A 144,179-nucleotide genomic window follows, 5' to 3' on the forward strand; every position below is an offset into this window, starting at 1 on the left:
CCAGGTGAGCCAGTCAAGAGACTGACACTTCTGCTGTGCCCGTACTCCCCCCAGATCACATTAGGGTGACTTCAGGAGCAGTGATTGGCACCTTCAGGCCCTGGAAAATTATCCATACATTCTGAATTCTTAGAAATTCACTCTCGCAATCTGAAGGCACAGTAGACCACACTTGTTCACATGAGCAAACCCGTACTTGCACAGCTTGCCCCAAAGGAGTAAAGGGAGCTGCATGACAGGAGAAGGCAGGTCTGAAACTTAGATCATGCACAGCCCCAGCTGAGACAGCTTTTAATTTCTCAGTTGTCGCAAGGGTGAAAAGAAACATCCCTTTCATACAGGCAGGAAGGAGAAGGTTATAAACTGTTCTGTTATACAACTACAGTCAACACACACCAGGTGTGTGAAGCAGAGTGGGTCCTCTCATAACAATTAGCCCAGTGGTGATTGCAAGTACTGAGATTGCCAGAAACAGGAACAATACTGAGTCAGAGCTGCTGCTGGGTATTGACAGCTGGTGCTCCCAGTGCAAACCAGCAGACATAATGATGCACTCTCAAACTTTAGGGGTGTGTGGCAGCCACTCTTACCTCCTTTATGGCTTTCAGCTGCCCAGGGCTGTGGAGTTGCTGCTTGTCAGACACATGTACTACCCAGCTCTGCTGAGAGACAGGAAGGATATCCAGGTACGTGACACCACCTGGATCTCCCACAGTGCAAGTCTGAATCCCACCAGAGTGAACATAATAGGACAAGAACTGTTTATAAGTGGGATACGGCTGCCACAGGACAGACAAAAGAAACACATTAGGAATCAAATCCTGCCACTGTTCCCAGTGCCAGCACTAAATATGTGATCCACTGGGGATAAGACTAACCTTCAGGCCTCTTTTAATCTCTCTCCCAGGCTTCTGCCTGCTGAAGAGGACAATTCTCTCCTGCTGGGAGATTATACTAGGAGGAAGATTTCCTCCAGTCTCTTCCTTTGCCCCCTGAACACCAGTGGGACAGGGAGGAAGACTGAGGCACAGATCAGGAAACCTTTTATCCGTTATTTCATTCCATTTAGTAAGTTCCTCTTGTTGTAGAGTTGGGTTTCAGTTCTCTAAACTGATGAGTATTCCTATACTAAAGCCTGGATTTGCAGAAGCACTGAGCAACCACAACTTGGTTCAGACATTTGGAAATAATAGTTTTGACAGCTTTGTCAAAACATTGCAGCCCATTACTAAATTTCATTAATGAACTAGGGCTGCAGGTGGTTGTGCCTTGCATTCTGCTTCAAACAAAATTCCTCTTCTTCCTCCTACCCTCTCTCTGAGGAAGATTCTTTTCTGAAAGGAGCTTTGAATATCAAAACCTGACACAAAGTCCTGAACTTGAATCTGCAGGTGAACCCAGAAATATTTGGCCCCAGACACTGTGCAGAATTATATATATATATATATATATATTATATATATTATATTCACCCAGACATAGGTGATGTTACCAAGAGTGCTGATCCATTTGCTACTTTTCATTCTTTCTATCCTTCAGCCTCAACATGAAATTTTTTCATTTCTTTCCTCTCCTTCCACCTCCCCACATTAGCAGAGCCCTGGAGGACTGGCTGAGGCCACCAGCACGTACAGAGTGTCAGACCAAGGTCGGCATTTCAAAACCAGGTGGGCATTTAGTGCAACCACTGGTTTCAAAGAAGCCAGTGTGATTTGCTAGTTGATACAACATGTTTTACACCCTTTCTTTAAGCATCTGGCACACCAGGGAGTGTTCAATGCTGGGAATCTGATTCACTAAGACACTGCTTCTGATTTGAGAGAAAGGAACAATGACAACCTTGTGAGTAGATTTTGTTTCTTTGTCTTCTGTTTATGTGCTTTCCACAAAGGGAAGAGCCTTGCATTCTCAGACAGTACAAGGCTAATGACTGCTACTGCCTTGCATTATTCAACAGGAAGTACACAATTAGATTCTTATGTTCAATTTGGTGTTCACATTAGCATCAGGTTATCATAAAATATAATTATGTGAAGTTGTAAATATGGGCTCGTCTTTTCTTTGCTGAAAACCAAGGGCAACACTAGCATTTCTGAAGAAGGGTCACAGCTCTCTAAGCAAGCACAGCAAAACTTCAGTTTAGGCAAATTCCCAGGGTATAATCCCATGTGGGGGGAGCTGAAAAATTATCAATAGCACCTGAAACAAAAGGACTGCAAAAGTCTTCCTTTGAGCATTGAGGAAGAGCAGGGTAACACACAATACAACAACGTTGTAACAAAACAGGGATTTTCTAGCAAATGAGTGTGAGGACAGGACGAGGAAAGAACCTTTGCCCTTTACAGACCATCCTGGGCCAGTGACAGGCATCCACTGCCTTGTCACCCTGCTCCTCTCAGTAAGCCCTGCCAGCTCACATCATAGTTTTGGAACTCAGGTTGTTCACCTGTGAAATGGGTGACACAGTGACATTGCCCCTGTTTGAACACACCGTGAGTCTGACTACTGATGAGTGAGGTCTCAGCAGCTCATCACAGGTCTGAGTGTGATGGCTCTGGCCAGAGAGCCCCCTGCCCTCACATATCGCTCAGACTGCATCTCCTTGCTGTGTGTGATCCTCTGGGTTGATAAAGCAGCATCTACCTCCCCCTCGTGGCCCACTGCAAAGAGCATCTCGGCACCAGGGATTACTGGACCACCTGGTCCTCTTGAGTCTCATTCCCTACCAAAGGCCACATAATCATACCAGCATTGCCAGAAACTGCACAGGCTCCAAAAACCTGTGCTGGCATGAGTACAACTGCCTTTGTCTCACTGTCTATGCTGCACTGACCTGGTGAAGTGCTGTGAAGGGGCAGATGAAGCTGTGCCATGCAATGTGATGGCTTTAGCACAGCATAGGCCTGTGTTCTTGGTCTAATTCATTAAAATAAATTGGCACATGAGGTCTTTATTATAAGGCTCTTATCTCAGAATGAATAAAGGGAACGTAAGATTAAAGGAGTAGAGGTTCAGGGAGTGAGCCTCTCCACAGGGAAATCACTCCTGAGGTCCAGCAAGAGACCCTACAGATTTTCTGAGTGCACTCCAGCAGTGACCACGGACCCAGCCATCAGCCCGAACTGCTCATCATTCCAGCCTCCACACCAGGACACCCTGCAAGGCCTGCAGGAAGCTGCTCAACTGCTATGAATCCATTGGCACTTGTTACTTTGCAGCTTTCCAGTTATCAAGTGCAGAACCAAGAGAGGGAAAGAGAAGACTGGAGATGTGTGATGTCCTTCAATGCCATGGCCAGGAAATAACTCTGTTCAGGAATTGTTAGGGGGACTACTACAGGATGGAGATGGTTCATTAACCAAAGGTCCATGGGTTTGAGTCTCTTTTTGGCTCAAGGTATTCCTTTCCAAGTTATTCTATTTGTCCACTTGCTGAAAAGCAGCACAGCTCTCTCTTTGTCCCTTGCTAGCGGCACTGTCCACGTTCCTCTAAGAGACTGCAGTCACTCAGAAAGAAAAGGAACAGGAAAAAGCTTCAGGAATGCTTCTACACATCTGTATTCTAGTGATGGCCTTATTGAATGAAAACTGAAGGGGTTTTCCCCCTCCAAATCCCAAAGAGCCTTTTAAAAGCAGTCCCACAAAGGCAAATGGATCACGTGGAAGCATGTTTTGTCAGCTTAGACAACATGTTCTTTATTGCAGCAATTTTATCATATGACCAAGACAACATTTTTAAATTACCTCCATGCTTTCCCATACCAAGGCAGCCATTTATCAAGAGATCCAGAAATTAAATCAGTCTAAGAATCACCCAAATTTAAGGCTTCAAAAAAGAAAGTTGCAGAAATACATTTTCTCTTTTCAACGTTACAGCTAAAGCCTCATCCCACCCCCAGAAGAACCACACTGCGCCTGTCCTTGCTTTCTTTCATTTAAAGACACAGACATTCTTGTAACAGGAAGGCACAGATGTTCCCAGAGGTTTGTGATTTTCAAGCAGATGATGTCTCTCAAAAAAACCAGAGAAGCCTTCTCCAAAAGACACCCGAAATATAATCTGAGAGGAACTTATACTATATTGTAAATACTCTTTTTTTTTGTTTAGCTACGCGATAGCTAAAGGCCTCCCAGAAGAGAACTGCATTTCATGTACTCTAACAGCCAACCTTTTACATACAAGAACAGGATTCCATATCTAGGAACAAACCATTTCCATTTTTTATTTGATAACTTCCTTCTGCCTTTAACCAGGGTGAAAATTAAGCACAGGAGTTACTACAGCCACACATGATTATTCTCATAATTACTAACATGTAGACAGAGGAACCAATCCATGCTTTATTAAAATCAAAGCAAAGCAGTCAGTGTTTCTTTCAATGGAATTGGAAAAAGCTCAGGTATCATATTTGGAAAGCAAGTCTCGAAATTTTGGGAGAAAAAAAACCTACTACTTATTTTTTTGTCACTTCTCAAATCATCTCCAACGTTGGTCTGTGGGCAACAAATCAAAATGGACACTATGCAAAGGTTCCATTTTAAGAGCTTTTACAGAAGAGGCCAGAATCTTCTCTCTAATACCTTCACCACAGACAGAAGAGTCACTGGTGTTCAGGGGTGCATGGAAACATGCCATCAGCTCTGAGACCCAGCAAAGCTTAGCTCTGATCTGATAAATCCTAGGGAGGGTCTAGAGGTTTATAAGCAATTTGTCCAACATGCTATCCCGTACCAAGAACAGAAAGGAACAAAATATGAAATAGTAACACTGCTCCTTGGGATTCAGAACACATCTGCCCCCCTCCATGATTTTGAGATGCAGGGGAATGAGCACAGCCAGTAAGAGGATATAAGCAAGGATCCTTCCTATCCATATCCATCATTTACACAGCATGTTCTCACCAGTGTGTCACTTTGCAGATTCTATACAGTCAGAGCTTGTAAACACCTCCTCATGAAAGGTTCCATCTCCTAATAATGACCAATAAAGCTCCTGAAGGCCACCTCCCATCACCAACCAGGGAGCTAAAGCCAGACCTGACTGTGGCATTTAGGTTCCTTCCACCTAAATAGCAATAGCAGGGGCCCAGTGAGATACATGTCCTGCTTTTCTTTATTTTGAGGATAAAAACTTTGTGGGAACGAAGTCTTAGCAAAACCTCTTATAAGATCCTGTCCTTAGTGAGGCAATGGGAGTTTTGCCATCAGCTTGCACTGGAGAACTGCCAGGATCTCATTTTCACTGCCTGACTCCAAGCACACTGAAATCAGTGGGAGCCCTCCTGCTTATTCCAGTGTGTACAACCTGAAGGCCCTGACAATTTGCTCTGTATTAAATGCCCGGTAGAGGCATGTTTGAGTTCACTTCTGAACAGCACACAATAAAATGCAGAAGTCCTATTCTTCTAACAAATTTCTCCAGGGCTACTTAAAGAATGTTCTCTGATTTTCTTTACTGTTGCAAATTCCAGAAAAGAAGAGACCCTAATAAACCCTGTATTTAAAATTCATATTTGATCTTCAGTATAAGAAACACTGACAAACAACAATAGTTCTTCAACACCTTTGCTTAACAAAAATGAGACCATTTTTTTTTTTCTTTTCATCCTGGTCATTAAAGTACATTAAACTGATTTTATTTGTTGAGCCAAATTCCTGAGAGGGATTATTATTTAGAGTCTTTTAAAAAAATTCTCAGGATTTGAATATTAATATAGTCCAAATATTGATCTTTGTGACCCATTAGTTTCTTCTTACTACTGCCTTCAGTGTAAGTTTACTAATCATTTAAAAACTAAGATATTGGACATTTGTAGATTCTGCAAGCTTAGTGCACCAAAGCCCTGATTTGGAAAATCTTTAAGGAAAAAGCTACAAGCAAACCCTTATGTTAAAGTGCACATTTAAGGGGTTCTCACAGATAAGAAAATTACTTTCTTACTTAGCTCTTTATGAGGTGAAGTCTTGCTGCAGATATCAAGAAAACTGAGAAAACTGCAGTAAGTGCCCATTTTTCACCTCGCAGCGTCTGTTTCTGAGCAAAAACTGAAAAAATTGAGATAATATTTAGGCAAAAGCCTATTGACCACCTATAATGCTGCCTAGAGAACCACTAACACGAAGAAACCCCAGTGGTATTTTAGCAGTTATGTGATTAAATATGCAAAGCAGACATTCTCATCAATTCAGTAATGAACGGCAAAATGGATGATAAGAGAGCATAGACACCAGCCTATTTTTCTATTACTCCAGCTTTTCTTTTTAAAACAGATAGGACAGACCAACTGATTAAAATCCCTTTAATTTCCTCTTCTTTTAATGTCAATTAAACTTCTCTAACATGAAGGGAACATAGGGAAAGGCACAAAGCAACAATGCAATACTAATTACCTAGCAAGGGAACAAGATGATAATGATTAACCATGAAATTTTTTATCTAGAATAAAAGGATTTTGAACTAAGGAGAATTTTGATTGGCCTCTCTGTGTGTAGCTTACTGATACACACTGAAGGAGCCCTTCCCCAGCCACCTCGAGTGCAGAGATGCTGTCGTGGTACTGTTGCACAATTCTAGCTTTTCACGAAACAGAATTCCTATTTTCTGGTTGGTTGTGCATTTGATCTGCATAATCACCCCACAGCTATGCAAAGCTTCATGCTCTGAGCAGCTGACAACAACATTTAATCCAAGGTCAGTGATTTCCTTTAATTATTGTAATTTTTATTTTTTTTTCTCATTTAGCCATACATGGTTCTCTGCTCTACCTGCTGGAATTGATAGATTTCCCCAGCTTACTTTAAGACAAAATCTAAATACCCCATGCCAGCCCTGGGGAAATACTCCTCAGTAAGTGACCCTAGTTGTCCAAAAGGTGCCCAGAAGCAGATGTGCATAGAAAGGAGGAAGAAATTACCAAACAGTTTTCCCATGGTTATCCTTCCAGCCCTGTCTACCAGCATTCCCCATTTACAGGTGACTCAGGACTGAGGACCAGGCTGATTGATGCTGTGGAAGTTACCTAAAAAGTAAGAGGAACCACCTAAATGGTCCTGAATACAGAGCAGCAGTGGAGTGGTTGCTTTTCTAGAAGCTCTGCCTCTCAAATTCACAGATTCTCCCTTGAGAGCCATTCTCCTCCCAGAGCAGCCACGAGCCTTCCCGCAGCAAATGGATAACATCTCACTGTGCTTTCCCCATGGCTGTGCTATTGTACCCATTGGCAGGGTTACCTCCCGAGAGGTGGCAGCAGATGGGGCCTGGAGGGAGGCAAATGCATTTCCCAGCTCTATTACCTCCCATGTGGGTTCCCATTTGGAGACCTGAGCACAGCCAGGGGTGGGTGCTGTGAGAAGCAACTTCTCCCTTGTGCTCCATGTGGAAATCATCAGGGTCCCTGCAGAGGGGCACCGTGCTGGGACAGGCAGAAGGAGAGAGTTTTCTCTCTTGGAGTTCATTCAAACCAGGACACACTTATTTCCTCAACAGGAAGCCCTTTCCAGTTATCATTACAATAATGAATGTCTCCAGGGATACATAGCTTCCTTTATAATAATTCACCCATGAAAAGGCAAGGAAAACACACAGTAGAGAAAGCACCGAGCTCTCTTTTATTTTTGTTTCGGTCACAGTGACTAGGAACTCACTTCATGTTTTAGGAGTCATTAGGAGCCTAAAGACTGTAGCAGCTTTTAAAAAATTGGCCACTTAAAATTGAGTTGCAGTGACGTTACCAGTGAGACCGAGTAAAGATGGCCCTGCATAAGAATGAGCAAGTCCCTTCACAGAGCCAACCATGCAACAAGCATGAGACAAACCAAAAAGGCACCCCTTGAAACATGAGCTCGTGGGGCAGGGCACTCCCTCTATCCCAGTATCCCCACTATCCCAGTATCCCCACACCTCTCCAGCTGGCAGGATCCCAGCACTGGGAGCAGATGGTGTTTCAGCACTCCACAGCATGTTCAGCTAAGACAGGTAGCTGAGGTGGCCTGACACCACCTTCCTCTGTTGCTCAAAACCAAAGCCAGAGACAAAACAGCAATGTATATCATAAAACAACTCAGTCTACTTAAATTTTCACTGCTGCTACAGAGTCAGGGGTTTGACCAACCAATAAACCTGCTGGGGAAAGAAAGCCAATAGTCCAGGAGAGTCCATGCCTTCAGATGATGGGTTTTTGAAATGCCTCCAGAACCATTCCCCCACTCTGTTCCTGCAATAAACTCTAGATTTCTTGACTTGAGCAAAAAAGACCCAATCCTTTTTTTGAAACTCTAATTAACTGAGCCTGCCTTCAACACATAACAAATCTTCTCTCACTGCAGCTCTTCTGACCAGGTATTACAGCAGAGGCACTTTGAAGTAGGAACCCTGTAAAGAACTAAAGGAGCAGGATATAAAACAGCATTACTTTATGTGAGGCAATAGTTTCACACACAGCTTAAGCTGGGACAAGCACCAGAAGAGGCAGTCCTGCCCTCCCCTCAGGTTCCAGTTGTTTGTTCCCAGCTCCACTCCTTCATCCACGCTGACAAGTATCTGTGTGGCCATGTGGGGAAGTGGATCAGGGAACTTATCTGAATGAAAACAATGTAGTTCACCAAAGAGAGCAATTCTGGAATGGGAAGAAGTAGCCAGGGGCATAGGGAGGGTTGAACTGCTGGTCTTGGCAGTAATATCTGCTTATGCTGGCTCAAAGTGCACTGAAACTGCACTACTATCATTCAGACAATTAATGGCATCGTTCCAGAAATGCCTGCTCTGAGGCAAAACCCCTCACCCTGACTGTTCCCCCGGTGACTCAGTGCAGCACAGTTACTCCCTGAAAGTTACTCTCAAATATGCAGGTTCCTGAACGGTGCAAAACATAGGATGAATTCAGGGCTGGAAAACAATGACAAGAAGGAAGGCACTGTATCATAAGGATAATTTTTAATTAGGCTCAGTGAAAAACTTGAAGCTGGAGGAGACAGATGAGCTTTGTTTCTGTGTGTGTGGAGGGCTGGGTGCAGCACATGCAGCTGGGTGGGCAGCAAAGCTCCTCCTGTGTCACAAGAGCAGGAATTACTGTGGTGGTCACAGCCTCTCTGCAAGTCAGTGAGCTCTGGTGTCACACTTCCAGGGGTCTGTGCAAATGAAAGATCAGCTTCCAACCAAGGCCTGAGCAGAGCTAATGAGGCTTTGATACTGCAATTGGATCCATGCAAACATGTTCCATCCACGCCCCCAGGTCTGTTATGCACAAAACCAGTTGGACTTTCACCACAGGCAACCACTACAAGAGCCTGGGCTTTGTCCAAATGGCCATCAGGAATCTCCGTGGGTGTATGTGAGGGAAAGAACGTTTCTCATCTTAATTGATATATTAAGGCTAATTTCTCCAACTGTGCAAACCAGACAGGAAGCAAAATACCAAGTTTTCCAATCCCAGTAGAGAAGGGAATGCACACTGTGGGAAACAACCTGCACAGAACTGGACCGAGGACACAGGGCAAGTTTTCTGCTGATTTCTCACAATTTTCTGTTATTTAGCAAAAGCAATATTAAGTGCTGTACAGTTGCTATCCATTCCCTTCAAATTCCAAATTCAAATATTTCCAGAGGTCATGGTGCAGATTTCAGAGGATCCCATTTGGACACGAACCCGCCAAATTGAAACAATTTAGAAAATAGCTTTATCTGAACTCGTGCATCTTTGATGATTTTAAAAGAAATGAAACCACCGGCCAGAGCTTTTTGGGGCTTTATGCAGCTGCAGCAAACACAAGGCAACAATGGAAAGAATATAGATGAGGCAAGGAAAATTACTTAAGCACCATGTTTAAATTCCAGGAGCATCAATGGAATAATGCCTATAAATAATATAATAATATAAGGGTTTCTTTAATGCTAATTCCAACCTGTCTACAGTGTCTCCAGAATTGACATGATATAACCCAAGCAAAATACTCCAGTTTGTTACCCAGTTACTTTAGAAAACTCAGAACATAATATATTTATCAGCTAAATGGGCAGAGTGAACAGCTTAGTTAGCTAAGCTTCCTTTATCTTTTAAAGTAAAAAGTAATCGATTGCTGGTTTTCATTTTAGTTATTTAGATTTTATTGTAAAGTATATAAGTTATATGAAGTATATAAAAAAATCTCTGAAACATATGTAAATATCCTGGACATTTAGCTAGTATGTTGTATATTGTTATAATATTCAAATTAATTATAAATATTATAAGGAAAGATAATTTAGCACCTAGAAAACTTCATGTTTTGTTTTTGACAGAGTTAAAGTAGTGATAACAATTCATATTGTTTTCAATTTGCCTGACCATTTTGTATATTATCAAAGACCTAAAAATAAGCCTGAGGAAAGGGAAGCAAAAATATGACCTGAATGCACCCTGTATTTAGAAATATAAACAACTGGAAATTTAAAGGTATTTTTCTGAAGTAACAGAAAAAAACAAAACCCATTTGTGCAAAGCACAATGCTGTTTATATTTAAAAAAAAAAAACAACCCCCCAAAAAACCCTAGAAAAATCAGCCCTTTTTTTGAGGAAACTGGCTACAGCTTACAGTTGGATGCCCAACATTTTATTTCACCATTATTTCTTAGATTTAGAGATGAAAGTACCTATTTTGATGATCAAGACAACATGAAGGCTAGCAAAGACACGGAGATTTTCTCTGACCCAAATCCCAGGCAGTAACAATGACAAATGGACACTCTGGAATGTCTCTGAGCCAGCAGTTTTATTCATGTTCCTCATTTAGAAGTCTCCACATCATCAAATCCATTCACTGTTCCTGGCATTAATTGGCACCTGTCTCAACAGAGAAGATGAGGATTGAAGAGGTCCAAGACTGAACAGTTCTCACTGCCCTTTTGAGCTGATTTTACTGTTTCAGAGCCAAGGCACATTGACAGCATCACCAGCAGCATTACCTGCTGTACCACATGCTGTGATTAAACAGAGCAGAATATAATTTTTCAGCTTGGCCCTCCTCACACAGAGAAGAGAAGGGAGAGGAAAAGCAAGTGAGAACAAGCTGTTTTAAATCATGTGACTCCTGAAATCTTGGTAATTAAACTTATTGCCGCAAGTCGAGTCTGTTTTGCCTGTCACAGTAATTTGTTGAGTGATTTCTCCCTGTCCTTATCCTGACCCACAAACTGCTCATTTTGTTTTCTGTCCACTGTCCAGCTAAGGAGGGGAGTGATAGAGCAGCTTTGTTGGGCACCTGGAATCCAGTCAGGGTCAAACCACCAGAGGCTAAACTTTGGAATTCAGCAAGATATCTACTGAGCTGCTGGCTCCTTGGGTGAACAGAACACCAATGGAGGGAAGAAAGAACAAAAAGTCAGGAACCTGAGAGAAACCAGGACAGATCAGGAGTGAAAAGCCAAAAAAAAATTCATATGGAACTGTAAAATCATCTTTCCCTCACAAAAAGAACTATTTCTTATGGACACCTTGTTACAGCCTTAATACAGTTGGAGCTTATTGGCACCACAGTAATAACACTCCACCTCCAGCTGCTATCCTTCATTCCCAATGACCTAAAGTACCTTCATTTATTACAGAATTTTCACAGAAATAATAATAGATCCAAGCCTGCTGCAATCAATGGAAATACTTCCAAGAGCACAAGAGGGCTGTGAATCAGGCTCATATTTCACAGCAAGCACAGGCCTTTGCTTTATCAGATTCATGAACACAGTTTCTGACTGACTTATAAAACATACCTCTAGAGCAAACTGAAACTCTCCTAAATTAAAAGACAATGAAAACTCAGGCAATAAAAGGAAGCTGTTCTGCTCCAGTGTGCCATTTAAAAGGGAAATCAGCACGGCAGGATCTGTGTCTGGCTCTGTGCTGATACCCACAGGGAGTCACTGCCCAGGGCACTCACCAGCTGATGCCCAAGGGCTGTCCAGGAGCCACAGGGACACTGGGACAGGTGGGACACAACCACCAGGTCCCTCCCAGCTCAGCACATCCAAAAGGCTGCAGCTGCCTCTCTGACAGCTGTGCCTGCAGCCTCATGGAATCACTTAGGTTGGAAAACAGCTCCAAGACCATCGAGTTCGACCATTACCCCAGCACCACCGTGGTCACTACAAACCCACCTCCCCCAGTGTCACATCCACGTGCCTTTTGGACACTTGCAGGGATGGTGAATCCACCACTTCCCTGGGCAGCCTAGTCCAATGCCTGACCACCCTTTTAGTGAAGAAACTTTTCCTAATATTGATCTGGAGTGTAAAGGCTCGGTGTTGGGGCTTTCCTGAGCTGTGTGGACACAGCCACTGAGTTAAGAATTCATATTAAACAGCTAAACTGTGTATAAGAGTGGAAAGAATCACCAGCCTCTGGAATATGGATTGAATGTTTTCAGGTGTAAAAGGATTTCCCCCAGAATTTATTCTTACAGGATAATCACAACTTGATTTCTTCCATATCCCATTGCCACTACAAATATTGCTCACTACAAACCTCCTGCTTTGCTTACGGTTCAAGAAGGAAAAAAAAAAAACATCAAAGAAACAAAAGTACCCCAACAAAATCAACAGATCCCTTTTGGTACACTGTAGATAAAAATCTGTGCTTGGGAAACACCAATTCTCATCCTTCTGAGGTTTGCACAAGCTATATTTATTTTTACTGGTTTTCTCTATCATATGGATTTATTTATTCTTTTTTGCAACATTAAAACTTACTAGTCTCCCAACCCAACAAAGCCAAGAATGAACATAACTCTTGTCATTTTGGGTGCTACCTTTTCTATTTCATAATTACACAGTAAACAAGCTTCTCCTGGACTTAAATGACTGTTTTTCAGCCTCTCCAATATGTAGAACTGAAGAACATAATCTCCCATTAGTATGCAGACGTGTCCAATGCTTTTAAGAGAAAGATCCCTCTCATAAATTGAATTACGGCGAAATGTTTACCCAAAGCAAACTCATGGTACAGTTTAGCTATCGATATCCTTGTACTTACTTAAGGAAAACAATCCTCTACAACATCAGTAATCAGCTCAATACCTCACTGTGCTTTCCTGCTAGTCAATACAGTCAACAAAATTCTGTGCACAAGAATAACACAAGATGGGCAAGCATTTGAGCTCCAAAGTTCTGTGTACAACTCTGTTTTCCTTCTCATTATTCACAAACCACCATGGCACTTTCTTATGCGCTCTGTACACACAGATATACAACGTGGGAAGAGGGATTGCCTTTGCCAAAGCACAGATAAAGCTACAGGAAAGAAAAAAAATGCTGTGATCTGCAGAAAGTCTTTTCACAGCCCCAGTGCCAAACCTGGCTGGTAACTGTTATCCCCAGACTCTTCCTGAGGAGTGTACTTTTCCCTTTTCCTCTTAAGTTGCATTAGAAATTTTTCATTGCTTACGTCAGTGATAAGGAAATCTCAACTTGATGCTACACACTGGGTGAGAAGAGCGGGCCAGCTTTTGTGGGGGTGACACAATATTGCCAAATGCTTTTGAGCCACTTTGAAGAAAAACCAGTTGGGGCAAACTTAAATGTATGTGGAAAATGAAACAAAGCCTCTCAGTTGAAGGCTGATGGCATCTGTAGATCACCAAGGACTTTTAGATCTCTTTGATGTATGCACACCAGTATTTTTGTAAAATAATCTTTAATATTTCCAAGAGCAAATGAGCTTTTTACAACAGACTGAAATGCCTTGTTGGCTTCTGGAAGGTGAATGCATGGTGGAGAGCAAGGAGCTACATGGAAGCAGCAAGGAGGTGGGGAAACTAAGAGACCTCACCCTTTTTGCACTCTAGAAACAAGTTCTATCACACACAACTCTTCCTCATTCCCTGCTGCTCTGTGTTGTCTTTCTCCAAGAATGACAATCTTAGACCACACGAGTAGCAGACAGATGGCTTGTCCAGAGAAGTTCTCATTTCCACTCAAAAGCACTCCCCCAGGAGAGTCAAAGGGTCATGTTCAACATCCATTCCTGTCAGTGAAACTCCACTGATTTCAGGAGATTGGAGAAATTTGTTCATATGACACCTTTACACCCAAGATCAAGGCAACTATAAATAGACTGCTTGGGTGTCCTGATTAATGGTAGGCACCATCTGATTTTAATTAAGAGTCAATCTGCTAAATCTATGTATTGAGAGGCTTACCTCCTCTTCTCTGGGTTTGACATATGCACCATATGGTTCATTTTCCAACTGGGAAACCTGCTCTATAACCGATAGCAGTTCTCCCAGGTGAAATACTGTGTTCACAAATCTGTGACACAACACAGCTGAATTACTCACATGATCAAACACTGAATATGGAGAGAGCTTTCCATCTAGTTGAATATGAGTCAGCAGTGCCCTGGCAGCCAGAAGGGCCAACCTTATCCTGGGGGGCACCAGGCAAAGCCTCACCAGCCGCTCATTTCTGCAGCCAATTCTACTCACTGGAAGGAGAAATGGAAATGTTGCACCCTCCCCTTCACATACAGTGAAGTGTTAAACCTTGAGGTGAATTTGTCAAACAGGCTGGAAGGGTTTAGAATTGGCATTCTTGCCTGCCATATAGATATTTAGTATATTTAAGGACCTCCTATCTCAGGTGACAGAGACAAATTATCAGCAGACCCCCCTCCCCTGTCTGGCACGGAAGCAGAGCAACTGTAGCCAGCATTTGCCAGATGAACCGTGTTATTTTGCATTACTGAGGGGTTTTGTGTTCAAATGATAAACTGTGCTCAGTGACATTTTCTGTCATGGTCTTCTGCACTAAACTCAGCTCTGAAGAAATCAGCTCAGCAGTACCATTTGGAAGAGGCAAGTGGCACAGAGAGCGAAGACACAAATTACAGCTGAAAAGCTTTTATCTGTAAGTACTTGTCTGTATCTGCAAAGCTGGGGAAAAGTTGACCAAGAGATGCAAGAACTCTCTCACCAGCTGCCTCAGAAGAGGAGGCACCAGGATGCCTTACCTATAAACCAGTATTCTGTGGGTGTGCAAATGAGGGAGTGCTAAGAGGGAAAAGAAAATATTTCTGAAATTCTGCCTTTTGTAGTAGCTTCCTGCACTACCTGTAGTGTCATCACCTTGCAATGATATTCCTTAATTACACTGCACAGTGATGAAATACGCTCCAAATCAGTCAGAAATCTGCAAAGCAAACAGACTGTGTACAGCACATGGGGAGAAAGGAATCAGCTCAACTCACACCATTCAAACACAAAACCATGCAATTCCAAGAGCTCTACCACTGCCAGGCTGCAGCACAGCAAGGTTTTCAAGTTAAATCATTGCATAATATGATGGTAATGAGTTTCTCAGCAATCATTATGTCTCTGTCAGATGGTAATAAAATGGAGTATTTGTCTCTGTTCTTGGTGCTTGGAGAATATGCAGATATGCCAGTCCTCATTATATCTTGATAGAAACAAAACCCATTAGCCCAGGTGCTCTATGCTTTAATGAGGGAGACATGGAGAAACTAATCCAGGTCAATTAGAATGAAATGGTTACACATAGGTGAAAGTGATAAAAATCTAAATAGATCCATATCAATGGACTGCTTCAGAGATGCATGGTGCTGATCTACTCATGGGAGGAGTGTATAATGGGCCTTCAGCTCAATGACTCTACATAATCAGTAGATAAGGAATCATGCTTGCATGATAGGTGCTGGGTTTCAAGTGTGTATCAGTATATAATGAAAAATTAATCCTTTAGGAAGAACTATTTTCAAACTCTTTTGCCTCTTACAGCCAAAAAGGAGGAGTTTACAAGAAAAAAATCTTGTTCTGTTGATAAGTCATAATGGAAACGGGTTGCAGCTTTATGCACAGCATTGACCCTGAAAGTAAGAGTGGTAACTGAAATCACAGTTGCAGTTTTCAGGACTAGGGCACAGATACCCAGACACCAATGTATTCACTCCTTCCAACTGTACTATAAGTAATTTAGCAAGTGACCATACTTGGCCCATTGTTTCAAACTACCTCACCCTACCAGGCTTACCCAGGGCTTGTCCTTCCCAGGCCAGATTGGGGAAAGAGTGGAGGGTGGTTAGTTTTAAACATAGGACTCTGAAGTGTCTCACCACAGGCAGGGAGGATACAGGACAATAAGTTTCTAAACCCCATTCATGACACTCACCACGGGTCAGGAAGCCCAAATTTAAACTGTCAAGAAGAGATTCAGCCTGCCCTCAGCAGATACCACTGTCATTAGCATGAGGCTTGCCTGGCCATAATCCATAGCTCTGTCTTAGCAAGGCCTCTAATTAGCTGAAGACTTACAGAGCTGGGAGGGTAAGTCCCTCCAGGGTAAGCAGTGATGTGCCTGAGGTTTGTCTCCATGAGCAGGAACCAGAAGGGGTTTTGTCTTGAATGGGCCATGTGAAGGGGTGAAGTGATGCCTGTGAAGGGGTGAAGTGATGCCTGCTTTTTGCTTTTTTCTATGACCTACATCCTGAAAGGAAACACAAGCTCTGCTACGAGACTGCTCCAAATGAGCTCCAGATGAAATCTCCAACTGGCCCAAATTCCCACTGACTTCAGTGGGTACTTTGAACAGGCACGAAGAGTGAGACTCTGATAGCTCTGAGCTGGAAAACATATTCACATATGGCTGCCCCATTTGCTCCTAACTCACTGAAAGCAATGGAATTGCTTCCATGTTATACATGTGTGTGAGCAATTTTCCAGATCACAGAAATAAAGCAGAAGATAAAAATAGTTGTAGAGCCTCATATCTTTGAAAGTTGTCTGTACTACATGATTCACAGAATTACTTTCCTCCAGATATCCATTTATATACTTCCTTTACCTGCTTTAATCCTTCTTTGCCTCTTTTTGCCCAAAGAGAAGTTGCTTTAAATTTATATTTTCAGCTCTTTTACTTTTTATGCTTCAGAGAGTCACAATGTTAAAAAAAATTTACTCTTTCCACTTAGCCTGATACAAAATGACATCAGATTTATTTCTGCCTTTAGTATGGCATCTAAATATACCCCCTTTCCTTCTGAGACATGACTTCCAGTTTACTAAGAGGGCCTTCAGGTTTCTTCAGGCACACTATGTAATATTCCCTTAAAGGATAATGATGGGGAAAATAATTGTAATCAAGTTTATATATTTCATTGGAAATGGGTTATTTAAAATTCAAATGCACATTAAATAATAATAATTATATAAGCAATAAAAATTCTCCTTTGCATAAGGGGATTTGCTAAACAAGTATTAAAAACTCATTTTTCAAAGTGCCTGCAGATAAGAGTTTCAAGGAAGCATGTTTATTTTCCTCACATACAAGGTTTCTCACAGGTGTGCTTTTTTGAAAACCCGTCTTCATCTCAGAAGACCTGCGTGCTCACAACTCATTGTGGGACCAATTTACAGAAACCCAAAGCTGCTCCAGGCCAGCTGTGCAGCCAAACAGAGCAGTGGACTCAGGAATCCTGGCCAGAATGGGAAAGAGCCTGGGCACAGTGTTTAGCCCTTTCCATCATTACAGGTTCAGTCTCCCCCTGGGTGGCTGTGCTGCTCTGAAGCCTTGTTCCTGCAGCATCAGCACATCCTCCTGTGCGTGCTCTACTTCGTGGTCAAGGAGGCACCAAGTTATCAGGGAGGGAATGGAGGCTTTGCCACACTCATTTCACAGTCCCCTGACACATTCCCAGCAATCTGTACGTTCCCAGCCAGCTGAGTTGGTGCATCAAATGTGAAAACTGCAGAGAAGCTGAGCTTCTGCAGTGGGAAATCCAAGATAAGCCTTTTCACTTGATCCAACAAGAGACCAAGAAGAGGGAGTAGAAAGGCTGAGGGGAAGAACCACAAAGATGAAGATAAGTCCCACACTACTGAGTGATTCCAGACAGAGCCAGAATTGCTCTGTTTGCACCAAAGACAAAGATCAGGTGCCCCCCAGACTGTGGGAAGGTCTAACAGAAACCAACTGTTTCACAAAGACTTGTCATGTAATAACTGACCAAAATTCTTCTTGCTTTCAGGTGTGATACAGGGGTGACAGGGCAATTAAATCTTAATTGTGCTGAACATGAACATGTTGCCATTTGGATGCCCATCAAAAAAATCACCATGTGTCAACAGAAAACCATGAAAATCACAGCATACATTAAACAAAGTCCTCTCTCTCCTCTGAAATATTAACCTTTATTTTCTCAGTAGCAATTACAGTAGTAACACTTTCTGTGTCTCTGTCTTTCAACCTCCTAAAATTGCCAGAAAAAGACAAAAGCGGCCTTTTTGCATCTGTTGAACAGGCAGTCAAATTCCTGGCATAATATGAACATGAAAAATATTATCGTGGAAGACTTGATGTTGTCTAGAGTAGAGAGAGCTGGAGGTGAGAAAAAAGTGAAGCCACGTTTGCTGCTCATATATTCTGTCAAATTAACAAGAGATAATCTGTGGATGGTCTACTGCCTATTAATATTGGTTTGCAATTTAAAATGAGATCTGGGGCTTTGAATGTCACTGACTGAGCCTAGATCATGTCATTACATAAAACCTGACAGCCTTTGTGGAGCTGGGTCTGTAGGGGCAGCCTTAGTGCAGCACTGATAAATGGTTTTTAGATTTCAACACTCAGTAAATAGCCTTCCAGACCTACTCAATGCCTTATTTTCTCAAGTCCAGTCAACCCATATATAAATTACAAGAGGCTCTTGTCTTTTTCGCTGTTATTATTTACTTTAAAAGAGCTTATTTAGAAGTTCTCAAGAATCCATACACACTTATTCACCAGCGTAATTGCCTGGAAACTTTTCAGCCTTTCTGGTGTGACATTTCTCACCTTGAAAGGGACATTTGCATTGAGAGTTGAAAACAATTTTAAAACTCAAGGCTGAGAACACCTAGGATTGCTATTACTCATCTTTACCAAGCACTGACAGTTTTAAACCTCCTGAGCACTGAGATAGCTCTGCAATTTCCTGGGAGAGTCAAGTATTGTGAGACACCATTGTTTTCGTGTGATAGCACTTTCAAATCATTAGTCCACAGAATTCTATACATATCTGTAAACAGGTATGATTTATAGCTTGTAGGGTGGAAAATCAGATTTAAAATATTACATTTAAAAAAAAAAATTGTACTAAAAAGCCCCTCTGGATTTCTGAGGAAAATGCCTCATCACTTTACATTGGGACAGCTCAGATGAATAAATACCCCGCTGTGGTGGGCAGCATGTAAACATAGAAAATGACAGTTCCTTCACAAAAATTTTAAGCCCTACATTTAAAAATATCTATTTGAAACATCACAATGGGTGGATAATGCAAATATCAAAGTATAATTTATTATATTAAAAATTAAATTGGATCCACAACCTTTTCTTTTTTTTTTTTCTTTAAAGAAAAATAAATGGAAATAATGTGCTCTACCACATTTCAGGAGAAAGGATACTACAAACAACTCAGAATTTAAATAAACTCCCAAAGGCCACCAAAGCTGGATCCACGTGTGATTTGGGATGATGTTTTCAAACCTTTGGAAAAGGACAACAGGCTTGAGATGCAAAACCAAGACAGAAAGAAATCGGGCACGGACATCAGACAATAAAATGTGTTTTAAGGGGTCCAACAGCCCTTCTAATAAAATAGACTAAAGCAAATCAAGAGTGAACATGAGACTTCTGAACTGTACCACTGTAATTAATAAAGAGTAATAAACAAAAGTTCTCAAGGAGCCACACTGCAGACACAAAAGAGAGATGCCAAGAGGAAGTTCTGAAGGACAAACTAAACTCAGCCCTCCCTAACTCCTGCCAATATTTACTCAAGAGATGTTCAAAGGCCTGCCCCATTTAGATCTCAATTAATTTAACTAGATTATTATAATCCATCCTGCTTAAGTTCTCCTTCCCTTTTAAACCACCAGTCCCATCCCTGACCACAGCTCCAGCCCCGGATGGCACCCAGGGGGAGGCAGCTCTGGCACAGAACCCTGGACAGTGTCACCATCAGTAATTAACAGCCAGCACAGAGCAGCTTAGAATGAAAAATCCCAACTTCCCTCATTTCTAGCATTTTACCCCACAAATACCTCCACAAAGCATAGGAACACAACTAACTCAGTCAATACTAGTTGGTTACTCAAAGCTCAGTATGTGCAAGGCTTCATCACTTTTTTCAAATTCTTTGTTAAACACATCTCAGTGTAAAAATGCCCTTTATTTGTTACCCCATGCAAATTCATTCTCTCAAAATAACTCTTTACCTTTAATCACAGTGATCTGCTCCCCCAGCACTGTAGCAGGGTCACAATTGCATTAATTAATTGGGGAGCCCCAAGGCAAAGCAGCCCCAAAGCATAACGTAGGCCAGTGCCATGTAGTAAGAACTAGAGGTTCGTAAAATACCAGCTGCAGATCAGCAAATATAAGTCAACAGTAGCCCAGTAAGAAACAACAACTTTTCTCCTTTTTAACATTTAAAAAGGTAAATACAATGTGGGACATTAAACTGGCATGAAATAGAGTGTTTGTGAGGCTGAGAACATCCCAACTGCACCCCACCAAAAAAGCTGCAATTCACTATGTTTCTGGTTGAACTAATAGAAAAACAAATAAGTAAATGGATTCTGACTATTTTTAAACTTTGAAAATAAAATTTTCAATATAAAAAAACCTGTTTGAAATAAAAATATAATCACAATATTTTTTTAAACTGATTAGAAAAGAACAACCATTCTATTGAAATAATTTCATAAAATTTGAATGAACCAGTGAAATGCTTTGATGGTGCTGGCTCTGTATTTCTCATCACTTTCTGCTGACATTTTGACCTGTTTTTACCTTGTGTGCCAGAAATACATGGAAGGGGTGAACTCTGGCTTCCCACAGGATGTGGTGGTGGTGTGATACCACATCTGAAGCCTGACTGAGACAAGGCTGGAATGTGCAGGACCATGACCTAAAGTGATCACATGGATGTTCACAGAGCAGTTTAGAGAGTGGAGCTTCAGTTAAACACCAAATTATCTCACAGCAATAACAAAACTCTTCTGAAATAATACTGATCATACTGAGAGATCAATGGCAAGAAACTGAGCCCTGGCATATTCCACTAATAACAGTGCCCTTATCCAAAGATTAGTTTGGCTAAAGGACAGGAAGACAGTATATTTATAAGGCTTAATCTGTCAAACCCCCATCAGTCTTTTTCCTATTTAGCCTCCACAACGCAGCAGACTAAAAAATATTCCCCTCTGCTGCTGTAATCAAAGTGATTGTGTTTCAGATCAAAACCATTTATTTACTGAATGGATTAAAGGATTAAATTGTATAGGAGCACTCTGTCCAACATTTTGTGCTTGTGCTGGAATTCAGCTGCCCTTAATCTCCATATCATTGACACAGTACGTTGATAAAATGGTTTTCCCGTTATGGCCTGTTTGTTTGGGATGTACACAGAATTAAACCAACCAAACTAAGATGCCTGGGTCATTTTCTCCAGCGAGGTTCACTCCTCAGCCAGCTTTATTCCCATCCCATGTCCTGCACCCAGCAGCTGCATCCTCACAGCACAGAGAAGCCTTGGCTGTGCAAAGCCACCTTCATCCTGAAAGCACCGTGGCCAAACTGCCCCGTTGCTTTGCCTCACCTGATGAGCTCTACCCCCCCCCCCCCAGGTTGGGTAGATCATCTGTTTGAGAACTTTATGCTGTTTGTGAGTCTGGAGGTGGCTCAGGGATCTCACAGTCAGGGCAAATCAGATGTGCAGTAGTTTACAGACACCGAGGTGGTTCAGCCCAGGGAAAAATGGAAAAACAGGCAAAATCACTGCTGAAAGGGCAAAAAGCCAATGGGATACAAAGTCTGCCATTACAAAAGCCAAAATGTGTCCTTGCCTAGGCCAGTGTCTCTAGACTTATACTGCTTCTGATCTCAAAAAGATACATCTATGGACATAATAAAGTGCTAAACATCTGTTCTCCTCTCTGTACCTGGCTTCAAGGAAGACTAGTAATTGAAATGTACCTAAAAAGTAAAAATATTAGAGCTATCCTTTCACAGGCAAGAGGAATGAATTTCATTTTGATTATTAACTAACCAAAAAAGACATTCTATCTCTTTATGACAAGAATCCACTGCATGACTCTTGCTCTTCTTTCATAAACAGGGATGGAGTTCACAACGCTGACACCCAAAAAAATCCATGACTGACTCTAGTGTCAGCAACCAGCCACTAAAGATGAAGCACTTTTCCCCTCAGCTCTATTGTTTCAGGCTCTCTGCAAATCCAGGCAGACATCACTGCATCAGGTGATATCTATCACACAGTGATAGTTGCTGCAAGAAAATATAGATAAATACCCCTCCTTTTCTTCTCCTCTAATAGGAGGAGGTACCATCCACGTATCTCCCTTTCCCAGTAAGTTTCCAGTTCTCTGCAGCTTTTGCTACAAGAATTGTTGACTTAGTAAAGCAAACAAGGTACACCAATCTAGTGTTACTGCCTAATGATCACGAAAGAGGAAATAAATTAAAAAGTGTCCAGATCACTCTTTTACTCATGTTTTTTCTATTTTACAGGGCACACGTTGGTGTGTTGCTACTGTTGTTTAAGATTATGATGCCTTTAAGGTTTATTTTGTATCTTCAGGCCTCTGCTCTTTTGTGATTAAATGCATAAAAGTAAGCGGAATAATAATTATGTAATTTATGTTCATACACTTCCTCCCACTGGCACGCTGCTTCTTGACTGAAATTTTATTTGATTCATGAACAGCTACCTATTAAAGATGGTGGGAACTGATACTGCAAATCCCTAAGAGCAATCCTGAAAAAATATTTCAGCTACACCACCGATGTCAGGTCCATTTGCACATTTTTATCACTGATTGATGTTCTGTAATCTACCACCTCAACTGACAGCATTCATCCCTGCTGGTTCTGAATAACATTAAAAGCATATAGAGAGGTGAATCATAACTGAGGGTGCAGTTCCTACCATTGATTTGGGCAAAATATAATTGTTTACCAAATTTGCAAACACGGGGAGAAAAATGTTGCAACCAAGGCAATTAACTTGTGCGTTTGTGTTGTCTTTTGCTCCAAGACAAGCGTAATATCTCAGAAGTGCTAAAATAACACCAATAAATTACATGGGAAGAACTCTGCTAAAGGTAAAAGAGGCAGCTTTTCTTTTCTGTGTCTGCATCCAGTTCCTGGGTGATGAAACCAACCCCAGCTGAAGAGCAACACATTATTTATACAGGAAGGACATTTACTGTAAGTAAGAGAAACACTGGGAAGTTGAAGGCAATGTGTCTCGTTGCAAAGGAAATGCATCCGTCCTTTGTCTTACTGCAATCTGGAATGAGGGGTTATGCCACTAAGTTGTGAGTTGCTCCTTAACAAAGCCCTTGAAATCTGTGGTTCTCTTATTTTACAAAAACAGGACTAAAAATTGGTGAAAATCCTCTTCCCAAGCATTGCTTATCATGCTGCAATAAACACACAAGCACAGCCTAACCAAGTATCCAGTCTTATTCAGCAACAGCCTAAAAAGTTGCAAAAAGTTTTCTAAAATAAATCTTCTTTTTAAGAAGTGGGATTTTAGACACTAAATTAAGTTAGACATTAAATCAGCCCCACTAAAGAACTATTGCATCAACCTACAAACTTATTTCACAAAGAGGGCACGTTCAGGGTTAGAAACAATTACCAAAGCAGAGATCTCCTTCTGGGAGGGTTTTCAGGAGAGTGCTACAAACAAAGCTGAGCTATTGTGTGTAACTATTCCTACAGCAAAGCACCATTTTCAGAACTTCATTCAGGTTGCAGAAAAGAACTGATGAATCCCATGGTACACACAACTCCTAAGAAACACACCTGAATGAAAGCTAAACTTGTCTTACTAGATAACTCTTCTTGCCTGACTGACAGCCTGTTCTGAGAGCTGAGCACAGAATTTGTGTCTGTGCTGAACCATCCCACAGCTCTACAGCATCACATCTGTCACAAAAAGAAGGAAACAGGCATTTCTGCCTTTTCAATTGTTACCTCGTTCATAACACACCAGTTCAGTGAAACAGCCAAGGCAGAGACAAGCAAGTCATCATCTCACCCCAAACTAATGTTTATTTTCTTGAAAGGCTGTGAAAGGCTCAGAAGGTTTGAGTCCTTCCCAAATAACCAGATCAAAACCAGGCAGTAGAAGGTCAGAGAAAGGGTTCCTACTATTCCAGTCTGTTTAATGTCTTCAGTTTTAGATCCATTTCCAGAATACAAATGACCACAATGCATATTTTGACAGGCCTATTAAGATGTTTTGCTGAAAGAGGGGAACTGTCAGAGCTGTAGAAGACTGGACTAGTCTGCATGACAATTTTTGTGCCAGACTGTACTAAATTCACAGGTTTAGGATTAAATTATTGCCCCACCACAGTCATTTAAGGACCTCTCATGAGCAGGTTTTCTATTTAGTATCTATAGCTACACTCAGCAATTAAGAACCACATCTTTGCAACAGGGCTGGTTTAAGTTGCTTATTGTGAGATTGCTCCCCTGGGATTGGTCAAGTTCATCTGAATGCCACATAGTCCTGAAACAGGACTGTGGGATTCTGTGAGTGAAGCTCTGTGCCAGCTGACACCCCAGAAATAGCCAACCTGAACTGCAAGTGCCACCACAAGAGGAGGGTGCACTTCCTTAGAGGAGAACCTTGATTCTGGGCAACGTTCAAATTCAAGTTAAGAGGGTACTAAAAATGAGCTGTTTTCGTAGAGGTGCAGGTAAATCCTTTACCAAGGTATCATTCAGACACTTCTCCAAGCATTCTTTACTGCACAAAAAAACCACTGCAGTTACAAACCACATGAGCAAACTGCCTTTTAAAAAGCCAGAATCCCAACACTTCCACACCAAGAGCTTATATACCACACTAAAAAAAAAAAATACTATTTTCTCTTCAGAAATTCCCAAAGGCTAAAGCAAGAGCAACACATCTCACACAGGATGCATCTAGCTCCACATCTGGAAACCAGATACAGCCTGCAAGGCAAATTCTTCTGACATGCCTCACTTTTCTTATTGTCACTGTGCCACCTCATGGGTATCTGTGCATGTCCATACATTTACTCTCTGCTAGTTGTTCCCAACCATATGCAGTGAAAGGGAGAAGAGGCTAAAGGGGCTATGGGAGATCACAGAATTTTGGACACTGCCTCAGAAAAGTTTCTCCAGACTCATTTAATGCCAACAAAATTGAGTTTGGACCACCCAGACTGCAGCATCTAAACAAGAAAGGCAAGAGGATTATTTTAACTGAGAGCCACTTTTTTTTCTCCACTCCCACCCCCCTAAGTATCAAAAATAACAAAACCTTTTCCCCCGCTTCTTTCATAGTGGGGAGTTTGCATCACTCACAGAGTCAGACAAGGAACTCTGAAGCCCTGACCCCCAGCCCTCCACACAATCTCACAAAGACAGGGAGTAGTTCCTTCACATGCTCAAGGTAAAATATTAATGGATAGCATAGTTTACTGCATGAGATGTTAAAAACCAGCCTTTACAACAACACATGCAGATAATTCACAAAATCTTAATATGAGTCTTTCTCTACTTGATAATTGCTATTTTTTTTTTTATTATTACAGAAAGGACTAGGGGGAGCTACTACACAGAGAAAGAACATTTCAGTGACACCACCAGACCTCAATTAAAAGTTCTGTGCTGCTTAGTATTGCTTCAAGGGATGGTGAAGCAATACTGACCCACTCCAGAGTGGTTTATGAATTGCTACTGATGAGAATTCTTGCTGAATAAGCAGAATAGATTCTTTAATGCCAATTTCTTACAAACAGCAGCAAGGAGCAGAGAGACAGTAATTAATGTGCTAGTATCAAGAGAAACACTGAGCCTGCAAAGGTCTGCCCTTTCCAAGATATCAGACTGAGAAAGCTCCTTTAGTACAGCTGGTACTGTAACAGTTCAGGTGGGCTCACTGAGGGTGAGCAGTGACTGACTGATTAAGGTACAATCCCAACAGCATCTTAGAGCCTGGATAAGCATCCTTTCCCAAAAAAATAAAATCAGGCTGCAGGCAGCAAGTGAAGCCTGGTATCAGGGTGTGGAGCACATGAATTTTACAAACCAAAGCTAATATCACCTCCAAATACAGCACATCTATAACATGTTCAGAAGCACAAGAATCAGGTGGATTGGAAACAAGCTTCGTTATGACGGCTGATTTGTGGGATAGTCACAGTTTTCTTCCAAGAAATCCAATCAGCACAGATTAAATGTTAAGATAAGTGTTCATACAAAGCACCAACGAGGTTTGCATTGCTAAAAACGATGAGAAATAAACTGCTCCTGCCCTGGTCAGTCCAGCAGACCACACTGCCGAAAGAGGGGACAGGGGAGAGGCACCCACACTCCTTATTGCTTCTCCCTTGGAAGCACAGACACAGCAAACTTTGCCACTTCATTTCTTACAAGCAGCATGACAGGATCCTCCAAAGGACTAGACAAAGTCAGGACAAGTTTTATGGCTCACTCAAGAAAGATTTGCCCAGAGCACATTAACCACATGTAGTGCTCCAGCGGAGTAAGAGGGAAAAACATTGCCAAAGGAAAAAAGAAAACCAACAAACAAGCAAACAAAGCATTTTCTAACATCAAAATGTCCCTTAACAAGCTTCCATGTCCTCAGAGTCCTGGCCATGCAAGACCCAGCCATCAGAGTAAGTTACCACAGCTAAAAACATTTGCCAGGCTGCTCCCTGTGGTCAGCAGAACAGTCTGGGCTGCAGGGATTTCACTCAATATCTCAACAATTAAGATAAACCTCAGTTTTTGAGAGGAAACATAAAAAACAAACAATGAAACAAACCTTAGGAGCAGCTTCTTTCTTCCCATTTCACCAGGCTCAGCTTCGCCTCTGCCACCTCTCCTGCTTCCTTGCCTGAAGTTCCCTTGTTTTTGCAGTGGACTCCACTTGGTCACTCCCAGCCCCTTGGAGAAGGGCAGGGGCAGCACATAATGGTGCCTGTCAGCCACCCCTTGATCTTTTCTCCTCCACAGGGATCACCCAGCAGGATCCGTCCTGGCTGCTGCTTTCCCTGGGACACAGGTGGGCTGAGTTACCAAGAGCACCCTGATGAGTTGAGGGTCCCCACCTGTTTCCTCCCACAGCCCCTGTGGCCTAGGCCCAATTTACACCCCCTACACTCCTATGTCATGTGTTTTCTGAGGGGTAAGTGAAAGAAATAAAAGATTTTTCGGAGTAAAGCATGAGTTGATAACAGGAGAGGGAGAAGTTTGAAAGCAGAGAGGGAGTGTTACGTGCCTGACACAAATGGCACTCCCTCAGCACTGCTCTCAAAGCTCTCAGGGAAAGGCAACACTCAGAGAAAATGAAAAGGCCACAGTCGAGAGACGAAATTCTAAGTTAACAGTTTCACAGATTATTTTTTTTCTGCGTTTCCACACCTTGAGCCCTCCTTTAAGAGAGATCCCAGGTAGCACTGCCATTTGACCCACAGCCCAGAGAGAGCCGGGAGCAGCTGCACACGGGGCCACAGAGACCCCAACACATCCAAGCCATGACAAATCACATGCAAGACACCCATTGTTTCACATGTGCTCTCCTGAACCTCTTAAATGTGAAATGCACCCACACTGAGCTGATTAAAAGCTCCTGTGAGTGTGAATTCTTCTCTCTGAATAGGTTTCCACACCACAAAAGAACATTTCATACATCATATTTGAAACAGATTGGAGCCTTAAAAGCAACTTTATTCTACTGCCATTATGAAACAGAGCTTTCATTGTCTGCTGCTGAAATGCTTTGAGTCATCTTCTTCCAGTAATAACTAATCTCTCACTCGCTCTCTCTGTATCTGACAATTCATGGACAGCCCAATTACAGGAGAGGAAAGCAGCACACCAGTTTCAGAGGATGGACTCAAACACTCAACTAATGTTAAATGATTTTGTTTTGGAGCATAGTTCATTTAAGCAAATAAATTCTGATAATCTAATTTGAGAGCAGACTGTAATAATAAAAAGTTAAATTGCAGCAGCATTGTCTAATAAAGACAGAGCCAAATATGATTACAGAAATCAACAGACAAATAATACAGCATAATTTGAGAAACCTGACAACTATTTATTCTCCCTGTAATATCCACAGCTTACACTTTTGTCTATAGTTTTTTATGCCAAGTTTTCTTCTTAGTTACCAGTATTTCTGTGCCTTGAGTGACTTCCCATAAAACCCGCTGCACACCAACACATGTATGTGTGCCAAGGTCTACCAACATGTACATCTCTGCATTTTATACAGACTTAAAACAGGGCTGGCACAACTTTGGTGTCAAGGACTTGTCACTAGTTACCCTCATGAAGATCCAGCTAAATCTGTTCAGGGCTCTACAGCAGTTAAAAAACATAAACACAACAGGAGGGATTTTCAGAATGCTTGCATAATGCTTGTGCACACAACTTCAGAGACAATTTTAAATTTGACCTCTCTTAATTCTCAAGCATTTGATTTTGTGGAGTAATAACATGGGCTTTTTTGGTGTAATATCTAATCTGAGCGAAGATATCTTAAAGGGAATACTTAGAATGAATTGACAATTAGTGTAGTTCACTTTCAAGTACCTGCTCAGCAAGATGCATTCTGAGTGCAGATCTGAACTAATGTGACAGAGGGAACCCTTATCTACAATCATAAAAAATTAAATGCAGCAAAGATAGATGTCACATGTTCGTGAAGGTAATCAGGAACTTCATCTCCTGTACTATGTCAAACCTGCTAATGGGCAGCTGCTGATGAGATAAGATGTGTCAGAGATTTCCTCCAGGCTCTGAAGAATGCTCATGGATAACTAAAAGCTTTCAGATTCAAAGCTTTCAGATGGAGCTGGTGGTAAAACTCTGGGTTAAGATTGTGTAACCCTTCTCCCAAAATGAGGTAAAGCCATAGCATACACTCATGAAAGAAGAGAAACAGGTGTTAACATTTGCACATTAACACCATCAGGGACCTCATTAACTCTTTTTCTCTTATTGCCTCTGCTCCCTCCTACCCCATGTTTTCTTTTAGAAATACATTTGACTAAACAAGAGATGTCACAAATCTAAAACCAGCAAAGTTTGTCTCTTTTAACTTGTTCCCATTGTGATTTCTATCACGGAGAGAAAAGTGGCTGAATTATCTGCTCACTTCCTTTCGGGGAATGCTGCAATCTCTCAGAGTCACACATATCTAAGACGTGCAAATGATTAAGAAATGACACTGCAACTCCTCTGACGCAGCCTGTGCTGTACTTCACAGCTGCAAACGTTACAATCCTCAGTAAAGGGAAGCCAACAATTCCCTTCAAGTCATGAAGGCTCTGACTTGTGAATGACTGCAGATAGAGCATGTTGTGACACATGCAGGAAGCGCTATGTTTTATAAGAAGAAAGTTCAGATTATTTTTGCCAACATGATTTTGATCAGGAAGCAAATCTTTGCCCCCCCCCCTGAAAAGATATGTTTGTTTTCCAAATCCTGTTATAATCCTTAACACTCATTTATTTGAGCTTCCACTTGTACATACTGGCATTCAGCATGACTCCTTCTATCCTACTCACATAAGGAACACAGAAACCAAGCATGGGAGTGAAGGGGTCATTCTTGATTCATTATACAACAAAGAAGAACCATACTCTCAGTATGTTATTAATAATGTTCTAAATGAAATGAATACCATACAGAGTTTTACAAAATATTTATTTTGAAAAAATCACTCTGTACAAATTTAACATTCTCAACATCGAAGTTTTATAAAAATGCTAACACAACAGAAAGACAAGTGAAACATTAACTGCTCTTTTCTTAAATTACAAAGGACCAGATTCATTCTAAAGAAGCTACTGTAATTCTAAACAGTAAAGAGAATTTCATAGGATTTCATTTTTTATCTATTACAGCCAAATACATGTATGAAAGGATGGCTTTTTCCATCCTTTTATAAACTTCCCCCCCAAACACTGTCCACAGCTAACCCAAATACTCTAAATGGTTTACACTTTTACTGTACATAGCTTGTGCTCCAGGAAAAGTCAGCACAATTTGATCATCATTTTCTCAGTGCCTAACAAAAACTCACCTCTATAACATTTGGTACAAAATTGTCTGTACAAACTAACATTGCTCATGTAAATTTGAAGCAAACTTAAAGGAAGAGAATTTATTTGTGCCTTCAATTTGGCACAATGAAGAGAGAGTGATTAAGTAAAATTTCACAGAGTAAAATTCAGTAACAGGGAATACTGTATCTTTCTTTTTTAAAATTACTTACTACTGTATAAAAAATTTATATACTGCAGGTTATTAGGAATGGCAGACCCTAAATCTAACAATGCTAGTTTCATAGTCTTCATCATAAAATAAGATTTTTCTGTATATTATTTTTCTCTCCTCACTTTAATCTATTTGTGAAAGCTGCTGTTGCATATTAAAACAAACCTCTTAAACAGAAGGAAACATCTCATGAAATTAAAATACAGTAAAACCACCGTACTACTGTAAACACAACAATAAAAACTGACAGAAGGCAGCATGACAGGTAAGCCACGGGCTGGAAAGCGTTTTTTTTTTCACATTTTCTTAACACAATGTATGGCTCACACCACAAAAAAAAAAAATCAAAACCCAAAACAAACAACAACAAAACAAAAGAAACAAAAACGAAAACAAAAAAATACAGAAAAAAACCAAAACAAACAAACAAAAACTAAACTATTGAAACTTTCAAGTCACAGCCAGGGGTGCCAGGCTGGGTCCATCCGACACAGATTATCCAGGCTGTTTGCAGCTGCTACCAGAGTGTTGACTTTGCTTTCTCCTCCTTCAAACTGAGCCAGGTTGTGCAGTCGAGTCATGATGGCAGTGACAGCCTTTTGGACCAGTGACACCAGCTGCTGGCTGTCCATGTTCTCGGGTTGCCCAGCTGCTGAGAGTGGAGAGGATGTGTCCTCTTGGGTTTTTTTGTGCCATGCAATTATTTCGTCCCTCAGCACAGTTTTTAGGATGCCATCAACCTAAATGAAGAAGAAAAATCAGACTGTTACATTTAATCCAAAGAACCATCAGGTTCTCTCAGATTACAGAATTGTAACTAGATTTTAGTCAACAGCATTTTGACACTTTTGCCATTTCAGTCTTTGCAAGATGAGTGTGGCTTCCAAGTCTTTTATTATTTCTTCTCAAGGTGTTTCTTTACATAAAAAAGTCGTGTACATTCTATTTTTAAGTGACTCCACTAAATTCATGACTTTCCCCACACACACTCACAGAAGTCTTGGGCAAAGATCAGGAGTATTTTGCAAAGCTGGGTTTTTTTGCACAGTCATTACACTCTCAGGGAATACTGTTTTCTGCCAAACAGGGCAAGAGCATTGACTACATCATACATACATAAGTATCTATTATATATGCATGTATGTAGATTGGCCAGTTCTAGACTTGGATGAAAAAGAAATGCCTGCAACAAATAGTTTCCTGTTTTTTTCTCATCACTGAGTTGAGTTATTGATATTAATCTGTCAACTCCAACAGTCTCAAGCTTCTAAAACAAACTTTTAGGTGTCCAGTCTGACTCAAACGTTTTCCCGTAACAACTAAAACATTTCCAAAAAGGCACATTTCCAGCATTTCAGCTGGCCTTTGTGACAACCTCTGGGTAAGATTTCAGAACAAATACACGCCTTTCGCTTTCTGCCCTAACCAAAAATGTTTAGCTTATAAATTGCCAAATACCAGCCGGCGAATAATCTTGCAAAAGGTGCACAAACCTTGAAGTTTGGCTGTGCAAAGCAGCGAGCTACTGCAATCATTGATGCAGTCAGGGGCCCAGACACCCCGATGGTGGTGAGGAATTCCGAAATGTTCGGTGTGAGCCGGAAGGGAACGGGACGATTGGCGTCCAAATCTCCAGTGGCATCGTTAATGTCGAAGCGAAAGTAAGCCACATTTAGCTTGCCAGTGTCCTGGATTTAAAAGAAACATGCCCAAAAGTAATTAAAGGAACAATTTTCCATTCATAAAACCAAAAGAAGATGGATTTTTGTTTACTGTTAAAACTCAGAGTATCAATAGTATTTCAATAGCTTTTCACTCATTTAGCCAAACGGTTTTTGAGGAAAAAAGTTATAAAAGTATGCAAAAATCAAGTATGTATTTCTCTCAAAACATTGTGTCCAAACCCCTTACTAAATACAGGTTATTGTTATACCAAACTTGAGGAATAGTTTCTTCTGTAGCACAATCTGTAAGGAGTCACTGCCAACAGATCTCTGGGTCAGCGTTCAGTATCAGCAGCTGATTTTATCTGGAGGGATTAAAGAATCTTAATTGCTACACAGACTACAGCCCTCCATGCATTAAAATGACATTGAGACTTTTAAAAATACCACCTTAGGGTGGCAAGGCTCATTTTAAATGTTGGGTTAAAACAGAAAAAAATCTCTATTAATAGGAGTTGTAGCAATGCTGAAAAGAGAACAGTATTTGAAAAGGGATATGGCCCTTTAAGAAAATAAAGCCCCTAAATTTTATTTTTTTTAAATCTCTTTGACACAGAGGTATCTTCAAAGCAATATATTTGAAGGAGGACTAAAAAGAGAGACTTATCAGTCATTTACATGAAGAATTCCAATATCTAAGAAGGGTTTTACAGACAAAGTTCTAAATTCACAGAAGGCAGAGTTGATGCCCACAGGGACTGCAGTTTAAATTACTACCTACAAGATGTGCAATCACATATAAATGAAAATCTTACTGAAATGCACTGTTAATTATATATGTTGAATTTTGACTCATTTCAGAAGTACAGTCCAAATTTCCACCTGATGAAGGACAACAGCACACACCTAGAACAAAGTACAGCATACCTGGGCAATCTGCAGCATTTCAGGGTTGAGTCTATTTAAGTGAAAGATGAATTCTGCAAAGCCAATCAGGGCCAACTGGATAGTGAACATCTTCCTGAAAGTCCAGTAATCCGTGGCATTGGGGAACGTGTGCAGGGCCCATTCCTTCAACATGCTCCGTGGGACCATGTTACTCTGCACTTCCTTAAGGATGTCTCTGAGAACCTACACAGGAAAAGTTTTAGTTGAAAGAGGTCATTTTTAACACACTTCTTAGCAACAGACAAATAATAATGTAATAATGGCCAGTCTTCGCGAGCGAAGATTTGGGAAGGGTCATTAACCCTTCGAGCCTGCGCAGTGGATTTTTTAGGTGAGACACAGCGTGCGCTGAACTGAGCCCACCCTTTAATCCTGAGGTTCATCTGCCGGGGCCAAGCAAACTTGGACAGTGGCAGTGAAGGTCTCAGAACGTAGGTTTGTTTAGAGTGACCTTCTCTTAGATGGATTGCCTCACAGGGCTGACGAGCTCCATCTGCCCGGGGGGCCGGGAATCGAACCCGGGTCGCAGCGGTGAGAGTCCTGCACCCTAACCACTAGACCACCAGAGGCCCCAAGCAACAGACAAATAGACCAAAAGCAACTACCAAGCTTCTCTTAATCGCTGTATCTCATTTCAGGAAAAGCACCCTGAACTTGAACTCTGAGATGTTTGGTGCTGTTTCTGTCTCACACCTAACGAGAGGTGAAGAGTCGGGCTGGGGCACAGGGGGAAAGCCCTCGAATCAAATTCGTTCTACCTGATGACTGGCTTGAGTGCCCCGGGCCTGCACCGTGGCCAGCCGGTCGTAGTAGCGGGAAATGGGGTTGTCGTGCTCGATGCCCTTCTTGGCACAGCGCTGCTTGTAGATCTCCACCAGGGACAGCGACGACGGGTTGTCCTCGACCAGACGCATCTGCGGAGAAACCGCCACGACACGGGGCACTGGGAACGGGACAGAGAGAGCAGAACAGCTTCACAGCTCATCCAGAGCCCCAAGACGGAGACATCAGCCCTTACAACACTCCTGAAGTGTGTCAAGAGCAAATTTTTATTACTGCACTCATAACTCACTCACAAGCTCAGTTAAAGAGGTATTACAGCAGTGTGGTGGGTTTTTTTTATCTTAACAGAAAAATCAATAATGTTTTCAAAAAAAACTGAGCACTCATCATTCTTCCTACTTTTCTTTAGCTGTAGGACAAGGGTAATTCTTGATGCAAACAGGTTCATAATATCTGATTACATTATGTCAATAAAAATTATTCTGAAGGACAAAACTACTTAGCTTAATAGGGTACTTAGAGTGATTCAGAAAAACTGGAGGAAAAAAATCTGGCCATAGTTGAAGAATAGATGTTTAAATGACACTATCTGGAAGTAAAATACTGAAGACAGAGAAAAATATTCAATAATAAGAAAATTTAAGCCACTGAGCTCTTCTTTGATGGGCAGCAAACTTGCAAAAACCCTATTTGTGCTTTTATGGTGCTTAACTGATTTATTATTCTACCAAGTCTTCTGTGCATCCCCACCTACATAAAGACAGACAAGGCCTCTTCCATAGCTGGCTTTTCCAGTGACACTGTTGGCCCTGTTTGACAGCGACCTCCAGTTACCACCAAAACTGTTCTCTCATCATTAACCTCAGAAATATAAGGAAAAGTTGTTTAAATGCATTTAAATTGTTTGATGTAACTTCTTCAATCTCAAAGAAGAAAATGCTTGCTGCAGAAAGGGTGTTAATGAGCTGTTCCTCCTGCTCTGCTTCCATTAACCTCTGGCAGCAGAGAAATGAATGTTCTTTAGGTTCTTTCAAATAGTATCAAACCACAAAACACTATAGCTTAAAAACAGCTCTTTGAAGGAAAACATGCTATCTAATGAAGCTTGTTATATACAGGATTTATTTCTCTATCAGTGGCCACGTTTAGCATATTTTTCAAGGCTCTATCAATTGCATTTCTGTTATTCTTGCCTCAGACTGATGCAAAACCCTAACCCTCTGTCCTTCATTATCCATGTTTCTGATTCTTTTACACTTTACCATTGTTTACAGGTAATATGCTACACCTGTATGTTTGTTTGCTGGTTTACCTCAGTAAAAAGAAATTGGGGGATGGAGGCTGTCAGCAAGATTTCCTTTATTTAATGTAAAGCTTGCCAGCAAGTGTTCTCATTCATGAAGAAATCTGTTCAAAGGGAGTGACATTAGACAGTCAAGGCTGATGAAGCCAAAGCTGCCTGAGGATAGACACCCCCAAATTACAGGAAATTCCTCCCAACACACAAAACACCCCTCTTCAGAGAGGTGCTACAGTGCCAGCCAAGACTAATCACCTGGGCATATATGAATTTCCCTTCTGAATAATCAAAACCTTCACAATCAGTGATGAGCAGCGGTCAAAAAAACTTCGGCAAACATAACCTTCGAGTATAACACACATTTAAAAAAACAATGTAAGCCTCTCTCTTTTCAGTACCTGTAAAAAACAAGTGTCTTTTTGTGGTTTCCTTCCTCTTCTCCAGGCAGGGGTTGAGGAGGCGGAGGAGCTGCAGCACCCGCTCCTCCCTGCGCGACTCGGTCAGACACGCGTCGTTCATCACCAGGTACGGGTAGATCTTCCCGTTGTGGCCTCGGATGTACAACCTTCGGGCTGCAGTGTTGTGCTTCTGAACTATCTCCACCCTTGGCATAAACCTGGCAGGAAGAAAGGGACCGTAAAGGCACCTGGGATAATCTCCTCTGATATTACATCGTGATGGAAAAAAACCAAAAACAAACCCAAACCAAACAAAAATAGACAAAATAAATAAGGCAGTACAACTGTATTACAAAGTACAATTCTATTATCCAGCTGGCCTGTGGTTTCTATTTTGTAGTTTAAAAAGCTGTCCTGCTGCATTTTATTTGCTTTTAAGAAAACACAGTTCTTGAGCACAATTAATCATTAGATGAGACCTTTACCACTGTTTTGAAGAATAGTATCTCTATTGATTACAACAGAAGCACTGATCTCAACTTACATCACTATACAAGAAAACCAAATATACTCTTCCTCTAATTACACTCGTTTAGTGATGCAATGTAAAATTATTGAAGGATAAAATAAAAAGGGTGTTAAAGTATGACTCTCTATATGTAATTTATATATATAAAATGTACACAACATCTACTTTTGCAGAGTGAATGGATGGGAAGGCTTTAATTTCTCCTCTGTTTTCAGAATTACATCTACCAAAGGGTATTTTTAGGTTACCTTGCTATCTTGATGTAGTAATGTGTTGGCTTTGGCATAAGGAATTCTCCAGGTATCTCTACTTCTGCAGTCTGAGCTGAGAAGTTACTTAGAAAGCGGCACTTTTCCTCTATGAGGAAGAACTTTGGAAGCTGTTTAGTTTTTGCCTCCAGAATTTTGATCCATTTCTTTAGTTTAGAGATAAGGTTGTGAAGTTTCATTGACCCCGGCACACTGAAGTCAAAATCTGAAAAAAACCAAACAAAAACAAGTCACCCAATTCAATAGTGCAAATCAAACACACAATCCCCCCAGAGCTGCAGTGCCTTTAAAAGACAGATTCTTGAACGTTTCAGCTCTACAGAAAACCTTTCAGCAAAGTCCTAACATTATATATACCTTAAACCTGTCAGAATCTGCTACCTCTTTTCTGTATACAGCTCTAAAATATTCTGTTATTTGGTATATAATGAACCTCCCAACATTTTCCTGGTTTAGTCAAACATTAGAAAAATATATTGTGAAAAATTTAAATACTATTAATGTATTGAATTGTCTCCATACTGCAACCAGATGGCATAGAAAAAAACCAGTAAAAAACCCAAATTATTAGATCAGACCATTTGTGAAAGAGGAAAAGTAGGCTTATTTTACAGTGTAGCACTATAATTTTCTGCCTGTATCATTACTCATTATTTATTTATTTATTTATTTAAATCAATGGGGACTTTTTGCTTCTAAAAGGGATGAAAGAACCTCAGTTGAGGACACAACATGGAATCTGTGAGGGCAAGGAGTAAGACTCTTATTACTGTTATTCTCCTATTCTGAGCTGCAAGAAAATTCTTATTCTCTCCTGGCTTAGATTACAACTGAAAGTCACTACAGGAAAAACAGATACAAGAGTCTAAGCAAAAATGACAATATTATGTGAACACCCTGATGTTTCCATTGCAATATTAACAGTATTACAGTGTGAATTATCTCCTTTAGACCACATGTACATGAGGAAAGAACTTTCTCAGGGTCAGTACATGGTCTTCAGTACATTATGCAAGTAATTCTGTAACAGAGATCACTGCAATACTGATCATTTTCTGGGCCACACCAATACCATCCTCCCAACATTGCTCTCACTCCAGCTTCAGAACAAAGCAAACAAATAAACAAACAAATGTCTTCGCATTTCCCAAAAGAGGGGAAATGAATAAACATATAAATGAAAGGATGGTTGGGCACTTCAGTACCACTACAAAGAGATTAAACACACTTGGATAAGAAGACAAACTGCTCTCTGCAAACCTCATCAGTTATGGCATCCAAACTGTGCAAGTGAACTAACAGACTTGAATTTTTAAAACTCATTTCCACACCAGTCTGAAAGACGCCATTTTAAGTTCAACATCTCTCAAGTGAAAAGGCAACAGCAAGAAAAAGAGAATGTCAATTTGGTATTTTTGATATTTACAACTAAAGAAGAGGAGAATCTTCATTATGATGCAAATACAGCAGAAAACTAACACAGTCTCAAAAATGAGTTTAACTCTTATTGCAGAACCCTCATTTCAATGTTACATACACTCAATATTTTCCTAAGTTGACAAAAAGCCCCAAAACAAACATGAGTGCTGCTAAAAGAAGAAATTTTGACCACATAAATATGCTACAAACATCTATCTGCAAGTGTGCCAAGAGTGAATTATGTGCACACAGCAATTACTGCATATAAAAGTTTCTTACGACCACAATTAAACCACTCAAAAGTCTGACAAGCTCAGACCATTCATTGTTTTAGCCAGAAGAGCTCATATCATTCCATACATACACTCTTAGTTCTTTTCTTTACATGTAGAGATGCCAATAGCAAAAAAAAACAATGCAGCCCAGGATTCTTTCATTTTGCTATTCTGTTACTTAAACAAAATATCAAAGAACCATAACCCAAAATACTTCATTGTGTATCCACAACATACTGATATGCTGAAAGCTTTCAGTGAAAGTCCCAAGTCTACTAGTCTAAAACTGAGCAAAAACCCACCACATACAAAATCCTTTCCATTTCTGTAAGAAAAAAAGTCTATAATGAAAAATACAGTTTCATATTTATGGATGAGGGAAATTAGCATAACTCTGTGATATTCCCTTTTCTTTCTCTGCCTGGGCAGTGCATCTATTGCAATACCACTGTAAAACACTCTTATTATAATCCCAAGCCTACCCTCTAGTGAGCAGTGGGAGTAAATCATTTCATCAAAGTGACAAAATTATTGCATCATTTATCTCCTGAATCTCTGAAGTGCAGGAGAGTCTCCTCCAACTGCAACTAGTTTTTGTGCTAATGTGAATCCATCGAAGTGGTAAAAATACACATCAATATATATTCCTTACAAAAAAAAAGTCCTTCAGTTCAGCACAAGAGCAGCTCTAGTTTGTTGAATGCCTATTTTGGGATTTTTGTTGTTCTTTTTTTTCCCAGTGGCAGATGGGAAAAACAGAGTTCAATTAGTCTTTCTGCTCGTGTCACAGAGAGCCCATCTGAGAAGAAAAATCACTTCAGCTGGAAGAAGGGGAAATACAAGACCAAACATAATTTGTGTACAAAGTCTCTTTGCTTTGCAGGCATCTTAATCTATATAAACAGGTTTTTTGTTTCAAAAAAAAATCCATTTTTTCAGTACACAGTACTGAAGAAGAGCTTTCTCAAGCTAACACACGCTGGTCTAAAATACTTTACTACTTGCACCATCTTTTTCTAAACAGGATGGGAAGTTTCCCCCCCCCATCTTTAATGGAGATGTTCCCAGAGGCCCATGACACAGACTGCAGCAGAAGCAGTTTGCTCTCTCTTCTCAAAGCTGCTCAAGTTTCTTGCCACTCCCAATGCAAAGACAAACAGGGCCCAATCTTCCTCCCAGTGAGACAGACCTAAAAAAATCCTGGTGGCTCTTCACACAGCTAGATAAAGCTTAACACATTTTGATTGAGAGCTGTACCATCACTTGTCATGAAGCAACACCAAAAAATACACTTGAGGTAGCAAAATCAGAGTACCAAATCCTCTGTGTCACCCAAACCCTTGACCTACAGAACATTAACACAGCATCAGGAAAACAAAGAAAAGACCTCCAAACTAAGTCTCCAGAACTAAAAAATAAACCCCTTCTGCTATACTGTCAGAAAATAGTTCTGATCAATGAAAAGCAACAGCCTATTAATGCTTTTAGAGCAAGCACCAGTTGACTTGAAGATTTTAAAGATTATTCTGACCATAGGTAAAGCATGTTTACACTTTAAAGTTTCCAACCCAAGGATCTCCAACAAAAAAAACATGACATTCATCATGTAAGATATTACTCAGGACTGAAATACAAGCTTAGCTTTATAGAACAGGTCAAATTTTTTATGCACATGATACTGAAGAAGATCCAAGCATTCTCCAAGAGAGAAGCACTGTCTTGCTTTAGAAGTTACTATTCAAACATTTATATATTCTACAGTTTCCCAAAACTTCTTCCTAATCTCACAAGAACTTTTAGAAAGCACCAACAAAGATGAAAAATCTCAGTGACAGGAAAGCAGAATTATGAAGCAGAACTTCAGGTTTATCACTCAGCTCCAGAAAACCAAGCCTGCATAGACCAGACACCGAGGTCAAATATGATGCTAACTCCAATCTCTTGATCTGGATTTCCTGGATAACATCCTGTTATCTAAAAATTGGAAGGGAAGCAAAGAAAGAGCTACTAAAGGGATGCTATGCTCAAACTTGAGGGGGGGGAAAGAAGAAATCCTTAAAAAAGCTGAAAACTATTAACAGATCTTTCCCCTGCCCTCTCCCCACAGTTCAGCCACACTAGGAGCTTCCTTCTGCCTGCACTTTCCACTCACAGTGAAGAATTCATTGTGCTGGGTGACAAAACTCTTGAGGAAATTATCTTGCTCTTAAAGGGTATATTTTGGAATTTTCCATTCGTATTCAGCCTGAGTGGAGAGATGGCTGCAGAAGGAAGCTGATCCAAACTCTAAACTATCATCTGCCCACAAAAGGACAATTGAGGCAGCTTTTCTTCTGCTTTCTCTGCTGAGAGAGCTCTCAAAGGGAGCATTTTTCAGCATTTGCCTGTTCTTTGATGTCAAAGGTTTAGCAGAAAAGAAGGAACAAAGAACAGATGGTCAAAGAACTATGCATTTGAAGTTACAGGAAAAAAAATTCAAAGTAAAATTTGTTTTTATAATATAACATTAGGATGGATAAAGTGACCTATCACAGCTCCAACAGTCCAGACTGCTGCAAAGTATTTAGAATATAAGAAATGCTGTGAGAGTCCCCAGTGGCTCCAAACAGGAATCAAGATGCAACTCTGATATTGATGGAAATGATTAGGCAACCAAACCCAGTTGAATGTATGTATAGAACACAGCTGTCAGCATTAATCTGGAAATAATTGGAGAAAAGAGTTTACTCCAAGACAGCTCCTCAGTGTGGATACTTGTGAAATGGAAGGCAACCACTGTAATTATCTGTCCATCACCCAGATGCAACTGGTACTGAGATTCAGAAAAGCAAACGTGAAGGTTCTACTGTGCCAGAAGGACACATTAGGAATGGTCTACAAATGGTTTCTCATAGTGTTAAAACAGCCTTTCCTAACTTCAATACAATAATTACAACCCCCTTCATTTATTTATGTATATTTTACTGTTATTACAAAATCAATAAAAAACTTATTTTCATTTTCCGCATAATGAATTACATTACAAAAATTAGTATGTATGCTGATTGGTCTAATTTCTGCTGTTTTCACATTTAAATTGTGAATTAAAACACTGAATGTATTAGATTAGAATAAAATCAATTCCAGCACTAAGCAAAATAATTATTTGTATCCTGCAGACACTTGTATTTCATTATACTTCGAAAATAAAACATGAAACCTTCAAAAAAAAAACTAATTACCGTTATTAAACACAAGTTTACTGAGAAACACTTTGCATTTGATGACTTTACATGATTTTTATGTCCAGGCCTATGTTGTTGTTCTTCAAGTTTTATGTTGTTCCATATTATTCTTTATAAATGCTGTGATTAAGAGAGAAAAATCTGAAAACCTTAACTGCCATTTATATATTCCAGATATGCAAAAAAATCACACCAGCATAAAAAAACTGGAAATCCTTCCCATTTTCTATTTTAATTAAAACTTGTAACTGAATTGTAATTAAACTCTCTTAAATGTTTCTCTAGAAATGTTCTGAAATATTGCTTCAGATATTGCAGACTTGAGTCTGGTGTTGTATTTACATTTCTTTTACAGCTTTGAAATCCCAGACCTCTCTGATGCTGACAGGAGAGAAACCAGGAGATACTACGACAGACCAAAAATAACTCAAATATAAGAAAAATTGTTGTTGAGTATGTATGAGTGGTTATACTACTGTTGCAATGCAAAGACATATAAATGATTGCTAAAACTGAAAAATGAGTCCAAACTTGCATTTAATGTTGAGTATTTCAGCTGGAAAGGACCTACAGCACCCCCAGATCCCTGTCTGCAGGGCTGCTCTCCAGCCACTCCTCTCCCAAATTACACCTGTGCCTGGCATTATTACCCAGCTCTAGGTACAGAATCCAATATTTTGGATGGGTTAAATTTCATCCCATTAATCCTTGCCCAATAATTTTTTTTTCCTCCCTGTATGCTCCCACTGAAGACACACAAAATGTTTCTACTTCCATTTCCCTCCCTAGTACACTTCATCCAGTAAAAATTTCATCATATGGTTCAGGACTTTCATTATCTGCTGTCATGCAACTGTTGTGCTCAGAAAGGACATCGTGCAATCCATAGTGTGCACAAGATATGTAGGTCATGCCTGCAACTGAGTTACTTTCACAAGATTCCCATCAGATCACTTCTTTTCACAATATTATCAGTAAAATGCTTGAAAAAACATCACAAGTCTACCTGTCAAATGCTCTCAAACGCTTCTGTTTGAGGAGGAATTGATGCAAACCTCAAAATCCTGGCAATCCGAAGCGCTGACGCCAATCAGGGTCACCCTCTGCTATGTATGAGCTGTGGGGCCTTCACACCTTTCACCAAACAAATCAAACCCACGTGCTCCTGTACACAAGCTTTTCTCAGAATTTTAAATCAACAGCAGATACTCAAATATGTAACCACTGGTTAAGAGAAAACAAATGAAGCAAAGAAGCTACTTCCCTTAAGTATCTTTTTTTATTAGATCTGATTAAAGTTATTGATTCAATTTCCCAAATGATGTAAATTTGGGTAATAGGATTTTTATAATCTAGTTATCCAAAACACTAATCTTACTCATCAGATGTAGACTGTTTTGAAAGACCTCACATAATACTGTCAGTTTGGAGTTCTGCAGTGAAAATTGCATTAAATTCTGTCATGATTGTAAAGCAGAGATCATTATTGTCCCTCAGATCCAGCAGGCAGTTCTATGCAAATCGCAAAATATTATAGTGAAGTAATCTAACTTATCTTTAAACACATCTGTGATCAAACCACAGCTTTAGGTAATAAAAATACAACAATATACTCATTCTCTATGTTGATGTCTGTTTTTCACTTGAATTACCTTTATTACTCCACAGAAGATTGGAACAAACTATTTCAGGTTTGGTGCATGACAGAAAGGTGCTGTTTTCTAAATTTTCTCTCAGGAAAGATATTGGAATAAAAGAGCAGAATGCCTTCACAGCTGAACTGAGGGAGATTTCTCTGGAGATTAAAAGTAACATTTAAGAAAACATTTTAAACATTTACCTGTTGTAAATTGCCCTTTTAGTTTCTGGAACACAGGATCTTGAGCTGTTGCCTGTGCTCTCCTAGCTAATGACTCTGAGGCTGCACTAGAAAACATGGTGGACACATTAGAGACGTTCTCAAGACCTACTCCAAAAGTGCTGACTAACTTCTTGACGAAATTTAGTGTATGAGGAGTGATTTTGGCATCTGAAACGGCTCCACTTTTCTCAAAGGCAACTGAGTAGCACTTGGCCAGGCCCTGCTGCAGTTGTCTAAGAACCTAAGGATGAAAAATAAAAGAGGTAAAATAGTCAGGAAGATTTAAGCCTTCTGATTTGACACCAAATATTTATTCTTGCACTACGTTTTGTGCAGTAAAATTATCCTCTCAGAAACATCTACTTAAAACTCTGCTCTTAAATTGCATCAGAGGGTCAATCAGAATGACAGCACCGACTCTCACCAGCACTGCAAACAAGCTGAGCAGGGGACATGCTGCAACACAAAGGACACCTTGCTCTTTCAACAGCAGCTAACTTTCAGATTTCATATTTTGTGATATTTGAAAAGATTATGTGATATGAGGAAACCTTCTTCAAATAAACACTGTTCTAGCTAGGCAGAACAGAACAGCCCAACACTTTGAGAGGCAAATCAGAGTCAGAGTGGCAGGTCCATCTGCTCTCTGTTGTAATTCAAACTTCAGGTCATAATCACAACCTGTCACAGAGCACCAGATCCACAGGGAAACTGTATCTGTGAAACCCAGTGTAAGAATATACAGTTTCACTTAGCACGAGGAACAGCTTCAATCCTAGATGCATTCATCAAATTAATAGCTTTGGAAAATCTCTGTACTGCTTCCAGAAATAACCAAGACCCTTCAACTCCAATCAGAACAGTCAGTTCTACAGATATATCAGTTTACCAATCCAAACAAATAGTTATGTTTTAATGCTTAAAATTAACTATGGATAAATATTTTGCAGTTGACTTTTCCTGAGACCATACACAGATATGAAGGTGTATTAAAGCCAAATACCTCTTCATGCCAGTTCTCTCTGAACCAGACCATCTGATCCACAATGCCTTCCAGAGAAGACAAAAGTGTTGGATGCAATTCCCGCTGCATGTGCATAATTCTGCTGCATCTCCACATTGGTGCAGTGGCTCGGATTGGCCCAGGGTCTGAGGCAGAGTGGGACTGATTCCCAACTGAACTTGGCTGCTGTTGCCCAGAATCTGGGAAGTGAAAATTAAAAAAAAAATAAGAATTACCTTTCATGAACTTGATACGTTCCTGTATGAAATAAAATCAATTGTTCCAAGAATTGGCTTTAGATTTATGTTAGGTATTAATCACATTAATTAATCTGAATTTGAAAAAACTTCTGTAAAAATGCTATTTAATGGTACAGACCTTTCAATACTAAAGCAAAATAAACACTCCTCAAAGCCCCACAGGAGGTGTGTAGCCTTGGCTTTTAAATTACCAATCCATGCTCTTGAAGTAACAGACATTGTTTCATATAGGATCAAACTATTTGAATTATGGGCGTTTCCTTCCCCTCCCTTTTGGGGAGATCTTTCACACGTAACTGAAGAATAAATATGCTGATGCCAACAACAGACAAATTGTCATAGTGTGTATCTTTTAGTACAGAACAGTCTTGCATGACAACTTCGTCAGACAGTGATTTAGGACAGAGCTCTGCTTTATCAGATGACCCCCACTAGCTCACACAACCCACAGACAAAGCATTAGTTTGTGGCAGAGCCTACAGGAAAATATTTTACTGGTTATTATATATGTGCATGGGGCAATATCAAGAATTTTGCACAGAAACTTCTGTTGCTGGATGTGAATGAATTATTAGGGTATGTGGGCACCTCCTCCTTCTGCAAAGGAGAAGTCGAAGAAAAATAAAACATTATTTAATTAGTGTCCTGCAAAATCTCATGCAGAAATTTAGTGAACTAATTCTCAAGTGAAAAAGGCAATTAAATAAACAATGCACTTTGTAATAAAGAACACACAACTGAAGGCAGAGTTCTTCAAGCAGCTCTCCTGGGATTCCCAGGAAATTAGGAGACAAAAGAACAACTAAATTCTGTGGAATCATTTGACATAACTATTCTAAACTTGATTTGTTCTTGGGGAAAAAAGGTGTTGTGCAAGTTGCTGAATGTTCTCTCCACTTCCCAAACATTTCTCAAAGTCAATATTGATTTTATTTTGTGTAAACTTAGATGCTCATTTTACTTGATAATTCACCATAAGAAGTTAATATGGAGACATTCATTTTACAAGTGTGGCTCCTTTGAAAACAAATTGAATGTTGCAAGGTTCATGCTGCCAATGAAAATTAGACTAGAACATCTTAGAAGGCTGTGATGCTCTCCTGTATTTATAAACCAAGAATTTTCTACTTCTCCACAAATTTATAAATATCCATGAGAGGACATTTGATTCTCAATTAAGGTGACAGGAAAATGAAGGAGATGAAAGTCCTCTTGGTGAATATTTTTTACAAGAAAATTCAAGACAGCTTAAGCCATCTGTAGATTTAACTTCACAGAAACAAATCAATGCAAGCAAAGTTTATCAAGAATTTTCTTCCTTAGCCTTGCTGATTTGGTACATTTTCTAGAGAATCTGTTTTCTCAGTAAAATCAGGTGAAACTCAAACTAATAACTGAGTTACAAAGAGCACAAATAATTTCATCAAGATCAAGCTCACCACTTTTGTAGCGCTCTCGCTGTTCTATCTTCAAGGTCAAATAGAGGGTCCTGATAGGAAAGTAAACAGCTTGGGGATAGACTCTTCCCACCTATTTGGAGACACACATATACTCAGTCAAGGAATAATGACTACAGATCACACCAACATGTACAACATGTGTGGTAAATAAGTACAATTTGGTAATAATCAGCTCTTTGTATTAAATAACAGTTTATGGAAATTAAAGATTTTTTCAGTAACAGAAACATGAAGAGAATGAAATGATAACTCCCTACACACACTGTTCAGGCATTACCTAATTAGGGCTTCCAGATCATATTGCCTAATAAACCTGAAAACAGCATAATGTCAGAGCACCAGCTGGGCCAGCTCAAAGATCTTACTCATGTGCATAATGGAAGAAAAACAGACATAATGACAGTGGTTAGTCTTTAAATTAGGCCACAATTCCCAGCAAGCCTCACGATACTTGGTAAGAAAGCCCATTAGAGAGTAACCTTACTCCATCTAATTGTAGCACTTAATGCAAGGGGATACCAATGGCACCCAAAAATAAAAAGGATTTTATGGCTTCCATTAAAAAAAAAAAAAAAAGCTAAAGAGATGTTGACATCCAGCATCCCCTTTAAAATCTGTAAATCTCAGTATCTATTAAAGGAAAGAACCATGTCTACTATGGTTCACACTACCCATGATAGAGTACTTCTTGAGACATTATTTGAGGCTTCTCCAGCCACAATTCTATTAAAACATGGATCCCTTCTTCATCCAAATGGATAAGGTAAGAGGCAGAAATTTTGCAAAATGTTCAGTAATGTGATATTTATGGCAGATCACTATCCTGACACACAAATGCTTCATGCTGTAGTTCAAAAAGTTATTTGAAGAGTTTTAAAATAGTAACACAGAAAATTTGGTGTGTTTTAGTTTTATATCCCTTCAACAGACCTGAAGTCTAAAGGCAAGATAAATGGGAGTATCCATGACTTTTATGAGTCTAAGCTCCAACTACAGTACAACTTCCAAGCAAGCAGTCACATCTAAAGATTTTATACAGATCTCAACAAATAAAAAAGCAACTACAGCTTGTTGAAATTTGTTTTTTCTGTCAGAAGACAGCTGAGCACACTGGGGTTGCAAGACATCTCATTCTAAAAACAAAGATTACAGCCAATAGAGAATTAGAGATTATCTTCTGCACCTGACTGATGAGGTTCAGGAGGAGTTTGCCCTCTGAGCCAACCAGGCACGTCAACAGCTGTGGGATCCAGGCCAGCCACTGGATGGGTGGGACACCAATACAATATTTGTCCACTGCATCTGCCAAGGTGTTCTTATCGTCATCAAAACTCAGCAGCCAAAGAACCTAGAAGAGAATTTCAGTGCTTAAATTTAAGACACATCAATCATTACGATGCAGAAAAACACAGAGCTATTTTACTGATATGACCGTGGAGTCTTTGTAAGTGTTAAAGTTGCCTCAGACACAAGAACTTAACTTCATTATGCTTTGCCAATGTTATTTTTTTCCCTTAGAAATAATATTTAAGGGATGTAAAAATAAACATAAGTGCACTCCTTGCTATGAAACAAGACAGAAAGAAACAAATGAACATGACTGCATTCCAGGAATTCCTTGGGTTTTGTTTGCAGGTGCAGATAGAAAATAAGGGTGTGTTTCTAGAACCTAAAATATGCAATTCAGATAAATGAACCTTGATGCAAGAACTTGATTATTTCTTTGGGTGTTGTTAATTATTTTAACAGTTCACCCTTAATGATACTTTTTCTAGTTTAATTTAAATGTAAATATATTAAGCACTGACTAAAAATCATTAATTGTTATGCAGCCAAACAGGGAGACTAATAAACTTCAGGGTGCTATTGAGGTCACCTTTAATCTCAAAGAGTATTTTCTGTGTTTTTTCATGTTCAGAACAGATTGTCTTCCATGGCCTGCTATGATTTTTTTAATTTTCTTCATGAGAGAGATTAAATATCCCCAAACTGAGCAACATATACTACAAATAGCTTTTTTTGGGCAAAATTTTGTTGCATTTCAGAGTAAAAATGCACAGAAAAGGCTTATCTGGAATTAAATGCAATACTGAGGTAAAAGTTAATACCATTTATCCATAGTAACGATTAAAAGAGCTCAAATTATGTTACTTTTTAAAGGACCAAGGGATGCCTTTCTGCAGGTATTTCACTGCATTATGTAGCAAAAAGGCTGGATGTGATTTGTCCTCTTCCTTCTACAAAAAAGTTCCACAACTACAGGAAACCCCAGACTTCTCAGTGAAGTAAAAAAACCCCAGATGAGTTACATGCAACCAAGAGCAGCCCCATGAAGACTTTCCACCTAAATTAAAGCTTTCCCTCAGTAATTGTTTCTCTAATTGCACAAATCTGGGCACCGAACATTATCCCAGCCCTTCCTGAAGGCTCCAATTCTTTTTTAAACCTCTGGATCTCACCTTTGCTAAGTATTTCCTTGACTTGCTCTCGTTCTGGTGACGGCAGGCGTGCAGGTAGCAAGTGATGGCAGACACCCCCAGGTGGAGCTGCCTTTCCTTCACAAAGATGTTCTCCAGGTAATCCCCCCACATGGCCCAGGCTTTCACCAGCACGTCGTGCATTTGCACAGCTGCAGAAAAAGCTTTGTTTGCTTCTTCAGACCTGCACAGTGACAAGGAAGAATATGAGTTTTATGCTAAGAAATAGTTACTACATTATAGAAATCAGATTTCTGACAGGGCAGGCAATTACTTTCTTAATACTCAGTGTAAGTTCTCTAGTAAGGTCTCTTATGACTGTTTTGTCATTGCAGTCCTTGATGTTCAGCACCTACAGAAGTAAATGCTTTATAATGGAAACAATTATGTAAGTGTTTAAGATCTCCAGATACTCCCTTAAAAAAAAAAAAAAGAAGAAAAAAGCTTCCAGTGCACTGCAATGGGAACCCAAGCAGTGACACTGGGAGTAAGAAGAGCAAATGATAACACAAGAGGAGCAGAAGCAAATGCATTTAAAAATGCTGCTCTGCTGAACAAAAAAAGGGAGTAAAGCAACATTAGGAAGATGTTATAGTAGTTATCTTTTAGAGGACTGCATCTTATTTAACTCCTCTCCCAGCAAAGTCGTGAAAAATTTTACAATCATTTTCTGGAAACAGTCAGGTCCTCATCCCCACAGCTGTAAAAGTTTATTTTTTCAGTGGGAAAAGTGAAGGAATTTGAAGGTTAATCACACAGTTCTGGGTAACCAAAAGGTTATTTGTTTGATACTTCTGAAGTTTTCTCTATGTTTCCTCAAGTGTTCCTTGTCCAAATTGTGGCATGATTCATCCCAATATATATAGCCCTTGAATTTATGTTACTTTTTAGGCACAAAAAAAAAAAAGGATGAGAAAACTCCCGTAAGCATTACTGAAAAGAAGACATTTTTAAAACATTTCAGGCCTCCTTATTAACAGAAAGCTTCATTTCTCCCTTATAGAATAAGCATTGAAATCAACCATACAAAAATAATGCAATGCTTGTTCAACTCATTTTTGTAAAATTGCCTGTACTTTTATTACAAAAATATTAGCTTGGAGGATAGTACTTAATTAAAATGACCAGCTATTGAGGCAAAACTATGAAAAGAAAAACAGCTTTGTCTGTCATGTATTAGTTTCTAGGCTACATTAATGTTCCTTGCTTTCAGAGGCTTCCTGCACCCCAGATGGAGGTTTTGAAGCGAACTACCCCAGCAGCAGCTGATGGATGACTTTGTATCACTGCTTCCCCTCTATAGAAAGGGAACTTCTCTGTTTTCTTTTCTCCTTCTCTACAATCCATCATCCTTGACACCTCAGATGACTTTCTTAAAATGGTTTCTATCACCTTGCCCAGCCACTGGGCAGCACAGGGTGATGCAAGAGCAGAGGTGACCTTTCACTTCAGTTTAGTTGACAAACAAGTAATCACAGTCACAATTTCAGGTTCAACACTGCTCTTGGTCCCAGCTGAAACCTTCTTAAATTCCTCACCTCATGGTCATGCCTGCATATTTTTTGGTAAGGTTAAAAAACATCAGAACCATGTTTTAAACAGAAACCTTTATCCATTTTATCCCGAAGGAAGGAATAGAGACAATTTAGCTGCTTTTATCTGCAAGAATTTAAAAAAATTAAAAAGCATGGGGGAGGTACACTTCCTTCTCTTTACACCTCAACTAAAATTAAGCCTGTGACCATATAAAAGCCCACTGCACTCTCCATCAAAGTAATTGCATTCTGCCTATTTAAAATTCTCTCTTGTATCCACAGAAGATATTCATCATTTCCTGACTTAAATTGCTATGTGAGGTTGCAATGCACAGCTTAAAACCTGATGGATTTCATTCCTTAAGTGGCCACAATGTAGTGGTAAAGGAATTATTCCTTCCATATGTAACACGTAGCAATGTTGCCATTAAATCCCAGGCACATTAAAAGCTGTTGAAATTGGAAGGGGGTTTTTTGGCATCGCCAAACAAAATTTGACTGCTGAGATATATATTTGTTTACTGAATTACAGAGAGATCTTTCTCAAAACAGTAAAATGCCTGTCAGTATAAAGCAAAACCATCACAAAAGTTGTTGTGAAAGCAAGGCTTGAACTTAGGTGTTTAATTGCTGCAGTGCAAGATGTCTCCAACACATACCATATGAGGCTTTTCAATTCAATTATCTGAAATGAATGTTCCATTTCCACATTCCACACACCAGATTTACCTGAGAACTCTGAACTACATCACCACACATTTCCCCATGTCTTGACCAGCTGCAGCTATTAAAGGGACACAGTCAATGACAATGAAACAGAAATGAAACAAAGCAACCTCCATTTGCCAACTACACAAAAACATCAGTTAAACATCAGTTTTTCTGAGCACTCACAGAACAAGAGAAGAAAAAAAAAGTATCAATTGGGCAAACCTATTCTCCCTGCCTCTTCCATCTCATCCCATGAAATATAAAACTTGGAAAAAATCCAACTGGCACAATGTTTGCTTTAACTAGATATTTCCTCCAATACTTTGAAATACGACCAACTGTTACATCTTCAAACTGCAAAGAAACTCTCACAGATACTTTTACTTTCTTATACAGTTGTGACAAATTTTAGGCTGGTAGAAACATATGGACCAGCTTTTCTGCTCCCTGTGTTGAAATACTTCAGCTGCATTTTTCTCAGCTGTGTGCTGGTGCCTCTTCCAGCCAGATACTCACTTGTTAATCTGTGCCAAGAACATTCCCTTCAGTGCATAAAACTCAGCAGTCATCTCCTTGGTGAAGTACTTCAGATTGGTTGATTCAATAACTTCAAGACCCTGTTAAATAAGTCTTAGTGAGAAAAGCCTTTTAAAATGGAAAAGTTTATTAAGATGAAAGTGCCAAAATATTCTCTTGAAATTTAAATAGCCTGAGTTTCTAGCATTTAATTTTCATTTAAAAAAAAATAGGCTGAAAATTTTAAGTTTCCACTGGCCTATGCAAAACAAATACGCAGACAACATTCATCAGGTTATCTTTTTCACTTTAAGTTGTAATATTATTTATTTTATGTTATATTTATTACAAGGTCCATTTGCTGATCACGTGCCAGTGGGTTTTGCCTGAAATCACATTTTTCCCCTTTCAACACATACAATTTCACTTCAGTTTGACAGCATCCACCACTCACGAATCAGGCACTTAGCATTGATTTGGAGCTTCAGTTAGTCTTGCAGTGGTAGAGCTTCTTCCTATATAAGTAATTTAATTTTTCAAGTCCCTTCCATTTATCAATCTTGTAAGATTTCAAAAGATATCCTTCCATTTTACTTTTGGTTCAGCTATTTTTAATATATTCACAGTTTTCAGTTCAAAGAGGACATTAAATGCTTTGGACTATAACAGCAGTACTTAAAACACCACTCCCTGCAGGGCGTAACGTGGCCAAGGAAATTCAGCCCCTGTCCTGGATACAGGGAGCCTGTTTAAATCAATATATCTCATGGCCCCTGTAATCCCACGAGTTCCAAGGACACCTGCAGTGCTAAAGCTGCTGTACCTGCATGCATTCATTTTTGCCCATGACTCCAGCCAGCTGCAGATAACATTTCACTTGCTGCCGAATCTTCTGGAAGCAATCCACGATGGGCACGGTCGGAATGGTGTGGATGCGGCTCAGGATGTCCAGCGCCACGTTGACCAGCCCTTGTTTCCGAGCTATCTTTCCATACTGGATAATTGCTGATGCAGAGGCATGAACTCCCAACATGGCATTGTTGGAACTGGGATCGTGCTGAGAACTGTTTTCATAGGCAGTCACAATGGCTGGAAATACACCATGAAATGTTTGTCGTTATAAATAAAATTATACAGACAGTGGCACCTTACACAGCAACACATACGAAATGGATGACTTAAGGTAATGAAACACTTAAATGAAAACTGAGTCAAATCAAAAACTTGTCAAAATCAACACTCCTGTACATTGAAATAAAAATAAAAACCAACCAAGAACTTATTTCAGACAATGTCTGGAACATTCTATGATGAATGCACACCGGACCAGGCAGATTTACCCTGGTAATGATGTTGTCTCCACATGAAAATGCTGCTCCAGTGGGATAAATCATCTGACACAATAGGTAACCTGTTTCTCCAAGTCTTTACAACAGTCTTCATGTCATGTAAGCTGTTGTTCCTCCCCAGATTAGTTGGTTGCAATCCTGCATTTATTTGGGCTGCTTCTTGAAGTTCAATTATTTGCTGTGCTGCCTAGAAAACATTAAACAATATAAATATAAATTAAGTATCAATTCTCTGATACTTGATAGATACTGATAGATACTCTGACTTCTCGATAGAAGCCTGAATGTCCAGAGAAACAGTATCTATATGTTACTTAGATTCTGCAAAGACCTGAGCTTTGGGAAGTTACTGAAGTTTAGAACAGGTTTTCACTGACCTCTCCTATCCCCAAATTAAGGAGAGGAACAAACAGAAGATGGCAGTAGTCTCGAACCTCCTAAAGGCAGCAGACAGTTTGTTAAAACTTCAACCACCTGAAGAAAAGGCCCACGAACTTTAATGGAATTTAATTACCTGTAGTACAATAAAGCCAATGTAGTATTCTCTAAGCTACCACTTGGCAGATAACAGTTGTATTCATTGTTAATCAACTAAATGAGATAACTATTTGAGGAAAAAAAAAAAAGGCAGTCCGAATTTACAGAGTGAAATCTCTTGAAACAAAATAAATTAAAGTAATATTTTCCTACAGTCATCTCAGTATCAGCTCTCACAATAGCTTAACCTTCATCCTACACCCATTCATCACATAAATTTAATTTTCTCATGGGTATTTAATCACATACTATCTGATATTAAAAAAAAAGTAATTACTGCAGTGCAAATTCATGCCTGCATTTGTACCTCTGTCAGTCACTGACTAATTTATCATTTCTTCATGAGGGATATATACATATTAGATTGTTTTAAAAGCTTGTTTTAATTGATATCTGAAAGCAGTTTATTTAGCAATACTAATTCTTTCATGCTGCCATTCTTGGTGGGGGAAAAATACTTGAAGTACGTGTGAAAACTTAGTAGGAAGGAATTAAATTCACCAAGGAGCCTCCTTCTGAGCTCACAAACTGAACCTATTTACTTGACAACTTTCTCTGAATATGGAGAAAACTTCCATATTCAGTCACTTTATCTGATGCATCCACTTATAAAAATTCCAAGGTACGAGCTGCTGTGGGAGGTAGTTTTAGTAGAGGTAATTGTAGCAGAGGTACCTTCTTAGATAGTGTAGATTACTTACTAATGAATCACACCTAGCATGACACACAGGATGAAACTATTCATTTTAAACAGAATTATAGAAGCCACTATATCAAAGAGAACTCAGAAATCAAGGTCCTCTGCACTTCTACAGGTTCATTCATAGTTCTGAGCAATGGCCCTTCAAGAAATGCATCCCTGTTATGAAATTTCAGATCATGTTGCACTGAGATATTCTACAATTGCTCCCCTGGGGATGAAAGGTTTCCTCCACAGGAACAAGATCTAATCTTCATCGGGTATATGTTTATAGGACACTTAAACAGGGACAAAGTCAGCTTAAATGAGAAATGAACAGCATGTTTTGCCCAGATCCCACACAGCCAAGCACAATCCTGCCCCAGCCCCACTTCCACACTGGCTCCAGCTGTACCACACAAGTCAGAGGACACAAGGTTCATTTTCAAGAAGCTGCTGAAAGCAACTCAAGGCTAAATTCAATTTTTTAAAGATGGATTTAGGCATCTACTTCCATTAAGTTCAATTTGGCAATAACATCTACTCTCAAAAATTCTTCTCTTACAGTTGCAAAATGAATTATTTACATAATTAAATCTAAGACAAAACAACAGCATGTTGATATTTTACACATTTCAAAAGGAAAAACCAAAGTCCATTTTTGTTATGGCAACATATGTATGAAAGTTGCAATGGACACATCCCATACATTTTTCACCATGCAATGCACGTTATTTCATTTCGCATAATAATTAAACTGCATATTCCATATAACCAGAATCGTGCCAGCAGCTTCCCAAAAGTATTTCTGGAGGTCTTAAAAAAAAAAAATGGTCCCAATTTCTCACGAACTCTTAGAAACAAATACATTAAAAAAAAAAAAATCAAAACGCGCATTCTGCACCTTTTAATCAAAAAAATACCATTCTGAAAAAACTATCGACTAAAATATTTTACACTCATAGTTAATAAAAGTTCTCAAACCTGCTGCTGGAAAACAACTGGCCTTTTCACTCTTACCTGGAGAAGGGGAGTGTGAACGTGTGAGACCACGTGAGGAAGCCTCCGCCATTCCCGGATGGCCAAACTGCTCGCCATCTCCACCAGGCGCTCGATGAAGTTCAGCTGCTGCTCCTCGGGGTGGCAGATTGCCAGGTACCCTCTGTACATGTTCACTTTCCAGGCCATCTCTTTTGGGCAGCTCAACTCCACCTGGTAATAAGATGGTATCTGGTAAAGATCATTCATACTCAAACAGTTAAGTTACTTTTTTAAAAGCCTTCTTAAACGAACAGCTTTGATGTTTATCAATATTATCTCGTTTTCTAAAAATATCAGGTTAAAGCATCAATATTTATGTCACTAGAGGAGTTTCACCTCTCCTAATGTTACTGGCAAGGGCAGGCTAGCAAAGAAATTGCCAGTTTGGCCCAAGAGTAGAAGTGCCTGGGTCCAACCTGCTGTTGGGGTGTTTTTACACTGACAACTGTAATGCAGCTCAAGGCAGCTGAGCAGTGAGAGCAGCCCTGCCACAGGAGCAGGAAGCTCACAGCAAACCAATTCACCTTGTAAAAAGCAAAAAAAATGCTTCCCAGCAGATAAAACAACACACACTACCTCTGCAATGCTTCAGGGGCTCCAGAACAAGTAACATCAGCTTCTCACTTAAAAAGATCCTGTCCCTTCCTGTCAGCACATTATGCAGCATTATACTCCCTACTGTCTGCTCTAGGGCATTGTTTAGTTTATGAAAATAAACAGCTAGTGTTTTTTCAAGTAATCTACAACTAACCTTCCCATTTATGTTAATTGCTGAGCACAGGTGCAAAGTCAAGTCACAGTGCTAAAATAATTTAAAAAATAATTTTAAACCACTTTCTTAAATCCTGGAACAGTAGAAATATGGCAACTAAACTCAGCAAGGCACCTGAATTGTCCAGCACCTAAATTCTGTGAGCATTTAACAATAAACTTGCACTGAGCCAGTGCTCACCAACTGACACTGCAGGTTTTTAATCTACAACTTTTTCACTCCTTTTTCTTCTGCTTTACATCACGCCCTTTACAGTTTGATGTGCAACCCAGAAATCCCTCTGTGTTACCCTGTTGTTGATACACTGTATGGTAACCACTGCAATTGTTATTTCTGTAATCCTCAGCTGACTTTTACACCTGAGCCAGCAAAGAGAAACTGCCAGGTAGCAACCTTACACTTACACAGTGAAAACAATCTCTTTCTTTATTACATTATCTACTGCATCATTAAACACAATGGCAATGTGAGCAAATGGAAATGAGTCTTGGGTCCTATCAAAGGCTACTTGCTGTTTTAATAGCTCAACATTAATGGGTAGATTATTAAAAATCTTTCACAAAGATTTATGAAAACTGATAGATATTTGCCATCCTTTCTGGCCTTTCTTGTGAATCAACCATGGAACTTGATAAAAAACAGCCATCTTAAGGAATATCAATAGAATTGGAGTAGTGAGTACAGCAGCATAGAATCAATTACTCTTCCAGATCCTAATATTTATGCAAACGTGTCCTGACACTTTCACAAGAACCTGAGTAGAGCCACAAAAGCTCCATTTATGGCTTCAGCAGCACCTTCTCCTTAGTCATTTAGTTAATGTCTCATTACTGAAAATACCTCATTTAATATAACTGCAGCTAGAGCATATCAGCACTTACTCGAGGTTGGCACTTCCACTCAACTTGCAATTCTCCAAACCCAGAACCTGTCAGACATGATCTATTTTATTCTGTTTGAGCTCAAGGTTTATAACACACTGTACAATACAATTCTTATTTTAGCCTTTAAAAGCTTCTCAAATAAACTTATTTTTATAATTAGCCTCTGAAGCTGCACACTAAAATAACACACAAAATACCAAAAGTTATAAGAACAAAAGAAGTTCATCAAAATGTAAATAGTACCCTAAAGAAAATTTTTGTTGCATATGCAGCTTGGTACTTACAGATTTGGCTTCACATGGGCTGATAAATGATAAAATCCATATTTAGAGACACCTGTTTAATTTAAACCATCAGTACTACAAACATAGAAAAATACCATTTCAAATGCAGCAATGGTTGGAACCCCCTGAATTTAGGTTCCATCAAAAGACAACACTACCTTTAATCAATGTAATAACTTTTATGGTTTTCACAGTTTAGCCTTTAAAGCAAAACATACTGATTGCATCCACTTATTTTCCCCTCTGACAAAAGAGTCACAGCAGAATAAATATAACTACATTTTTAAAGAAATGCATAATTCAGCCTGATTTTGAAGGAAGTAAGAAAGACACACAACTCTCATATTTCTCATGCGAGACTAAGCTGTCACAATGAAGCAACTGGCTGGAATTTTTACATATAGAAACTTAACTCTGCAAGATACTGGAATTAAAGGATGCTCAGCATTTTTCATAATCATGTTGTATCTTTTGCAAATTTTATGACACCATACAGCCAACTGTCAATTTGATGTGTAACACTACTAACTGGTAAGTACTGGTTCAAAACTTAAACAGTACTGATGAAATAATAAACTCTATTTAACTGAAGGACTAATTGTTCTGGTTCACTCCCTGCAACATAAGAAAACACAGCCTAAGGCTTTGCTCAGAGCTCTGCCAGTAAAATTGTAAGTTAAATATGCAATTCACCCCCTTATTGCAAATTCTGGCATCTTTAGCAGAGTAACTCCAGTAATGTCACAGCAAGCTCCTTTCCACTTGTGATTTAATGCAGTATTCTCACCTTTCAGATTTCAGTTCTACATCTGGTTTATGTTTCTATATTAACGAAGCACAAATGAACAACTCTGCCTACCATGAAAAGAGGATGTATTTCCTTAAAACTAAATAAAAAAAAAAAAAACAAAGCCAAGAAAAAACAAAACAAAACAAAAAAAACCCAACATTATCCATCTTTCATAGAACAGCAACACCACATACAATGTTAAAAAGAATCCCAGACAATCCAGTGGTGACTCCAACACAGAAATCTGTCGTTTGCCACAGGAAGCCCAACATGGCTGTATGGCCTGGCTTTTTATAGCAGCTTCAAGAACAATAACCACCACTTTATTCACATGGAATGGCTCTTAAAAGAGTTGGGAAGATACCTAAGAGAGGATGAGGAGAAACTAAACATGAGCATAAAAAGCCCCCACTCACCTGCACCAGAGCCTCCTTCATAGCAATCCAGTTTGAGACCCTCCATGCACACTTCAACACGAGGTAAGGATTTATATGACCTTTTGACTGGCCATACTCTGTCAAAGGCTCCCACTGGTTCAGTTCTTTTGAGCAACTAAGAAAATCAAAATCAGTGTCAATTTGGTTACAAAAAAACCCCCAAAATTTCAGTAAAACTGACTACAAATGTTGCATATCAGAATGCTATCTGCATATTTGTTTGTCTACAAACAGCTTTGCAAGCACTGCAAAAGTTTTATCCAGATGGGAAGATTTTTTTTTTTAATTTAATTATTACCAGTTATAATATAGAAATCTGTGAACAGGGAAAAGCTGCATTTTGTGTGTCTCAGAACAACCATTTTAAATAGGAAAAACAAATTTTAACTCCAGTCTTTTTCCACCAATAACAAACTACATTTTTATAGCAATTCAGGCATATCACTTCTGAGGCTCTGTTAAGGGAATAAAAACCAGTTTATTTAATTCCCTTAAGTTTTCCCTGTATCTGAGCTAAGTCCTAAGTTTATTCTTTAAATCAGCAGCAGGGTATTTTCCTTCTATTGCAGGGTAAAATACTTGTTCTACATTCAGTCTTACCGAATCCAGTGGTCTTCCCAGAGCTGATACTCAGGAAAGATGGAAGGGGAAGCGTTGTTCCGTTCGTGCTCCTTTTTAGCCTTTTCCATTGCTTTCTCATAAGTTTCTTGTGCCTAAAGAAAATTCAGCCATTCTACTTTTCCATCTGCTGTATACACAATAATTCACTCTTTTCTTTTTAAAAACAAGTGATAAGAAAACTTTTACAAATGAAAAATTGGTGGATGTGCTCAAAAATCTCACCTTACCTAGGTATTACCTGGCCTTAAACTACTACCATAGACAGTAGAGAAGCTGTGGTACCTTTTATTTTAGAAGACTAAAGTTAATAATTAATGTTCAGAGTTTTTTCTTGCTGACCAGAATACTCATTCTCATAATTTCTAATATCAAGACTGTACCTGTTCAAAAAAGCCATGCTGTTCATAGGCAATGGCTGTTGCTGTCTCTGGGAATTTACAGCGTTTCTGCCACAGTCCAGCCCACATATCCTCTTCTTGTAACAAGGAGTAGAGCTCAGCAAGGGAGTCCAGTATTTCCTACAATGTTAAGAATATGTATTTCTCCACAGTCAAGCTGTCCTTATAAAGCACAGCAGATAGCAAACCTTCACATTCTACACTGAGGCAAGCTGAGAAAGACATGATATAGAGATGTCTCTATAATAAAAACTCTTTTAAAATTCTAGAAGGCAAGCACTTATTAACAACCACGCACTGAGAACACTGCATAACAAAAAAATCCTAAGGCTTGTACACCCATTCTTAACACAACAGATGAAATCATAGAAAACAGAACTGTTCAATGAGCCAGCAACTTGGTCTTTAATGTAAAAAACCATAAATCTGTAATATTTAGCTTCCTCAGCTGATCTGCATAGGCAGACCATACCTGCCAGACTATTAAACACAACAGCCCCTCAGCAAGGAACTCTATTTTGTTTAGCTAATAATTCTTTAAAGTCACACACCAACAGATCTGATGAGGGAAAGTACATTCTCTTTGAGGGAGATGGGCAGTATTGACTTCTACTTCAGATTTAAAATTGGGGGCAGAAATGGTTATATCTAGTTCTACAGTGCTGCAGGGAATTAGTGTCAAAAGCAGATGGATAAGAGGGATCAAGAGAAAAAATTGTGAAAATATCAATGACAGATCAAAGAAAAGCATGAGAAGTAGGTAAGACAAAGTACTAAATATTTCATCTATTCACAAACATGCAAGGACAGGAATTCCTTCACTGAAGGAAAAAAAAACAACACCACTTTAACAGGTTTCTAAATACAAAGATTTAGAAGCAATTGCTCCTTTGTACTCAGCACTGGTGAGGCCACATCTCCAATCCTGGGTTCAGTTTTGGGCCTCACACTACATGAAACATTTTGAAGTGCTACAGCATGTCCAGAGAAGGGCAACAGAGCTGGGGAAGGGTCAGGAGCACAAGTCTGATGAGGAGTAGCTGAGGGAGTTGGGGGTTCAGCCTGAAGAAAAGGAGGCTCAGGAAGGTCCTTATCATTCTCTAAAACTACCTGAAAGGAGATTGTACCAACGTGGGGATCAACCTCTCTTTCTAAGCAACAAGCAATAGGATAAAAGAGGAAACAGCCTCACGTTACACCAGGGGAGATTTAGATTCGATATTAGGAAAAATGTCTTCACCAAAAGGGTTGTCAAGCACCAGAACAGGTTGCCCAGAGCAATGGTTGAGTCACCACCCCTGGAGGTGTGTAAAAAACACGTAGATGTGGCATTTGGGGAGATGGGTTACTGGAGGACTTGTCAATATTACATTTTCCTCTTCATGTTTTATAAGGTATTTCAATTAATATAACACTACCTGTTGAGGAGGAGTTATGCTTTCCTGCTCATAAAATTCTGTTGTCTGTTTAGGCTTAATCTGTAGACTCAGTCCTTTTTCAAAGGCTTGGTGTTCCAGCATCAGTGTAGAACGAAACCAGAGGTTGTGAGTTTTACCCAAGTATTTCAGGACACAAGGTCTGATGGGAATGGGAGGAACACACTGTGACATTGCTTCCACAAAGCAGTTCAGGGCACTGGGCTGGCAGTCTCGCTGCACCTGATGGCTGCCACTGCACAAGAAAGGGCTTATTTCACCTGCTAGAGCCTAGAAGAAAAAACATAATAGTTATCTGATCATTCAGATTGTTCAGTAAGAGAATCTAGATTTTAAATCTCTTTAGTTCAGGGAACAACCCTCTGACAAGTATATTTCTCTTTGAAAATTGAAAGGCCCTATTTCTTTCAAAAGATGTGTTGATAGAGGTTACAGCATTCACTAGTCAAAGAATGGTAAACTTCTCCAGGTAAGTGAACAAAGTCATCACAAAAATACATTTTCCTGAAACAGCAGTCATTTACAAAGAGGAATCTGTAAGTGAGAGAGAGAGATTCTCACATGCTGTTGTCTGTCAGACAGGATTTTCCAAAGTCGTGAAAAAAGCTGTATCCAAGTCTTCTCTGCCAAAGGTGTAGAAATGTGACATAACTGAACAAAGGCACTCAGCAACGCTCCAGTCTGGGAACAAAGAGATTCACATAAATAGGAAAATACAATTAATACTGTGGAAAAACAGTTCAGTTATACTGTACTAATATAGAGTAAGCAGTAATGCAAATGCCTTTTCCAACAAAAATAAGTTTCCTTTAGCAATATACACTTGTAAGAATAAATTCATCCTATTTTCATGTTGATAAAGACTCTGATTCATTACTGTAACCATTCTGAAAAAAAGAAGGAAAAAGGAAAGAAGATGACTTGGGTAATAGGAATGATCAGGTTAATTGGATAGAGCTGTTACTACTGTGAGAGTTATTTCAACATAGCTTTCAGCTACAATTATTTTCTTAGAAATTATTTAATCATAAGATGCCAATACACATTTTTGATTCTATACCCTGTCTTTGCCATCATTATTTTCTGAACCAAACAGTCGAAACACACTTACAGGTGAAGGAGGATGAAATCCAATTTTGTAGGAAAGGGATACAGTAACAACTATTGACGAAGTGAAGGCTTAAGAATTTTTTACCATATGCAGATAAGAAATTACATCAGATTATAAGACATGTCTACACAAGAAAACTTAGCTTAAAAAAATCACAAATGTGAGATGAAGAAAGAAAAATCACCTCAGATCAGTTAGAAGATTTCAGTATTAAAGGGATTTGTCACCAACAAGCTGTACCAACCTTCACTTCTCGAAGAGAGTCAAGAAATTTGTCATGTCGGTTGGTCAACATGTGCAGCTGATTCCCAATGTCCTTCTCCGACAGTTCCTTGGTTTTTGGTGTACTGGTCTGATCTCCTGGAGCCAACTCAATGTCTATTTCAACATCCTATACCGAGGTAAATAACTTAGTAAGTAAACACAGTTATCTTCTATAACTTTTGCTACAGGTACTTTTGCTTTTTTTTCCCCCAATGTAAAATATTCTCCTTATCAACTTATTTCAGGTCTCACTATTTCTGCTACTTCTTCAGGTTCAGATATGCAAGTGCTGGAGTGCTCTAGTAAAAAAAGGCTCAATGAGTGAATGCAAGTTCTGAGAACCCACGCGGGCTTAAAACACAAGATACACCAGCAATCTGTACACATCATCTTCAAGACATGTTCTCCAAACTTATGTGATGAGAAACTAAGAAGATATTCCCTCAAAGACATTTTTTCCACACTATTTTCTGTCAGTTACCTCTTCTTTGGATTCACTGTTTTCCCTTTCACGAGGTTCTTGTTTGACGTGGGTCACCATAGCAAAGGCTGCCCTGTCGTGGCTGTCAGCAAGGTTGATGACATTGGTGATGGAGGGCAGCATGGCCCCCTGGCAGCTTGTCCCAATCGTGGTGTTCCTCTCACACACTGCCAACAGGAGCTGAGACATGGAAAAACAAGAGGAATTTTTAAATATACATTTTATTGTAGTATTTCAAAAGAAAACATCACTACGGTTTAATTTTTAAAAACGACACAAAAGTTGCAATACTGTGTTTAAGGCCTATTTATCACCTTTATTCAATAGAATCTTCTGCACCTAAAGCCTCCATTTTGTACTTTTTAACACATATAATTAGTGCCCTCAATCCACTAATGTATACAGACTCTCACTGCTACCCTAAAAAGGATGTTCCCAGTCCTTAAACTCATGTTTTAATACATACATTGTTAAAATTAAAAGGTTTGGTCCCACCTTGTTTTAAATAAGCAAAGATGCAATTTCATTTCAATGCAAGCCCTCCTAACACCTGTCATACCACCAGAGAAAACATTGTAGCTTTAACATTGTAGTTTTCTGGAAACCATCTACTATAACAATTCTTGTAGTTTTTATAATCATTATCAATTGTGAGAGAGGGCTTTTCTTAAGAAGTATTAACCTGGCCATTAAGCTTTTGGCAGAGAAAATATTTAAACATTTATATTAAAGACCCTTTCCAAGCATCAGCATCTCAATGGTTTAGACATTGTATTTATTTTTAAGCACCCCAATAAGTATCTGAGGCAGCAGACCTGGTAGTTTCAGCTTTGATATGGATAATACACACTACAAGCATAGGGAACCAAACATATTTCTAACTGTATTTCTGATAAAAATAACTTCCCTACCTCGATGCACTGCTTTATCCAGAAGTGATTTCCCATGGCTTCCCAGTTTTGGGAACAGGTCACATAGAGTAAACGCTCATAAACACGACGTTTCATGGAATTGTCGAAGACCTCAAAAAACTTGGCTCGGATGAGTGGCTGGGCACAGCGCAGACCCGACAGGAACGCTGGCTCCAGTTTAGCTGTAAGTTCACTACCAGAAAGATTCTCATCCCTAAAGTGAGTAAAGGTGAAATAACAGAGACATTAGAAAGAGAAGCCTCCTAAATTTTGTATATAAAATACTAAAAATCCAGAGGTGATACTCTCTGTAAAAGCCCCTGTGGTGTGGAACACGTCCAGGCGCGGTGTTTTGAGAGAAACAGCAAAGAAAATATTGCTGTTTGTTAGAAAGCTGCCCTAGAACAAAATCTTATCATACTTGTAAATGACTGAGCCATACTGTGTTCTGTTTGAAATGACAAATGCTATTCATTGATAAAAACTTCTGAGCACTGTGTCCACACAAAGGCTTTGCACAGGGAACCAGCAAACAGTCCAGCAGTAAATAGGGACTGCAAAATAACGGGAATCAGCAGCACAACATTAAATACCTGGCATTTGTTGATAAGGTGACTATTTAAATTATTTCATCATGATTCAGAACTTGTCAGTCTACCTAGCAAAGTAATTCTCCTGAAAGTCTAATTTATAATAAAGTTTCCAGGAAAAAAAAAAAATCTTTATATCCTACAGATGTGAAAACACAGATTTCAGCTGTCACCACAGTGCTGAGTATACAATCAGCTATGAGGATGCCCTGGGATCTTGTGAAAGGAAGCAATTGGGGTCATGGAGATATTTTATCAGCACCAAAAAGGAAAAATCCTTTCTAAGGAACTTCTATTTTCAAATTGCTTTCCATAAATATGTACTGTGGTCTCACTGAAGTGAATGGATTTTGCATTTTAGAATAAAAAACATGCATTTTAAAAAATTCCTTAATTCAGACCTAAAAAGATTGATGACATGTTATAAAGGTCATATATGGTACAAATTATGAACCAATAAGCTGCAATAAATGATTAATTGCTATAATTACCTATAGACATAGTTAACAAGGTCTAAGAACTGGGCATTTAATTCAAGGTCTTCTGGAAAACGCTTTTCAATGTAAGTCATCATTTTCACCAGTAAAATGGACTTCTCCCGGAGAGTAGGTGTCTGTGTTAAAAGAAGACATGATTAATTTTGTCAGTTCATCTTCAAACATGCAGAGGACTAGCACATTCAAAGTACAACTCAGTCATCCTTTATAGGACTCTTGCACTTTTGAAGTATTGAAAAATAGCTTATTAGGTCATAGTTCTTAAAAAGAAAAGTAACTCAAGCATTTATCCTTCTAATATATGTTGGAGAATTTTAACATTGTGACTTTACCAGGGTTAAGCTGTTCAATGATTACAAAAATCTAACACAGCACTAGATTATCAAGTACTCGGCTCTAACAGAAAACATGGAAATTGAGGAAGTCACAAAATGTTACAGAGTAGCATGACATATACCAGTATTAGTCATCTTCCTCCTGAAGAATCTCTCTATCCAGGTTAACGTGAAACATATTTTAGAACTTCCATTTTAAAACTTTCTCAACAGCACTTGAGATCACACACCGAAAATAAGCCCACAAAATGCCAAGCACCTATAACTCCAGCCATTTTCACAGGGAATGCAAAGTAGTCCAAACCTCACTGAGAGCATCTAAACATTTTTAACAGATCATTACAAACCCCATTGTCAAAACTGATGAATAAGAGTGGCTTATAGTTATTTAGTATTTGAGAGCAATAACGATTTTATCTACTCAATTTACCTGATTAGCTGCCATTGGGGAATTGTTTTTCACCCACTCTTCCACTATTTTTACCACTGCACGAAGAATTTTGGCATCAGTAGATTTTTCAATGAGAGATGTTAGAATGGCCTGTATAAAATTTTTCCTCATTTCCATGCTCATCACAGCCAGACGAGTTTTCACAAGATCCAGACTGAGTATTACCAGTTCACTTGTACCTGCTATGGATGCAAGGAAAGGATTAGAATTGTGTACACAAAACACCTCGGAAAAAAACCTTCAAGATAAGCTACTGTAATTTGAATAATAGCACCAACAATATCTTTTACTTGGAAATACAACCCTGGAATTAATGTTTTCAGAATCACTACTTTTCATTCCTAAACAACTAAGACAGACCCCAAGGCCAGACTAGGTGGGGCTTGGAGCAGCTGGTCTAGTGGGAGGTGTCCCTGCCCATGGCAGGGGGGTTGGAATTAAATGATCTTTAACATTCCCTCAAATCCAAACCATTTTATGATTCTATGATTCCTTCTAAAACCAAATCCATTCAAAAATTCTAAAGGCAAACCTGTGTGATTTCCTTTCAGTAAATCTTTAGTAAAAGGTATTATAGACCCCCAATACTGAAAAAACTGCCATTACCCCTGTGAAAGAAATTCTCTATGATGAAGCACATCTAATTCTGTTCAGCTAATTTCCTGACCTGCTTATCTGTCAATTTTAATAATTTTCCAATTGTTTCTCAGTTTTAATAAAACTTGCAAGGTTCTCATTTATCTAATCAAAATATGGGTTGGAAACCTAACAGCAGCAATTCTTTCAGAGTATTTTCTTCAGTAGCTTATTCATTAGTAAATTACAGAGCTCTTTACTAGCACTGAATTTTCTTCTACAACAACTGATTTTTTCAATGACTCATGACCTAATTCATTTGATGATAGAATTGTACAGACTGAAAAAGATGTTATTTTAAGAAAAAAACACCAGCTCCAACAAATTAATTCACACACAGTTGTTCCAATATTATAATACAGGAAGGAGTAAAAAAAAGTGAAAGCACAGAACAATCAAAAAAATTCAGCCCTTCTTCCCTCAACACCATAAAGTCTCAAAGAATTTCACTATCTCTATCTACGCTGCAGCTCAACAAATATTTCACTAACCATCCACTGGAAAGTTTGGGTTATACTGATATTCATATATTAAGCTGGAAAATGGAATTTGTAAGTGTATTTTTAGTCTTCAATACTTCAGTAATGCTTCTCACTAAGTATTTTCTAACTTGTAATAATGCACACAAACTCTGAAAAATCATTTAAATCTCTTTGAGGCGAAGATATTTTAATGTTTTACAACATTTCTAATCATTAACAGGTGACAGAATATTAATACCTGTATTTGCTTCTGCAGTTCCTGCTGTTGCCTGTGGGTTCAAGTGTTCCCTGACCATCTTCTGCAGGGATCTCATGAAAACCGAAATCAGCCTGTCAATGTAGCTGGGATTGTTGCTGCAGGCAGACTTCAGGATCATTAAAGTCCCTAGAGATAAAAATGTGACTTTAGGAATTAAAACCTCTCTTGGATGTGACCTGAGTAAAATACAGATGCCATGAAAGAAGCACAGGACTGCCCAAGTTACAAACATGAGAAATCTAAACAGATTTCAAGAAGCACACACATCCTGTGTGTGCCCATTAAAAAACATACTCACTAAAAAAAACCTTTCTTTTTGTGCTCAGATGGGCACAACATTTAGCCCACAAAGTTCAGCCTCTGGGCCACAGAATTACTACAATATGCACGACCTGACAGCTGGATTGTGGTGCTACTTTTAAGGGAGCTCTGGACAAAATGTAACAAACATCTTTCTTGGTTAGTTTGTTGTAAAGCTTGTCCTGACATCTGACAAATAGGCAATTCCCAAAGCGAAATTACAACCATCTACAAAGCTCACAGAATAGAATAGTGAAGGACATTTGCCATTTAAATCAGCAACTTTTCCAACATTGTACAATTTCAAGTCTGTATTACCAACACAACCAGTCCTGGACCACACTCTATTATTCCAATACATCTTTGTCATTCTATTATGTATCTGAGTTCTCTACCAGTTAAGCAAGTACAAAAAAAAAACAAGAAAAGAAAAGAAACACTTCAGCTCTTCAGAATGGTATATGCTAAAAATTCAGATTTTCTCAGTCAAGAAAAAATAGCATTTTTGTACTTTCTTGCTTACTGAGAACTTAAGACCTATGAATACATAAATCTTTCTACACTGTCTAAATCTGATAAATGAGACTTTAAAAAAACTGGAAAAGAAACTATAAGGTAGTAACTGTGTACACAGATTCCTTGAACTATTCTACTGTATCTCAGAGTACTCCGCAGGATTTGCTTTTTTCCATGTAACAAGCTTCCAGTAACTTTCACTTTATTTTTTGGATAATTTGAATGCTGAATCTTTTTTCCTATGCACTTTGCATACAGAAGGCTTCCATCTATTACAGCTGCAGCTCCAACAATTGCTCCCAAACCAGCTACTGGGAGAAGACAGAACACAATGAATCCCCCTCCAGTCCCTTTCCCCACAGATGAGACACCCCGAGCTCATCTCAAGGTAGCTTGAAATGCTTCCCACAGCTTCCTCTGCATGATATCAGATTGCAACTTCCTCATGGCAAATGGAAGCTCATGACAAAGACCTGACTCATTAAGGGCATTCCACATCCAGCTCCCAGAGAAGTGGGACACGTACCGAAGAGCTGGGAAGGGTTGGCGTTGGTGGCTTTTTCGTAATTAGTCAATCCTTCATAAATAACCTTTCCAACTGCAGCATAAAGGCACTCCAGCTCTTCATACTTTGAAGCTACACTTGAGGTACCTGCAGAGTAGAGAGAGGTGTGTTTGCTTTTGGTAAGATTAGCCACAGAACAGGCAAGGAGCAGTTATACTCTGAACACTCAGTTGATAAAACATCACTGGAGTTTCATCTTGTCAACAAACCAAGGTAACACAAGCAGATCTGTCATTTATATAAATCTTTTTATTATAAAACCAGCATGTATTTTATAATAGTAAACCACTTCTGAGTAACTCAGTTTGAGGAGCAGTTTTACATTATAGATTTATTTTTTTTCAAGAGATTACCTAAATTAGTTTCTATTAAGACACAGCGTATTACCTATTGCCTTTCTTTTTTACACTTTATCTCCCTTCCTTTTTCAGCAAAACAGCAAAGCTTAACAACTAAAAAATTGCACTTCTGAAGCTGAAAAATTCTAATTGCAAAAATACATTAAATTTATAGCATGCATTCCTTGAACTAAAGTTATGACAGCCACAGGTTATTAAGTTTTTATGTCAATGGATAATGATGTATTCCACATGATTACTTATTTCAGCTTTTCCTTTTTAAACAGAGGTTGAAAGTGCAAGCTAAAATGGACCATTAAATGTAGGAATCATAAAACAGAATATTAGCACACTCCAAAAAGTGCCTTCACCCCACCCTTAACCACTTCAGTTATTCAGCAGTAAAGGACAAAAGGAGGAAGAAAATCCCCCTTACTTGGTTCTGTAGGGAAAATCCCCATGAGGCGAGAGAGCAAACTGTGCACTGCTCTCAGCACCTTGGTGTTCCCACAGGTCATACAGGCTGCCACCCCTCGCTGCAGGGGCTTGAAGCTGCTCAGGATAGCAGGGGGCTGCTGCACAGTCAACAGGAAACTTAGGACCTCTAAACCAGTGCAAATGTTGGCAAAGTTGGCCTGGTTGGGTTGTTCCTAAAGAGAAACGTGCAAAAAGGCAGTGAGTGGGGGATAAAACACATAAGAATTACACAGTTCAGCTCAAATCTGTTGAAAGTCTATAATAAAGCTGAGGTTTCTACAATATTGATGCTTCAGATCAATCTTCTGGATAAGTCATGCAGTATAAAACTGTAAAAAAACAAGCACTACAAAATCTTTAACCACAAAAATATTACTTGAGCACGTACAGGTATGTTCCTTCTGGTGTTTGATGTGATGCTCAGGTTTGAAATTTGCCTGCAACCTTGCTGGTTAGAAATGCTGTCAACAGAGAATGGTGTTCCTTGTCAACACCTTTCAGACACAGGCCTTCAGTGAAGAGCTAAACCAGCATATTTTACAATAAGTTATAGTTTAAAGGATAGAAAAGGGAATATTTGGACCCAATGAAAAAAAATTCCTGGATCTATCTTTGTAAATAAATTAAATTATCATTAAGATAGTAAATTATTCATAAATTATCCATTTTAATGGCAATTTTCACGCACTTTGCACACTGCTTGGGAAAAGGTAAGCAAAGCAACAAATATGAGCTCCCTGGAGCACAATCAACACTTGTAAACCCAAAACAAATGGAGCCACAATAAAAGCTCTTCCAAGAGGAGACGGAGAAAAGGATGGAAATAGTTATCTGCCCTTTCAAGGACCATCTAGTAACAGTTACTAGTTTATTAAATATTTGTATCTAGTATTATACAAACAAAATAGTTGTAGAAAAACTTATTAAATGGCAGAAAGCACACAAACAGCATAAAAACTATAAATAAAATGTTGTACCATCAATTACAGAGAGCTAGCCTTTCAGTGAACTTCATAGTACCATAATGTAGTCAGAAAACCAGGAATCAATAAAATCAATCCGTAAAACTTCCTATTAAGAAAAAAAAAATCACAAAAATAAAAGCCCACCAACCGTTAAGTACTGCAGCTCTACAAATTACAACCACTGATGCCATTCACATACTTCACAATTTATCTATTCCACTACAGTGAAGAAAAGATTAGTACTGTAAAAATCAGTATGCAGGTATCTCACGTGCCAGTGAAACCTAAAGCCCTCCAGGACTAGAACATAACTTACCACAGTCATCAGCAGCTTGTCAAACCACTGCAGCTTCAGCTCTGACTTGGGCCACATGTCTGGCCGTAAAGCTGTTTTCAGCAGGTTGACACAGCGGCGAGACAGCAACTCCGCAGGAGATCCAGCAGTGTTTGAGTTGTCATTTACCTACCAATTCATCAGAATTACACCCTTCGGTAACCAACTCATACATTTATTATGTATTCTAAGCAAGCATATCATTTCTTACTTCTGCAACAGATAGGCTTAAGTAGTTTTATCAGTACAGTCACAGAGCCTTTAAATGCATAAAAAGCTGACAACTAATAGTAAACACCAGAATTGGTGTCTAAATTGCCAGCTAATTACCCCAAATCACCCATCAAAGGTGTATTTAAAAAAAAGTTTCATCCCATACTTTATTGCTACAACTCTGAACATGCTCAAGATGGTTAATCTTTACTGTTTGCAAGGTACCCATAAACATATGCAGCTCTTTAGTCAATTCATCTATATACTTAAGAGCCCATCTACTCTGTGCAATAGACTGTGGTGTATAAAATCCCATGCTAATTACCAGCTGAGTCTGCTGCAGGAGCAGAAGCCATAAAACTTCTCAGCTTTGAGCTACACCCAGTTAATTTTCCCCACTCTAGAAAAGTTAGTTCTCTGAAAATTTGGTGAAAAGCTTTAGTTCTACAGGCTGGATGAAAAACAAAAATAATCCCATGTATTGGATCTTGAAAATACAACTACAGTCACTATCCTTACATATGTAATTGATAGTCATTCCCTATTAAATCCTCCAAATATCTAGTTTTGGGGTGAAGTATTCTTGCTCTTTAACCCAGGCAATAGCACAACCGTACTTGGCAGCAGCACGCAAACACATAAATGAATCAAGGAAACAAAGTATAGGAACACGAGACAATCCAAGCATAAAAGGGCCTGTATGAAGAGAGGGGTTTATGGTTTTGGCTACTAATGCCACACTGGTATTTGCATATCAGAACAAACACACTACCTGGCAAGCGATCCTAATCAAGAAATTCACGACTGTGTCTGTGTGCTGCTTGTCGATCGGCTTGGCAAGGAGGGCATCGGCTCCTGGCAGGGACTGGCTACGTCCAAACACCTGCACGTACACAAAACACAAAACCCATAAGCAAGATTGAAGAAGGAAAACAACAAGAACAGATTTAAAATGTTTTCTCAAGCTAAAACCTTCAGTTTAGGGACTTTGAGTTATGGGGGGAAAAAAATTATGCTGAATTGCTTAGTCAGTGCAGGTTGTAATTTCAGAGTCTCTGAACAAACCCTGATTTTTTCTTACAGCACTTATTGCTCCTGTAGCTGTCCTGAATCGTTTAACTTCTTGGCCAGAATCCACAGACAATCCTCTTTTAACAGCAGATGAGGCAGAACTTGCTCCTTCTCCACTTGCACTTGAGTCCATATCTGAATCTGGCTGAAATATCAGCAGTGTGCATGTTAAAAAAACTACACTTAATTGTGTAACAGTTCATTCTTTAACCATTTATTTAGACTTCCTACCTGCTGGTCTTTAACTCTTTGCAATTCCCATTTAATAACCACTTCAGCAAGATCCACAGCTAATTTTCTTTGCTCTACTGTAACACTGGGAGTGAAGCCCAGTCTCTGCATGGCACTAACCACATGCTGAACCAAGTGATGTCTCACTGGATAATAAACCTGAAAAAATGGTTTCACAGAAATGTTAGTCATTAACCAATAAAATTCTACAAAAAAACCCAGAAAGTTGAAATAAAGCAAAATGGTAAAATAGTCATCAATCCCAGAGTTTGCTAAATCTGTACCACATTCAAATTTTGCCATCTTGAAAAGTAACTGGTGCTTTGAAATAAAATTTTGGCTACAATTTTCAGTAGGGACTCCTGATTTCATGTACCCGAATGAAATTGTTCTTTTTAAGAGTCACGATTTTTCTCCAGGACCAATCATGCCAATTTTTTGCCAACCCTTTAGAGAGCTTCAACTCACATTTGAACACACTCAGACATTCTTCAAAAAGGGCTGAGGCATCTTTCCTCGAAAGTGCCTTAAATGTGTTTTAGCTGTCCCTTTGGATTGCATTTTAATATGCATTTCCAAGTGATCCTACGCTGACATTCTGCAGCATTCCCTCATTTGTTTCATGTTTGTGCAATGAGTTCATCTCATCTGACACTGCGTTTTAACTTCAGTCATGATAGAGCTTAATAAATTACTTGCTACTAAATAGTTGTTTTCAGTTATAGATAAGTATCTTTAGAGACAGATTATATATTACATATGACATATTTTGCAGCTAAACCATATACATCAGAGTATGTTATTTTTCTAATCAAAATGCAGTTTACATCCTTGATATGGGAGATACAGTGACTACCAGAATCACTGGTACAAGTACCTTGAAATGTAGTATTATCAAGTACAAAATATGCACTAGTTGGGGAACACTATGACCCTCTTCCACAATGATTTTTCGCGTCCAGTGAGTGAGCATCTGATGTCCATCCTCCATCCGAGCAGGCACAGCTGGAGTCAGAATAGCCATGGCCTGCCTGACAATAGCTCGGGCCTCCAAGGCATGAGCCTTCAGAAGACTGTGAAAAACCTAAACACCAAAGTTTCTGATCAACATTAATACTATATGTATTTACAAAAACAAAGCATTTATAAAGAAAGAGAAACTACAACACATGTTTTCTAAAAAAATACACTTTTTCCCTAAAGGCCCGTAATTTGTTAAATGTACGACGATATATCATCATCAGAAGTATACAGCATGTACTTCTGTTTCCTTTACACTCCATTTTCTTCCTCCCTCTCCACTGTCCAATTCAAAGTTTTCCCTTGGTCCCCATATTCTGTCTCAAATGAAGTGTCTGTCTCTTAAATGAAGAAACATTTCCAATTTTTGTTAATTCAACCAAGGACTTTTCATTGTCCCACTTATCCTCCCTGTTTTCACTTACCTTCAAACTTTCTTCTACATTCTCCTATCCACAAGTAAATCATATTAAATATCTGGCCTGTTCCTTCTGTATTTGTGGTATTTGAATTTAACTGTTCCCTTTATACTAAGTATTCAAACCCACTGTGCAGCTTCTACCCTGTATCTTAAAATAAAGCACACTGCAGAACTTACCCACATCCCTTAAACAAACGAACACAAGCCCAGTACCTGCAGAACTATCTTCTTATGGATGGCAAATTTGGCAATGATGTGTGCCAGAAGCAAATGGCCACTGTATTTGCAGGCTGGGTCCACACAGGCCTTGGACAGGAGGCAGGGCCAGGCAAAGGTCATGAGGCGCCTGAGTTTGCTGTTGCGGTTTTTGTTGTTGTCGTGGATGTGATGCGGGGCGTGCTCGACCAGCAGCGTGGCAAACTGCAGCAGGTGGATCCTCAGGGAATCCAGCATGTCAGCCTGCTTTTCTGGATCAAGTACCTATCAATGAGGAGAGAAGGAAAGCGAGGGAGGGAAAAAAAAAAAAGAAAAAGAAGACAAAAAACCCAATAAGTTTTATTATTATAAAAGCAAAGTCTTAGCCTTTTGCCTTTTGAGTGGTTTTTAAGAAGACTAAAACCTGTAATTACTTTTTTGACTCGGTTTAGTACCCTCAAAACAAACTCCTGAAGTGTGAACTTTTAAATAATGAGCACATCTGGGAATTTCCAAAGTGCTAGCCTATAAAAATAAATAAATCAAAAACCCCAAGCTTTATCTTCAACATTTTTTTTATAATTGGTTTCATGAAACAGCAGTGAATTAGAAACGTACTGCTGTTCAGTCATGGAAAGCTTTCCTTATAAGACTGGGATTACAGCCATGTAAGGCCCATGTTTAAAGACAGATATTCAAGTTCTGAAGGTATCAAAGTGAAAATTGTAGTCCAGTCCTACTGATGACTGATGGATCTCATGTTCAGTGTTATGAAGCCATTTGATGTAACAGATCATAATATTCAGAATAGCACAACTAATTCAAATTAGGATTGAAAAGCCAAATGAGAGGAACAACTTTTTGTTTTAATTTTCAAACACTTTAGTGTAAACAAGGATTGTTACCTTTGTAATAAAAACACTAGTGATGCTTTCTGGATTATCTCCTTCTGGGTTTGAAGGTCCTAACAGCTGTTCACCTTCTCCCTTTTCAAAACTGTACAGGAAAGCAGGATTCAGGATATGTTGCAGCACCTACAGAATATAAACAAAAAAAGTTAGCCTGAACTACTGCATTCTTGTAATGGCAGCCAACATTCAAATACTTTCATATGCAAACCTGCATGTTGGACACACTCACCGTGTTACAAAAGGAAGCTAGAAATAAAACCCTAAGAAAAAGGCACACACAGATTTTTTTCCCCCCTCTTCCTCCCTTCCAAGGGCAAAGATTCTTAGAAAGTGTAACCTAGTCAGTAATAAAAGCAAGATGAATTGCTGTCTCTGTTTATTATCACTCTTCTTCAGGTATGATATTTGCACCTAAATGGCTCTGCCAATTATCGAACTCGTTGACATTTAAGTAAGCAAGTTTTGTTGCCCTAGTTCCCAAGAAGAAAATTAAACCTAAATACCAGGCTTCTTTGATTTAATTGCTTTAGTTACCTTGGCTTTGAGCTCATCTCCAAAGTTTGGGTCATTCAAGTCTACAAACCGGAAGAACAAAGCCCGTTTTTGGGGAATACTGTAGTTTTTAGGGATCTCTTCTTCCATATATTCCTTTAAGAAAGTCATATTGCAGAGAAATCGACCCGTAAAAGCTCGTAGCAACTGGAAGAGTAACTCTATATCTCCATAATTCCTTCTGTAAAAACACATAAAATACAAAGCTTCTGTGAAAAAATACACAACTTATTATGCTGATGAAACTAATCTTGGTTTTAAAGGAGCAGAGAGGCAACAGCAGGCAGTACCAAAGGCATGGTTTTAGAGGAGTGGCAGTATTATGAAATATATTACACTTTCCCTTCAATAACTGCAAACCATTTTTAGTAGCCCTACATACCTTTATAGCACTAAAATTTTTAAAACAATTCATGCAAAGTATAGGAAATCAACATTTTTACTTACTTGCAGTAATTCAATAAGCAATAAGCCAACAGCTTTGGTTCCTTCCAGTTTGTCGCAGCCATATTCTCCTTACGGTGTCTCTCCTGGAAAGCTTCACTCACCCACACACGTTTCAGCTGATTCACCAAGGAATGCTGATTTGCTAACCAACATTCATCGTTCTTAACAATAATACTTATGATCTGCCCAAAGAAAAACAAGACAAATGCACAGTCAACACACAGCAGGTCTGTCAGTAGAAACAGTGACATAAAAACACTTCTTTAAGGGCAATTAAGAGTTCTAAAATATTCACCAGTAAAAAAAGTGAAATACAAACTAGTTGAGATTAAAAAAAAAATTTCTGTACCAATTGTTTCTGCTGCTGTGTTTTCCTCTTGCATCCTACTTGATAAAAAAGTGTAGTTAATTTGAGTCTCCTTCTCAGAGTGACTCCAACTACAAACACTTCACATGTTTTTCTGTGAGCTATAATACACACACACACACACTGAAAGCCTGTAATGTAAGAGGTTTGCAGCTGAAGAGGTTTTAACTGTCTAGAGCAAAGATAAACAAGAATAAATGATACCTTGATAGCTTGGAACTGCAGATCCAGACGCATTGTGGTGGTGCTTGGAGACCCAGGTCTCACGGCTGCCTGGGTACCGACGGGTAAGAGCAGAGTGATAAATCGGTTGGGATTAGCTGCCAGGACATCTCGCAGGGGTTTGGCATCTTTATGCTTTAAGAAACTCTGCAAAAGGGGAAGAAATAATTTTAATAACCTTTAAAAGCCAAAATGCCAAAAGGTTATATTATCCTGAAGCTTTTATATCCCTCACTAAAGTTGCAGAGGTCGTATTTCACGTATATAAAAACATCGCCTACAACTTCAGTAACAGCCCGACATGATGTGGAAAGGTATAAAATCAACAGTTCAGGACAAACAAATACAAACCCAAGAATAGGCACCCTACAGTCAGAGTAAGACCGTGATCAAGGACTACAAGGTCATACAGCAAAGAAAGGTGCAAAAGATGAAAAGCTTTTTGTTCACCAGATCTGTGAAGTTGAGGGCTTTTTCCTGTTCCCCTTCCCACACAGCTTACCATAAACATTCTGCTCCACTGGGGATCATTTAAAGTGGCTTCCATCATGAACAGCTCCACAGTCTGGGACGGATGACGTGTCAAAAATTTTATCAGTGGTTCCCTGAATGGACTGCCAGCCTGAAAAATTCACAAAGCTTAAATTAAAAATGCAGAGTATAGAGTATTTTCAACTAATTTACTACCACTCAGAAAAATACATTTGACTTGGCATTCATGCAGGTACAAAATGTTCAGAACTTTCATGATGACAATTTATTGACACTTTAAAAACTTAACTTGTAAGAGTGTAAAACAAATGTTAATACCTCCTAAAGGCTTGAAGAGCACATTTTATTACATCAAATATTCCCATGCCACATTTAAAATATTATAATTATTATACACTAATGTTTAAAAATACCATAAAGCAAAAATTTCAGCAATGTTAACTTCCACTTTTACCTCAATTAACATTGCTCGTTCTGTTTTCATAACAACTTCCAGGAGAGGTTTAACCAGAGTCTGTGGGGCAGCTGGGATCAGATGGAACAAATTTATAATTGCTGAACAAATCTTCATTTCCTACAGGTAAAAAGAAACAGGGTTGAATTAAACATTACCAGCTACAATGTATAAAAACAGTATCACACATCTTACTTATTTGTTCCTCTCTGTATTAGCATAGCCAGCAATCAAATGTGAAGGGTTAACATTTATACAGCATCTACTTACCACAATGTATGAAACAATTGCTCTGGTGGAAGTCTGCCCTGCCCCCCCTGTAACATCATGGTTTAAATTTTATTTTCTTTGTCAGTATAGTGGTGTTCTACAGGTAAGAGCTAAACACTGTGCAACAATACTGTTGATGGGGGAGTTCCAGAGTGCTCACTGCACCACACCAAGTGGCTTGTGCATCAGACAGCCAGACCTTCCCATCTAAACAATTTCTCATACACACCCCACACCCCCAGATTACATGTGAGGGAAGAGAGACAGTTTTCCCACAGCACTTCTCAGTGTCTTGCAAACAGCTTGTTACTTCAAAGAAAAGTCAGCTCTGTTCTCCCACTAGATATTAAATTCTCCAGAAGTCTAAGATAATTTTGCATCTCTTTTTCATTGTGTGATTTAAATGGAGACTGTATTTCAGTCAGCTAGAGTGTGGATTTCCTTCAGTAAGAAAAGGGAAAGGAAAAAAAACCAAAACATCCACCTTCACCTCTCTAAAACCAAGTTCTAATGTGCAAAATATTATCAAGGGCACTGCATTTCCTCAACTGAATTTAAACACAAAGTATTAGGCCCCACTCCTTTAACATGATCTGCACAGACAGAACCCTACAAAACTACTCTCCTGGATTGAAGTGCAGGACTGAGAACAAGAATAAAAACTTCTGAAACTACTTATGCCTTCAGAGAAACAAATTCCTGCTCTTCTCAGCATGAACATGCTTAACATCCTTAACAGCAATGGCATCAAAACAACTCTGCCACAGACAAACAGGGGACAATTCACAGCACTGCACTCAAAGGCACAATGCACTCTGCCCAAAACACAACAATAAAACTAACAAACCACAGCTTAAAAGAAAAAATAAAAACAAACAACTACAACAAAAAAACCATGACAACAAAAAAAAATTCCTGTGCCTCCACTGATTTTCTCACCTCTAGCCCTTCTGCAGCAGGCTGAACCAAAACAGAAGTCACAGCATGAAAAGAAAAAGCCCACAAAAATATCAAATAAATGTACAAATTAGTACATGCTATTCTTCAGGCTGCAGTCTAACTTCAGGACAGTTACTTTCTCATCTCAAATGGAAAGAATTGAGACAATGAGTATCTCACATGCTCCAAATTGCCCTCCAAAGAACTAGGATGAAAAGCATCCTTTTTCCTACTTGTACACTGATTAGACACAGTTTTTCAAATATTTATACTGAATAAAGAGATATTAGAGATTATTAAGTTAGGGGAAACCATATTTTAGCATCTTCAAAGACAAATTTGGCCAGCATCAATTATGAAACCACCAATTATGAAACCATTTTCAGTACTCCAACTGTCAAGCTATACAGTCCCCTAAAGCTACAAAGTCCTCTTAGGCTGTAATGCAGAATATCCACCATGGAAATTCCACCAAGGAAATTTCCACCCTCTCACAAGAGGGACAGCTGGAGGCAACCATTTAGTCAAAACTTAACTCTTTCAATTAGCAGACATGACCTAAAATCCCATGCCTTTCCTTAGGGAGGTAGGGAAGAGAGGAAGAAGGGTTTAAATCAAGCATTTCACTCGCTGGGCCAATGAATATGATTTTAATCACTAGTTAATATTTTATGTTTTAATTTGTTCATTTCTCTAAACAGCCAGGTCACAGTTCAGGATCACAGTAGGACTGTCATAAATTATTTAGGTGAACAAAAGGCTTAGTTATGTGGATCTTTATGATAGTCATCAATTAACTGAAATGTATGAAGTTTTTATTTTGTCTACAGTTACCATTTACATATGAAAACTCATTCCCTAGACTTCTGAACCATTCATGAAGAAGCCGTGCTGACCAGGCACTATCTGCACTCTGCTGGAGCACTGCATGACACCAGCATTGCCATCAAATGGCACCTTGACCCAGTGCTGCTGGAAAGAGATGAAATGATTGTAACAGCCCCCTGTACAGGTAGGGAACACCGGGCTTTCCCAATCAGTTCTCTCCTCCCATGTGTTTTTACCATCATCGGTATTTAACCACGTGGTCTGAATGATCCAACCCTGATAACACTCCCCAGCATTGCTCCTAAGTGAGTATCTCAGGTTTTGGAATCTCATTATGATCAGGAAAAAACGAGAGTAAGTGAAATGCCAGCTACAACAACTGACCACCAGCCTCAGCATTCCACTTTTTCTACATTTAGAAGATACAATGACAGCAATGACACCTGCTTGCCACAGCAACTGGCACATGGACCATGCTGTCTGTGTCCTCCTTAAGTTTTTATTTTTTAAGGAAACTTTAGAGCAACAACTAGGGAGCAGAAAAGTAATATTTAATCAGCTTTGCAGTCACACAATCCTATTTGAAATGATTCCAGAGATTTCTCTCCTCCCTCAAGCTGTGACAGTAGATTCTTTCTCAAGTGTCTGGTGTGCACTTCCCCCTCAACATACCACTGTTTTAAACCAACATTAAAAAAAAAATAATCACAGATTTAGGAGACTAAGCACACAATTACATAGAAAACATTAATAAAAAACATTAAAAGCAGGAGAATTCCCAACTAAATATGATTTAGGTACAACTAAAAACTGGTCTAGAGGTGCCACATTGTGGTCTAAAAGACTGTTGCTATAAAAAGATATGCAAGATATCTGTAATCATCACTTTTGAAGAGCAAATCCCAAGAGAAGAATATGAAGGCCTTAGAACTACTCTGACCCAAATAAAATGTGTTTAACTGAAAAATGGACAGTGTTTTAGTTAAAAACATAAGAAAAATTCTATTCACCTTCATTAGAGAACATCCAGGACTAATAGAAAGAAATTATCAAATTCACATTTCAAAGCTCTCTTTGCAATGACAGGAAAGACAAATGAAAAGCCATTAAGCCATTTCCACGTTTTAAGGGAAATAAAAAGGCAATCTAATTTCATCCTAATTTGAAAAACAAAGATATTAATGAAATTCCCCCCATTTTTCCCTAGTTCCAATAATAAATCTCAACACTTAATATAAGTGATAAGTAAAACATTAATAGAATTATGGGACTTCTGACAATCCACATAAAACTACACTGAAGCAGGAATTCCCATCAGTGCTGTATTGCTGAGAGCACACAGTATTGACATTACTGTACAATTTTCCATTTATAAGACAACTAATCAGCTTCCCATAGTTAACACTGAGACCATTAGTTTCAATGGGAGAGAGATTTTAATGTGATCTCAACAAGTAAATACTGAAGTTGGTTTTAATAAATGTAATTCACAATTAACTGGGATTATACTATCATTATGTATAACTTTCAAAAGACTATGTTGGGAACATCAAACATATTAGTGAAGAAAAGAGGGATTATGCTGCTGAGCTCATCAGCCATTCCAGTGAAGAGCAGATTTCTAAGCAGAAAATCCTGAGGGGGGAAAAAAAAATCCTTGAGCTGTTCCCACACCAACCTGTAAGTAAATTCTTTAAAGTAACCCTTTTAAGCAGATAAGAAGCTCCTCTTACTGAGATTTCTAACAGACATTCAATATAGATACAAGTTCATCAGCTTGTAACAAAGCATCAGTGTGTAATCAGTCATGGCAACATTTACAAGTGAATGAGTTCTGTAAATCTAAAACGTTAATACCACTTATTTCTTCTCTTCTCACATAAAAGCTTTCATTAACTCACATTTCCATCACTCCGTTGTCCACCTTTGTGTGTAATAACTACAACTTCCATCCATTTACGCAGGTGTTGCTATAAAGAGAGGATAATTAGTATTATTCTTCTAATTAGACTGTTCCACTTTAGCATAAAATAAAAGAAAAGAAGTAGAGGCAGAAACAATTCTTTGAAAAAAACAAAGGAAAAAATTATTAGCTATTTTCATTCCCTCAGATTGAAAAGTCTTCTGTTACTAAAAGCCCTCTCCATATTCACCTAAACAGGGATTATAAGAGTACATACATTACACACCACAAAAAACCTAAGTCTGATAGGTTTACACTTGTTTAATCATTTGCTTGACATGGATGCATTTAAATATCCATGCCAAAAGGATAAAGAATTCCCATATACAGTTTAAAAACTGCAAATAAACACTGCAATACCTTCCAAAACTTAATAAATCAAGAAAGCACCAACACAGACTTAGTCCATTAGGAAGTAAAACATATTTTCAGGGTACTGGTGGCACCTTGCTTAAAGATAAATTTGTCCAAGCAGACCTTAGCATAAGTAGGTATGTCTTCACTAAAAAATAACATCTCTTAACTTTTTGGTTTAGCAGCTCTTTCGAAATTAACTCAAAATGTTTAAAGAAATCATATTGGTTTAAATTGTGAAACAAAAATCTTTCAATTCCAATACACACACTGAGTCACTACTGAACTGTTCTTTGACTTTTCACCAATACAAATAGTAGCTAGAAGAAAATTTCTTCGGGAAGAGCTAAAGAAAAAACTTGAATGGGCTTACCATCATCTGATCACAGAATTTATCATTGAAAGAGTTCGGGAAAAGTCTGGTAACTGATGTCAAACGATTCACAACGTTCAGGGTCAGGCTTCGATAGTCTCCCAGCATCATCAGCAGTGGTCTCATGTGGGTGTGGATTTGATCCACTTCTATGGTAGCTCCTTCCAAGAACTGCAAGAGAGTACATGACTAAGATACAGCTGGAGAGGGAAGCGACTTCTGTGCAAGCATCTCTCTTAAAGAAAGCTGACTTGATTTTTCTTCTTGTATTTTGCACTTTCAGAATGCAATAGCTCAAACAACACTTATTGCTGAAAAAGTATCCAGTGACAAGATGGATTTGGGAAGCACTGAAGTATTTCTGACACACGGTAGGATATTCCATAAAATAATCAAGTAGGAGATCTTAATACAGACAGATTGAAAAACTGCTACAGCTATAAATTAAATACACAGCTATGGATGAACTACTTAGACACTGCTTTATTAAGAACTGCCTGTGAATGTGGCCAAAGGTAATAGAGCAAATTTCTGTGTTACAATCTGCATGCATCCTGAGCAACATAAAAGGTCAAAAGAACCTGTCTGCAAGCAGTCAGAGACAATATTTCCTGTCATAACCAAACATCCTGTGGGCGTGAATTTATCACAGGAAAAAAACCTAGAAAAATCTGATGTATAGGTCAAACAACCCTTATTTGCTCCCTCTTACATCTCAACCCAACTGTATTGTCAACAAGCCACAAATAATAAGTACATTCCCTCTCATGACCAGAGTGACAGGAAAAGACATCTGACTTTTGGTCAGTCAATGGCATAAACAAATGCAAACAGTTACATTCCCTGTTACATGTCAGCCAATTTACACAGCATTACTTACAGCATCTTTGTAATTTCATTAGCTTTGTTTTCATTTAGAAGAATAGTATTAAAATCTTGCTGAATTGGAACTAGGCACAGTTATTGGATAACAAATCATGATGAACAAATATCTTTTTCCCTGCCCTTCCAGCTGGACAGAAAGACTGAAAAGATTTACCATGGTCCTTATCCAAGAGCTTATAATGCTTAATTTCAAGCTGGATAATTTTTATGGCTAAGTTCAGGCCCCCAGAAGACCACATCTGACAGAAACTTTTATCAGTGTCAGTAACAAAAACTGAACAGAGCAGCCAGTATTCCCTGTAGAGAACTTTCCCAAGAAGTTTTGTACCAAGGAAGTAAAGCAGAGAGAACAATGGCCTCAAAAGGATGTTGTTTAACACAGTCACCTTTCTCATGCATGCTTCTCCTGCCTCCTGCAGTTCACTATTTGTTGAATTCAGTGCCTTGAAGAGTGCAGCAATGATCTTCTCTCTTGACTGAGGCAAGTAATTGCAGGCAGCTAGAGCATCTGCAAATATCAAAGGAAATTTGTTCTCTTCGTTAACACAGTTTCAAAAGAGAGGGGAAAATAAACCCTAATTCTACACCACTTCTAGTTTCTTTTTATGCCATCTTAAATTACAAACAGCTAAAGCATTACATGCATTGCCAAAAATAAGATACATCATAAAACAGTAAAAGAATGGGAACTCCATTAGTGTTCTTAAGTTTTCCTAATGCTATATAACATAATTAATCTCGAAATGTTTAGGGTTCATTTCAGAAACTAAATTCTAGTCATTAAGAAAGCAGCAATACTTTCCCATTATTCTCTCCATTAAACTGTGACCTCTGGAAAGCAGTCATCAGTCTTCCAGGGCTCAGGTTTTCTGCTGATCCTGGGAAGCAAACTGCCCATTGCTCACAAGGACACTTAACTACACCAAACTTTGTTCAGGAATTTTACTCACTTAAGGCCGCAATTCGAAGAGGTACAAGAGATGGAAGACTTTTGTAACAAGGTAGTTTCATTAAGGCAGAATCTTCAGCCTCACATAAATTCAATAACTAGGAAAAAATAAACAATCCTTTTTAGGCATCGTGACTCACATTTGAAACGGTACCTTTTGAGTCTTGTTTCCTCAGAGCCAAGTTTATGGAAACACAATAATCAACCTTCACTTTTCACCTTTTGAAAGTTTTAAAATGCACAAAGAAAAATGCTTTTTTTTAACACTGAAAGTACTAACACCATCACTGATAAGTATCTACATTCAAATATAAGAACATAAAGAGAAAGTACCTCTGTGTAGAAAACCTTGTGCTCCACAACATTTAGATCCATTGTAAACAATCGGGGTTGCAGGGTTGTGCAAAAGGTATTTCCCTCCATCAGGCCAATCTGGGCATTTGCAGGTTGATGCCTAAGTAAATGCTTTTTAGGAGGAACCATGTCTTGGAGAACCTACACAACACAATTTAAATGACTGAATTAGTACCTATTCAAATGACCCCACAGACCCAGGCACTGAGAAGACACCACTAGTCATGGCTGCACATTTCTATCCATTTGCTCCAGATGTATGGCTTGAGAAATCATTAAGTAAGAACAAAAGTATTTCTCTGAACTAATTTAATTCAGCCAGTTCACAAAACAATGCAGTATCTGTAATTAATACATATTTTCTGTTAAATATATCTTATTATATTTAATAACTTCACATGGTGTTATAAACAACAAAGAAATTCATAGATTGAAGCATTTCAAACATTCAGGTAAAGAAACAAGAATATATTAAGCTCCCGAAATATCAGAAAAACAAAAAAGTCAGTGTAACTTCTTTCCATTACACCAACTTCTCACTCTCCTCCATAAACATCCTTAGCAAAACAAGACATCAATTAGGAGGCTTGTCTGTATGTTCCCAAACTACAGTAATGACATCTCTAGTTTGGTATGTTGTCATGGTCCTTAGGGCTCATGTACATTCCTTGTCTTTCAAGAGAATGAATGCTATTAGCACTAGTATCTAGCTAAAAGTTATTTCAACACCAGCTTGGATCTTTATAGTCCCTTTCTGGATAGGGAAAGGCATAGTAATATGCCTCATATTTAGAGAATAACACAAAGTGGACATTCAAAATGCAGTATCTATACAGCCTAGCTTGGTGGTTGGATGAGCAGTCCATAATTTAAGGAAGTAAATTAATCTGAAGACACTATAAATACTGGCCAAGAGTCAGGCACAGCTGTATGAATTTCTATAGTGCTCCAGGCACTATGTACTTTAAAACAATGAAACTCAGCAAATGACAAACATATGCTATCAAAGCACGAAGAACTTCATTTACTAATGTGGAAAAATGCACCCAGGAAAGCATTTCTGCAAATCCAAACTGGAAAACAACTTTAAACTCAGGTTCAGTAGGTATTTCTGCTTACCTCTTTATGTGGCTCCATAATCACTGTGACACTTTTTCCAGTGACCTGTGCAAGCACCTGCAATGAATGCATGGCTTGTTTTCTCACAGTAGAGTTTGGAGAGGTTACTTCTCGAACAAGGTCATGTGTTACATGATGGAAAGACTTTTCCTGTGCTGCCAGGATTTCTTCTGTTTTTTCTTCATCTTTTAAAGGAGTTGCACACCTGATCAAGAGTTGTTCTAATGTGGTCTTTGCCATAGCAACTGCTCCATTGGAAACCTGGGGCATCACAGATTATTTTTGTTAATTAAGTACAGAATAAAGATCTCAAATCTACACACTACTCACCAACAAACTTAGATTTTCATTTTGATTAATCCTGTGCAAATGGCTAAAACCATATAAAAATAAAACTTAAACAGAACACATAATCAAACAGTCTTCCCATCAATCATTCCAAAATTTTGAGCTGCAGTGCAACATAATTTTATAAATGACCTCAAGCACTGGAATCCTTCACAATGTTGTCACCAGGTGATTCACAATGAGAAATGAACAGGCAGATGGTTCTCTAGGTACATATAACTACATACAGTTTTTTGGTTAAACACAAAATGAACAAAAAAATCAGTGGGTTTTGTGCAAGTTTTTCAGGAAAAGAGGAAATGTTCTCAAGTTTCACCAAGGGAGGTTTAGATTGGATACTGGAAAAGAAATTTCTTCAATGAAAGGATGGTCAAACATTGGAATAGGCTGTCCAGGGAAGCAGTAAGTGTTCAAAAAACACATAGATGTGGCACTTGGGGATATAGTTTAGTGGTGAAGATGGTAGCATTTCATTAATGGCTGGACTTGATAATTATTTCCAACTAAACAGTGATTCTATGACAAGTGACAGTGAATCCATGTTCTTTCGGTGACCTGCATGGGGCCTGTACCTTTCTACTCTGAAAGAAACAAGTGTAATCCCAACAACTTCAGCAAAGTTACATGCAAAATCTGATCTCATTCCTAACTTCAGGTCTTGGTTTAAATTAAAATGACTAAAATTCACTCCCAACAATTGCAGATACGATGTATTCTGAAGTTCAATAAAATCAAGATTAGCAAGAGTTCAATCTGTGTGAATTTAGGAACAGAAGTTTTTCCCCACACGATTTGATATAATTCATTCATTACATACCTCTCCAGTCAAATCCATCATAACAAAGAGAAGGGCCTTCAGGAAAGTTTGCTGGTTCTGGAGAACCCAAATTAGTGGCAGCCGTTCCATAAGAAATTTAATGGACACAACACCTCCCAGTTTAGCATACCAGGCTTGTTCATAACAGCAAGCACATAAACGCTCCACAATGTACGAAAACAAGGGAAGCTGACAAGCCTGGAAACAAAGAAATGGGTCAGTTTGCCATTTTCAGCTCATTGGTAGCCTCCAAAATTTTAGAAGCAAAATTGCATTGACTGAAACTACACCATTTAAATGCATTTTAAAAAAACAAAACTCACCCTTTCTTTTGAACCCAAGATGATGCTCGCAACATCAAATATCACTGCTAGAGCCACCTCCCCTATTTTGCAGAGCTCCTTCTCCTCATATGCCATGCAGATTGCTATGGCATCAATAAGCACCAAGGGATCCATGCCTTTTGACCCATTTTCTTCGCTGTGAAACATGGCTGTGCTAGGCTGGCTTCCAACCTGATAGCACTGCAGCAAGAAAGGACCTGCAATTTGTAAAGGGGCAGAAAAGAGAGAGGGGGGAAACAAAGATAAAACAATAGATATTTCAATATGAATAGTCTTTTAATTAAATTTTACTACTCCTCAGACTAGCTAGCAGTGGAACCAGTAAGCCCTGTGCCTATTTGCATATAAATGAATTGTAAAGCATTCTTCACTTTTAGAAGAAAAAAAAAGATTACATCTACTTGAATATTTTCTTCTATGCACTAGACTGTGCACTGCAAGATTTAATTAAAATGAAGAATCATAAAAATTCAAGTTACATTAATGTGACAATGAAGAGTGATATGTCTACTGTATGTCTTTTCCCCCATTACTTGTCATGCAGCCCAAATCCAAACGAAAACTTTTCTTCATAGATACAAGACACTGCAGCACTCTAATGTTCAGTTAGTTCCTCCAATGGTCCTTCAAAACCACAAGTGGAAACAACCCAATTAAAGATCATCCACAAAAATTACTGTGAGCATCAAGTTACACAAATGCTCTGGAACTAGCACAGAATCAACAAGGTTGGAAAAGACCTCTGAGATCGAGTCCAACCTTTGACCCAACATCACCTTGTCTACTAGACCATGGCACTGATGCCACATCCAGTCTCTTCTTAAACACCTCCAGGGACAGTGACTCCACCACCTCCCTGGGCAGCCCATTCCAGTGCCCAATCACTCTCTCTGTAAGGAACTTCTTCCTAATGTTCAATCTAAACCTCCCCTGCTGCAGCTTAAGACTGTGACCTCTTGTCCCAAAAACTATATACAGTTCCAAGCTGCAATTATTTCATTGGCTGCAGCATTTTGGAGAATATTATTAGGTGATTGTTTTTTAAAACCTGCTTAATTTTCACCACTCAAAAGAATTAAGACATAATTCATCCATCAGCAAAAAAAACCCAACACAGCTGCACAGAGGTAACTGTAATATCATGGGTTTCTTAAACAAATTACTGGAAGTAAAAGCACAAACTCCTCCACTCCCCTCAGGAGAGGCCACAGGATCTGTGTCCCCTTTACTCACCACACTGCTGAGCCACTGCCACCATGGTGTAGTGGCGGATCAAACTGGCTACAAAGGGCAGGGCACTGGGCCTCAGGTCCTTGATCACCGCGGACATGAACGCCCCTGTGAGCGCCTGTTCGAAGGTTTTCCGAGCTGGAGTGTCCTGTGCTTTGTACCGATGGGAGATGATCACACTGGGTATGGACTTCTCAGTAAAGCTGAAAGACAACAGAACTTCATTATAATCCTAAACTGCAGCACTGGCACCTCATTCACAACCATTGGAAAGCACTTGATTTAAAGTTTGCTCTTGATATCTAACTCCTTTTCCACCTCCTGTTTTCCCCTTATTTTGATAGAGCTAGACCAGTTCAGTTGGTCCATATTAATTTTGTCAACCACTGGTCTCAAACATGATGGATAGCTCAATTTCATCAGGAACATTTAAAGGCAGTGGTTTAGAAGAAGCCACGTATATACAAATAATAGGTATACAGGCATCACGCAGCAACTCAATTACAGAACGTCATTTTCAATATTTTGACATTTTCCCCTTTTTTAAAATGACATTTGATTTTAATCTTGAATGATTGAAACAGTATTTATCAAATCACTGCCCAACAAAACCTATTCATTGCAAAGCCATATTTACGTCAAATTTAAGAAGTCCAAACTGTGAAAGCTATTACACTCTTCAGCAACATTTACTACACTTCAAAAGTAGAAGTCAGCACACACTTTTTGGGCAGAGATATTAAAGCTGTTTAAAAATAATACACTCATTAAGTATCAATGACTAAAATTGTAGAAGAGATAAAACAGAATTCAATAGAAAGCTCCCACACCAAGACAAATGGAGGTTATGTGTGTGACTATGCTATAGCTTAGTGATTAAACGAAAGTGAAATTTGTTTCCCTTTAGTAAAAGGTTAAATGTATATACAAAACATCCCAGCCTAAATTAATCTTTAAAATACAACTGAGTATCGGACTATTCCAACTCTTTAAGTATATGAAATTAAAATTCATTTTAAAAAGAAGTCTGATCATATGTAATAGATTATACATTAGACTGTGATTAGGGGAAGAAAAATAAGCTATGAAACATTAACACAAGTCACCAGCATTAAATACTATGCTAACAAAATTCCTTTTTGCCAGCAGTTAAAAATCCCAGGAATTGCATTGCCTCTAAACCAGGTTGTTCTATAGACACTATAAATTTTACATACACATTTAGGTTTAAAGAATTGTCATACTTGGGATGTGCAAGGAGCTGGTATAATGCATGTTTATTGTCATCCAGGCTCATCATAGCCACCAGGAAACACTTGATGACCTCCCACGCCTGCCTCCGGTAATAGGGCTCCGTGTTGGCGCTCTTCAAACAGTCCAGGGCAGTCTCGATTGCCTGGGGTGGGAAAGGAGAGAGTAACCAAACACTTCTGCTCTTTGCATTTACAGTTAATCAAGGGAATGGTATCATTAATATACATTAAAAGTAACTTTTAAAGTATGCACAATTTGGAGTGCCTACCTTAAGAAATGCACAGAGTGCCTGAGAGAGGGGGCTCAAAACTATTATGGTATTTGCTGTGCTTTTATACGTGTTAAGTTTCATGGCAGATACATTTATTTCCACAGTCAGAAAGCATTTCAAGTTATGAGTGAGGCAAACCTTCACTCTCTCTCTCTCCTCTCCCTCAAAAGACATTTTCTTCACCTTCCCTCCAGCAGTAATTGCTGTTCCTAATCCCTACATACTATATGTATACAGTGCATTTATATCCACATGTAAATGTACCAAAAATGCTCTGTCTTACAACAGAGTAATTTGTATTTTCCACGCATGATGAAATGTCCCTGTAAGCAACTTCTAAACACGGCTTACTTAATGGAAATAATAGTATTCTTTTGCAAGATTTAATACATTTGAGAATAATTCAAAGAAATTTCTTAAGGTATGAAGACGACTAAAAAGGGGGGGGTACATCTCTTTAGGAAATATCTATGCTTTATATATATATATATATATTCCTGCTCCTCACTTAAGCAACTCACTGAAAGTTGCAACCTTACCCAGCCTGTAATTGTGTGAAACCATTTACTTGTGCCAGTTTAGCTCTCTATTCTTTCACTTTGTAAGAGCAGAACAGCATGTCTAAATCCATTACTTTGGGGGTGACATATGACACAGTTTATATGGGAAATAAAGAAAGAACTGGCAGACACACCACATATTTTATGGAGGTTTTACAAGCAAACAAACTTAGTACATTTTCCTTTATTACAGATACTTTTCAAGTTGGTTTCTCAGCACTGAAAGTAAGTGAAGCCCTTACCTTTTCCATCGGGAGCTGAATGGATGCTTTGCAGTCTGAAAATTCAATTGTAATACTGGGTCCTTGGATTTCTGTGACTACATATTGCAGTTTCTGTGATTCCTTCAGCATCTTCCTGTTACTTCCCCCAAACTTGCCCAGCACACGATAAGCCACGTGAGAGATGCTGTCGGCGGGGTTGCGCAGAGTGCGCCACAGAGCCTGCATTCCAAACGGGACATGGGCTGAGCAGAATCACTGCAACACTTTTCAAGTTTAATGCAAAAAATATTTCAAGGCTAAAGCATGTGCAAGCACTCTATTAGGGGAAATAGCCACATTTAAAACATTGTTCTGAACTTTAGCCACATCATCTTCATTGCATACATAAGACTTAATGACGTGTTGAAGGTAATTGGCTTTTCTTGTTTTTTGTTTTGTTTTTTAAATGATCCAATTCCAATTATTCTCTCATTAATCACTGCTCATTAAATTATTGCTACTGGGTCCCACATCTTAACTTTAACCCTGTAACCAAGTATATAGAAGGAACAATTCATTCACTTCTAATTTTCAGAGTTTTCAGCTTAACAGCACAACAACAACTGTCCTTTTACACACACATCTGGCTGGTATGGTTCTCATGACAGATTTTTCAAGTTTTTATAACCAAAGCTTCATACAAATTTCTAACAATATTTAGCAAATCAATGACCTCTTGTGGTCTAACAGGAAACAACACATTTACCTGCATTAGCTCAGCTCGAACTGGCTGAATATGATCATACAGGAAGTCTGGCTGCAAGTTATCCACACACAATTCCAGAGTTCTTAAGCCTTGGCTAACCAGGGTCTGGGATCCATTGAGAGCTGACACCAAGGGGTCCATCAGCATTGGCAGATAGGGCAGCAGTGAGCTCAAACGAACAGGCACAGTGAGGCAGAGCTCTACAAACAAGTCCTTCATGTGTTGTTTATGAAGCCCACTTTGTAACATATTAAGTCCTGAAAATCATGGATAAGTTACACACTCAAAGGGAAAAGATAGTACCCAGCTTATTGTTACAAATTGCTATTTCCTAAATGCTGAACAACCTGACATTTTTAAATTCTGCAGAGCTTATAGGTCTGTAAATAATGGATTTACAAAATATTATGCAATCCATAATTCTAACTCACATCTAAGGATTTCATGCAGAGAATGCTTTTATAGGTACATGCATACAGAAGGGAAGAGTATCTATGCATATTGCAAAGTTTGATACTAGATTCAACAAAGCAGCATTTGAATACAGCAGATAAAAAAAAAGAAAAAAGATAACTGGACTCAAACTTCAGCCTTGTAACTATAAAAAAAATCCCACACAGAACAAATTGTTTTTAAAATATTGGGAGTCCTGAAAAGAAACATTTAATGAGTTCAAGGACATTCACTGTCTCCTACAGCCTAAGCATATTCCCCAAGTTATTTTTCTCCCCATGAAGATTCCACATACTCCATAAACCAAGCAACCTCTTCTACACTGACACATTCTACATAATGATTTATTGTTAATGGACATACTTCCTAACCACAATAAAAACTGTTCCTACAGTTGTAGATGAGAACCAGTTACAGTCCTGAAATAGTTCCAATTAGCTTGTCCTTAGGTTTAAGTAGTTCTCCACATTTCCTTGTTCACCCTCAATATCTCTGGAACACAGTCCTTGCAAGCACAAACGCTCAATTAATCAAACTGATTGTTATTTCCACTTCTTTCTGCAGACTGGCACTACTTGCATTTCTATTTATAATGCCCTTGCAGGTGCACACACATGCCCTCGACTGCAGAACCACCAGAGCTTTGCTGCAATGCTCTTCCCACAAAACCAGTGATGGCCTGGAAACGTTGCTTCTCCTACTCACTCATCCCTCAATGCTTTATGCCAACAAAGTTACCCACAGCCAAAAAACCAAAGGAAACAAACAAGAAAAGCCCACAAGCCCCACAATAAAAAGCAGAAAAACAAGCAGCAGAAATTGTGAAGCAGCCAAAACTATGGAGCCTGAAGCAGCTGATAGTAAATGAAAATAAGCCACACTCAAGATATTTAATCAACTGCTAAGCTAAAAATCAGAAGCTACTTATCAGGGTTAGGGTTTTAATTTTTTTTGGGGGGGGTTAATTACAGAACATAACTTTATTACTACTATTTGCATAAAAAAAATCAGAAGGTGGGGTGGGGAAAGAAGGTATTGTTCTACCTTGCAGTAAGTTTGGTAACAGCGGCAAGAATTCTTGGTATAACAGATCATGACTGCCTCCTCCAATAGATCTGAACAGTGCTCTGAGCAGCAGGAAATAGTTATAGGGCTCTTTGGCAGTCTGTGCAAGTTCCATAGAGCTGTTCACAATCTTGTGCAAATGTGGCTATAAAGAAAATAAAGCTTGAAGATTAATAAAATACCCATTTTATCACCATCGTACTGTACAGGAGTTCAGCATGAGATTCTGCGAATTTGACACAATGAAAAATCTTTGCTCTAGAGAACCCGGGGATGTGGAGCTGAAATCAGGTGTCAGAATGACAAGAGAAGACACTTGACAATATTAATTTACTCCTGATTTAACTTCATCACTAGTTCTTAATTTCATTTTGAAAGCAAATTCTTTTAAATAAAAAAAAAAAAAAGTTACAGAAGTGGTGGCCTTTCTAGAGCAGAGGACAATAACAGTTTGAAGGAATCATTAAAGAGTTGATAAATACAAGTATTCTCACAGATCAGGGACAAACAGTAACACAATTCTGGATTTTATTAACATCTAAAAAGCTCTCCACATTGCTATGCAAATGTTGCAAATGGCCTCCATCATTCAATTAAATTGTCTACCCAAGGTCCCTATCATCAATCCTGCAGAAACAAAAAAAGGAACAGAAGCATGAAACTGTGAAGGTAGTAAATTACACTCTCTAAATTTCATCTCCAGCTTATAAAATCCAAATGACCTTGATTCTGATGACAAACTACAAGAACTTAAGCAAGATTACATAAATACTGCTTCATATTACTAATGAATATTGCTTCATATTATTGTTATCTTCCAAAGAACCTAGAAAAATTGGTGGGCCCCACTCTGTTCTACACAGTTGCCTGTATCAGAAATTTTGTTTGTCATAAGGTAGAAGGAAGAGAAATGAAATGATGAGAGAACAATCAGTGTTCCATTAAAACCTTAAATATCTTTTCTAAGTATAGGCAGCTGTTGCTTTTATGAGAAGTGCACGGTCTTGCTTCAAGCTCCGCATTTCTAAATTCACTGAATAATGAGATGATCTCATCAACATAAATAGATCCCTGGAATACACAGACAATATGTTGTAAATGGAAAAAAGCAGCATTCCTTAAACCCAGACTTTTCAAGAGCATAGAAATATCTAACTCAAGAGGTAGATGTCATTGAATATGACAGTAGCAAACAACATTCACCACACACAAAAAAGTGATTTCAATCCAAACAAAACTTCTATGTTAACATGGAAACAAAGGTGAAAAATATGTTAGATGTGCATCTTCTGACCATGAAGTTACATGGGTTTATGGCAATCACAGAACACAATCATGGGTTGGCCATTTATACTCAGAATTAGTACACCACTTCAGAGTTCCAAATATGAAGCAAACGTTCACAGAAACCACCTTTTATAAATAAGACAACCGACTTGGCATTTGGAAAAAAAATGGAGATGTATCATTCGGAGTGCTTCAAACATTAAAAGACTCTCAAATGCTAGACAGCATAAAACTCTTAAGAGCCTTGTTTTTAAAACAGACTTGTTTTTAACACAAATGACCTTTACCTTCAGCATTTGTTCATTTTCAGCTGCAAACAGTGAAACAGAGCCAAAGACTAACTTGAACAGCTTGAGATACAGATTGGAGAGTTCCACATTAGAGCCCATTTCTGGCAGCCGGTCCAGGAGATACTCCACCAAAATTGTTGCAAAGAGGGCAGAGGTAGTAGGGTTTGCCAAGAAGGAATTGGCAACAATCTATAAAAGGAAAGCAGAAAGAAGTTAATACTCCTGTAAGAAAAAGAACAAAAGGATAAAAGTACTATCCATTAAAAAAAAACCAAACAAACCCTAAGACTGATTTCCTTCCCCATCTCCACTGCTACCCAAGTGATTCAGGTTGTCCTCAATGGAAAACAATCATATATCTAAGCTGATGTTCAAGTTTAAAGTTTAATTTTAAATGGATATTATAGGATTTGCATTCTGTGAAACAGTAGAACATTAACACAACAACCTGAACAAAATAGCAACTCCACAGTTTTCAATACTGTTCAAGAATAAATTTCATTCATATCTTCTAAAAGTGCTCATGTTTTTACTGCATCACTTTGTCTGGTAAGGTTTTTGAAAATCCACGTTCACGTTATTTTCACAGACTACTTTTTCTATAGACTGCTTCCAGTCCTACATGCTAATTGCAACATTATAATTCCACTTCAGCCATATGTCCCTCAAGGCATAAGCTATTTCCTACATGCTTTTTATTATCAACTTTAAAAAGTAAACAAAAACATACCTGAAGAGCATAGTTTTTTGAGATTCTCTCCACCATGTAAGGAACAGTAGTTTGAAAGATTTCTTTAAAAGTCAAAGGGTTCATCATTGTAAACACACCAGCAAAATGCTCCAGAACTTCCTTTTCCTCTTTCATCCTGACTGTCTGACAGTTTGCTACTCGAACATATGTCTGTCCATTTCCTGCTATTTGAACCTAAATACAGCAATTGAGAAAACACATATACTAGTTACAGAATTTGAGTAACTTTGCCCCCCGTTATTCTTAAAAGTCTTTTGGTAAAAAAACCTTAGATTTAACAGGTTTCATATGCAAGCCCCATACAATTAGAAGTTGGGCAAAAGAGCCAATCATGACAAAAATATTAAAATAGAGCTTTTTCAGCACAGATTTTAAAACTGCGACATTAGGAGTGGAAAAAGATGAGAGCAGGAGATATCAGTGCATTTGTAAAGGTACTTAATACCCAATCACACACATTTACATTTCATCAGTACTGTGTGTAACTGCAGAAGATTAACACAGACATGTGAATGCTTGGACTGATAGCTAAACTATCTGTTTCAAGAAAAGATTGAATCCACCATGTGAAAGAACTATTTTTAGTCTGACCTGCCTGCATAAACACAGACAATAATGGTTGTTAAGAAAACAATCTAGTCCTTGCAAGTGGTACTTTGAAATTTGGAGAATTTCTCAATATCCTTGGTAAAGACTTACTGAAAAAATACTACATGTGAAATTTGTCTTTCAGCTGACAAGTAAATCCTTATTAAAAGATCTAACACAAAATCAACTGTATAAATCAAAGTGTGATGTGAGCAGGTTACATACCTGATAAATATCCAAAGCTTGCATTGCATATTTTACCAGTTTTATATAGATTTGTGTCTCCTTAGGTTGCAACTGTTTATTGGGAATGAATTGTGCTTCTGAAAGAAGAATAAGATAGTAGTTAGCCATTAAAAATACTATTTGCTTTCATGCTAGAGAGTTTTAACTGTAGAATTATGAAAGATAAATATAATTAAATATTAGGCAGCTTTACCCCCGGGAGCTTTGCATGACGTGATGCCCCACGTGATTGTCTTGACACCACAGACCAAAGTTTTCACCAGGCTCCGGCAATCTGTGACCTGGATTGTCTGTTTATCTTCTTTTTCCTTCTCCCCTTGTTTTTCTAATACAGGTACTGGTGTAGGGGCCACTGGAGTGGCTGGGGCAGGAGATGGAACAGGAACAGGGGCTGCATTTGCTGCTGTTGGTACCCCGGGTAACGCGGCTTCGGCAGCGCCGAGCTCAGACTGGGGCTTGCACTTCTTAAAAATCACAGACAGCTGGTACCGGGCTATAGTGTGGAATTTCAGAACAAAGACCTAAGGCACAAAGAGGAAAAGCAAATGAAAGAGTAAGGGAGAGGGAAGGAAAAAGCAAATGTTTCTTCCTCAAAAATCAATCTAAATTTAAAAATACTAATACTGCAAGTCAGCATATCGAGATCAATAAAACAACTATTTCTGAAGTCATTCAAATGAAGCAAACATTTTTAAGCCTATCAAAGTAGTTTGCTTAGTTTAAACAATTGGGGCATTCCCCATTTATAAGAAAAAAAAAAAAGATCAGTAGATCTTCAAAGTGAAGATATTTCAAATTTTACACATTGTGTTGTGCTATACCAAGGACCTGTGAGAAAATTCTCTTTCAGGTTTAAAAAAAAAAAACAACACACCAAAAAGGACTCACACATAACCAGAAGGTATTAAAAAATACCAGTCTTATATGCTATTAAGCAGGGGAAAAAGGTTACAACTACAATTTAAAATAAAATAATAATAAAAAAAAAACCAGCAGTTAAGCTACCATAAAACAGACATTCAGATATTCGGTTTCCTGCTTTGAAACAAGTCACTGGATGAAGCTGATTTCACAAAGTATCTCCACTACACTTGAGATATTATCTGAGCTGCACAGCATTCTAAAAAACCCTTCTCTGAAGCACTTAAGTGAAATACAGTCCACAGGCTGTTTCTACACATCCTCATTTCTGAAGAATGGAGAAATTAAAATGTGATTGACAATGTACTATAAAATAGGATATTCAACTTATTATGAAAAGCTTCAAACAAATCAATACCTCCAGCATTCTCATAAGAATATCTCTACCATTTCCATTTTCTTGTTCACTTTTAGACCTGATACAGTCTACCAAATTTAGCAGAAGCTTGCAAGACATGGTCTGGATACTGCTGGGCAAGGACTCATCATCAATGTTCTTGGCAAACAACTGGACAGCAAGAGAGAGGTCATTGAGTGGCAAATGCTGCCGGACATGATGCACCAGGTCTGCCAGAGTGCTGTAAGCCAGGGGTCTGTCGGTAAACACAGGAAAGGAAGAAAACACCTTGAGTACAGTTAAAATTGTTGTTAACTGGACTTAACAGATAGTTCCTGCCTGGAGTTACTTCCAAATTTCTAAATGTAAATTTTCTATTTTCACATGCAAACCCGGAGTTCACAAGGCTTTTTCGGTTACACAAGGGAATTATGACCTGTGCAATCCACCCAAAGATGCAGCAATCTGTCCCACAACACTGCTGTTACCTCTCTGATCTTTCTTCCCCCCCCTGCAGAACATCCCAGCACATATTTTCATACAGTTCAGAGCAAATTAGCACATTTTAAGCCACGTTCTGAGCAGTGTTGGTGAGCTGTTTCACAATTAATCATTGTTGATTCATTATTCCCAAAGCAGTTATGAAAACTGTTAAATTTTAAAAATCATTTGCTTTTAACCACCAGGTTAAGTATCTAGTACAGCAAATACTTCAAAATCTAATACATGTTGTCAATAAGGTACACTTGATACTTAAGCAAGAGGAAATAATTCTCCTAGTTCATGTACTTTATTATGGTCAGCAAGCTCACCTAAAATCTAGACTATTGAAGACACAGAAAGTAAGTATTGTCCCCACGTACTTTTTCAATTGCAAATGAGTAAGTTTTAATGTACTCATTGATAAAACAGTTTAAATCTCATTCAGATTTTACACTGGACATAAGATTAAAGGTGTTTCATGAAATACTGGCAGATATTGAGTTGATTCCACTGTGACCACTGTTTTGCCTCTGCTCTGCCACTTAAAAAAATGAAATCATTTTCATTCACCCATTTATCTCATTCTGCCCTACACTCACCCTACCATGCTAAAGTATTAAACAACAGCCTCTCCTTACAGCAGCACAAGTCCTGCCAATAAAACAATCTAATAAAATTAGTTCTTTGAAGCAAAGATTTAGGACTCTATACAGACATTCCTGTAAATATTAATAACTTCAAAAGTAACCACCCCTGCCAGGCACTTAAATAGCTTTTCTAAACTCTGTCCTACCTTAGTGTCTCTCTGGCAGTGTATCCAGAGCCAATAAGTAGAGATTCATCAAACAGCTTGTCCATAGATGGAATAAATTCTATAATTTAAAAAACAGAGAGAAAAATGAAAATGCTATACGTAATGATTGGCAAAGAAAATAATCAAAATAAGATAGTTAAGCATTACACCACTCAACTTAGGTATTCAAACCTAAGTCAGGAAGTGGGTTTATTACAAAATTAATTCCTGAAGCTTATAAAAGGGCATGTTATTAAGGAGAGGCTGAAAAAGGTAGAACAAATAAGCTAATTTATTTAGAAAAATAGCAAAGGAACAGCTTTCCATGTGACCACAATAGTAAATTCCAGGACTAGGAAACAAGCTTAGCTTTTTCCTTTGGCAATCTAACAAGATTTGAGACATTGCACTACCCCAGAACTGCTGTTAGCAGAAGGAAAAGGAAGGGGACCACACAGTCAAGTAAGTACACTCATCTCCAATTGTGCAATTCTGCCAGAATAGGACATGTCCACCAAACCTCGTTACTTCAGGCAGACCAAAAATGCTAGAGACAAATACTATGAGCAAACATATGGTATGAGCTTTTGACAGAACTACTTCCATTCAGGTTAACAAATTAGTACTGTAAAATATCCATACAATTGTAGGCACAATTACAAACCACCACAAATTTGTATCATCACATGGTGATTACGTGGAAAGCTAGAGAAGCCAGTTGGTCAGTCTGCCACCTTATTCAGATGACTTCATTTTTTAAGGAAAAAGAAAAAAACGCAGAACAAAAAATCACACCTACACCCAAAACAATCAGAAGCATGGTACAGCCCAAACCAAATAAGCAATCTGCCTCTTGAATACACAGAAACAGCTGAAATCTTCCCACTTTATAGGTACATTTATAAGAAGTTCTACATACGGCTCCTCAGGTCTGTTGTCAGGATGTGTTTAGCAGCAATCAGAAGCTCCTTCCGGAGATGGGCTGTTTCAGCTGGACAATTGGAGAGCAACTGCAACATTCCTTTGACCATTTGCTGAGAATATTTAGTCACTAATTCCTACAACAAAAAAATAACATGAGTACAACAACTACTATGACATTCTGTTCTTGTTTTACATTTGCAAAATAACGTTCAAATAAAATTCATTTGTTGCTCTTTAAAAAGTCTACTTCTAAAACTAAAATACAATAGTCATTCCCTAAATGCCCAGGGAGGAGGAATGGAGCATTTTCACTTCGCATTCACATGAGGATGCTTCTGAGAGGATAACCAAGTACAGCCCCACCTTCAAATTTGTTACACAAATGCTCCTCTCTCCAGTCCCTGATGCACTGCAGTCATGCTGGTCACTTGCCTGCCATAAAGCAACTAGAAATCTGTTGCATTAAGTAACAAAGCAATAAAAATTCATCCTACCTGGTAAATTCTGATGATATAAGCCAGAAAAGACAATGTTTTAATCTGAGCAGCGATGAGATCAGCATACAGTTCCTTGTTGTAAAGTTTGTGTTGCCTGAAAGTAAATTGAACAGTGGTTACGATTTTGTTCCTCCTCTTTAATACCTTCACTCAACAAATTCCCCAAAGTTTCTAATTACATCATCTTCTAGTGAGGCTCTTGCTTCATAAGGGAATAAAATCACCACGGGAGAGCCCATTTTCAACAAGCCCTCTGTCATTCACATTCCCAGCAGCACCGTGTGCTCCGAGCAGAAATGCACAGCCCTGAGGCAGCCACACAATTTTCAACTTCCTACAGAAAGCCAAGCCAATACAAAGCATCAAATATTTGGCTCCTTTCCCCTCACTGGGGCAATTTTTTTTTCTCCAAGCAATACTCTCTCCCACAGACTTGTCTGTCTCTCTCAAGTTTCAACCACTTATTCACCACGGATTTTATCAGAGGCATATAAGGGAAATATTCAGACTTGCTAATTACTTCATCTAAAGGACTTGGACTATTTTTAGTCAGATAACTGTTGCTACTTTTGAGATTAAAAGCAGTAAGACTATAAGCAAAAATCACAAAATATAAAACAACAAAATTTCAGGGCCTACTGAATGGCAGGTTTAAGTTGTTTATCCCAAACATCAAAATACTTTCAAAATGTTCTTACCTTGCTTGAGCAGAAACTTGTATTATAATAGTGTTCATAATCAAGGGCACAAATTCAGCTACTACATTATGAATGTTCAGTTTGTAGAGCTTAAAAAAAAATAAAGTATTATTAGAGAAATTTACAAGTCACACTTGCAGTCAACTTATTTGAGAACTAATCAAAAAAAATTAAAACATCTCAGCAGCTTATTTTGAGATGATACTTTAATCTCAAAAATACATTACATTCATTTTTACTAACATGTGAGCTAGCAGAAGTTAGACAAACCATTCAGAAATAGGAAGTATTTACATACAAAATACTGCAGTACACTAACCTGATACATGAGAACAACAATAATAGGTAGCTCAGCCAAGACCTTCAGCGATAAAGATCCTCTGGGAATTATTGAATGCTGGAAGAAAGAATAGATGCTTTATAAACAGCTTAACTATTAATTCAAAAAAGTATTTAAAATACACTTTTACAAAAACTGCTCATTTTAATAGCACTACACTTGGCAATACTGACATTTAAAAAGCACAAAATCATTTGGCATTATATTAAATAAAAATCTTGTAATTACAGCTGCATAGAAAATACCTGAAAAGTGTCGATCAGCTTCTGAGGATAAACTTTCATAAGAAAAACAAGCAAAAAGAGTCTATTACTTTTACCTGGCCTTCTAATTTGTGGTATTGTGATACAGACAGTCTCACAGGCAAGGAGCAGTTGGAATACTCACTGTTCTGGTCTCGCTATCCTCTCGCTCAGGGTTTACTTTCACCACAATGGTTGTGATCATGCCAACCATCTCAGGGGTGGGAACAGTGTTCTCCGGAATCACCTGAGGATTCTCAAAATACCGATTCTACAAGCAAAGAGCAGAAGAAAAAACATAATAATGCTACTAATAGTCAAAAGGCCTTTTATCCCCTTAGAACTGCCCCACAGAATTTTTCCCCAGAGCAGTCTTTTCCTCTCCGTGTGTGATGCTCCAACTGCAGGGTCTGTCAGGGCCGGACACACAGCCTGAGACCTCCCCCACTACAGAGAGCAGCGGAAAAGCAACCCCACCCAAGGGGGTTCTTTTGCTACACAAAAACACCCAAACAGTTACTCTGTATCAGGGAGGAAGCTCAGACATCCACCTCCCTCCCTTCCCCCAGAAAAAGACACATTTGGCTACATGGAAACAACTGTAGCCACAGCACTGGCGCTTTAGTGTCTTACTGAAGTTCGCCTCTATTTTCTCTGCGCTAGAAACAGAAGGTTCTCCAAATCAAAAATCTAAATGTCTCCATTTTTAGACATATTTTTTGATAAATATAGCCACTAAAACTGTATTTAATTTGGATCACTAGATACAAAAATAATTATGAGATAAAATAAAGAAATAAAAACTAGTTTTCTGACTGTAGCAAGGGCAATTTAAGAAATAAAAAGCTTACCACTACTTTTGGAAGTTCCTTGTAAATCTGTTTCACAAAGTCCAAGAAATGATGGATCTAGGAAGGAAGAAGTCAGTTTACCATAAATAAATTTTAAAAAACCCCCACCATATTAGAACTTCTGTATTTACAGTACAATTACATAAAATCTCTACTCAACAGTACAGCATATTTTTCATGATAATTGAAAACAATCTGAAAGTGTCCTCCTATTTCCTTCTGTTATGTCAATATTAATTCGAATTTCACTCGGAAAGACTCCAATCCACCTACCATCTCAACATAGTTCCAAACACAGTGTTATTAGAAATAATTACTATGAAACAACTAAGTCTTCACAGGAAAAGACCATGGGAAAAAGGCAACTTTTAAATACTCCTTGATGAGTTACAGGAGAAAAGAAGGGGATAGGGGGAAGACAATCATAACATTCCTGTTCCAGGATTTTCCCTTCACAAACCAAAAAGGCATCAGTTCTCTTCCTTTGTATGGGAATTCTATTCCTTAGTCTGATCATATTGTCCATAAGCCCTTGAAGCAAGGACAACCAGACCTTAAGAGTTTGGTTTTTAATCAGGGTTGGTAGCACTATGCAATCCTTTTAAAAATTACTTAATGGTTAAAAAAAATAATTAAATACATGGCTTCCATAACAGGTCAGGCAACATAAAAGGACAGCAGGAAAACAAATCAACCAATCCACTAGAAGAAAACAGCAATTCTGAAGAGCATGGCAGTAAGTTCTATAGCATATAAAAAGATTTATGACCTACTTCTTGAGTGACTGGTGGTCGGAACTGTTTGTGCAATTCAATAATTATTCTTAAGCAAATTAGTACATTTTCTTCATTCTCCGTCTGAAAAAAAAGAATCTTTAGTGAGTTCACTGCTAAATTCTTCAACTACTCTGTAAGTACTTCAAAACCCTATAAATTATATTCTTCTCAATAATCTAAAGTGCTCCATTAATATGAATTTGCATGAGCAAGATGCCTTTCCTTTGATACCTTGTAGTCCTAGAGTGGTTAAAATTAAATCCAACCCTATGGGAACAAAACCCAGAACTTTCAACCACTCTGTACCATCAGACCTGTTCCTAGTGCCTCTCAGACAGAGAGACCCATGTGGGGCTATTTAAACACCTCTGCCTACAGTAGGCTCTTTTCTGGGAGCTTCAAATGACAGTGTTTTCAATTCCAAGAAAGAAAACAAACTCTCTAGAATAAGCTCTCTGCCAAGAAATCTTGTCCAGCATGAGAACAGTTCCCTGCATTTGTAAAATCCACATTTTCAAAGGGCAGAACAGAACATGCAGAAAACCTGTTTGTGCTAAGAGATGACATGGGTGAAGCCTAAATAGAATGCCCTTCCACTCCTGATCCAGTAGCACAGCTACTGAAAATTCTACTCCCGGCAAATTTTGGACATGAAGAAAGTAGAGGAAAATACTTCTGAAAATTTGAAACAGTTTTAAAAGGAAAAAAAGTACCTCTAGAAATCTAAACATCACAGACAGGATATTTTTGGTATGAAGACGAAGATGTTCATTGGTTGGTATTCTGTGAATTATTTCAAGCACAAGCTTTCGGAGTTGCTGTAAAAAAAAAAAATAAAACAAAGATATGACAGAACTTTTTTAAAAGCCCTCAAAACCCAAAAAGGGGTTACAACATCTTTTTCAGCTTAAGACTTCCGCATGCTTAAATAGAAAAAAAAGCGCCATTTTATTTCATGTAGATACAGGCTTATATACAAACACATAATGCTTCCTACACATGTGTGAATTAAGGGAAATTTAACAAATTTACAGTTGAAAAATGAAAGTTTTCAAACTTTTTTTAAGGAATGCAATTTAAAGTATTTAATGACAAAGATTCAACTTTTGCCTTTCATTCCTAACCCTCAGTAAAGTCAGTAATTTGTAACATAACAGTGTAGAGTATTTCTGCAAGAAAGCCAATCCTGTCACACCTAATTTTTCCTTATTTTTCATAGAAGCCCAGATTTGCAAAGTTTATCTGTAACTTACTTAGAAACTGGACTTTTTCAATTTCACTCCAAATGACAGATCTATTTTTAACAAGCCTATACATAAATCAGTTCATTAGGTTAATCAAGGACTTCACTGCAAAAAGACAAGAGATGCTCCAAACAGTTTACCTGTGCTGGCTTCTCCTGCAGAAACTGAACTTCTCCATCCTGTAGAAAGGTGAGAAACCGAGGGATGATGTGTTCCAGGAACGTAGAATATTGAGGGGATGATGTCACATTCTAATTAAGAACAAAAAATGGGGANTATAATAGACATTACACAGATTAGATTTAGTTACATTCTGCTGACACACTACAGAGCACTACCAGTGAAGCAAGCAAAGGGGAATACAAATTAATTCCTTTACTCTCTATGAAGAAACCGTGAAGAAAAAAACTCATGCTCAAACAAAAAATTTTTAAGAAACAAGAATCAAACCTATCAAATGTTTTCATCCAGAAATTGGTTTAGAAGAGCCATATGCTCTGCTAGCCCAGAACAACATTCCAACAGCCAGCCCAACTGGCACTGCCACGTAGGTAGTACTGTGGGGAAGCACCTCAGTTTTAAACCTCACCTCAAGAAGTCCTCCAGAATCATCAATCCATGTTCAGTTCTACATCCAAATCAATAATGCACCCGACAGAATTTGAACATGAATTTCAGAATGGCCACATAATAACTAAGTATTCACCTATAATTTCTGTTAACACAAGGTTAACTTGAGTCCCACATTTTCTCTGCTGCATCTGACAACTCCTCTCTCACTTCTATACTATGGAACTACTAAGAGGAATCACAAGGGCCTCTGTTTCACAAGGGCACAATACACATTTGAACCAAATAAAGGAAAGCATTAAATACAGAGATTTCCATTCAAAAAATGGAAGAAAAATCTCTGACTTCACTTTTATTTAAATGCTTACTGAATAAAGACTAGGGAATGAAAGCTCTATAAGTTCAAACGTAATTCCTTCAACAACCTGCCTAATTCCTAAATACAAACCTAAAATCAATGACCTGTAACTGTTTAAATTATAAGTCACGAGACACTAACATTAATCTTTCAACCACATAAAACCAGAAATCAAGCCAACATACACTAAGCACATGAAAGGCTGCCACTGCAGAAGGTTGGGGTTTTTTTGTTGGGGTTTTGTTGTTTGGGCTTTTTTTCTTTTTATTTACCTCAAAATTCTCACTGACTTCTTGCATCATTTTCAATTTGGTTTCATCAGCTGAAAATGGAAATTGAAGCAAAAAAATGTAAATGTAAAACTAGATCACGGAGGAAAGCACCAGGCTCATTGATCAAAGAAGCAATCAGATCTTATCAGTTTAGCTATCATCGCCCAGTTATAAGGCACACCATTCTCTCAACCACCACACAACTACACACGCACTCAACTCACTCACTTTGGCTCACGCAAGTATTGCTCATCACTTTGCTTCTTCAAAAATCAAAACTCAAACAAAATTCAAAGTGAATTTGACATTGATCTACTGCCTGAGCAGTACTGCAACACTTGTGAAACAAACTACTGAAGAACTGTAATTTTCAATAAGAAAAAAACTCTCTTACGTGTATTGACATCTGTAAGAGCAGCCACAAACTGAAGGTATTTTTTCATCAAAGTGGTTTGGTCCACCACCGTAGGCCCTTGTGCTGAAACAAATGCCATCTTGAAGGAGGAAAGGTCAGCTTTCAGTACCTAAAATCAACACACCTACAAAAGAATAAATAAGTATTTGTTAGTTTATATGGCTGGTTAACAGCCGCTATCAGATCACTACATCCATTTTTCTGACCTATTGAAGGGGACCACCTTTTCCATAAGCCACAGCTGTCACGTTTACTTAAGCTTACAAATACAATGCCAAGCATGTACAGCACTCACTGCAACAGGAATGCACTAACAGATACAAGTGGTTATTGGGCTCTTTCCACCACAGCCCAAACATCCTCGCATTTTGCTTGGTTCCATCTCTCCCAGCAGCAGGCTCCAGGCTCGAGAATGCTCCCAACACCGCACACCTGTTATCCTGTCACCCAGGATCCCAAACTTACAGCTCCCCTCGGACACACCTCAGCGGGACTCACTCCCAGCGGTACCCGAAGTTGTCCACGAGCTGCCTTTCTCGCTCGTAAAGAAACCTAAAACCACATTCATCTTGAGAGACGGGCGGCCTCCCCGCTGCCCTGGGCGGTTTCTGTCCGCGCTCCTCACGGCCTCCATGGCCGGGGGCGCCTCCAAACGCCCCCCGGGACGCCCCTCACCTTCCCCGCCGCAGCGCTGCTCGCACCAGCTCCTCCCCGCGGCCAGGGCGCCATCACGCCGGCCCCATCTTCGCCCTGCGAACAGGGGCACCCGTGAGCGGCCGCGCCGGCGCCTCCCCCGCCCCTCAGCGCTGCCGGTGCCGCGCTCGGCCCGAGGCCTCCGGCGGCGGTGCCGGCGGCGCTCCGGCCGCTTCCTCCTGCCCGCGGCGCGCCGGTCCCGCCCCGCCGGCAGCGCCGCGCCGGCCTCGCCCCACACCGCTCCGCTCCACCCCAGCCCGGGCCGGGCCGGGCCCCGCCAGGGCGCTGCCCCCGCGCTCCTCACCCCGCGGCTCCCGGGCCCGGCTCGGCCGCGGCGCCCCGGGTCCCTCCTTTGTTGCTGCCAGAGGCCGCCGGCAGCGCATGGGCGCGACGGAAGCGCCCGCGCTCAGTTCCGGCCGCCTCCTCCCGGTGCCGCCTCCCGCGCCTCTCCCGGGGCGGAGGCCAGGGAGGAGGCTGGCGCGGAGTTCCGCGGTACCGCCCGGTCCCTTCACTGGCCCCGGTGCCACCCCTGCCTTGAGCCGCCCCAGCTCGGCGCTGCCTGAGGCGAGCCCCGCCCGCCCCCTCGGCCCCGGTAACAGCGGGCGAGAGTTACCGAGGCAGACGCGGCCGCTGCCGGTCCCTCCGGCCGGCACGGCTCGACCCGGCCCGCCGGCGCCCCGGGAGAGCGGCGGCAGGGCTGGAATCCAAGCAGAGGGGGCTGATCCGCCAGGAGAAACAAAACCGCAACCAGGAGTGACAAAGGGCTTCGAATGAGGAGTTTAAAGAAAAAATATTAAATAAATTAATTTTAAAATCCCACAGCCCACTGCGGGGCTCTGGCTCTGGCTCCCTGCGGCAGCGCGCCCGTCACGGGCCCTCCGGGGCGCTGCGGGACCGGTAACCGCAGCCCAGGTGCCGGTAACCGCAGCCGGGCCGTCCCCGCGCCACCGGGGCCTCAGAAACACCGAACCCGTGCGTGTCATCCCCAAAGCACAGCACAAACCCCGTCCGAACCCTAAGAGCTGTCCCCGCGCTCTCCGCAGATGGGCGGCATTTGTGCGCTGTTTTATTGATTATTTGTTTAAACTCCCCGTCGGCTTCGCAGCCCCGTCACGCTGCCAACACGATCCCGCAGGAACTGCCCCCGGGAGAGGCGGGCTGGGCGCTGCCGCGGGGGAGCGGCCCGGGGGCGCGGACGGAGGTGCCGCAGAGCCTCGGGGGCAGCGCCGGCCCCAGCGCGGCCAGAGCCGGTGCTAGACCTGGCCCTAGACCTCGTAACAGACCCGGTCCCGGCACCGGCCCGTGGCCCCCGCGGCCCCCAGCATGGTGCGGCTGACCTGCGTGATGCTGCTGCTCGGCCTCGGTGCCCCCCCGGCGGCAGGTAAGGAGCCGCGGGGCCGCGCTGACATCGCCGCCAGGGAGCGGGCGAGGGGCTGCGGGGAACGAGAGGTCACACATTAGCCGTGAGCTGCATTACTGCTGCCGGAGGTGGTTCGCTGCCCCAATTTAATAGCTATGACCGGGGATGAAGGCAGCTCGGGCACCTTTCCACCACCCCAGACTTTATTCTCGGGCGCTGCGTCCTTGGAGCCTGCAGTGGAGGTGGGGCATCCCGAGCAGCCGGGGGTCTGCTTTGCACATCTGACCTAAAAGTTGCGCTTCTGCTCCCTCCTCTGATCCCGCGCCGCGGGTCACAAGGCGCCTGGGCAGCCGCTGTCCCTCACTGTGGGATTCGCAGAGCTGCGTTCTGCAGAGAGAGGTCGGGAAGGTAGAAGAAATCCCTGAACTGGATGGAATATCTTGCTGTGCCAATCACTCTTTGAGTGACCTTGGGTTTGCCACTGAAACTCCAGCTGCTGCAGCTGTTGGGCCGATATGGCCCTGGTTTGTGCAGCACAGCGATAACCTCCAAGGAGAAGTGCTAGATAAGCATGAGGTAACTAGCTATTTTTTTCCTAAGTTCTGCTGAAGTGGAGCATAGCCTGAATATTCTAGAGACATGAAACCTCTCTGTGCCAGATTTCATCAAATCACAAGCATTTCTCTGTTAACTCAAAAAGCTGAACTCAGGGCATTTCTTGTGCTGTGAAATGTGAACAGTGGAGTTCTTGCTCAGGTAGTAATGTTACAATTCATTTCTCACAGTCCTTTTGCCTCCAGAATTGCTCAGCACCTGTGATGTGTAAAATAAAATCTGGGCACTAAGTAGATGCTTTGGAATCTCTTTCCACCCTATCCCAAGCTGATGGGTGCAGAAAAGCCAGCACAGGAGCTGGGGGACCCCAGTGCTCCCTCCACATTACAGGTCACGGATGAGTGAGAAATGCAAATTCTGAAGCTCAAGGGTTCCTGTCCCGGTTAGCAATCTGGTGGCTGCTGAAAGAGAGAAGGAAAGGCACCAGCATGAGAACCTCCCAGCTCTGCTGCTCTGCCCAGCCCTGCTGGTGAGAGGAGAGCCAGGGAGGGAACATGCTCCATATTGGAGGCAACCAGATCCTCTGCTCTGTCCAAGTTCACAGCTATTGGTGGTTGTTGCCTTTCCTTTTGTTTTGAGGTTTTAGGCTTGGGTTTTTATTAATTTTTAACACATGCAGATCCTTTAATGTTGCTGCACTGCTATTTTCTGGAAAAATTGAATCTATCCTTTCCATAAAACCCAACTTCACTCACACTCCATCCACTGCAGTAGTTGCAAGAGCTGAAGTAGAGAAGATAAAAGTGAGTCATTCAGAGCAGCAGAGGTGGTTCAACTGACTAGTTAAAATGTGCAAATAAATAAATAACATTAACAACGCAATACAACAAGGTTTGGTTTGCTTTTTTTCTTCTCATTTCCACAGAGGCATATGGTCTAGAAATAACCAACAATGGTCCCATCACAACAGGAGCTCAAGCTACTGTTCAGGCCACTCTAAGTGTGAAGAATGAAAGTGCCACATCAGACATGTATCACTTTAACTGGATTTATGCTCCTCTGATTCTGATAGAGAAATCTGAGCAGGGGTTTAACTCTGTCATTAATGTGACTGGAGAATTTCCTGGGACTTTTCCTGTATCTGTCTGGGTGACTCACAGGAACTGTTGGCTGTGTCGGCCGGTTGCTAGAAATGTCACTGTGCTTCAGATCACAGGTAAGATTTGCCTTTACAACCTCTACACCTTCAGGAATTCAGTATTCAGGGTGCTGGCTGCCTTTGTTAGCACCAGGAAAATGAAAGTCAGTTGTAAATATGGCTCCTGACAACAGTTTGATTTGTGTAGCCCTTTGACTGAAGGTGAGTTTAGGTGACATTGTACACTTAGTACAGTTAGAGCCACACTGCAGCCTATCTACATCCAAGATAAAGTGTGATCCTGCCCATATTTTCCTGCCTCTGTCACTTGGAGAAACTGAACTAGAAACCAGATGCTTCAGCAGCTGCAGTTCACACATCAGCATTGTTCAGAGAGATTCAGACTCCTAAAACAATGCTTCCCAGCATTTCTACTTTTAAAGTTAGGATGACCAGCAGCAGTGACAGTCTGCTGATTTTCCCTGTTGCATGACACAGCAGATCTTAGGCCATCACCACAACAGAGCCTTTACATTTTCTTTTAAAGCTCTAAATGAGTGTACTGAAATCAGATATGAAATCATGGCTGCATTTTCAAATGTTGCTAAGTGCAATTTCAGCTTATTGGGAATATTCATAACCATAAATATGGTTTTGTTTTTTTTTCAAATTAACCAGTGGGGTGGTATGATTAACCCAATGTCTGGTACAGGAGGTTGACATGAAATCATCAAGTGACAGCTTTCTGCCGTGTCATCATAATACCTCTTTATTCACAGGTTAGAGTGTTTCTTTTAGATCAGTCTCGTAAACAAATTCCAACATAAAACCTCTCATAGACATCAAACCTTAATCCTTCCTGTATTCACAATATAGAGAGCTCTGTTCTTCGTCACAGTCAAATTTTAATTTATGTAGAAATAGCTAAAAAACAAAAAACAAAACCCCAGCAATATAGAAAACCTCCACAAACAAACAAATAAACCCCAGCACCCCAAACATGAAGGGGGTGTGTAGTGGTTTGGTTCTAAATCTAGACACTCGTTGTTAATCCCACTTGTTTTCACATCAAGAGTAAAAGTTTATACTGACCTTCATCAGTCCAAGATTTCTTACTTCTATTAGAAGTTTTGTCATGACCCACTGTATAACCCTAAATAAGTATTTTAATTTCACTGCCTCATTAACATATGTAACAACACTGAATAATAGATATAAAATACACTTAACCACTTGGAGTAGGACACAGAAAAACTTAAGCAGTAATGTTTTGATACACACACAGAGCATGTTATGGAAGTGACATATGCTGTTATTCTTTTCTCACCTTATTATTCTGCAGAATTTATCACAGGGAATCTCACCATTGCCCAGATAGAAGACAGTGAAGTTGTCACACGGGGTTCTAGTTCCTCCACGGGCACAGTGACCCGGATTTCCTTCTCTCTTCATGACCCAAGTCATTACTTCAAGTCAGCATCATTTGTCTACAACTGGGATTTTGGAGACGGGTAGGTGTGGTTACTTGGTTGGCTTGAAGGAGTATTCAAGATGGGTCTGATTCAGATGCTCATCTAGAGAAAAATGATAGTTAAATCCCAAGACAAAGCATATGTCTTTGTGAGTTGGTACATCCTTGGCATGTCACCCTGGTGAATTCTGAAAATCTAAATTCACTGGGTGCTCACAAAATGGTGATGTTTTAAAGACCTAGATTTCTTGTTCAGATATATGCTTACATGTATTACCCTGTGTGTGTGATGAGCCAAACTGAGTGAAATGGAATAAGCAGCTTATTGTAAATTATTTTAAAACATCATTGTGCCTGCAGATCTCCATTAGCAGGTGGTTGTTGTGTATGTGAATAATTTGAGCACTTAAGGAGAATGGAAGCAGTGGTTGGGCAACAAGGAGCTGTTATCATGACCAGCTATCCATAAATATACAACAGTTTGGTGAGGAGTTTTTGAAAGTGGAGAGTGTCTCAAATAACATGCAGGTGCACTTTACCAGGGGTAGAACAGCACTCAGAACCATTAGAAATAAAACCATGGGTAAAGCCACATGGCAGTAGGGAGGAAAAAACCATTCAGTTATTTATCTTATTTGAAGATGAATACATATATAGGCAAAGAGAGATGTGAGATGTAAGCTTTAGTCTCTGAATACTATCTTGTTTCTTTCTTTCTCCCCCCCACCTTAGTTTCAGTTAACTTATAGTCTGCCTGCTATGAAGGTTGTTTTCTTAATATACTGACTATTCCTATTTCACTTTGTGAATTCTTTTAGCATTATCTTTAGTTTCTTTGATTAAAAATGCACAAGTTTACTCTGGATCTTATGGTGATTGTAGTTCTACAGGTAATGCCATAGACATAAATCCTCATTGATATGGACATAAAGCAGAATTAGAATCACAGCGACTGGAGTCTGTAAAGAAAATATATTAGAGCTTGTCCTATTTTAAACCAGAAATCTGCAAGCACTTGGTAAAAGGCAATTTGGATTCTAAACCTTTTCCTGTTTCACACAGAGTTTACCAGATTACCAAGGAACCCTTTGTCTACTGTAACTGCTCTTCCATGGGGAATCGCACAGTGCATCTGAAAGTCGTAGCTGAATGGGAGCAAATTGGAAGCATCATCCACGAAAGAGAAATTATGCAGAAAACTGGTGATTTTACCACAGCTCTGGAGCTCTTGGGTAATCAAAAAACATTTTGCATATTCAATCCACAACTTGCTATATATGTACAGTTAAAATCTAGCTTTAAAGTGGTAATACAACTTCAGCACAGTTTCTCATGCAAGAAGTGGCCAACATGATTCAATGAAGTGTTTTCATTGCAAAATGGACTTTGTGCTGTTTTAGTGCAGAAAAATGAGGGGGAAACATATAAAATCTTCTGTTTCTTTTTAACCTACAACAAAAATTTACTGTCTTTTTTGAAATCTCACATACACTTAAAACAATGTTGACCATAACTTTTGCTGGATTTGTCAGTTTATACCAGCTAATCCTAAACAATACATAAGTTAAAACAGGCATTAGGAAAGTCTCATTAATTTGGTCAGCTTCAGGAGTAAATAAACATGAAAGTAAAAATGTAAAGAATTAATAAAGTAGTTGATTATATATTAAAAAGAAATCATCAAAAATTCAGAAAACTTACAACATCTCTACTGGTAGGTTTCCTTTTTGGGTATGAGACAAATACTATTATTTGTGTGGTTGATGGAGCTCAAATCTGCTAAGACTCTGAAAACAAACCTTCACTGGAAAACCAGTGAGTTTCAAGTTTCCATGTGGAGTGTGACATGCTGCCTTTTTATTTCTTTTCAGATGCTGTTAAAAGTATTAACGTAGTGGGCTCCAGAGAAACTCATGTAATGGAAAACTTGAATTTATCTCTTCATATCAATGGCACGTAAGTAGCAAACAAGACTTCATTCCTCAAAAAGTGAAAACAGCAAAAACCATTACAGGCAAACCTGAGGTCACTAAAAGCAGGCTTGGTAACCTCCTAGTCACAGGACTGGGCTTGATGCAATAGGAGTNAGAGAGAGAAGCAATGACAAAGGCTTGAGAGATGGGTTATCTAAAACAAAGCTAGAAAATGAGCTAAGCACATAAACATGCTGCTTTCTTTAGCAGAGAACGTCATAAAGAGATAAGAAACAAAAACTAATAAAATGGGGCAAAGAAAAGCTCTATCTGATGTCAGAATCAAAGTCCATAGTGCATAAGGTGAGTTTGGGCAGCATCAGTTGGAACAGAGGCCTGGAAATGTAAGTGAAAAGCATCAATTAGACATGGTGAGAAGCCACATGGACATAAAGTGGGTTGCACTAGATTGCTTGATAACAAATAAAAACCTTTCGTTATTGTAAGAGAACGCTGTGGTCCTTGCAATTAATTTACCTTTTCCAGCTGTTAGCCCATTGTCCAGAGCTCATCTTACATTCTTTCCAGTTTCAGCTGCAGGGTTTTTTTAATTAAAAAAGTCTAGGGTGTGCTTCAGTAGCACAGACGATGATTTCTGTGTGAGAAGGACAAAGAACAAACAACGTATACTCCCTCGGAAGTGCAGGGAAAAAAGCTTCCTTTTATCTTTTTTGGAGAATGACTGTGGAGTTTTCTACACACAGTGGCCTGCCAGTGACCCACACAGGTATTCAGCTCTCAGCTGAAAGACTTACCTTCACAGGAGCACCACAAAGAACCTTTTCACTTGGCAAATGCTGTAAACCAAACACTTGTGAGGTTAATTACTTCTCTATTTGTATTTAGATTACCTTCATTATTTTTAAAATTATTACATAAGTTTAACCAAGCTCTTACCTGAAATTTTTGTGAATTTTTCACTTTTTTCTGCCATGTCTTTTTGCTCTTTTCCTTTCAGCCCACCACTGGCACTATGCTGGCTTATAAAATCCGAGTGCATTCCACTTGAAGGTGACAAATGCCACCTGGTGGAGATCAGCGGCTCCTGCTACAATCTCAGCCACACCTTCAGAGACGCGGGGCAGTATTGCCTCAGCATCAGAGTGGAGAACGGCGTCACGATGCTGCAAACCTACCACGGGATAAAAGTGTGGCCAACAGGTGAGGAGCAGGGAGAGAGGTTCCCACCTGTCAGGGAACTGACAGTCTCAAACAGGTTAAGGACAATTAAGAATTAACCAGCCTGCTGATGAGGTTTCTGAAAACTTTGTATAGATTCCTAAAAGGATAGGAATAAGAGAAAGGAGAGTTTATAATGTGCCTGCTGTAATTGCTCTGAGCTTCTTGCAGTCTGCTGAACCCTTAGTCCCAAGGGTGTCCTGAAGCTAGTAAGTTTTCTGGGAAGGCTATATTACTTAAATTACATATTTTTCAGTTTAAATAGTCCAGTTTTGGTAGTTAGAAAGGATAATTAGGAAAATCTACATCTGTCACACTCAATTAAACAGTCTCAATTCTCCTTTTAATTTAGTTATGGGGTTTTTGAGAGCAGATTTCTCTAGGCCTCCATTTCATTACAGATTTCTCTCCCTCCCGCAAGCGATCCCTGCTGGCTCCCCCATACATGGTCACATGTGCCCCTCTTGGGTTCCCAAATCATCTGGGAAAGTGGTTAGGTGGCCAGATGAAGAGGACAGAGGGCAACCTTGTGATACAGAACAGTTACCCCATCTTACCATGGGCAGCACTTGTGTACAGACAGGGCAGATCACTCCAGAAGGCACTGATGTGCATTCAGGGCTAAATCCTCTGTCCTGGAGGCTGCTGTGAAAGTGAAACAATCCTATCCTTTCCTGTCCTCTTGGAGTACCACAGAGGTACAAACACCCTGTCGAGTCAGGGCTAACACAAGTAACGGGGTGGGGTTTTTTAGGTTGTTCAAGAGAAAAGGCAGGTAAAATGGGAAAGACCTTTTCCCTCTTCTGAGATTTCAGAAAGGCATGGAGTAATCCCGGATGGAAAATGTATTCCCTCTTGCACACATCTCCTTTGTTCTATAAATACAAGAGCTTCTCCTAAAACTTCTCCATCTTTTTCTTCTCACTGTTGCCCCTTCTCAGGGTATTGTATCACTCCAGGAATGTGTCCTTGTGCTCTTTCCTAGGGATCCACCCAGCTTTCTTAGTCCTGGTCTGCATCGCTCTGGTTTCAGTGATGTTGCTGCTGGTGCTGTACACGACCTTCCGAAGTAACACACAACAAAAAGATCTTGTGGAGGTATTCAGTTACTCCTACTTTCAGCTGGGACAGTAATTAAGTATCTTTCAGCCATGAAAGGTATTTAGTATGACAGGTTCTGTAATCCCCAGACAAGTGGAGCGGGAGGGAACATTTCCCTGGTATGTATGATCTGTTCCACTGAAAAATCTAAACAGTGTAAGCGAACACTTTTAGCAACAGGCGTGTGTCTGGCTTATTGCAGAGAACTCAAAATCAAGTTTCCATGAGCAAGTTGTTAATATTCTCAAGCAGATGCTTGCACTGAAATATCTCTCCCAGAGGATCTACCTCAGAGTAGTTACACAAAAGAAAGCAGAGAGATAGTGCAAGAGGATATAGGATAATAAAATAGGAGGGGTACGTTGCTTAAAACAGCACTGAATTGTTACCTACCCCTAGTATGTGACCTTCATCTCTCCAGCTCCCTTCCAGCTTTGATACACCTTTTATTTGCTACAAAATATGTTTGTAATAAGCATGAGTTCCTAAATCAAAAGTAGCTTTCATGGTACTGTGCAAAGTACTTAATACCCTTTACGTTGTGCCACAATGTGATAACTTACCTGTAGAGAGACTGCCTATGAGCAGCAGGTATGAACCAGAAGTCTATTTGAAGTGGGTGACTGACTGAAAATGGTTGAGGCCCAAGTGCCATTTCTGGCCCTATGTATTTTTGCTGGACTCACTTAAGCCAGAAGGAACAAAACTAAAAATGATCTCTTTGATGTTCTTTTTCCAGGTAGCTGACTTTGACTTTTCTCCACTGTCTGATGAACACCTGTCTAATCATTCAGAGTCAGGCTGTGGCCCACTATGTTGCAGATCATGTTTTCTTCAGTCATCAAAGGAAGCTGCCAGGGAGAGTCATGAACTTCGACATTCTTTTTACAAGCCAGTCAAAATGTACACACAGTGAAGAACTCAACTGCACTTTGGTTGCACCAACTGTCTAACTTTCTCACTTAGGATAAGTTAAAAGCCCAGTGTTGCACAAATGGTTTCGTTTTGCCAGTGCAATGAGGTTCACCATTTTAAATCCAGCACTTGATTTTTTCATTCTCTGAGCTAAAAAAGAAAAGTAGCTTTGTATTTTTAACTTATACGGGTGTGTACATTTACAGCTGTAAATGCAGCATTTTATTCTTATGGAAGATTGTTTTATGTGCAAGTTTGCTAAACTCACTACCTCCTATAATTTTTCTGTTCCTTCTGCTGTCTGTTTCAAAGAAGAAAATGCTTAAGATGAACATACCTCTGTTTCCTATGTTGCAACAATATTACTGGAAATGGAAGTCACACAAAATGCTGTTGAATGAGTATTTCTTCTATAAGGGAACTGATGTGTCCAGGTTGAGAACAGCCTAGGTGCTTCCAATGAACCAGACCACTTAATTATGTTGTCTTTTTTCCTCCTGTCTTAAAAGACCCTCTTTTTAAGCTAATAGACTTCTGTCAGACTGTAGTGGCTGATGACCTGCTCTTGGAGAGCTACCTGCTAGCAGTATCTTGGTGCTGTACAAGGGTCCACATGTCTACCACTTTATGAAGTGATACAACACTCTAAACTTTTTCAGAAAGTTGTTTTTTTTTCCAAGCTGTTCATTCTTCTTTTCTTTCTCATATTAATCCCCAACTAGTCATTAAACTCCTCTTCCAAAAAATGCAACAGCCAGTAACTCAAAGATGCTCAGAAAAACATATTCAATTTGAATTCATACTCAATGTTCAAGGCTGTATGAACTCCATGCCTGTTGCAGACTATCATCTACTGTCAGCTTCCTGCTCTGCCAGGCTTTGCCCCCTGCTATGAGGCATTTCAGAGTACCCTGGAGGCTTTTAAACAAAAGTGCCTTTGTGGCCATTTCTTTTTTTAAATGTGACACACCTTCCCCACCTCTAATTTAAAGCCTATGGGTATTGTGGGCTTGGGGTTTTTCATAATTTCTCAAATGCACTGATTGGGAGATAATTGTCTGAATGGGAGGGGATTTACTGTGAGGTTTTTGGAGTGCTCATGTCACACATTCAACTTCTGTGTTTCCTCAGAGAAGCCCAGAGCTTCAGTTCCCCTGTGAACAAAATTACAGGACTTCAGAAGGGCTCTGTTAATAAGCATGATACATTTAAAGTAGAATGGGATCATCTAAGATAACAAATTCTATAAACCCCAGTTTTTGTCAAAAAGTACTTTCCAAGGCAGAACTTCTCTTGGCTTTTCTTCTAAAGAGAAACTGCATTTCTATGCAAGCTTGTTGATTAGGAGTGGTGTCCTTTGTATTCCTCCTCAGTGCTCTGGTATCAGACTCTTATCTTCAGTCATATTCAGTTACTGTTAAAAATGTGCTTCTCTTTAGCAAACAAGCTACTGTGCCTGAGAGCTTCAGTTTTATTGTCTATTCCTGAGATCCCAGCCCTCTGAGCCACTGCCAAAGGTACAGAGACTCGTTATGGGATGACAGTGTGGTTGGTAAATGGCTACATGGTCTTTGGGCACTGAAAAGATTTCTGATATGCAAAATGCAGCTGAGAGTGACAAAGCCCTAGACAGACTGCACAGGGGCTTTCTGCAGCCAGAAGTTTAGTCTGAGCTTCTTTTATTACATTTGTGACAGATATGTGGCCCTTGCTGTTGTAATACACTTAAAGACAACCCCTTGACATGCTAATGAATGTGTAAAAAGCCCTTTCTTCTCCATAATGCACTCCTAGCAAAGACAGTATCTGTGACAGCAGACTCAGATACATGCAACAGGGGTCATTTGGGTTTGAGAAAGATCATATAAAAGGATTAAGACCTATGCTCAGCCCCTTTCTCCATTAATTTTTTTCCAGGTGATTCAGAGGGTATCATGGGGTGTTAGGCCACAAACATTGCTGCTTTGGGTTTTTGCCTTTGTGCTCTCCTCTGTATGTCTGATCTGAGATACAACTGATCATGTCCCAGTCCAAAAGAGTGAGACATGGAGTTAGTGATATAAAACATCACTAACAGGCCTAAGAAAATCCCCAATTTCCTATTAAGGAAAGCAGAGCAAATGTCCTTCAGAAGAATATTGCCTCTTACTCTCTTCCTAAAATGAACAAAGGATGACAAAGGAGTCAAATGATTCCGAAGGGTAGAAAAGATAAAGTGCTGCAAAGTGGAAAGTCAACACTATCAAATAGTGGAAGATACTACTCAAGAGCAGATGGAAAAGTATAGAGGTTAGAAAGAAAGACTTCTCTGACAAAAAATAAGCAGTGGGGAAAGTACACTGTAAAGGGCATGTCAAGAAGCAAATTAACCAAGGAAATTTAAACAGCCTTAGCAAATTGAGGTGTAAGTATGAGAAATATTCACACGAACGTGTTCTTGAATCCAGTATGAAACTGCTTCCTGCTCTAAAGACTGATCTGTGGGTTCGATAAATGCATCTGAAATTGAAGACAAAAGGTAATTGAGCAGTTCAGGATATAGCAAAGAGATTAGTGGGACGGAACAAGGAGCAGTAGGAGGATTCATTTTGTTAACCTTAGAAATCAATGACCTGAAAAAAGGAATGTTCAGCAAAACGATCAAACTCACTGATTCAAAACAAGAGTCCAGTGAGTGCAAAGCCAAAGAGAGATTAAATTCAGGTGATAAGCAAGAGTGTGGGCAGATAAAAAGTTTAGGCAATGAGAACTAGTTACAAGAAAATGTATTTGAGCACAAAAATGTTCTGGAAATGCATAGTATAAAAACACACAGTAAAGCAAAAGAACTTCTTTTATTCTGCAATTTGTCATATAAACAATGGTGTCGGTCTGTGCAGCGGTTATGAGGGCAAATTGGACCTTTATCTTAACAGCAGAGCATGAGGCTCCGTGGCTAAACAGGTCAAGGCTGAATTCTGTCTTTCATCTCTGGAAAGGAGATTACACAGCCCAAGCTGTGACAACAATTTGAAGTCACAAGACCTCTATTGCGTTTGCTGTGTGCTGGAGGAATGGAAATTCTCTCAGCAGAAGGAAGGTGAAGAACTTCATATTTAAATGCTCAGCTTTATTATTAGATAATCAGCCAACACTTCACCTTGATTTTGTAGAGCCAGTGCCAGTTTCCATGGAAACTGAAATGCCATCCTGCAGCTGTCACAAAGTTGTTCAAATCCTGCAGATCTCAGCTTTGACAGCACACCGCACACTAGAAATGTGGATTTTTAAATTACAGGCACTAAAGTGGGGAATGCAGAAGTTCCAGAAACTTCTTTCAGCGTGGGAATACTTGTTGCCAGGGCATGTAATTCCTACAGCAGTGTGCACAAAGAGAGCAGTCACAGAAGATCGTAGAACCCAAAATATAAAACGGTTTGGGTTGGAAGGGACCTTAAAGATCATCTTGTTCCAACACCCCTGCCATGGGCAGAGACATTTTTCACTATCCCAGGTTGCTCGGAGCCCCATCAGTGGCCTTGAACAATTCCAGGGATGGGGCAGCAGCTTCTCTGGGCAACCTGTACCAGTGCCTCACCACTCTCATAGGAAAGAATTTTTTCCTAGTATCCAATGTAAACCTACTCTCTTTTAGTTTGAAGCCATTCTCCCTTGTCCTGTCACTCCAGACCCTTGTAAATAGTCTCTCTCCATCCTTCTTGCAGGCTCCCTTCAGGTACTGAAAGGCTGTAATTCGGCCACTCCAAAGCCCTCTCCTGAATAATCCCAATTCTTTCAGCCTTCCCTCACAGCAGAGGTGCTCCATTCCTCTGATCATCTCGGTGGCCTCCTCTGGACTCGCTCCAACAGCTCCATGTCCTTCCCGTGCTGGGCCCCCGGAGCTGGAGGCAGCTCTGCAGGTGAGGTCTCACCTGAGCTGAGGGGCAGAACCCCCTCCCTTGATCTGCGTGTTTTACAAAACACCACAGTTGTACAACAACTAACACAACTACAGGGGCCAATTTTACCAGAGCACTAGGAAAAGACTACCCCAGCCAAATAATTTTCTAAAGCGTTTGCTCACAGCAGTCCTGGGAGGCAGGGAAGTGATATTATCACCGCTCGCAGGAGGCAAAAGGGAGCCGTATGGAGATACGGCAGCTGTAAATACCTGCATTAAAAGTCGAGATTATAAAGGTGATGACCATCTAGCTAATGCCGGTCCTTCCCGCGGCCCGTGGAGTGAGGAAAGCCCCACACCCGGGTTTCCTTTCCCACACCCCGCCGCCTTTCCCGGGCACGGCCCGGCCATGAGGCGAAGGCGCGGGACGCGCAGCAGGGGGCGCGCGCCGCGCGGGGATGTCCCTCAGGCGCCGCCGCCATGGCCGCGCTCAGCCCCGGCCGGGCCGCGTGTGGGGCGGGGGAAAGCAGAGCCCGAGGCGATAAAGCAAACGCGTGTTATGCACAATAAAAGTACCGCAGGGCTGGTGCCGCCCCAAGCAGCCGTGAGACATGACTCTGAGTCAGGGCTGCACAGAAATGCCGCCCTGTGTGGGGCGAGCCCCATGTCCCTCACTGTTAAGCAATGGATGGATGGATGATGGAAGGACAGACTAAACATGTTGTCCAGGCAGTAACGCTCCTGGAAGAGAACTTTCTGTACTTTATTCAGTGCACTTTGCACAACGACACCCCATCCCACAGTCCCTCACACCAGCGGGACGCACACGACAGGATCAGGAGCTGGACGGATATGGCCCATTCCCGTGAACCAAAGCAGCATCACTGTCCATGAGGGAGAGTAACTGTGAATCATAAGATCATTTATGTTGGAAACTACTTGTAAGATCATCAAGTCCAACCGTATACCCAGCACTGCCAAGGCCACTGCTAAACCATGTCCCCAAGTGCCACATCTACACACCTTTTAAACCCCTCCAGGAATGGTGACTCCACCACTGCCCTGGGCAGCCTGTGCCAATGTTTAACAACCCTTTTGGTGAAGAAAGTTTTCCTAATATCCAATCTAAACCTCCCCTGGTGCAACTTGAGGTCATTTCCTCTTGTCCTATCGCTTGTTACTTAGTAGAAGTAGTGATCTTAGTGAAGTTTCAATCTGCAATGACTTATCTTAAATTAAGGAAAATTAGAAAGCAGCACACGGTATAAAACACAGCTGAGTGTAAACATTTCTTGAAATCACCCATCACTTCAGTGTAAGGTCTCAGAAATAGGGAAGCAGAAGAAGCAACAAACAGGCATGTTCTGGTTTAATAATTCTGTAGATTCGGTCCTTCCTGATAATATAAATTAGGACTTTTTTATTTAAAGAATCTTTTCTAGCCATAATTTAGATACAAAATGAGAACAGACCACAGCAATAGAAGTTCTCTTATCTGATCAAAAGCATGTACTTAATAGCAAAAACATTCATATTATGCCATAGGTTTTTAATGTCTTTTCAGTCTCCTGTCCTTAATCTATTCTTCTTTCATTATATGCAAAGCACTTACAATATTTTGAATAAAATCAAAAAGGAAAAAAATAATCTAAAAATCCAAATGCACTTGCTAATTAAATAGCAATGCCCTTACTTTCATTCAGGCAATCTAGATAAATTACAATCTTCCCATACTAATTAACTCCAAGTTTAATGGATTTCTCTCACCACCCCAAGCTATGTAACCAAACACAACATGCTCAACTTTACAAAAACAAGTCAATATTGAAACTGGATGCTTTGCTTCAGCAAAGCACTCAAACGTGTGTAAGTGCAAACACAGGGTCAGACTTGGAGGAGCAGCTCCTTGGAGTGGTGGAAGGTGTCCAGTGGAAAGGTGAGCAGCCTCACTTCAGGAGAGCCCAGTTCTCAGGACCACATCAAACATCTGCAGCGAGCACCTGCACCTGCAGAGCTGATGTCTAGTGCAAAAAAAGCACTTTTTAGCCCACTATTGGATTTTTTCCACTTGTAAAGAATCCAGAGCATCTTCATGGGCCACAGGGGACAAAAGGACTGGATTACGGCAGGCAGCACAGAGTATTCTCTGCCACCCCAGGCAAATGCCCCATGCAGGAACACTGCAGCCACAAAGGCAGAGAGAACTGCATTTCTGAACTGAACCCCAACAACACAGAACAGTTCCTGGGAGCCTCTCTATTTGCACCTTAAAGTGTTTTATTGTATTAATTACACCATTAAAGTAAGGTTACTATTCTGTTACTAAATAATCTGCATATTGGGCAGTTGATCAAGGTTACAAGAAAGGAAATTTGAGTTAGAATATTTTGAGAAAACATGAGAGCAGTCAACCAAGACAGTATCAGAAAATGAACAGCAGTCCCTGATCCTAGGAGAGAGAAAGGTGGGTCAGTATAGTTTCCCTGAACCACCAGGGAAACACTTGGATTTTTGTAACAGCTTGAGTTGTGAATCTGAAATTACTCCAGGTAGCTCTACATCTTGTATTTTGAGTTCTCTGAGTGATTTTTTTCGCCTTCTAACAGCAGCAGGATAGTAATGCTCTACCCTGTCAAACAACAGCAAGATTCCACTTACAGATAAAATTATTCATACTCAGTAAAACGAGTGTTTCAAATCACAGGTCCACCCCTGCAGAAGGAGCGAGGCATCCATTTCCCATGGATACCTCTCCACAGATAGGAGCTGCATTCTGAAGTATCCCTAAGACCAATTCAGAGCATACAGTTTGGATGGGGAGGGGGAAAACTTTCAGGGCAAATGGATTTGCAAATAGCCATTATTTTATTCAGGTACTACTATATTTTCCCTGATTTGTTCTTTCCTTTTCTTTGGCTTGGTAATAAGTAGTGGGGAAAACCTGCTTGCAGACAGGAAGACACCACATAATTAAAGGTAAAGTATTTTATTTAATTCTGTACGAACATCGATTTTCCAAATACAGTGTGTGAAATGTGAAAAATCAGGTAAGCAGTGCATACATTTTTTATGAACAGGAGGACCCTGAGCTGTTACTAATGAAGTACAGTAAGAAAAGACAGGACTCTGTAGGGAAATATCATCCATTAAATATCTCCCTGGGGATCAAATGACACTTACAATTGAGAGACACTAACTACCTCCTACATTTCAATTGGTTACCAGCAGGAAGCCTATTTGTAGAGATTTGTGCTGCCTGTACTCTGTTAGTGTAAGATGCCACATTAATATTTTCTGACCTTTGCTGTAGATATTACCCTTTTTTTTTTTTTTCACAGACCAGCAGCCTGATTTTACCTTTTAAAACCATTGATCCTGGTGAAGACTGAGCACAAGAGCAACCCTGTGAGTGTGCACAGGCCTGCTGAAGCCAGTGGACCTGCTGAACACGTGTTCTGACTGTTTTCTGATCAGGGCTTTAGTTACCCTTTACAACAAGACTTCCATGGTTCTTTTTGTAAAAGCATACCTGCCTTTTACTAAACACCTATCACCAGAGATCAAAAGGCTTTTGAAATATGTCCCCGAAGAAAAGCAAAAAGTGAGAACTTAGAAATTCATTCATTTCAAAACTGATTAATCAAAGGCAGCTCTTTGATCAGGAAAGGAAGTTGTCGGTTCCAAAACAATGAGCACTTTGATAGGGAAGGATCACACCTCTCTGGGTTTATTGTCCTTGAGGCATGTATGGGGCTCTCATGGGTGTCACCATCAGGGCTGACCAGGACACTGAGGCACATCTACTTGCAGTGATGCACCACCTGAAAACTAAACAGCTCCATCCCATATACTAACTGCTGTCTCCGTTTGGCCTCCACGGTATGTTTGCAGTAGAGTTCCTTGTGGTCTTATTTACATGTGTATGTGCATGTGTACATATACACACACATACAGGCATATGCATGGATTTCTGCAATATCTACTGCCATTGGAATGAGAAATGTGTGGTGATTCATTCCTGCAGTGGATTTTACATGACTCCTAAAAAAAAAAAATAAAATAAAACCAAAACACAAATAGCAGAGATTAAACAGCGATGTCAAGGTCTGAGAGGAGAGATTACAGATCCCACATCCGCAGATGTTTGCAGCCGCTGACAGAACTGTGATTTAAAGAGCTGTTCTCCCATGTCATTGCAGGACAGGCAAACGTCTGCCACAAATAATCAACAGCTCCTACCCTCAGAGCTTAGTTTGGATCAAAAGGAGCCTGTTCAATACTTGCCATGCCTGTTGCAGAGGTGGTCACAGTTCAGTGACAGGTGAACTGAAACTGTCCTGCAGTGTCAAGAGCTCTTCAAGATGTAAGGTACAATGAGGACGCTTAACAGCCACACTAAACCAGCAGGAATTCACCACTTGCACTTGCTCATTTTGAGTTACCACAAGATGATGAATTGCCAATGACTTCAGGAGCATCATAGGGGCAATTGGAAAGCAATGGATATATGGTTGTTATTAACAACCAGCATTCTGCTGGTTTTCACACCCTAGACTGAACACAGATGTGCAAATTATGTAAAAGCAAAATAATTCCTGGGGACTGACTGTCATGGAAGGCAAAACAACTCCAAAGTAAGCTTTTAAATAATAAAAAAAAAATCTGCACTATCAGGGCATTACAAAAGGACTTTCTGTCCAGAAAGAGACAGGAGGCATTGCATCCTTCAGGGAAATATCAAAGTGAAGCAAAAAGCATTAAAACTGTGAGGCAATTCTATGACTTTGGAATTCTCTGGGTAGTCTGTGCTTCTGTAAAACACACTCCTGAGAGTCAATGAGAAAGAAAATGGTAATCAAGGCTGTGTACAACACAACAGGGAGTTTTCAGAAAAGGTGGGTGTCATTCTCCTGCAGTGACACAGCAACCTAATCACCCTCTGAAAACAACAAAGCTAATGCACAGCGAGAGGGGTGTGAATTCACAGCTCCTTAGTTCCTCTGCACTCGTTTTTCAGGTAGATGCTCTTCCATGTGAGGTGCCATTAGCCTCGGAGCGCTGCCCTCCTGCCGCTCCAGCTGCGCCTCCGGAGCACTCATTGGCGCAGGATCTGCCACACTGAGCAAACCACGGCAGCATTCCCTCATCCACATCAGCCCGTCCCCTGGGGCCAGCTCACACCAAACACACGGCCAGTTTGCGCCAGCTCTGCTCAGGTTGCCTGACCAAAAGTGCCCATGCTTGGGCAAACCTGCCAGCAAAGAGGAAGGGGCAGCAGCCTCTGGAAGAGGAGCACTGAGGAGCACCTGCAGCAGTAGCATCTTCTGTCTGCTCAGCTGAACCTGCAAAGGGGCATCTGTCCAAGGCCTCACTGCACTTTCTGAGTGAAGTCAGCTGCTTCACACAGAGGAATTTGGGGCGCTAGCTGAGATGCTCTCAGTTCACACCCTGGTTTACTTGCTACTAATTGTTTACAAGAGCTTTGAGGCAATTTACCTGTTTTCTTCCCTCTCTCCCTAGAACAGCAAATTTACTGTCAGTAACCCGGCAATACAGTATCTCCTGGGTACATTGAACATCCAGGTGTTCCCCTGCAAACCCTGGATGTGTGGCCACCGTTCTGCTGTTTACTACAGTAACACATTCCAACGTTTGAGCCAGCAGAGAAACTCAAAAGAAAAGAGATCTGAGCAGCCCTGTCAGACTCAGTCAATAAGTGTACAACAGGTTTGTCATTTTACAGAGCTGCATCTCCTGTTACATTCCAGACTCTTAGGAAGACTTGAAATACCCAATCCCGTGCTCATATATGTTGGACTGACTCCACTGTGGTCAGCTCTGGTTTACAGCACCCACGAGCTTAAGAAATGTTCAGTCTCAAAGTGTTAAACACTCACACGACCACAGAGTCACAGGATTATTCAGGCTGGAAGGCAGCCCAGAAGTCTCCATGTGCAACCGGCTGCTCAAAGCAGTGCCAGCCTGAGGTCAGACCAGGTGGCTCAGAGGTTTGTTCAGTCAGGTCCTAAAACCCTCCAAGGATGGAGACTTCTCAGCCCTTCTAACAGCCTGCTCCACTGCTTGAGACTCATTCTGGGGAAAACAGTTTTCCTTATATTCAGTATGAACCTCTCCTGTACAATTTATGTCTGCCATCTCTGAGCCTCCCAATATGCACACCAGTGAGGAGTCTAGCTCTGTCTTTTGGAGCCTTTACTGTCACAAGGCTTTTTCTTCCCAGGCGAAGACTCTCTTGGTCCTTATTGAATTTCATATAACTCCTGTTGGCCTTTCAGCCTATGAAGGTCCCTCTGAATGGCTGGTCTCCCCTTAAGCTACAGACAGACAGCACCTGGAAATTGGTGTTACCTGAAAACTTGACAAAAGCATGCTCCATCACCTCCTCCAGGTCACTGGTAAAGGTCACAAACATGACAGGCCCCAGGACAGATGTTAGAGTACTGCACTTGTTACATACCTATGAATGTGCCTGGGATCAACAACCTAAACTATGCATTTCTTTTATCCACTGAGTTGTCTGTCCATCCAGAATGTGATGTCCCACACTAGCCAGAGGAGCATCTAGGATGCTCATGAAAGTCTTTCTGAACTCAAGGTAAGTGACAGGGAGGTTCCTCACCCACCCACAAGTCCTGTTGGTTCATCACGGAAGGCAAGCAGGTCTGGCAGGCATGTGTGCTCAACCTGTGCTGCTGCTCATGAGGACCTTCTCCTCCTTGAGCCCACACGTGTCCCAAGAAGAATAGTTACTTGATGCACAGGCTGTGGAAAATCCAGGTACCGTAGGAGATTGCCATTCAACACCAACCACAAACAAGTTTAGAAGTATCTACAGTCAAAGCATTTTTGTTACAAAGATGGCCATTATGCAGCAGATGGGCTGTGGGTTGGCTGGTGCCAGAGAGAGCCCTCTCCAAGCTGAGCAGGACCTACCAGCTAATATGGATCAGTCACAAGACGTGATGAGACACTTCCATCAGAAATTCAGACTTGGAAATAGTTCATGATTAGCACTAAAAACGTAGCAGTTTTAAGCAGTGAGTGCATTTAATAAACTGCTTCAAGAAGAGACATACAAAATCATTTTTTTGGAAATATTCTTTCCACCCTAGAAATTGCTGTTTCTTATGCCACATCCCAAATTTTGATGTATACTGTGGCTGGTTCGGAGTGCTGTATAATTTTTAAAACAGATGGGTCTTGTTTAGTTCCAAAGCACTTGAGTATGCCATTTTTAAATACAAATCTGGAAAATTTCCACCTAATTTATGCTGCAAAGATACCCTGATTTCATAGCAGCTGGATCTGTTTCCCTAACTCATATAGTCTCTGAACACAGCCTGTACCTGCATACACACATCAATCTTCAAGACAGATACAGAACCACGGAATGCAAATGTTTCCTTGGGGTACATGTGGGACAGCATTACTACTTGCATGAGATTTTACTTGGGCTTTTAAGGCAAACCTGGCATTAAGGATTCACATTCACTCCTTTATCTATGCAGCACATGCCACACTTGTGAAACTGTTGCAGAATTCTTTGAGTCTTTACTTTCTTACTTAAGCAAGACAATTTTTTACATTCCTTTAGCATTAGAACCAAGTGCCTCAGTACCATCTGTCAAATTACTCACATGGAGCCATAAAAACATTCTAGAGTAATCTAATATGCCTTTTATTTGCTGGCGAGTGCCACAATTTAAAATATTTCTAATTCAGTTTTGACATGGCTACTAATCAGTGCTCAATGTCAGAGGACAAATGAGTATTTTTTCTTTCCAATGATGTACAGCACTGCAACATTTCAGAAAATACAACATATAAGTTACCAGCCCAGCACTGAATCTTACAAGTCATGAAGTTTTGGAGCATGACATTGCATTGTTCAGATGTGGGAGAGCCTGCAGAGCCACAGCCACAACATTTTAAATGTAATATATTTTGTAGCCCAGAAATGCTGGAGATATATGTGGCTATATATTTTTTAAAATTGCTTCCTTTCCCTTGAAAGGGAAGAAAGATTGTTAAGTGGTTTTATTGTGGCACAGAGGGAACCACATTGGCTCTGAGAGGAAATAACATTGCAATCAAAGAGCTTTCAGGAGAACATCAAGGATCCAGTCAGGTGCACTGAAACAACTCCTCAAGCTTCCCTCCATGGATTTGAGGAGGATGAGCTCTGGTGCTCTACAGAAGTCAAAGACACCACAGTGGAAGGAGGAAAACAAGGGTCCTCACATTCCAACACTTTAAATTCAGTTTGCCTGCAAACCCACTAAACATTCTGAAAGCTAAAGCACCAATAGCTACAGCTGGCATTATCCTCCTCTCTCTAGTTCCTGAATACAGCATTTAATGCCAGGTTCACTGTCACAGCCTGAAAGACAAATGTCACACAGACAATCTGACAAGAAAACAGAAAAAAAAAAAAAGTGGCTTTATTTTAGAGGATTCAGAGGAATGTGCACATAAAATAAAGCATTTCTATCTTTTTTGCAAAATTATGCCAAAAGTGCCTGGACATTTTTAGAAGCCCAGAGAGCAAGTAAGGCCATGGGCACTACTGAAAGCCAACAAAACAGGAGGGGTCCTACCAGGAACAGACCTACCTTTGCTTTTGAAACTTGTCCTTCTACATTCCCTCTTATCAAGATGGCTTTTATGAAGTGAGAAACCCAGGACTGCAGAATTTCACTTATTTTGAATGCATCTATGCAGTTTGTCCTTTTGAAGACTTTTATAACAACTCTGTTATTAAAAATGCTTGTCAGAGTATCATGCTTGCTGTATATTCTCAGGCATTTGGAAACACTGCAAATCTGCCAGTAACTCAGGGCAAACAGCACAGATGGTCTTAAACACAATGCTCTACAGACACACAGCAAACATATATGTGCATTCAAACATATGATAAAGTCCATGTTCCACCTGTCTCTGACTACTCCACAAGCACCATAGATGAACTCCCCCAGTCTGTGTTTTTCAGCAATACTGTAAATAATATGGACTTCCACATAAGAATATGAATTTCCAGTTTCCTCTACACTCTGCAAGGTCTCTGCTAACAGCAGTCCCCTCAGGTCCCTCTCCCTTGTCCCTGGCAAACTCAGTTATGCCTCTGCCTCAGAAACCTGTGGGAGGGATGGATCCAGACACTGCAGATGGAAATGGAAGCTCAGTAAAACACTTCACTTCAAAACCTACCTCACCGTACAGGAAACTCCTGCATAGACAATCCTTAGTCATCATTGTTTAAACTCCAGTCATGGATTTTCATACACTTCCTCCTCATTCCTTCATATGTACTTTCCTTCAAGGCCCCAAACAAACAACATTCACAGATTTAACACGTAGTCACACAACTGTAGTCATATTGCAGTCACACAATTTCTAAATAGTCTAAATAATGTTTCAGACAAAATTAGATTTTCAGAACTCACGCTGATGTCAAAGGACTTCAAGGACAGGAGACTGGTGGTCAGTAAGGTAAACCAGGGGTAGTAAAAAGGATAAAGCTGATATTTTGAACAGCAAGCTGCTGGGCTGGCACAGGAACTACAGCACCCTGAGAGGCACATGTGTTAACAAAAAGTGGTCCCTAACCCCTGGTTCCTTTATCTGTCATTTCATGTGAGCCAGGAACTGCAACATGCTGCCTCTCCAAGGAGAAGATATTAAGACAAGCTGGATGAGCATGTTGAGTTTTGATTGGAACCATCTCCCTTTTATACAAGATTTTCACTTATATGCTTAATGCCCAATTCGCAAAAATATGTATGTGTTCTTAAAGATTGTCCTCAACAGGCTGCCAGCTCTTGTGCTGAGGAATGCAATCCAGAAATCCAGAGTTGCTAGGTTTTTTGTGGCTTGCTCTCTCTCCTTCTCTCTCTCACACAAAAAAGTATTTCACTGCAGAATAGAAGGTTCCTACTGAAACTGTGTTTGTTAATGGAAACCTTCCATCCCTCCTAAGGGTGCTGCCTTGTAGAAAGCCACAGCCTAGTCCTGTGTGTGACCAGGTCAAATCCTGCAGGTGTCCATGCTCCACATTCAAGGGATGTGGATGCTGCTGCCCTGGAAGAGGGATCTGCCTGTTTTTCAGTCCATGTAAAAGCACTGAGCCCTGGGGCTCTGTGTGTAAAAGGACCTGCCTGTGGTATTTGAGCTACAAGAGGAATCCCAGCAGTTCAAACATGGGAGTGTGTTTTGCCTTTGCTTAAGCAATGACAATGGGCTGGGCTATGGCAACTGGTCTCACACTAGACAGGTATTTCATAAGCCAGATGAAACTGAGTCAATAAGGACAAGTTTCAAAGCCCTCCCTCATTTGTTATCTACAGGCTTCCCACACTAAACAAAGATGAGGATCTCCATTGTTTGAAACCAGTCATAAAGATGTTCCTCCGCCCTAAATCTCTGCCTATTTCCAGTACACCACCAGCTTTTGGGTTTGGGCTTGAAACGTCATGAATTCTGTGCTCCAGTGAGAATCTAGTAAGTGTGACTTTGCAGGGGTTTCAGCCCAGGTTTGAAGATCTGTGACATTCAAATGGATGAGAGAAGCTTCAGAGAAGTGCCTGAACTTCAGGCTACTCTTCTGAACTGCACTCGGATGTCAACCCCTAAGGAGTCCACCCATCATTTTTAGGACCTTATTAACTGTGTTCAGCAGGGACATTCTGCCATGTGGAGCAATACTCTCTGCATTCATTTCCTCTTCTGCAGCATTTCAGCACTGCACATTATTTAGGCATCAGATCTGAACACAAATAATTGTACAATAAAAAGCAGTGACTCAACAGGTTATTGCCACAATAACTCTACATCTCTACTGTGTGCAGAGTTGGCTTGGTTGCTTACCCTGCTTAGGAAGCAGATGTAGGTAGTCCCATTCCCAGTCACTGAGAGCCACCTGTCATCCCAAAGGCAGAAGTGTACATTGCTCAGTCAGTATTATTGAGACCACTGAAGGAGGAGAGGTGGAAAGCTCTGCTTACAGCATTAGCAAATCTTTCATACACCTCCTTCTAATGCTGCTTCTCCCATTATTTAGTTTGCAATTAGACGCAGAGCTTAGGCAGGGAGGGTAGAACAGGAGGAAGCATTTCCATCCCACCATACTCTTCACTCTGATGTTTTCTCTTTCAATACCCGCTTTTATTTGACATTGTATCCCACAGACAGAGGGATGGGGCATAATTTCCTAGTCTTTCTTACTAATTTCTAGCAGATTCATGAAACTAAACAGGAGAAAAGGAAGAAAGAAACTATGGATTCACTGATATAAACACTCACATTACATCTACAAGTTTGTCACAGCACAGGTAGGAGAACACAGACCCAGACCTCCACAAAGAGATTGTGCTTCTAAAAGTGTGCAGAATTACAGATCCTCACCCCCACCACCCCCCAATTCATGCAACATGATGAAAAATTCCATATCTCTGCATTACAGCTTCAGCCACAGCTACAGCAGACTGGAAAAGACTGCTGTAAGACTAGGAAATAACAAACAGCTTTTCAGTGGAGTACAGACACCTAACTCTCCTCTTTTGTTAGAGAATCAAAGTCTCTGCACTTTACATTTAAAGAAAATGAAAAAAAAACAGTGAGGGAGGGAGGCGGGCAGTATGCAGAGCAAACCTCTATGATGTAGCAATTCTCCCTCTCTCCCTCCCTTTCCAGGCACCTCAGAATTCTCCCTGAATCCCCATGGAATTACACATCTATGAAAAAGGAGCAAGACTGAACGCACCATGTGTACAGGCAGCCCAGAAACCACTGGAATCACCCTGCACAGAGCTGTTCCTGCTCATTTGACTTTTCAGTGCTTGTGAGTCCCCTTACAGGAACTCATTCCAGCTCCTGCAGCAGCAGCCGCTCTCCCTGTCACATCTCATCGTGCGCCAGAGGAGGCTGCCCTTTCATGTCTCTGTGTTTTTAAGCTAAGCTTTAGCACATCAGGGGGAACATCTTTGAAAGCCTCACTGATTCCCACTGGAAACAGTGCCAAGCGAAAGAATAATTTCCCACAGACATTTTCTTTCCCCAGGGCCACGGGCAGGCTCAGCTCAGCCTGTCCATAACGTCATCTAGAAACAAAACAAGCCCAAACCCCAGCTTTACCTCTCTTCCAAACAACATTTTCTGCCTCTGTCCGGAGCCAGAAAACTCTCCCATCCCAGCCCCAGCTGAAAGCACAGTGGTGGCAGAGGGCATCAGCAGAGCTCCCATGGCAGCTCTGACAGCTTTTTGAAGCTCGTTTAGCCTCAGCTTGGAATTTAGCAGGAATTCTGTGCCAGAGCTGGTCAGGAGAGGTTTAAGGTTTGGTGTTTGGTGCTGGAGCATCACTGGGGCAGGGCAACGAACAGCACCCCCAGACACGAGTGCAGCTCTGTGCACTGCTCCTCCCTGGGACACACCAGCCCCGGTGCTGGGGCCGGGCTGCCCCACACCCATCGCCTTGGTGCGTTTGGTTTTGAAGCAGCGTTGGGAAGAAATATTCAGTTCTAGCAAGGAGCCTTGTCTCATTATCTGTGTGGCCTTTTTGATGAATTATAAAGAGCTCCTGCTGCTTGCTAAGCATGTTCCAGATGCCATGCCACAGGCAGAGTTTTTGGTTTTTTTTTTTTAAGTGAAAGAAATATTTTTCCAGGGGTTTGCTCTAAATCATAGAATGAGCTTTGTGCACTGTGGACTGGGTGCTTTTGCCAGCATGAAAACACTTGTACAACACTCATACCAGGCATATATTCCAGGATTTATTTTAGGGAATGCATGATCACTCTCTCTATCACATCCACATAGCCTCATAGTCAAACTATTTGGTTTTTTCATAGTCTTTAATTTCTCCACAAAACACCCCTCTAAGACAAAATATTTTATTAGTCCCTTTTTTCCAAAGTGAAACTTTAAGATTTGTATGGATCAGAAAGAGATTTAGGTACTTAAGTAGAAAGTGGAAGCCTAAATCCCACTGAAATGAACCAGAGCTAAGCACTCAATAGGACTGAAATGCTTTAATACTTCACTAAATTTCCACCTAAATGATTTCCCCAAGGTCATGCAGGATTTCTGGAAAAACAGCTCCCAACTCCACAACTTGCTCAGTAGTTACTCTCCCTTGGAAAGGTGGAAATTTATGAATTTTTCAAGGTCGTTTGGAAAAACAAGACACACCTGTCGTGTCAGCTAAACCCAACAGGCAGCAGGTATCTTTGTCTGAAAACAACAGATCATGCAACCATTCTGCTTTCCAGCTTGTTTGGAAATAGCCTGGAAATCTCAGCACAGAAGTGCATTGTATCCAGCCAACATCACCAAGAGCAGAGCAGAGACTTGAGGCAAAATCCCAGGAATTCCACCCAGTTCCTCAACCACAAGGGCGGTTCTCCTCACGTCATCCTTCTCCCCTCTGGGAGGTCAGGATGAATGAACGGTGCTTTTTCAAACACCACAGAGAGTGTTTGATGTGGTGGGGCCTGAATTGACTCTTTCAGAGTCCCCAAACCTCTTCCATCCTCATAGAAAAACAAAAATCTTCAGATTTTTTGTTTTAAATTCAGATCTAGTTACTGCTGAGTGCTAGAAGCAGCATGTACACACAGGAAGCTTTATGCCTCCCTGACTGGTGTCAGGCAGAAAGTAAATTATTTATGAAAGCACTCCATGCAATATTTTATTTTGGATTTAAAGGAGCAGGATTGATGGAAAGGATAGTTTAAAAAATTTGCCTTCAAACTTAAGGCTTTTAGTCTTATTCAGAAACAACTCCCTGCTAAGACTGGTTGCACAGAAGCATAAATACAATCTCATCTCTATTTACATGACTAATCCCATTCACTTCAGTGGAGTTGCTCCTAATTGCCACAGATTTATAGAGGATAAGAATCAGTATTTTTCAAAAATCTTCTCTGGTGCCAGTGCTTTGGGGCTGAGTGGGTGTTTACAAACACAAACCCACTTTTTCTCCCACTGTCTAATCTAATTGTAGCTTTTAATTTTCCATGTACACAGTTCCTCAATCCATTGCTTAAATTAGCAGTGGCCAGACAGCCACAACCACCATTGCTACATGAAGCAAAATTACCTGAAATACTGTGCTGCTGCAGAAGGACTGAGATAGCAAATAATGGAGTAAAGCTGACAGTAATATCCCAAAGTTTGCTAAGTGTCATTTAAAATCAAATATTTCTGAGTGATTGTGGCTTAGAACAAAGCCCATCACCTTAACCATCATCAAAGGTTTAACTTCTAAAAGCAAACTCAAGGCAGGATTTTGAAAAGGACAGAACAGAAGTAATTCCTTGAGATGAAGACTAACTGTCTGGTACTTGCATATCTAGTAAGTCTGGCTGGATTTTCACAGAGGAGTTAAATGACAAAACATCTCAATAACTTTTTGACATGTCAGGGTCAGGCCACCGGAGCCAAGGCATGAGCTTCACAGGACACATTATATGAAGTCATGCATCAGTTAGCCCAAACACTCCAGGGAACACTCCAGGAGAACACTTCAGGGAGCAGACTCCAGTTTGCCTCTCTCCCCACTGACATGATAAATCTACATCTCAAACCTGGGGTTAGATCCTTAAACGACGTGTTTTTGCAGGGTTTTCCCCAAGTCCATGGCTAAGCAGTAGGACTGAGCTCACACTGACTACAGCTACAGTTGCCCTCAGTTCTCATGAGATTGTCACGTCTTTAATAACATCTTCCTGCCATTGTCCTAATCCAAAAATACCAACCAAATGTAAGGAAAAACAAGAAGTTGAACTGTCTTTCATTACACATCCAGCTACACGTGGCAGGCTTTACACTCAGACAGCAGCAGTGCAAGTGATACACAGCCTGGAGACACACTGAAAGGGTTTCATCTGATCCCAAACTCTGGACAAATCCAAGACTGGTAACACCTTGGCAAAGGCTCCTGGGCTGGTATCACCTGCAGTGTTTGGACTGGCCCCACCTTTGAGTTTTAAAACTCAGAGTCTGTGACATTCCACCTGGTTCAGATGCATGACTTTGTTTGGAGGGTTTCCTGCAACACAATTAGTATACAATTATTCAAGTGTCCTGGGGAAAACCTAAGAGACTGGCACCTTGTCTTGGTCATGAGCACCAGCATCAGCCATCTCTGTGCTAAAAAGAGCTCCTGCCCTTGACTTGGACTTGTTTTTACTTTGAGAATGAGAAGTGCAAACCACTGGGCAGAGCTTGCAATGTACCCAGCACAGCAGGGAAATTTCTTCATTACAAACCTTCTCCAATCTCATATGGAAAAACAGCTCTGTATTTCTCAAGCTACTTTGATAACTGAGCAGGTGTTAAATTTTTCCCGAGTCCAGAGGACGTACACAAGTGCAGATTCTACCTCACAGCAGATAAATGGAGTAGTGGCTTGTCAAGGTTCGTTTCAACCCTGCAATAGGATGAGTTGCCAGGATGGACAATCTGGCTGGATGACGAGGACACTGAAAAAAAAGCTGTATTTCCTCCCTATTGACTTCTTTGTGTCCACCTCCACTGTCAATCACTAGTGACTTCAATGTGGCCACCGTTTACACCCTAGAACTGAACAAGAAAACCCTTTCCTTCCCCTTAAGAAAGGCTGCACTAAACTTTTATTAACTTTAGTTTTGAGTTTCCATACTTCATGTCCTCTGGTGTCCACTGTGGTAACTCAACTGCGACTTCTACACTCGAAAGGCCAGAGCTTACTTTCTTGTTGTGTCTTGTGCAGTCATGCAGACATTTACACTTCTGATAATTTAGGGCAATTTATTCCATCAAGAAGGATGGGAAATTTTGTGTCAAATCAATCCCAGGGCAGGCAGGCAGAGCATTCAGCTCTTCCTTCTCTACAGCTTACCCAGCAACCATAGAGCAGATTTGACCCTGCTGGGAGAAAGATGAAAATTCTGCTGTAAAGGCAATTTATTTTGTAACTCAGTTGCAGCTAAACCTGTAGAATTGTGATATAAATCCTATATGAAATAATACTTTAATTTAAAAACTCAGTAGCATTTAAATAAGATTCTTCCACTTGGTGTGTGTAGATTTTTCTTCCCCATTTCATAGTTTATTTCAGTGGGGTGATGTTTATTTCTGCTGCTGAGCTCAGATCCTGAATAGGAAGATTTTGACATGCTTGCTCCTTTCCCTTGTTTTAAGCTGCATAAGGAATATGTCATCCTATTGGCAATAGGGCCACAAGATTTCATGTCAGCATAAAAACAAACAAAAGAAAAGTAAAGATAAACTTTTCTGTAACGTTGCAGCAGCTGTTACCATAGTAATAATTCGTTTCACAAAGCCACCAAACATCATTTCAAGGATTTCTCCGAATGCCCACGGAAGAAGTAGCAGCCATCAATAACCTCTTACAATACAGCTTCCTAAAATTGTCACAGACCTTTCTCTTATGTTATTTGCTGAAAGCAGAAGCAAAACAATGAAGGCTAGAAATAACATCACAGTTAAGATGGATAGATGAGGGGAGAGGTAGACATGAAAAAAAAAAAGTTCTGCATCTCTGTTTACCCAAGGCCTAAGTTTCTCAAATAGTCATTGACACTGACTGTCAGCTTGAGATATGTCAGCACTGAGGCATCCAGGATCCTAAACAGGAAGTGCTTTATAGACCAAAGCCATCTCTTTTAATTGTCTGGAGGGCATCACTCATGGAGAAGTATTTTGTAAAACCAAGTAATGCTATAATAGCATTTTTCACTGCTGGAAGTTTTTGGGTGGGTTTTGGGTCGTGTTGCAAAGCAGAGCACAGGGCAGAGACGGGCTGCTCACCTTGTTTTCTAGTGCTGTAGAGATGCAGATGTAATTGCAAATAGAATCATAGTCCTGGTGGCAGAAGGACTGAGTTCCAGTTAAGTCTTTCACCTGCAGCCACAGAAAACTGAACACAGTGGGGTTTTTTTTTAAATTCACTGGGATTGCAGGGTTAGAGAAACAATGGGGTGGCGAGCCAGAGGATCTGCTGCACCTGACAGTGCTTGGGGAATACATAGGAAAAATTCCTTCCCTATTTGAAAGTCATGATTGCTTTATCTTTCCATGTCTGCAAGAATGACCATTTTCCCCAATCTCCTTTCCAGCGCACCAAGAAGCATCACTTAAGTTCCAGCATCTCAGTCTGGGTTTCTCAAAACCCTCTAACTCAGTTTCTCTAAGTGCCTCTTGTGATAAAGAATTAAAAAGGGGATTTTCACCTCCTCAGTTTAAAAAAATGCCACACATGCACACTCAAACACTGGGTTTGTGATGTTCAGAAAAGTTATTTTGCCGCAAAAGTTTACTTCGCCTGAGTTCCAACGCAGAGATAATGTAGATTAAGTACACTCCTAATACATTCCTCAAATACACTCTTTTTTTCTCTCATGTTCCAATACTACCAGCACAACAGGTCGTGGACTACAACTGCAGTACATAGCAACTAACAAGATACAAATAACAAATAAAAATATTCAGCAAAGCTCTGACCTTACAAGAACTTAAGCATGCTTAAGGAAAAACACTACTGAATCCAAGCCACACTAAGGAACCAATACCCTTCTGACCTCTTGTTAGAAAGTATTTTTTTTTAAGCGCTCCTGATATCTCTGGAGTTTGTATTCTGGAACTTGCAGCATTAGTCATTTCTCTACATCATTAGAGGCACAGCTTACAGCAAGCAGTGATCGTCATCTGACTGTCCCAGTCTCCTTTTTCATCACCTCAGGCTCACCCTTCTGCAAGTGTGGGAGTGCAGGGACTCGCAGCCACCAGGATCATACACATGGAGAAGGTCAGCAGTGCAAGCAAATGGCTAATTCCACCATATGTGCCTGGAGTTACCTGCTGGGAATGAGCAATCCCGGAAGCCGAATGCACAATTAGACCTCCTGTTGCACGTCAGCCTCTGCTGAAGATCTATAATTAAACTGATACAATGATAACGAATAGGAGATTTAAACAGCAGATTCAGGGACTGCAGAAGACATAGAGACGTGCTTAATTATATGAGTTTTCCCACTGGGTTTTACAAAGCAGCTTTCACTGGTTCTGTCTAAAATAGCAGAGCTGAGGAGGCTTCCAAATGTGCACGGTGGGGGCTCGTCCTGGCCACGGCCCAGTATCCTAGTGTGAGACCAGGCTCTGCTGCCTCCCTGCCCTCTGCCTTGCTCTGCACAGACAGGAAAAACAGGCTCCTGTGTGCAGTACAGGAGCTGGTGCAGACACAATAAACCCTGAGTGTTGCCATCATTTTTCTGTTGGATCAGGATTTTACTATTTTCTGTATCTTCACAGTGCTTGCATCATCAAAAACTGAGCATTAAATGGGGTCATGAAAACAGTCAATGAAACAAACTAGCAAAAAAAAAATAGACAATTCTATTTTAGTTAGAATAAGTATTTTTGCACTTGATAGTAAAATATGTTTTTTTGCATCTGCACAGGTTTTGTATTTTTGCAGAAGTGCATTGGCCTAACTTTCTAAAAGGAAGACTGATTTCAAAGCAGGAAACCAAAAAGTTTCACATAAAACAAAATTACTCAGTTCTCATGCAGCAGGAGCAGGTAGAAGGCTGAATATCCTTTGAACAAGTCTACAGTCAAACCAAGCCTTCATTTTTCTGTCAAACAAATTTTAAGAAAAAATAATTATTGCCCATATAATTAAACTCTGGCAAGGGTCTCTAAAACTGCAAGCACAGAAAACAACAGCCAGGCTGTGATGCTGCAGGCTGGAACAGACTCATGATCTCTGCAGAAAGAGGCAGACACAAAACCTAAAATCCATTTCAACCAGGGATCACGCATACATCCAGCACTAAATCGACTGCAGATTAATGATTCACAAGCACTTTGGTGTCCACATAACATTAATACTGTGAGATACCACTGATTTTGTGTTAAAGATAGACAGCAAGAAAAAATACTTGTAAACTTCAAGGCAGCTTGTATGCAATGATATTCTGCCAAAAGATCTTCTTCCATGTCAATCATACAGCTTCAGGATAAGGAATAAGAAAGTGGTTTAGATATTCATTAATTAGTGCTTAGCTTTATTTGAAAAATACATCCTTCAGAATGTGTCATGTTAATATGCCACAGCATTTTGAACATTATTAGTTTTATGCTTATTAGGCATATCCTGCTAGAAGAAAGCATTTTCAATTAGATTAGATCCTATACATGTTTAATGCGGTGTTCTCCCAATTTAAAATGCTACTCTATTAAAATAGCAGAGAGAAAAATTGACTCACAGAATGAGAATGTGAAAAGAATAGATCATGAGTGAAATGAATAATAGATTAACTGAATAATCGTATTACTACCTATATGAAGAGTATAAATCACAGCAATCTAATGCTGTCACAGCAGAAAAAGGGAGAGCAGCCCTTCCAGTGCTTAACTATGTTCATTATCTAATATGGAAAGTAAGAGACAAGTGAGATTGGAGTTAATGAGGGGCCATTTCATTGTGGCTGATGGTGGGTATCAATCCCAGAGCATATTGGACAAGAAGGTTGTTCTGGAGATTTTCTCCAATCTGGGGAAAGTCATTCCACCCTCATTCATCCTTAAACAGCCCAGACTGCCCCTCAGCAAGCCTGGAAGAACAATCTCACGCACTTCACCGCATCACTGACAGACGCTCACTTTCAGGACCGTCACTCCGACAGAGCACCCACCAACTTGACAGCCCTGAGGTGTTCATGGAGGGACATCCTCTGTATACTTTTAGTAATGAAGACAAATCTTTAAGAAGCCAAACCAAAGCCAGTCCAACTGCTGACAGTTGGACTTGAAGACCTCAAAGATCTTCTCCAACCATAATGATTCTATGACAGCAGCAGAAAGATTCCCAAATATTTAAAAGGGGTTGGTTAAAACTAAGTCTCCATATACATCTTCACATTACAATTTTAAACCACCCTATTAAATATCTTTTATACATACATTTAATTTATTCACTTATATAATTGCTATGAGTGCATATCTGAAGCCATGCCTGCAGCACTAGGTTAGAGATTACTGTGATCATTAGATGAGAAGAGACATCATTCAAGTGCAGGGCTCTTACTTCAGCCTATTATCCAAAATACATCAGGGAGTTCATTTTCCTTACTGTGCAGGATACACAGCTTGAAGGTACTCAGCTGAGTTAGAGTCCCCAGCAAACTTCAGTGGCCCTTAGATAATGGTGGATTAATGGAAGATGCTGAAGGTGCAGTATACGAAAACCAGAATTACAGTGTCTGAAATCAGGATTCCTTCATATGGAAAAGGTTTTGCTATAACAACACAGCTCTACAGACCAGTTGCAACCTGTTCATAATGCTCTCCATCCATCCATCCATCCACCCATGCATCCATTCTTCCCTCCCTTCCCCTCCCAATGTCCCCTGATCTGCCACCTCATCCTTTCTTCGTTAAACAGTGGAGAACAGTCAGGGTCACGTGGAAAATGGGATCCAAATATTAGTTGCTATAAAAACTACGAAGAGCTAAAAAATGTGCACAGAGACACATTGACTCTTACACCACTCCCCACTCCAGTATTACCAGCTATTCAAACACAAAGCTTACGGAACAGAGCTGATTAAAATGGCAACTGGCACATACAAAACAGAAGTTGTCACCCAACGGGCTGTCTGTTAATGAGGAAGTAACATTTGTTAGAAGTTTCTAAACTTGACCTTGTCAACTCCAGACTGAAGGGAGAGGATACAAAACAGGAATAGCTGCTGGCATTAGGAGCTGATTGTCAGCTGAATTCAGCGTCAGAAGGGCTCGCGGTCAATCTGCTCTGTGCTCACTGAGCTCTTGGTAGGACGTGTTTAGATATCCAGGGACACGCGTTTGGAGGGAGGGAAAAAAGCAGGGAGAGATATTGCACAAATGCCAAATAGAGGTCAGCATCAGCACAGACAGCTAGGGCCAGATTCTGCCTTTCCAGCTACAGATGCACAGTATGAAAGTGGGAGAAGAGAAGCTCAGTGGCAGCAGATCTTAATCAAGGACAGTCATCAACTCTGGGGCTCCAAGAAATTTTCTGGGAAAGTAAGAGCTCTCCCAGGCATTGAAATCCACATTGGGAGCGTTCTGTAAGCCAGAGCTGGCTGTTGTCAGCCTCTCAGATAAGACTGTTTGTGCTTCAGGATCTCCTCTGGGCAGGTTTATAGCTCATGCAACACAGCACGATGACTTCGTTCACATCTTAGGAGCTACCAAGTGTCCTCTGTCACGTGAGAAATCATAATGCCCTCTCAAATCCCAGAGAAGCTGCTCGAAAAAGATATTTCTGGGAGGGGGGGGCTGCTGCATGAAATTATGATTATGGTGTTCAATGTGACCATGCTCAGTCACTAAAGCATCCTTTAGGGTGCATGGCCAGGTGCAGGATAGAGGAAATAAGATTGTCTCTGTGTAGATCAGTTTGACTTGAAAAACCTTCCCAATCAGTCCTGGAGTCCAGGATCACTCACCAGACGTCTGTGCAAGGCCTGACATCTGTTACGTAAAAAAAAGTTTCCATCAGTTAAGTGTCAGTGATTCAGCAATGACAAGGCAAAGTGACTCAGTAAGGCTCTGGCTAGGAATGAGAACTCAAACAGCCATGTTCCTGCAAAACAGTGAATTTTTAGCTTTGCAGCTTGCTGAATAGCTCACTGGACACCCCTGCAATAAGACCAAGATCATTCTGGCAGCTTGAGGTGCCAAATATTACCCAAAGTCACTGCCACAGCAGGAGCAAATTATTTCATAGCAGTTGGTGCAGCAGTGGCTTTGGATGCAGATCTGTGAGCAAATGCTGGGTTTATGCGAGCTCTCAGCATCTCACAGCAACAGGTCTCATAACTCAGCACCTCAAACAAGAAGTTTTATCCCTGTGATAGTCTCTTCCCCATATAAAAATACCATTGCTGAAGTATATTCCTACTGTCAGGAAACCTTGTTTCATGCAGTCTCATAAAAAGGATTATAACCAAATCCTATTTCCCAACAGTGTGCTGTAGGAATGTAAGGATGCAAGCAAGGTTTGTAGAAGTAGGAATATCCTTTGTTATGCCAATCAATGTGTGTAGAAAAACCCCACAGCTACAGCCTGAAGAACATGGGTACTTATTCAGGGTTGAAATGGAAGAACAAACCGGAAACAAACTGCTTGGAGTCCAACTTCATTGCATTGACTGAGGAAAGGATAGAACAGAAAACAGTCTATCCAAAGGCTCTGGACTATGGAAATATAGGACATGGTTTTCCAAGTGCTATTCGAACATATAGGTGAGACTGTTTTTTACCTGGATAATTGCAGTTTAATATCATACCATGCAAAACATGACAAAAAAGGTATTAAAAATGAGGACAGAACAGAAAGGAGAAGAGTAAATGTGACATACGCAATTCTATAACTGAAACTTCAAAAGAATTCTTGCTCAAAAACCCAAGAACAAAACAATGCCAAAAACTGACTGAAAAAGTAGACAGGATGAGAATGGGGATTCTTGGGGGAAAAAAATCACAAGATGGACAAGAGCCACAATACCACAATTAAAAAAAACAAAACACTTTGGCTAAAAGTACATTTTCATTTGATGAGAAGTGAAGGAGGAAATTAGGAACAAAAAGCCAATATAAAACTACTGAGAAAGAGGAATCAATAGGAATTGCTGTAAACAAAATTAGAAAAGATAAAATATTTATTAGCAAAACTAAAAAGGAGAGAAGAAAAAGTCATCTCAAGGCCTGGCTGAGGGCAGAGTTTACACAGAGCAAAAGAAGCTCAGCAGCACAGCAGCCATACAGCTGGCAAAGTTTTCAATAACAATGTAGAAGAGGTAGAATTGTTCAATATGTGTTTCTATTCCATATATCTAAAAGGCAGCAGGAAAATTAAATATTTTCTGATTCTTCAGTAACTAAGGAGGATGTTAAAGGTGTATAAATAAACAGTTTAAGCCAGTTAAGGAGAGCCTGCACAGAGGAGTTGGAGCAGAGTTAGGTGAGATCTTCTTAATTTTTAATAAACCTTCATGTCTCAGGGAAATCCATTCATATTCACCAGGTTCATTTAAAGCTAGATTTGTGGTTGTGTATCTAGGAACAAAAAGTGTACTTGGGCACAGCTGCAGAATAAGGGACTGCAACCTAGAAAATGATCCTTAGATGCACAAATAACAAAAAGGGATGTAAATATACTTCCATTTGCATCGCTTGTGAGACTGATAATGAAATATTCTATAAACCCCTGGTACCCCAATTTTAAAACATAACATTGAAAACCAGGAAAGGTGCAAACCCATAGAATTTCTTAGAGGACCAGAGAGTGTGCCTGGTTTTGCAAGACTAAGAGCCCCAAACAGAGACCAAGAGCTACCTGGTTTACACTGTATGGAGACCCCAGAAAAAGGCTGAAGGGGAACAGTTGTTAATAAAAGATCCTTCATCTACATGAGATGAGGCAAATTCAAAACCGTGCCCTGTGAGACATGTAATATAGAGAACGATTAAATGTTTGAGCAAACACTGGGGAAGCAGTAGATTGTCTCAGGGTGGTAGAATCTCCCTCTCTCCCTCCCTCCCTCCTGTGAGGGAGTCCTGAGACCTGCTGAAGGCTCCAGGTGTCAGTCAGAGAGCAGCACAAATCCTGCAGCTGGGCACAACTGCTTCCCGCTGCCACGGCTGGGGGCAGGAGGAAGCAAGACCTGCACAGCTAAAACCAAATGGGCTCCTGGCTGGCTGCCATGAAGGTTGCCTGAGTATGGCAAAGCCTTTGTTCAGCCCTTTTCTGATTCAACAGGGCCTCATTTTAACAGTTAAGAAGATTTTGTCAGGGGCAGTACCCAAGTATGATGAAGTCCATCAATACCTTTATATTTGCAATCAGCAATATGTCTCTGAATAAAACAGAGCCTGGAAACTTCCTGAGCCCTTTGCCTTTTGGGTTTGTGTTTGCAGAATGAGGAATCCAGGCCCCTTACAGTGGCATTGCTACCACAAATGCCCAAAACAAAAACTAAAGGGAGGAGAATTACAGATATTCTTTAGAAGATGACGAGCCATGAGTCTATTTGAGCATCTCTGTCAAACTCAACCCAAGAACGCAGCTGGAGGCAGATGTTTTGAATACAGAAAAACAAATCAAAATGGATCAAAGCCACAGAAATACCAATTTTCTATCTGCTGAACAATAACTTAGCAGAGCAGGACACAAACAACCCTTCCCTGAGTGCTAGCACAGCAGTGTGCTGCTCATTTATTCATTTCCTCGCTCCGGGGCCTCAGCCCTCGTGTAGGTCTGTGCCTCCTGAAGCACCTCTCTGCTTCTCACCGTCACTGGGCCATAACATTGCTCTTTCTTACAGCTGTGGCACATTGAAACGACTGCATTAAGTCTGGTGCTGCTTTCTGCAAGGCACAGGCAATAAAAAGCCACCTGGGTTACACAAGCTTAACAACGTGTGGAATTGGTTATAGGAAGGCAGAGGACCCAAATTGTTTGCCCTTACAAATGGGAAAACAGGTAGGCTTCACTGCCTTCTCGAGTCAGTACGTAAGCCCCTGGTTCAGAGGAGCGGCTGCGCAGCCCAATGACGCGATGGTCGAGCCCAGGTAGCACCACTGAGTGTTGGGCTGCTGTGATGAAACAATAAAAAGCAAGGAGAAAGTACGTCCTTTGTGCATTGAAAATTATATTTCACGTTTCATTATGTATAGCAAAACTTCCTCACGCCCTGACAAATCTGCAGGGCATTTCCTTTGTGCAGTTTTTTTTGCGTGAGCCGGCAGGGTTGTGCTGTATTAACGTTGATGCAATTACCCTTACACGGGCATCTCCCCAACACACTCGGTCCAAGGATGAAAGGCATGTCAGCTTTCAAATCTTCTACCTTGTAAAATTAAAGTTATTAGAAAATGTAATCACCCTCCATCTAGTCTGTGTCTACTGGATATATTTACGCTCCCAAGAGGGGTTAAAACAACATTTTTAGCAGCTGCCTCCAAACGCAAATCGAATCTTTGTGAGATGCTACGCTGATTTGCATAGTATTAAGCATGATCCTTCCCCTCCACTGCAGGTTTGCTTCACAGTTTTGCTCCCGTGTGAAGGTTGCCACTGGCTGCACGTGTGACACTGTCCCCCGTGGCTGCCTACGCCGGCAGCGGCGACGGCAGTGCCATGTTAATGAGTCCCAGGGAGACGTGGTGGAGCTGGAGCTGCAGGCTCAGCTTTAGCAGAGAGGGAAAGCATAAAAAACGCTCCTGGCAACTTTTGAATCTGCTAGAATTGAGTCAGTTGGAGAGTGTTTACACGATGTTAACGTCGAACCCGGCAACTCCTGGCCCCGACATGTTGGGTTTTTATTTAAT

General features: G+C 40.1%; 2 protein-coding genes across 4 annotated transcripts; one reads left to right on the forward strand and one right to left on the reverse strand.

Annotated features, from left to right (window-relative positions):
• Window positions 1-29,728: 29,728 nt before the first annotated feature.
• TRRAP (transformation/transcription domain associated protein) lies at window positions 29,729-105,582 on the reverse strand. 3 transcript variants are annotated; one of them, XM_017813560.1, is made up of 71 exons: window positions 105,514-105,582; window positions 104,496-104,640; window positions 104,102-104,151; window positions 103,042-103,152; window positions 102,371-102,475; window positions 101,655-101,738; window positions 100,882-100,938; window positions 100,176-100,301; window positions 99,768-99,845; window positions 99,449-99,537; window positions 98,748-98,844; window positions 98,249-98,387; window positions 97,330-97,408; window positions 96,075-96,309; window positions 94,989-95,316; window positions 94,775-94,872; window positions 93,941-94,135; window positions 93,208-93,399; window positions 91,613-91,778; window positions 90,116-90,372; window positions 89,389-89,589; window positions 88,306-88,457; window positions 87,065-87,264; window positions 85,811-86,028; window positions 85,488-85,685; window positions 84,323-84,583; window positions 83,183-83,344; window positions 82,851-82,947; window positions 82,287-82,408; window positions 81,016-81,186; window positions 80,227-80,295; window positions 76,289-76,408; window positions 75,845-75,964; window positions 75,325-75,489; window positions 74,754-74,935; window positions 74,289-74,487; window positions 73,749-73,877; window positions 72,862-73,128; window positions 72,085-72,291; window positions 71,208-71,366; window positions 70,987-71,121; window positions 70,678-70,788; window positions 69,675-69,821; window positions 68,353-68,566; window positions 67,540-67,665; window positions 66,177-66,323; window positions 64,800-65,002; window positions 64,029-64,150; window positions 62,948-63,161; window positions 62,037-62,216; window positions 61,536-61,682; window positions 60,742-60,861; window positions 60,163-60,450; window positions 58,727-58,864; window positions 58,326-58,438; window positions 57,705-57,840; window positions 54,538-54,729; window positions 52,293-52,488; window positions 51,776-52,041; window positions 50,953-51,053; window positions 48,173-48,374; window positions 46,897-47,061; window positions 45,693-45,783; window positions 43,994-44,193; window positions 42,970-43,231; window positions 36,191-36,416; window positions 35,414-35,631; window positions 33,691-33,875; window positions 32,912-33,115; window positions 31,814-32,008; window positions 29,729-31,060 (listed from the first exon to the last, which is right to left on the reverse strand). In XM_017813560.1, the coding sequence occupies exons 2-71, from the start codon at window positions 104,593-104,595 to the stop codon at window positions 30,776-30,778; spliced, it is 11,514 nt and encodes a 3,837-aa protein (XP_017669049.1). In that variant the 5' UTR covers window positions 104,596-104,640; window positions 105,514-105,582; the 3' UTR covers window positions 29,729-30,775. The 3 variants fall into 3 exon arrangements, with proteins under 3 accessions (XP_017669049.1, XP_017669050.1, XP_017669051.1); XM_017813561.1 differs by lacking the exon at window positions 105,514-105,582 and adding an exon at window positions 105,192-105,266; XM_017813562.1 differs by lacking the exon at window positions 105,514-105,582 and adding an exon at window positions 105,000-105,020.
• Window positions 105,583-106,103: 521 nt separating this feature from the next.
• Window positions 106,104-115,284, forward strand: TMEM130 (transmembrane protein 130). Its single transcript, XM_017813610.1, has 8 exons — window positions 106,104-106,590; window positions 108,050-108,340; window positions 109,605-109,773; window positions 110,796-110,965; window positions 111,605-111,689; window positions 112,665-112,867; window positions 113,871-113,983; window positions 114,726-115,284. Exons 1-8 carry the CDS (start codon window positions 106,533-106,535, stop codon window positions 114,900-114,902), a joined length of 1,266 nt encoding a protein of 421 aa, XP_017669099.1. The 5' UTR covers window positions 106,104-106,532; the 3' UTR covers window positions 114,903-115,284.
• Window positions 115,285-144,179: the final 28,895 nt, after the last annotated feature.

This window comes from Lepidothrix coronata, unplaced genomic scaffold, assembly GCF_001604755.1.
Source record: "Lepidothrix coronata isolate B3197 unplaced genomic scaffold, Lepidothrix_coronata-1.0 Scaffold41, whole genome shotgun sequence".
Classification (NCBI taxonomy): Eukaryota; Metazoa; Chordata; class Aves; order Passeriformes; family Pipridae; genus Lepidothrix; species Lepidothrix coronata.

Coding starts and splice junctions, on each gene's coding strand:
- TRRAP (XM_017813560.1), bottom strand. CDS start 104,595: ATGGCATTTGTTTCAGCACAAGGGCCTACGGTGGTGGACCAAACCACT. Junction 87,265..88,305: donor CAGCTCCTTGCACATCCCAA/GTATGACAATTC, acceptor GTTGTCTTTCAG/CTTTACTGAGAAGTCCATAC. Junction 68,567..69,674: donor ACAAGCTGCTGATGACTGTG/GTAAGTTATGTT, acceptor GTTTCTCTTTAG/GAACAACCCAACCAGGCCAA.
- TMEM130 (XM_017813610.1), top strand. CDS start 106,533: ATGGTGCGGCTGACCTGCGTGATGCTGCTGCTCGGCCTCGGTGCCCCC. Junction 109,774..110,795: donor AACTGGGATTTTGGAGACGG/GTAGGTGTGGTT, acceptor TGTTTCACACAG/AGTTTACCAGATTACCAAGG. Junction 113,984..114,725: donor AACAAAAAGATCTTGTGGAG/GTATTCAGTTAC, acceptor TTCTTTTTCCAG/GTAGCTGACTTTGACTTTTC.